Raw genomic sequence first — 132,157 nt, 5'->3', positions numbered from 1 at the left:
GTCTGGTATAAACTCAATTTATATAAATGCTTTCGACCTGTATTAGAAATACAAAATAACGGCATCAAACTCCAAGTTATTTGAAGTCTTACTTGTGAATATGTATTACTAGCATCAATTAGGCTACCCACTTCGTTGGGTACTACTACTACTACTACTACTACTACTACTACCACTACTACTACTATTACTACTACTACTACTACTACTACTACTACTACTACTAATAATAATAATAATAATAATAATAATAATAATAATAATAATATATTTCGTTAGTCAGTCAGTCAGTTTTTACTATTCGTAAAGCGCTCTCTGATATCGGTCATTTTCGATTATTTTTATATTTCTCTCCCCTCCTCTTCCCCAAGTTGCGGGGCTGAATTTGGATTTAAACGGCATCAGAAGTGTCACTCTTCGTCTCAGAGACCTCGAAAACTATGGATTAGGCACTAATAACGGTCATTTTCAATAAATTTATATATCTCCTCCTTCGCCATGTTGCGACGCACGGCATTGAAAGTGTAATTGTTCATTTCAATGACCTCGAAAAGCATGAGGTCGACATTGATAATGGTATTTTTTGATAATTTTTATATATCTCGTTCCTCCCCCAAATTGCGGTGCTGAATTTGCATTTAAACGGGATCGGAAGTATCACTGTTCACCTTAGCGACGCCGAAATTAGTACTCAGTTTCGCTTTGATTTGTTTTCATAGTTACAGTCACTTCTTTTGAACTACCACTATCAATAAGTATATAAAACATGATTCAATACCTCTATGATCGTGTAAAAGATGTTTCAAGTTCATTCGAGACTCTTGTTCAAGTGTCTTGAACAATACTCCTTTGAACGTGTAAATTTGAGGTATTGAATGGTCTTGTTCAAGCTTTCTTGGATCGTCTACAAGCAGCATTAGAGAAAGCGTATGATAGAGTGCCACAAGATCTTATTTGGTGAGACCTGAAGAAGAAGTTCGTTCCGAACACATACATATGTGTACGAGTATTTCAAAATATGTATAATGGAGATAGGACCGGAGTGAAGAGCACTTGCGGAATAACAGAAGAGTTCGAAGTTAAAGTGGTTCTTCATCAGGGATATAGTCTTAGTCCATACCTTTTTGCAATTATGATGGATGAACTTACAAAGAATATCCAAGAACTAGCACCTTGGAATATCCTATTTGCGGATGGCATTGGGCTGGTGACTGAGACCAAGGCAACTCTACAAGAGAAATTAAATGCCTGAAGAGAAGCATGGGAGAGCAAAGAGCTTAGAATAGACTGAAATAGTGATGTCGTCATTTCCTCTTCGTTACCATGGTGATCGCCATATTTAAAAAGAAATAAACAAATGAATGGCATGGTAAGAATACTGTGAAGTATACTGTTAATAAGACAATTGTAGAATATTTTGAAGATAAAGTTAAGTTGACGGGAAAAGGTACAGATTAACAATATGATGCCACTACTTAGAAAATTTACGAGTAAAATCTAGTAATTCACGAAGTAACATCTAAGGAACCTTTTTCTACAGCGGCCACCCCTATAGCTAAACCGATAAGATAGAAATTGCCTATGTAATGTCATTGCCAAGTAATGCATAAATAACAAAAGCAACTAGACGCAGTGTAAAATCTTTAAGGTACGGACTGACGAGCTGTCGGCACAATGAAAATAGAACAGATATACGATTTATCTACAAAGAAAAATTATTGTCTACTTTGAAAATAATGTTAATTATATTGGCGGATTTGGATTTTTTTACGACCAACCTTTAAAATATGCATGCATAGTTATAGTAGCTACAAAATAAAGAAACAAAGAAATAAAGAAAAAAACGACACTACGCTTGTAACTATATGCGTGTTGAGAATTTTCAATCTGGACCAACTTCTGATCGATTAACATGCATCGGATCTTTCCTTATATTTCCTATTTACTTTAATAAAATATACACTGGCAGTACAACAAGAAAACATCCAATTATGAGTGGTTCAGCACAAGTTTTAAACACTAATTCTGTAGCCCTACACATTTGCAATGTACGATGTGAAACTGATGGTGCTAAATCATTTTTTTCTAGAATTATTTAAATTTATAATTCTAGAATAAATTACAAGTTAACTATATTTTTACACTTATCGAAACCTTCACATATATAAATACACAAACTCTGTGATATCAGGGAAAACATTTCACTTTCAACACTTGACACATTTTAACATATTATTTACCTAACTGCATACATTCTCTATCTTTTCATAGTTGCATACATTGGAAATATTTTTTTACATATGCAGGTGTTTCTTTTACTCTAATGTTTGCAATCCCGAAGTTAACACATGACTGTTTTCACTTTGTACTTAGCTTCCTAGGCCATGTTGTTTAGAAAATAAAATTGCCATAACCATGGCAACGAGACGGATATGACGTCATACTATTTAGTAGTATAGATCGTAGTTCTCACCAACTCAGTCCGCAAATCTCACCAAAATGGGCCTAAAATCCGCCATTTTGTACAAAAATTCACCCAGAGACCGGAAATCTCACCAAAATTGCTGCAAATTCTCCTCATTTTTCACGAGAATTAGTGTACAGACCGAAAATCTCACCAAAATGGATGCAAATTTCCTTCATTCTCACAAGAATTGGTCAACAGTGCAAATTTCTCACCAAAATGGATGCAAATTTCCTCTGATATGTTTTATCATATATTTTAATACAATTTATGTTGATTTATACAATTTATGCTGATTACTTACCGTTTTTCCCCAAGCCTTTAAGAAACTCGTTTCTTCCTTTCTTATTCCTCTCTCAAGTGGTGAACAATAACTGAAGGAACTTCAGAACATGTCCACAGAGGTCTTTTTTGTTAATCTTAAACACAGTTGGTCTTGGTATTCAAAAAACTAATTCTAAAGAAAGAACACACATATAATGAAAGAATGGAAGGTCGTAAGATGAGGTAACCACAGGGGAAAGGGCACAATGTGGGAATGTGAATGGGACCACATGGTAAAAAATGACAAAAAATTACAACACTTTATTCAAACACAGTGTCATGATCTTGTTGATCATCTGGTACCTAAAGATAGTTTTCATGGTGGACGTACAGAATGTTTTAATGCATTATACGAATGTACCAGTGAAGAGTTTGTGGCATATTATGATGTAACTTCATTATATCCTTGGGTGATGGCACGTAAGCCATTGCCTATAGGTAAACCTATAATATACAAGGGGCCTAACTTTCCACGAGTGCAAAGTATTCATGGATTAGTTAAATGAAGTATCTTACCTCCCAAAGACTTATATTTTCCAATTTTACCATATACATGTAATGAACGCCTTTTGTTTGGGTTATGTCGTACGTGTATGGAACAAAGTAATAACAATTGCATGCATAATGATACCGAGCGTGTCCTTACTGGTACATACTGTACTCCTGAACTTCATGTAGCTTTAGATCTCGGATACAAAATTCTACAAATTATCGAGATTTGGGAATTCAAAATATCTGGATCAGAAAATAATCTGTTTAAAGATTATGTCAATTCCTTCTTAAAAATGAAACAGGAGTCTTCAGGATTTCCTAACTGGTGCAAAACTAAACAAGATCAAGAAAAATATATTGCAGACTATTATGTCCATGAATGCATTCAGTTAACGGAAAATAACATTGAATCAAATCCTGGTCTAAGATATATTTCCAAAATATTTCTCAATTCCTTATATGGCAAATGGGGACAGCGAACAGATTTATCTCAATCTGTAATTGTAGATACTCCAGAAAAAATTTTAAGTTATCTATGGGCACCACAATATGAGGTACAAACTGTATTGCCTATTGGAGAGCAACATCTCATTGTATCATATAAAAATATTGAGAACAAAAGCAAACAATGGAAATTTTCCAATGTTGTCCTTACAGCCTTCATCACCTCAAGGGCGCGTCTAAAATTTTACGAGTTACTAACAGCTATAGATCCTGATCGTGTATTGTACTGCGACACTGATAGTATTATGTTTGTACAACGACGTAATGAAGAGCCTCCACTTTCTTTGGGTTCCTATTTGGGTCAGTTAACTAATGAAGTTCCTGATGGCTGGGAAATTGATGCATTTATAGGCTTAGGGCCAAAAAATTATGCCTATAGAATGAAAGAAGTTCAAACAGGGAAATTAGAGGAATAACTTTAAATCATCGTACAAGAAATTAACTTTGAACATTTTTATCAACTAGTTCGAGATAAAGCTGACAAAAAACAGTTACACAATCCGGGAAGAATTGTTCGTAAGCCAGGGTTTGTCATCGTATCCAAGTCTGAAACTAAAACACATCATTAAGTTCAAAATAAAAGACGACGATTAAATCATAACAGTATTACTGATTATAGGACATTGCCATATGGTTATCAAAGTATTAAGTGTGTTAAATGATTGGTATTCTGTATATAGAAGTAAATATGTAAATAGTAGACTGTCTAAAGGTACCATGTTGTCGTAACATAGTCATAATATCATCAAATATGTCCCCTATCTGTTGGTACTTCTACGTATATATAATGTAAATATGGGAATAAGTTATTAAGAATATTCTAAGTATAGTAAATATCTTATTTAAATATATATATATGCCAATATGGTAAATAGAATATTGTAGACTATATAAATACAATAAAGCGTTCCAATTTACAATAATATGTTTTATTCCTATGCCTACATACAAACAAATATTGATATATTACGAAGTATCTGTATTCTATATAAGATAAAGGAAGAATACGTATGCTTCATATAAGGTTATTTATACGTATTTATCATATTTTATAGTCCTACAATAAATCATCCTAAGTTGGAAACCATGTTATAATGTCTTCTACAAGGTGAAGAAGCATCTTGAAATTAAGTAAAGGTAGCAATATACACCGCTGTATGTCATTAGAATACTCTAGTGAAAAGATATCTATAAGTAAATTGCTTATACCACATTGATATCCTTTGTGCTTAAAATACCACTAGGACATGTCTAACAAGCATCTATGTACGTAAAAATCACAATATATACATCCTAACATGCTATTCAAGGTAATCTAAAACACTTATATACATAAGGAGTCACAATATATAAGCCCACAATATAATCCAATATTAATACAATACAAACACTTCAGGCGTTTGCATTCACCTAGCATATCACCAAAACAAAATATACATCTCTACATTACGTTAAAATAAGGCTACCCGAATTAAAAGTCGCAATATATAACCCTACAATACAAACTAAGAGGTACGAGCTATCCATACTACCATAGCGCCTAAAGCTATGCAACTCAACAACACTTCCTTAAACACTTACATGAAAACGAAAGATAATATGTCTACAATATGCTACATATATTCCTGTCCACATATCAAAACCAATATACATACATACATGTACCCACTTACAAACTAATCATATATTCATATATTCATATACTCATATATACCTGTAATTTGTCATTCGTCTAAGCTTCGTACACCATTAGACCCATACAGTATCCAAAAGATAATATTCTATGCTAAAATCCCATATCAGCTACTGAAAATACCATATCAATACATAAAATACGTTTCTTAGAGTTGCAGCGGTTTCCTCCCACAATTTCTAATACATTTATGTACAATATGTACTACTCTATATTACATATATCCCAATATACCTCTAAAATATACGAAAAACAAGAAAAATCATTCTTTCTAACCCCTTTCGTTACCAGTTCATTAATATTCATTACCATCTCATTAATATTCATAAATAATTAATTCATTAAACTAGTTTTTAAAAGGATAAAATCATTTATGCAAAAAATATCTTAAAGAAATCTTCTTTCAAGACTTCTTCCAAAAGCAAAAAGGGAAAGTTGCCTTACGTACACATTTCATTCATTCTTTATCCCCTTTCAAACTCAGGTAACAATGGACAGTCTCGCTCTGCCTCTAGCTGGCAAGTTTCTTAACAAATGCGTAACAAGTCGCACGCCAATTAAAAGCGGCCCTTTGCTCACAAAAAAAAAAAAAAAAAAACATTACAGTTCGTCCCCCAATCCTATGTCTAGTCCAACAGTATGTGGGTTTCGCTTTCCATTGCAGTAATTTTCACAAAGTGACATGTAACATTTCCAAGGTATTTCTAAAAATCTCTGTCCTTCACAATAATGAGTGCTATTTCTTTTTTCCACATCTTTTCATTTTCCATAGGGTACAAGTCACAGCCCCAATTAAAAGAAGTTCTTTACTCAAAAAAGGACATTACACTTCACCTCTCCGACAACCTGGACCATCCAAATACATTACAGCTGCCTCTCTTTCCTCTCTTTACTTGCCGTCAAAGGATTCTCTTACATCTCCTTAGTCTCTTAGCTATCATTCTCTGTCTTTTAACAATAATGTATTATCGACATTTCCGCTGTTTCTAAATACATGTAACTAAGTTATGTGACATGTTCAAAATACTCTTTTCTGCCCCCTACAACTACAGCATTCACCAAAACCTATATCTCACTTTCAAGTGTCAGTATCTTCTATTGTAATAATCCTAGAAAGCTCTAATTTATGTGACAGTTACAAGAAGCTTCTCTGTTTCGAATACAAAGGTATTTGTCTCCAATCCTTTGTTTCTACGGCCACACACGTTGGATACATTTTGGAATATACCTACTGTATTTTCCCTCCTCCTGTGCCCTTTCCCCTGTGGTTACCTCATCTTACGACCTTCCATTCTTTCATTATATGTGTGTTCTTTCTTTAGAATTAGTTTTTTGAATACCAAGACCAACTGTGTTTAAGATTAACAAAAAAGACCTCTGTGGACATGTTCTGAAGTTCCTTCAGTTATTGTTCACCACTTGACAGAGGAATAAGAAAGGAAGAAACGAGTTTCTTAAAGGCTTGGGGAAAAACGGTAAGTAATCAGCATAAATTGTATAAATCAACATAAATTGTATTAAAATATATGATAAAACATATCAGAGGAAATTTGCATCCATTTTGGTGAGAAATTTGCACTGTTGACCAATTCTTGTGAGAATGAAGGAAATTTGCATCCATTTTGGTGAGATTTTCGGTCTGTACACTAATTCTCGTGAAAAATGAGGGGAATTTGCAGCAATTTTGGTGAGATTTCTGGTCTCTGGGTGAATTTTTGTACAAAATGGCGGATTTTAGGCCCATTTTGGTGAGATTTGCGGACTGAGTTGGTGAGAATTACGATCTATACTACTAAATAGTATGACGTCATATCCGTCTCGTTGCCATGGCTCAGTAGTAGAGCGTTCATCTCCGGTGTTTGGCGTCCCTGGTTCAATCCTAGCTCGCGCCGTGTGGACTTTGTAGTGGACAAACACCATGCTCGTGGGTTTTCTCGGGGTTCTCCCGTTTCCTCCCACTTTCTTAATTCCACCATTTCATTCATTTCTCATTATCACCGTCTCCTTTAGCCTAACCAGCATAATCGTGGGACGTAAAACTTAAAGATTTCATTTATCTTTTCCAAATCTCTGGTTGCTATATTACATTTGGTATTTTTTAATTTGTAGTTAGAAAATTTTAGGAAATTTAATATATTTTCGTGAAGCAGGGGGGGTCGGGCCCTCCCTGCCCTCCCCTTCCGGTGCCCATGAGTACTTGGGATCAATTCTGCAGAAAATTGCAGGAATAAAAGATGTAAATAGTAGAATTACAAGCGGTTGGACGAAATAGAGAGAAGCGGCAAGAGTGTTGTATGAAACGAATATGCCTTAAAGAAAAAGTTTAAAAACAATAATGAGAACTGTCTTATTATACAGAGTGGAATGTTGGACTATAGAGAAGAGAAAGGAACAGAAGTTGCAAGTTGCGGAGATGAAGATGCTGCGGTGGATGTATGGAGTGACGGGGAAAGGCAAAATTAGGAATGAAGTGATCCGGAGAACAGTAAAGATGAGACCAGTAGTAGAAAAAACTGCAGGAAAGTAAACTGAGATGGTCTCCCCAAAACTTCCTAATTTAACATACAGTTGTATACTTTGTCAATAAAACTATACTTGCTTAACAAGAAATTGTTGATGTAGCATGGACATTTGACTTACACTTCAGCTACACTCTTTCATATATATATATATATATAGTTCTTCTTTTTCTTTTCTTTCTTTTTTTTTTTTTTTTTGAAAATATAATACATAGACGTTGTGGCTTATAGTATTGGATCTTCCCCTCAAACCGTGAACCCCTCCCAACAAAAATTCATTAATCCGCGCCTGCCTTTACATGATATATTGCAAAGGTAATTAATAGTTATAAAGTTTTTATTAATGAACTTTTTATATTAATGTTTTGTAATGTAAACTAATTAATGGACTTTTCTTATTTTATAGAGCTCCTTCGTGGCTATAGGCGGTTAGCGTATGCGTCCTTGGCGTGGGAGGTCCGGGTTCGATTCCCGGCAGGAGCTCATGTGGTTCGGATTCCACGTTAATCAGTAGGTCCACGTTTCATATAGCCTCGCTGCTGAAAGGGACGTTAAACTCAAAATCAAATCAACTCTTCTTACTTTATAAGAGAAAATTCAATTCGAGATATGAGATTAGAATTTCATGATTTGAGTAACTTTTAGGAAAGAATTTATCTCGTACGATGACCTAATGTTCTTTGTTTTAAAATCTCGTTATTTTTTTAAAAAAAGCATAAGATGTATTCAACTGGTTAATATAAAGCAACAAAGTGCAAAACTCTTCGGATTCGTTTTTTTTCTTTTATTCACTTATTTATTTTCGACTATTATTTTTCAATTCAAAATGTAACATTTATATTACTAACTTCAACTGTTCTGAATAGTTGGTTACATATTTGCCCTAAGTTCATCAAAATATGATTATTGAACTGCTTAAGACGTAATATACTCCATGAATGTTCAATAATAATTCACAGAATAAAATAGATTTAAACTTATGTATTTTCGAATATATTTCAACATTTACCTCATATTTTCACAAAATGTATTCTTTATAAATTAAATCTACATCCATTCATAATGGCGTCCTCATGTATTAGATATGTTAACTGCATAAAGAAATCTGTCTGGCCACAAAACTTAACAACATAATTGTACAGCTCTGGTCATAAAAGAAAATAATATCTTCGATACTGGATCATTGTCCATAACAACATTTACATATTTATACAGATTATCGCTACAATAAATGTTTCTCTACTTTGGGAATGTTACGTTTTCTTCCCCTGCAAATATGGATGTAACATGTATTTCCTGTTTTCTTAATGATTTCGATAACCACCAGTATTGTTACTCATCTCAAATACTGCGCTTATGTAGATGTCAAGAAATTTTTACATGGCTTAACCTCCACAAACTTAAAATTCACATAACTGGCAACGTAGTTTAACTGAATTGAGTACAGTCTTCGTCAAATTTAGAAACATTGCTGTTGCAATTTCAACTTCTTCACATTTTAGAGTAAGTTGTTAAAATGGAAGCGATTAAAGCAACTACCTGACATGGTGAGAGATAATATGAAGTGATTTTAGCAACATACAAATGGTGTTTTATGTACAGTTGCTAAGCACTACGTTTACGAAAAAAAAGAAACTTATTAGATGGACATGACTATTATGGGGGATAATAAAGTGTGAAATAAATTGTTGATAACTATAAATTGTGATATAAATTGTTGTGTATTTTCAGCGCTTATGCAGATGTCAGGATTTTTTTACGCTGCTTAAATCTTCGCGAACATTCTTGAAACCCATCCAACTGGCAACGTAAATTTATTGAATTCAATAACGTACAGTCTTCTTCAGAAACAAATGAGTATCGTTTCACGTCGTAAACCTACAATAAACTTCTAAATTATGAGGATCCAAAATCGAAACCGGAAGTGAACGCCTATCACCTGTGCTTTTAACACAGGAATTAGGACGTAGCGTTGGTCTAATCAGAATATATATACGCTGAATACATACGTAAATTCTTAGGATACTTGAATTAATTCCATCTGTGGTTTACTATAAAGGGCGTTTCATAAAGAGTTTATGGACTTATTTATTTATTTATTTACTCGCATTATAATCGTTCTTCTCACGGGAAGAATACTTTTCATTTTGGACATCAAAGCGCTGAATTTTGATTTAAACGGCACTGAAAGTCTCACTGCTCACCTCAGAGACCCCGAAAACTATGGACTCGACACTAATATCGGTCATCTTCGGCAACCAGTACAAGAGCTACGTATAGCCGGTTGACGGACATTGCAGGCGCTTTGCTAAATTGAATTGCGATATTTACTTTACGCTGACAACTTTAAAGACCTGTGGAGCCGCAAAGAAGCTCGAATATGGATTTATACGGAAAAAAAATCATATCGTCTATAACTTATCCAAATTTACCACAAACTCTCCCCAACATCTATATATTAAAAATGCTACTTTTATAAATTTGTCTATAGTTATTCACTCCTTTTGTAAGTCCACCCGTCCTTCACTCGTATCTGTAAAGGAACATGTACAGATATAGTGAGAAAATAGAAAGGAGAATCATCCTCATACTAGGACTATGCGCTGTGTAGATAGCGCAGGTTCAGCTAGTATGTTATAACTAAAATATTACACGGTTTGAATCACCAAGTGGCTAGAGCAGCGTTTCCCAACCGGTGTGCCGTGAATGGGCCGCTGGTGTGCCGCAAGGAAATCGAAACAAATTATTAATTCTATAGCAATCAAATTGCAAGACAAAGGAAAAATGTATATTTGTATTTCACATTACTATGAACCTCTACTATGAATCTACAACTTTAAGTTTCATACCGGGTTACTTTTCTGTACATTTTTAATGTTAAAAAAAGTATTTGTTACCATTGTTATGACTATTATTGCTTCTTTATTGCTGCAGACTATTTCGTAACTTGAAGTTTTAAAACATCATTCAATCCTTTCGACAAAGCGAACATGCATACAAATTACCTACATTTGTGTTTTAAAACTAAAAGAGATTTGTTTGTTCGTTCGTTATTTAGTGATCTTTCTTCTTAGTGAAAGGTTGGATACAGTTTTCGAAAAAGAAAGCTTAGTTTTAAAAAGCTGAGTCCAATATTTCATTGCAATTGTTTTCTATTTTTAAATTAGAATGAAAAATAAGCATAATGATTTACCACGGGCAAGAACCAGTGATTGAGCTTTCTTCTCTGTGAGAAGGAGATCGGTAATCACAGAAAAAAATATCACGGTATTATATATATTTATAAATAATAATAACTATGAGTGTGCCGCGAGAATTCAACTTACACCCATAGTGTGCCGCAAGTTGAAAAAGGTTGGGAAACGCTGGGCTAGAGTGTAACGTGGAATTGAATTTAATCAAATAGACGTAGTTTTATCAGTATTGTTAGTATTGTTACTTTAAATCGGAAATTTCCAAGTTCATGTCCCGCTCCCAGCCATCCTTCCTATATGAAGTTTTCCCAGAGTTTGCTAGTTTCAAAGGTGAACGTTGGAGTAGTGCCTGGCTCTGACTGACTTACCTATTTTTCGTTGTTGTCGCTATTGTTGTTACGTTTTGAATGTTAGCGTTCCTTTTCGGCACCGAGGCTATATGAGACATGAAACCAGTTTAAGGTGGAATTCGAACATAGTAATGTTTAATTCTCTCCCACCGGGAACCAAACCTAGAATTACGTGTATTAATGGTGAGCCTGTTAGCGATTGGGTTAGTGGGAGGGTTAGGCTTTGTTGTTGTTTATTACTAAAAACTAGCCTGCGGCTGGAAAGAAATTTCATAAATAAATATTATCTAATCAGAAATAAATATTTTCTTATTAGAAAGAAAACGTATCTAACCTTCTAATACCTGCATACAAAAATTAGGACCTTAGACATTCTTTCCTTAGTTTGCAGAGTTATAATTGTAAATTTTATGGATTTGACCTCCCCCAAGAGACGCCACTGCTAATAAGCTATTGAACCCAGGTCTCTTGTATCGAGAACAGAATATTAATCACAGTCAGAGAGAACTAGTTATAATATTGGGAGTAAACGAAAAACAGCCGAAATTTTGTTAAAGCTGCTGGAGTCTTGAAAAAAAACTAGCAATTACGGGAATCGAATATATAATATGCAACTTTTTCAGAGCGAAAACAAGCAGGTGACCATCCTTCTTAAATCTATTTTGCTACCTTTGTGTTTATATTTTCATATATCAATTATCATAGTTTTTTTTTTTCTAAGTAGAAAAATGTAGGGCTTTTATACGCGGAGTTGGCATGGACGCGGATAAAGACATGTTATGGCAGAAAACTTGATAAACAAGAAGATAAACCAATTGTAAAGGCGCCAGTACTAATTAAAGAATTAGCTGCTTTAATGATTCAATCCCTCTTTAAAAAAAAGGAAAGGGGACGAAGAAGAAAATATGGCAACGCTGCATCTGGAAAACCTGTTCCAGTGTTGAATTTCACTTCGTTCGTATGTCGGGGCGGGTAGCGTGGATCGATGCCGCTTCGGTTTGTGCTGCCCCGAAGCCCTAAAGTTTTGTTTTGCCGGGCGAAAAGACACAGAATCACACACATGGCGAGTTTGTTTACTACCATTTCAAACCTTATAAAGTTAATTTGATGTAATTACATTAATATAATGTTAATCTATAGATAGAACTATTTAAAAAAAATAATAAACTCCTAGCTAAATGAAGAGTGATCCATAGGACGAGAAGCGGAAAAGTATTGCTACATTTTTATTATAATTAAAATATCTCTGCGGGATATACCATTTTCAGTGCAAGAGTTATACAGTCTAGAGTTCAAAATATCTTTTATAGAATTTCGGAATTTGCCTTGTCAGTGTTCAAATGTGAAGTGCTTTTGTGCATATGATAACAAGTGCAAGTGTAGAAACGAACAACATACGGTATTAAGAAGATAATCCCGATGAAAACAAGGCTTATCAACGCTATGTACAAGGAAAGTCATGTTAGATTTTCTGGTAAGTGTATACAGAACACAATTCATGATAATTTAAGTAATCTGTTTACTATATGATATTAGAGATAAGAGGGGGAAAAAAAGAGTCCACGGTGCTTATCGTAAAGTGATACAGATTGGCGACTCAAATTGTCATTTCTTACAAAATACTGCTGCTATTGTATCTGGCCTTTGTACTGTGCCATATTTTTCGTAAATATTTGCTGATATTAATTTGTAGTATTTGTTTTAACAAATAGAATACGATATCAATTTGATTTCAACGAATTTTCATTCTTATATAATCGCTTAAAAAGAGTTTGTTATCTATAATAAAATGAGTTTCTTTAATAATAATAATAATAATAATAATAATAATAATAATAATAATAATAATTAATAATAATAATAATAATAATAATAATAATAATAATAATAATAATGTGGGAATTTTAACATTATTTTAAGATTATTTTTCCTTCCCATCGTAATCTCTATTCTTCATCTTCCTGTTTGTTTACTTGTCTTGATTGTTACAGACTAGTTACGTCATTACGTCACTTCCGCCGTTACCATAGTGATGACAAGTTTCCTAATATTCAAGCATGTGAGAAATCTTGAAATAAAATATTTGCTAAAACAAAACAGTAAATAAATCCACTTTGTTTCATGTATCCATAAGTGTCGATTTCGTTGTAAGGATGTAATAAACTTCGTGTTATAAATTTAGAGATTATTCTTTATATGAAACGAACGAAAAAAAAAAAAAAAAAAAACATGGGAGAGTAACTCCTTCTCCATTGTTATAAACAGGGCCGCGGTGGCTCAGTGGTAGAGCGTTCACCTCTGGTGCTAGGGGTCTCGGGTTCAAACCCTGATCCCGCCAAGTGAACTTTGTGGTGGACAAACACCGTGTGCGTGGGTTTTCTCGGGGTTCTCCCGTTTCCTCCCACTTTCTTCATTCCACCATTTCATTCATTACTCATTATCACCGTCTCCTTTAGCCTAACCGGCATAACCGTGGGACGTAAAACTCAAAATTTCATTTTCATTTCCATAGTTATAAACAGCCGAAAAGCGTGGTTTGGAACACCTTGGCTTGAAAACTATGGGATATATCCAGGGGCGTATCACGGGGGGAGGTCCACTGGGTCCGGATCCCCTCCCAAAATTTCCTAACCCAACATACACGTATACACTTTCTCAATAAAACTATATTTGTTTAACATGGAAGCAGGGCCGGCGAGAGCGGTCGCGGGCCCCGGGGCTGAGCAATCCCGGGCCCCTTACATGTTTCCTTATGACTTTTTACGTACTTACCACTTTGGACGGAAATAAACTAAAATGAACATTAAGACTTATTTTGAACTCTTTATTAGACCATTAATGCGTTTAATTTACATGTTCAACAGTATTGCTATATCTCCAAATAAGTGAATAATAAGAACTCTGAACCCAACCTATGTTCACTGTTCGCTGAAAAAAAAACTTCATTAATTCACTATTTATGATTTTGTTTAGACCCTATACTTGTTGGTTCTAAGATTTTTGAAGGCTTCAAAACTAAAATGAATAAAAAAATTATATATTTAAATACAATGGTATCAAAATATAGGAAAAAAGTAACTTATCTATTTGTAATAGCAAAAGTTCTCCCCTAATGCTCAATCAAATGCTCAAAACAAACTAATTTGTGAAGGAAATACAAAAAGAAAGCATTAAATAGTTAATAAAAGTTGAGAAAGTAAATGTTCTCAACCATCCAACCTACCCTGTACTATGCACATCTTTGCACAAATTGTTGCTATAAATAATTATATAGAAGTAAGCTATGTAGTTAGTCTTCCTTAACTAGAGACATGAGGCATTAGGCCTAATTTAGTTATTTCAATGAAATATTGCTCAAATTAACTATAGTGTGATTAATAATGTGATATTAATAGTAATTGTCTGTAGGAGAAATTTATTATATGTATTACTACTAGACAACTGTTACAGTTACAATGTATCCTTTTCTACGTATAGTTACAACAAAATTACCTTTCTGGCCTTTTTCAGGGCGAATTCATCAATGATAGCATCCAGGTTGGTACACTTGACAAGTTCTGTCTCCACTGCCAACAAGCCTAAGCTTGATAATCTCTTGGCACATTGTAGAGCGTAAAATATTTTTTTTTACTCTATTTAACAGAGAGAAAGAGCGCTCTGCACTAGCAACGGTAGCAGGGATTGTGGCGAATATACGAAAGGCCACTGTCAGATTTGGAAATAAAGTTTCTAGATTCAAAGTTTTGATGTTATTTAGGAGATCTCATGGTGAAAGCGTTTTCTCACCAAAATTGGACGAATATATCAATTTCAGGCTATGCAGTTCATCAGAAAGATCATCTCCTAAATATTTTGGGTATCGCTGGACTAGTGCAGCTGCTTGTTCTTGGATCTGGTCACCTGTCATTTCTTTGCAAGACCACAGTACACAAAAATTGTTACACAAAGAGCGCACTGATTGGAAGCGAACTGAGTAAAAATATACAACATTTAGTAATTCTTTATCCTCGGCCGCCGGGCCCCCTTTGGGGCCCTGGGCCCCAGGGCTCTGGCCCCTCCTGCCCTCCCCTCTCGCCGGCCCTGCATGGAAGTGATTGATGTAGCATAAAAATTGATCTTATATTTCATCTGTACTCTTTCTCAAAAACATTCTAGTTCTAGCTTTTTTTTAATGAAAATATAGGTGGAAGTATTTTTTTTTTTTTTAAATAAAGAAAAGATACAAAATGTCTCACATAAGCAAATACTTGTGTGTGAGCCTGAATCTCGTATTTTATTTATATATTTATTTTCTTACCGTAACATATAAGGTTTACAATTCTTACTTTTAGTTAACAATAGGTCTTTCTTAAAATATGTTTTGATTCTTTTAACCACTGTAAAATCAACTTTTTATATACGTACTTTAAAATTACTTTCCTCTTTGATTCGGACTGGGAGTTCATTATAGATCTTCGGAGCTCTGTAATATGTTTGATACTGAGTTATAGATTTACTCGTTGCTTTAATTTCTAAATTTTTGTGTGTCACATTTCTGTTATGTACATATGCTTTATTTCGTCCCATTTGTTTCTATTCTTTTTAACATTGCAAATATAATTTTGAAAGTGGTAACACTGAAAATTGGTCATAGAGTCTATCTAGTCTACTATCAAGTCCTTTTTAAGCATATTCTTTAGTTATTTTGCTGAATATCAAAGGTTTTAAATGAATAGGGCAAGCAGCACCCCAGATTAATATACCGTATGTAAGTATAATATGTTGCGATATGTATAATGTGAGAAAACCATTTTTGATGCTTATCAATAAATATACCTAATATTTTACATTGTTTTCACTAATAAGTGGACTACAATTACGTTTCTCAGTATTTTGACAATAATGTAATTTTAGTGACATGTTTTCCGGCGGCTGTTCTTTTAAAGTTTGCGAAAACCCTGATGATTATCAAGCCATTGTTTTACTTTCATCATTTCTGTTTCAGTTTTCTTGAATACATTTGTCCATGTTTTACCAGTAAATGTAAGTTAGGTGTCATCAGCAAATGATTGTATATGCCCGTCTGTTTTTAAATTACACAAATCATTTATATAAATTAAAAATAATATTGGACCAAATACACTTTTTTGTGGGACTCTTTGTTTTACATATGAATAATTGCTTTGAAAAGTACTTATTTGGACAGCCTGTTTTTTGTCTTTCAAATAACTGCTAAACCAAGATAGCGATATCCTCTTATTTCACATCCCTCTAGTTTGTTTAAGAGAAGTTTGTGTGATATTGTGTCGAATGCTTTAGCTAGGTGCTTTTAGAGTTACTTATTTTCTTTTCGGGTGCAGAATAATGCCCGTTCAATACTAAACAGACGTTGTGGCTTGTATTGGACCCTCCCTCAAAGCTTCGAACCTCCAACAAAAATTTCTGGGTGCGCGCCTGGATCGTTATCTGTTCAAAGAGTTATACATGAATCAGGGGCGGATCCAGGACGGACTTGTGGGGCGGGGCGGTGGGTTGTAATACTGCTACTTAGAGCTACATTTATGAGCGTCAAAAAATAAACTATATATTTTATTTATACATAAAATAAAAAAGTTTCCTATTCTGGGGGGCGCCCCCCTGGATTCGCCCCTGACATGAATTAGAATAAAGTACGCGCTCTGTATAAATATCCATGTTTCACAATCATCTGGTACCCACACAACGAGTACTCAATTAGTACGAGACACTTCCAGAAAGTAACTTTGCCACGCGTCCCATAGCTAGGAAACCGTATGTTACACGAAGCGACTGCCTGCACGTGAGAGAGTAAGATCCTAGCATGGCGCATGCGCCAGCGGAACTTCCCTAGTGCTCTTAGTAGCGTCGTGGCAGTGGTTGAAGATGGACGTTGCTGTTCCAGCTCTCGTCGCGTGTGAAGAACGAGCAGTGATAAAGTTTTAGAATGCACAGGGCATAGCGCCGATTGAAATCCATCGTCAGAGCAAGCGGCGTGTGATGCTTAGTGATGGTGTTGTCCTGCTGCACGATAATGCCCGCCCACACACAGCTCGCCAGACAACAGATCTCCTGCAGCAGTTCGGGTGGAACATTTTGGATCATCCACTGTATAGTTCGATCTCGCCCCGAGCGATTACCATCTGCTATTACACCTCAGTAGATTCTTGTCAGGTCAGCATCAGCATTTTCAGAATGACGGAGCGAGGCGGAGGAGGTTGTCGAACAGTGGTTTCAATCGCAGACAGCCGAGTTCTATGACACAAGTATAGACAAGTTGGTCCCACGGTATGACAAATGTCTGAGTTCCTATTGTGAATATATTGAAAAATAGCTAAACACATCCTGTCTCTGGTACAATAAATGTTTCCATTCAATTGTGTTTTGTTTCAAGGCCTTAGGGAAATTTATTTTCTTGATGCGCCTCGTACTTAAGAATGTATTTCCGTACCCCTACTAACTTTATACCGGTATTAGGCATATTCGTTCCGCCGGTGCCGGACGATTCTGAGAGAAGCATATTTAGAGCGCATACTAGTTTCTGTACAATTCCTAAAACCGGTTCCGTTAGGTCCTATAATTTTACAGCCATGGCGTTTTTTAAACATAATCTTTCGGATTATCGGTAGTTTTATAACTGTGACGGGTGGCGTTTTCCACTCTATGTTTATTATACTTTTTTTCTTAATTTGATATAAGGAATCACTTCCGAAATTATGACACGATATTCATTACCACCCTGTATATTGCCAATTGCAAATTATGTACACAAGGATAAAAAATACTTTAAAAATAAACAAATTACCACGAAGGCAAAAATACCTTAAGTTGTAAATTAGGCAACTCTAAAATTCAACATTGTTTTAAAAACCCAGGAGGCGAGATCAAATATTTCTCCTGTCCCTGTCCGGGCGTCCATGTTAAATGCCATAGCAGGACTTACCTATCATTTATGTGATATTTGCAAATTGTTCAACATCTTGAAAATAGTTATTTTATTTAGTTAGTTTTTGTAAGTGTTAAAATAACATGCTTTCCAAATTAGCATATTCATTATTTCACTATCTGCGAGTCCTTGTTAACAATCTTCCATATCCTTTCCCATGCAGTGATCTAGAACGTGTAGCCAGAACAGGCAGTTGCCCCGTCTACTTCTTCTTCTTCTTTTTCTATGAGAAGATTCTTATCTATAAATGTGAAAATTAAGTGCTTGTTGACAGTTAAGAGTAGTTTGAAAGGACGAGTTGATAAATTCCACAAAACTTGTTCTCGATACGTCATTCTGAGCATACCTCTGTTAATTTTGAATTAGTCGCGGTGAAACGTATACCATTTGACATTTTTTTCAAGTTGTTGTAAATGTTTCTAAAAATAAGTATTGCTAAATGTAGGCCCTATAACATAAGGAGTATTATGAAGTCAATTGGAAAGAGTTTTCATCATACTGTCTTCAAGCTGAGAAATATGTAATGATTGGAATACATTTTTTCGTTCGAATATATTTTTCTTCGAATTTTTGAATGAAAAGATTTCTTACTTCCTTGTTTTTTTAACTTTTCAGTATTCAACATCTTGCCCCCTTTTTTTCTGCCTTCATTTTTCAATTGAATATCCACTTCGGCCAGCACAAGGTTATTATAAGCAAAAATGTCGGCCCTGTGGGAGGGTCTTCGCGTTCTTTAAGCTACTCTGATACCTACCCTAAATCATAGTTTATCTGGTATCTTTAGCCAGCTGTTGAGAATTTCCAGGCATATTTTCAAATGAGAAAAAAAAAATACCGTGTTACCTGGAAGCAGGGTTGGGTAATTACGCGTAAAAAAAGGTTTTCTACGTGACGCGTAAAATACACTTAAAAAACGCGTAATTTACGTAGAATACGTAAAGTACGTAAAAATTAGAAACAGGTCTACAAATTAAAAGAAAACGTTCTACGCGCTGAGCTTTAAAAAAATTCTTCCTAAAATTGTATGGAATCTAGCTGGATTTTGCACAACTTAGTCCGTACGCATAAACTGGGAATTTTGTATTGGCTTTTCAAAGTAGCATTGTTTAATACGGTTTGCACGCGTGACTGTTCAAAATCCATTTCATGATGTTTCATGTTTTAAACCCTCTGTAATCGAGAAAAGTTTTATGCCAGAGTAGCCGTGGTAGAAACTATTGTGCAATACAACAACAATGGTAAGCCTTCGTTGTCTCCATTTGTGACGACTTTCTGCGATGTCTGAGAGAAGCATCACGAACAAGTAGAGGAGTTTCTGTTGGAAAACCTTGGCCCTTCAGGAATAACTAGCTATCAGCAATATCGGGGAAAATGTGGAAAATTTGAAGAACTTATGAAGAAGGGAATTACAACACCACGCACATTCTGGTATTTCGCTACTCGGCAACATAAGGAGTTGTCGGAATTTGCTATGAAGTTACTGAACATCCTAGCATCTTCAGCGCAAATTGAAAGACTTTTCTCAAATTGGTCCTTTGTCCATAACGTCACAAAAAACCGGTTCAGCTTCGAACTTTCGAAGAAACTACTTCAAATATACTACACCCTCAAATTACAAGATCACTCGAGTTATGAATATTAATGTGATTAAGAGTATTGTGTTCGAATTGTACTAAACTATAATGGAAATGGCATGTAACTTTTTTTTAGAATTAAAATAATGGCTAAGTTTTAAATGAAATGATATACTCAGTGTTGTTGGAACCAAGTGAAATATATTCAGCATTCGAACTAGGAAGAGAGGCAAATTGTTTCTTTCCAAAAACAACGAAGAAACAAGTAGTTCAATATTCTGTTGAGAATTTTTGTTTTTCAGTTTTGTCTATTTATTATGAGTATGGAAAAAAATTCTACATTAAAAGTTCAAATGATAATCAAGTGCTAAGGGAAGTAATATATTTAGTGTTGTTGTTGGACTTGGAAGAAAAGAGCAAAATAAATGAGTTCATTTCGAAAAATGTAGTAATGTTCTGTTGGATACTTTTATATTTTTTCAGTTGTGTGTGTTTAAAATGAGAATCTAACAACTTTTACATCGAAAATTCAATATGTCCCAGTGCTAAGTGAAGTGGTATATATAGTATCGTTGAGACGTGGAAGAAAAACAAATCAGTTTATTCTAAAATTTCATTATTTCAATATTCTGTTCAGTATTTTTCGTATCAGTTATGTGTGTGTGTTAGTATGTAATATGAAGGTGAAATGAGCCTAACAGTCAATCTCTTTTTCTTTTCTAATAGAAGTTTCAAAGTATACTGAAATATTTCGAGTTTTATATTAAAAGCTGCAAAGGTATAACAATAAATTGTTATAATCAAAAGGTTACTTGATACTTTCAAACATATTCGAACCAACACATATTTTTAATGTGTGAGCTTATATGTTGGGTGGTTGTGTTTGGGTGTGCGCTAATAGGTGGAAAGTAGTAGTGGGCCGGCGAGGGGCTATCCAAAATTATCTTTTATTACTATGATTTGGCATGAAATCATTACTTTTAAATATAATGTTTAGAAGATAATTATGTTTCAACGCTTAAATAAGAAAACTAAGCTTACAATATAACCGACTATTCAAAATGATCTTAGTTTTAATGAAAGAAATATAGTTTTCTACGTCTGCGTAAAAAACTGGTTTTCTACATGATATATTACTAGTAAATTACGCGTAATTTATGTAAAATACGTAACAAGTAAACTACCTTGCCAACCCTGCCTGGAAGGGATCTACCCGAACTAAGTGGACAACAGTAGAATATGCCCTGTAGCGAACGAATCAGCTGGAAGACACGTACGCATCATGCCTGTAGGGAATAGAGTGTCATGTGGAGAGTATGGATACTGCATGGCATATGACCTATACGTACAGCAGGACGCTAGGTATAATAAAAAAGAGTTTCTGGAAACCCGGGCACGAGAGGTTCGCGCTCTTCCACGGAGCCACTGCAGATCACAGTGAGAGAAGTCAAGAAGCTAGTAGGAACAGACTTATCATTTTTATATGTCGAGAGATAGATTAAGCAATACTCTGTAAGGAAACGTAGTACTGGAAAAGGTATAAGTCATGTTTATATTATTTGTCACAGAACAGCGTACTGAAAATAGACACTTCACAACAGGGAAACACCAAATGGTGACCTGTGTCAATGGGAACCTCATAATTACAGTTAGGAGGTGGGTGTACTCCATGCTGCCAACAGCAAAAAGGATTGGGGACGAAGAAAACTGTCTATAGGTACTGCCATAAGGACTTTGTTCCAGGGGATTATATGAAGTACGAGTGTAGTGCGTTTTCCTTGCCCAATTATGTATTCTCGTTCTGACAGTCTCCCAGATGTTTCACTTTTTGGGGGGGATGGGATTTAGATTTCTGGGCTTTCGGCATCTAAGGCCATTTAGCCCTTCACGTTTTGAGGGATGACGTCCCTCGGCGAGCACACAATCCGGGGAAAGGGAAGGAAGAAAGGATTGGGAAAGGAAGGAAGCGGCCTGGGACCTATAAGTTAGGTACCACCACGGCATTTGCCTGGTGGGAATGAGGAAAACCCAGGAAAACCTCATTCAAGGTGGCTGGCCTGAAAAAGCGTTTTATACATCTTCGACCGAGTGCCCCTACCGGGAATCGAACCCGGGACCGCTCGCACCGGAGGCGAGAGTGTTTCACTTTTTGTGTGCTACAGTGGTACGAATGCATTTTCTCTGCAAACACCCTTTACAAAGTCCATCGCCTGTACCAAAAGTATTTACAAGTCGAAAAATATCATGAAGTAAAATCTCTAGTCATAGTAAAAGTCATTTTTAATGCTGATATCCCAGATTTGTCATGAATTTTCTGGTATATACAATCGTGCAATATTTGACTTTGAAACTTTTTGCACTAGTATTACAAGATTAGCCTTTTCAGGACGGACAGGGATTTCAAGAAAATCGTAGACTTTTACGTTGGTGGGTGGCTCTAGTACCCCTTCTAATTGTCACAGGGACAAGAACTATACCGTGTTCTAAAGCTTATGGAACACAGATTCTAACAAGCTAACTTCTGTGCCCCCGTGCCAAACTTGTAGAAGAAGAAAAACTTTTTTAAAAATGAGAATTGTTTTTGGAAATTTATGAGAGGCTGGCAACACTGTTACTTGTACGCGGGAAAAATATTTGCACATGTACGCCAGATATTGGGTACAATCACATAGAAAAAATGAAGGGCGAAAGTTCAATACCAAGTGAGAAAAGTTCCAAACGTGTTTCCTAAGAAAATCACCCTGTACATATTTTTCGAAATATTTTCGTCTACCTTGACGTTGGCAGCTCTAGCGACGCCTCTAATTGTCACGGAGATATAAGTCATACCTCGTTGGAAATCTTATGGGACACAGATTCCAACAAGGTAACTTTTGTGCCCAAGCTGTGCCCAACCCATAAAAAAAGAAGAAGAAAATCAAAGTATTTTAAAAAATACATTTTTTCGAAGTTTGTGGGATTATGGCAACACTGTTACTTGTCGTACGCAAGAAAAAAAGTTTTCACATATATACCGGACATTGGTGATCAATGTAAAAAAAAAAAAAAAAAAAAATGAAGGGCGTATAACAACGGAGTAAAAAATTCCGAACATAGTACCATCCTGTGTATTTTCCAATGAACTGTCGTCTATTCGGGGATGCGGCACAGGATCGACACGGCACAGGATCGACACGGCATACGACCGACAATTCAGCTCAGAAACCTGTTTCGGTCCTGTGCCGTGTCGATCCTGTGCCGTTTCGGTCCTATGCCGTGTCGGTCCTATGCCGTGTCGATCCTGTGCCGTTTTGCTCTCACGCCGCTGCTCTGAAATAATTTAACTTTTAATCATGTGCCTAAAAAAATAATATTTTTATTATCTGTTTAATCTTTGCTCTTACAAATTATAAACTCCTGTCGATTCTATGCCTGTGTAAGTTATATGCATAGAATACGTACGACCGAAACGGCACAGGATCGACACAGCATAGGAACGAAACGGCACAGGATCGACACGGCACAGGATCGACACGGCACAGGATCGACACGGCGCAGGACCGAAACGGCATAGGACCGAAACAACGCACGATCATCCCCACTGCGTAGTATCTATAAAACCAAATATTTATTTCTCATAAAAGCAATCAGAGACCTGTCAATTGATTTTAAAATATAAGAATTATAAGATATTTACTATATGAATATTAATAATTGTGAGTGACAAAAGAATGATAGTGCTAAATGGACAAAATATAATTTCTTGTGTGCTTGGTCAAAAGCATTTCTATATGTATGGAATACTTATATTTATTATTATTATTATTATTATTATTATTATTATTATTATTATTATTATTATTATTATTATTATTATTATTATCATCATTATTATTATTATTACGTTTTAACTCGTTTTGAAATCATGGCCTGATTCCACTAGAAAGCGAAAGCCATGAGAAATGTAAGCTAAGTAGTAATATGGAATACTTTTAATGTTGCTCACTAGAGGAAACATGCTCGCATGTCTTCTCGTCTCGATATCGAGACCACAAGAGACTTTTTTAATAAGAAGCTCAGTTGGGAAGTAATAACTGAGCCGATGGCTCGAGCCGGCTCGCTCGGGGTGAACCATCGGCTCGAGCTGGCTTGGTTGGATGAACCATCTGCTCGGTTCGGCTCATCTGGGCCGAAGGCTCTTGCTGACACGGTTCGGTGAGCTGTTGGCTCGGCTCACTTCTAGGTTCGGGTCCATAGTGAGTGAGCTGTGAGCCCAGCTGCTCAAGTTGTTTACAATTGTAAACCCGGGCCGAACAGTTTTGAAGATATTTGGCCAGTGCCCTATAACTTTTAACAATGTTTGGCTCGAGCCCGAATACTCAACCTAAGCCCTCAACCCAAATTCACAAGCTCGTGAACAATATCCTTGACTCCTAGAATTCACGACTACCGAGGTTAGCAATCAACTAGTTTTTTAGTATTCAAACACAGACCGCGTTTCTTTCATGTTTAAACACAGTATTGTTATAATTATAATTATAATTATTATTTATTATTATTATTAATAATAATAAAAGTTGTACTAGTAGTAGTACTAGTATCATTGATAACCTATATTGTCTATGCAAGATACTTGAAGAGAATACTCGAAACTACAAACCAGATTTGGTTCGACTCGACCCGAATTCGAGTCGAGTTGGAGGAAATTTTTCGAATCGCGTTCAAAGATGTCTGTTTTTAGTCGAATCGAGTTTCAAAGAATACTCGCTCGTACTCACTCGTGCCCATCGTAGGATGACCACATTCTAACAATCGAAAAGTAGGACACAAGTATAATAGTACTGTATATGATATCTTACTGCGTCGGCAATACGCATATCATTATTTCAAATAATGTTAACCTTAAGTTAATGAACATTTTTGTTAAGAAGAAGCACTGAACAAAATTATTAAAGGAATTAAACACAACTCCAAATGCTTTGATGAATAACAAATTGGTTTATTTTATGAACGTACAGTCAAAGTTCGTGTTGGGCTAAATAATAATAATAATAATAATAATAATAATAATAATAATAATAATAATAATAATAATAATAATAATAATAATAATAATAATAATAATAATAATAATAATAATAATAATAAATTTCGAAGCGTGGTATTATTTTAAGAAATGAAAGAAAATTTAGACCGGCACAAAGGAACTTCTATTTAACTTGGTTAGCATCACTGTCATAAGTTCAATAAGAAACCTTTCCTACTTTACCGATATCTCAACAAGGCCTTCTCAGTAAAAGCGATGTATTGTAAAAAATGGTTTGTTGATTGTTCTCCATCCCTAGTCTTCTGAGGAGTGTTAAAAAACACAGCGGTTCATCATTCAGGAAAAGAGTGTGTTTGATTCAAAATATTGTGAATAAAGAATGAAACATTAAGATATTGCAAATAAATTAATTCTGGACATTTCGCAGGACATTTTAAAGAAGAAGGATATTTCTCGATTTCCTAGACATCTTCGCAACACGCAGGACAGCTCTTTGAAAAACAGTACTGTACTGCGAAAATCAGTACGTCTGGTTACCCTAGCCCATCCCTACGAGTAACGCAGTATGGCATTTTAGCCAATGTTACCTTATATGAAAATATTCATAACTTATAGCTGTCAAGTAAAAATGTGTCCTTGCATTTACATAAAGCAATTCAGAAAGGGCAATAATAATAATAATAATAATAATAATAATAATAATAATAATAATAATAATAATAATAATAATAATAATAATAATAATAATAATAATAATAATAATAATAATAATAATAATAAAAGCGATAGTAATAGTAGTACGGAAAATTGAAGTGATAACATTTGTTCACATATTCTAAGTTTCAGACCTAAAAGTAACGCGTTACTTTCGAAGTAAAGTAACAGTTACTTTTTGGGGGCAAGTAACGCGTTACATTTTAGGAAAAAGTAAAGTAACTTGTAACGCGTTACATTTTTACATGTAACTTACCCAAAACTGTCCATGGGAAAATTGTTCACTGCTCGGGCCAAGATTGTTTCTGACTGTCGACAGATGGATGCCGTTTATGGCAGACCTTTGCCTGAAGTACTGCCCAAAGTTTGTAGTCCAACGGGTTAAGATCCGGGCTGCTAGAAGGCCAATCAGTGGTAGAAATGAAGTGAGGGACGTTCCGCGCCAGCCAGTCCTAAGTTGGTTTCGCTGTGTGGCCTGGAGCGGAATCCTGTTGGAAGGTCCACCTTTCTCCAGGGAACATGGTAGCAGATAGTGGTTACACTATAGGTGTTAGCACTGTGTCCTGGTATACCTTGGCAGATGTTTTAACACCTTGTTCGCAAAAATACAGCTGGGTTGTGCTTGAGTAGCTCACTCCCCACCAAACCATCACTGAGGCAGCATGATGTGTCAGGTGTCATCCAGAAGTCCTAAACGGCAGAACTCCTAAAAATATAGGCACTAGACCTGAATTTTAGTACTTCTGCAGTTTAGAACTTGTGGCACGGTATGATTTTTAGGATTTCTGCCGTTTAGGACTTGTGCCGCGATATGATTTTTAGGACTTCTGGCGTTTAGGACTTCTGCCTTTTAGAACTTGTGCCGTTTAGGTCTTGTGCCTTTTTCATTCACTTGCTTAAGTTCTGAAATTCGCCACCACCCCACGAAATTGCGACGATGCAGCAACTAGTTGGCAATAATGTCACGAACGTAGCTAATTCAAACAATAACAGCTATATTTGTACTACTAAGATTATTATTATCACTATCTGTTCTGCACTTATACGTGAATTACATAATACAACTTATTTCATTCTAAGAATTAATTACATAATTAGTTAAGAAATTCGTTTCTTTCGAATGGAGATACGAGAATCCCAAGACAAATTCCTAAAACAAAAATAAATAAATAAAAAATTGAAAAAATGTTTAAAAAGCACATTTTACCAGACTTCTGAAAGCAAGAAAACATTCAGAATTTCAATATATACTGTGTGGAGCGAATTTTATTAAGAGTAAGACAAAAATCCACCAAAGTTTACTTAATTAAGACAAAAGCTCACTAGACATTTCACGAGTGAACATTAAATACCAACGGTATACATAAAGAACGCAGTAGATTTAAAATTGAACAAAGAACATTTATTATGCAATACATTGGGTGACATTCATAAGTTCTAAACGGCACAAGTCCTAAAAATATAGGCACTAGACCTAAATTTTAGGTCCTGTGCCATTTTTGCAGAAATTACTACATAGTCATTTAGGCGTGTAGCCTGCAATTTTTTCTAGGGGAGCTTGATTTTTATATATTAAAAGCAAATCAAAAGTTTATTTTCAGATTACGAAAGCTTCAATAAGACAATAAATTTATACATATTACACATGTACATAAATACATAATATTATTGTATTTCCAGTTACTTCCTTTTTGAAACCTGGACCTTGACAGAGCGTAAATTTAAAACCACAGCTTGTGGGAAATGTACGAATAAGTTAGTTATAAGAAATCGGAAACTGTTCATGGAAGTCCATTTGTTTGACTGTATTTATCTTCTGTACTCTTATATAAAAGAGTAAAGATGAGTGATTTTTGGGCAAACTACTACAAGTAGAGTCGATAAATTTTAGTTATAAAATATAATTTTCTTATAAAAGCAGTACATAAGAAAGAATTTTTGGAAATAAGTATCGTAAAAAGGGTGGGGTAAGATTTTTTTAAAGGGTAGTGTATCTCGCAAGTTTCTAAAGCTAGTAAAACAAAACTTGGCATATAAGCTTTCCTATTAAAAAAAAACTGAAAATTGAAAATTAAAAATTGAACACATAAAAGGGAAAGAGCAAAGGGAGCACATTTTTTTATGTTCGATTTCCCCATTACTTACTCAGAAAATATGTAAATAAATTAAGGAAGGATTTGTTTAAGCTAGATGCGTGAAACTCGGCATTTGAACTTTTAACTAAAAGTAATAAAATACTATATGTTTCAGCGTCTTGAAAATTACACTTCTAAGCGAAAGGAGGGTCAGTTTCTATAATATTAAAATATCCCACTGCTTATGAGATTTGGGCAGAAAACTCTTTTTCCTTTAGGCCTCGGTTCATCCAGTTAAGCAAACGAGAGTACAAAGTGGCTGATTAATTAGGTTCTTTTAATTATTTTAACATGTTGACGTAGTTTAATTCTTTTAAAACTGTATTCTTTCACATTCTATTATAAACATATTTCATTTGCTGTAATTATTAAACACGTTTAATAAACATAAAACAGACTAACCTCCGGTCCCGGCCAGAATATGTTTTTGGTGTTAAGCCATCATTTGCCGTCCGTAACATAACCTTTGATTTAAACTTCACGTACTATCAAGACTCAAGTCTCAGAAATGTAGCATATATGAAATATACTACTTCTACTACTACTACTATACTACTACTACTACTACTACTACTACTACTAAATATTAATAACAATAATAATAATAATATGTACTTCTGAAATACATATGTATCTATGTGTTATTAATTCTTTCATAATCTTGAAAGAAACTTTTGATTTGTTTTTAGTTTGTAAAAATGAAGGCCCTCTAGAAAAACTTGCTGGCTATACCCTGAATGACTATGTATTGGTTTCTGTACACGTATTGTGTTATCACTTACTAGTCTAGTGTTATTTTTAGAACAAGACAATGGTTCTTGTCTTGGAATATTACTAGTTTGGTTTGGTAGTACAGTGATAGAGTGTGACCTATGATTTTATTTCCCTGTAGGGTATGCTATCTGCAATGCAATAAACTGTATATGCTTCTTCTTCCTAACAAGGCTGGGCGATAAGCCCCTGCAATTCCATTACAAATAAGGACGATATTATTTTATAAACTACTTGGTGAACCTTTGTTAATATAACGCTATTAGTTCTTACAACCTTTTGTTAATCTTATTTAACAATTGCAAAATGGAATAAGAGAGAAAATATATAATGTTGATGATAGTTTATTTACATAAGGTATACATACAACAAAAGGGAATCTGTTGGTCACTACTGTGTATCTGCTAAACCAGGGTCAAACTCTGTGTGTCACAAAGGTTAGTTTAACAGAGTTTAAAATAATAATAGATATTTTGTTTGACTTACAAAGATTATCATATTAGCAAAATGATTAGAAATAACACGCCAGACATAGGATAAGCCTTGGGCTATATCGCTTAGAATTGTTTTAAGAGTAAATATATCATTTATGCATTAAATTTCATTACTGGCTACTTACACGTTTCGGCCTCGTATTGGAAGTCAGCTTCTCGTGTTCTTTTCATATTCCACGATAACTGTTTTATTTGCACACTCCGCCAAATTATCTTTCCGACCTTACAATACTTTCTTGGAAAACTTCGGCTAACATATATCACCAGACGTTTCGAAAACCGACATCCTTTACTTCAGGATACAATGCGTTATTTAGCACTTCACCCAACACCTCACCGTTACTATCATTCTCCACTTTCGCTCCTATAATCTACCACCGTTAGATCCCTCTTTACTTATCATCGCCGATTACGTCATTCATGAACATCTTCCTCTCATTCACCCATCATTTCCAGCACAGTGATTACCATTATTTACTAACATGGGACTCATTCATTTTCATCATTGAATAGAGCAGCCTCTAGGCTAAAGATAAGCTCATTTGTCTAACTAATATCACCCACGTGTTGTCCTGTGTATGCATCTCGCCACATCATTCACGCCCATTACTATATCATACGTATCGTGCATTTTATACCTAATCCTTCGTTATGATCATTAATGTTCTTTCCTTATACTGCCTGATTATTTTCTTATTTATCTTCTTACTAATAACAATCATATATATGTAAAGTAACTTGGCTTCAGTTATCGCATCCTTATTGGTATGCAACCGTGCACATCACATTGCATCAGTTTGAGGGAATATTATTGATGAATTGGCAATGGCTTTCATGTTCTTGACGCTAATCCTTACATTTCCGACGATTTGAACTCACGTTTACTGAGTATGAGTGCATTCTGGGGATTTTTCGTAAAGTGTTTCCACACATTTGAATCACCCTGCTTTACTGTTATGCTCTACCGACACTGCAGATGTCTTTCTAGAGCATTTGAGTACAAATTCGCTATACTTAATACTCAGAACATCACTGTTGTCCGGCATCCATACCTGGCGATTATGCAACCACACACAACGGGCATGGTGTCCGCCATTTTATATTTGTTCCAGATATCGACTTAATACAAACGAATTATTGTTACCTGGTACAAGCCTATCAATTCATATCCATTTAGACCAAGTTTCACTTGGAAGATTATCCGGGACTCCCTACGTTCCTTTGGGGAACCCTTGCGCGTGCATGGTAGGATTGTGAAACATGCAAAATTCAATGGAGCAGGTATGACTTCTTCAGTGAATTTTTTACCCGCCCTCTTTATGTTGGTTAGTTTCCGAACTATTGGCGTCCGAAACTCATTTTTCCACGCTTTGTAGATCTGAAACTATGTCCGATAGCCGAAAGTTCAAGAGAACTTTTTTTCTTGTCTCAGTGGCAGGAGTCACCTCTCAAGAGTTGTAACACTTATTTTGCAACACTCGATATCTAGCTATCTATCTATATCTATATCTATCTATCTATCTATCTATCTATCTATCTATCTATCTATCTATATATATATATATATATATATATATATATATATATATATATATATATATATATATATATATATATGTATATATATGTATATATATATATATATATATATATATATATATATATATATATATGTATATATATATATATATATATATATATATATATATATATATATATATATATATATATATATATAGTAAGTAAAGATCTAAGGGTTTACTTGTCCCTACCATAAATCCTTCATTGTAACCAGATTCCGGCGTTGCCGCTCTAACTCAGGTAGAACTGTATAAAGCTCTCACAAGTAAACCTTACGTTTGGGTGAATCGAGTTGCTGACTGAGACACATATGAGAAAGTAGTACTAAATGTGGTCAGTATTTCAGTAAAGTTTTAGGTGCGAAGCTCCAGGGGTTTAGGAGATACAGCTACCAGAACATCACATGGAAGTACAGAATAGTCTTCATACAGTTGGAGGTAAAAGCTCTGTAAGACCTCTTGTAACGACAAAAGGTGAATAACAAATATATGGGTACATATTAGGACTAGCGGGAAGTCATATAGTAAGGGTATACCTGACGGCGGCCATCTTGAAATCCGCCATTTTGAATTATGGTTAAGGTTTTTAAAGTAGGAATAGGGTTATGTGATACATGATTTAAGGCGCAAATTTAATCAGAAGAACAATGGTGACGTTAATTTTGATTTACGCGCAATTGGTAAAAAGTTACAGGGAAATTAAATATTGTTGCAGCATATGTATTAGTCCTTTACCCCACCTTGTAAATTTTGTGTTAATGATAATAATTAAATAAAAAGCAGGTGGATAAATATTAGGTCTATGGTAAGAGTTGCCTTGATGGCGTCCATGTTCAAATCCGCCATTTTGAATCAGACAAAAGTTTTAAACAAAACGCATAACATTGACACCTTATTAATAGCAAATTTTACCATAACTCCAACGGTATAACCATTTTTGTTTTATCATTAACCAGCACAAAATTAAATGGATCGCTCCTTACGACTACTGCTTTGACGGAATTGTTAACGACAAATGTGTCAAGTGTAACTCGATTGCCTTTGTCAGGTGTGCTCACTGTGAGCAGAGCATTTGTGCAAGTCATGCACTCTTTTTTGAACTACATACTGATTGTACTAATTGAGGACTTTTCTGGAAGAAAGACCCAAGTTCAATTATGACTCAATTCCACTTTGGTCATTTTTCCTTAAATTTGCAACTTGTTTATGCGATAACAAATGCTGGGTAATGATAAAGCAAAAATGGTTATATCGTTGGATTTATGGTAAAATTTGCTATTAATAAGGTGTCAATGTTATGCGTTTTGTTTAAAACGTTTGTCTGATTCAAAATGGCGGATTTGAACATGGACGCCATCAAGACAACTCTTACCATAGATCTAATATTTATTCACCTGCTTTTTATTTAATTATTATCATTAACACAAAATTTACAAGGTGGGGTAAAGGACTAATACATATGCTGCAACAATATTTAATTTCCCTGTAACTTTTTACCAATTGCGCGTAAATTAAAATTAATGTTACCATTGTTCTTCTGATTAAATTTGCGCCTTAAATCATGTATCACATAACCCTATTCCTATTTTAAAAACTTAACCTTAATTCAAAATGGCGGATTTCAAGATGGCCGCCGTCAGGTATACCCTTACTATATGACTTCCCGCTAGTCCTAATATGTACCCATATATTTGTTATTCACCTTTTGTCGTTACAAGAGGTCTTACAGAGCTTTTACCTCCAACTGTATGATGACTATTCTGTACTTCCATGTGATGTTCTGGTAGCTGTATCTCCTAAACCTCTGGAGCTTCGCACCTAAAACTTCACTGAAATACTGACCACATTTAGTACTACTTTCTCATATGTGTCTCAGTCAGCAACTCGATTCACCCAAACGTAAGGTTTACTTGTCAGTATGGCTAACCCCATTACGGTTATCATAGTAGCCCGAGCCCGTGCAGACCTATAAACACATTACCCCACAGAAATGAGTGCCATAAGTCCATGCCTTCTAAAGGCTGTTGCGCCATGAATTTAGTTATCATTATTATTATTGCTAATATTAATATGTAATATTAGTAATAGGCTTAATAAAGATTCTGCCTGTTTATGTGCTCTGCTTGTAAGTATATTATTTCTAACTTTAAGATATAGTTATAGAGGTCATTATATAATTGATCAGTTTCTTTCTAATGTGATTCGTCACGTATATAAAAACTGGACAAACTACAAATTAGGATACTATACACAGGAAATTAATAATGATAGCTTTATTACTCAGATATTAACCTGCATACATTAATACATATGAGATTTAGATACTTAATAGAATGCTTTTTAATCATTTCTTTCTTTAAAAATAAAGTTTTAAATTGTCATTATAGACAGATGGCCTGTCGATTATTATTATTATTATTATTATTATTATTATTATTATTATTATTATTATTATTATTATTATTATTATTATTATTATTATAGGACAACAGTGATGGCTTATTGCTTGCAGTGCCCAGTAGTAGTTGTTTCCTTTCATCTTCTCAGTTAGAACTTCAGACTGCAGGTCAAAGTGAGCTTCATGGATCACCTGCAAATGCATCTAAGAAGATAGTGTAGAATCCTTCAGATGATCTCCTGAACATGTATGGTTCTATCCAAAATCTGGAACTAGAAAACTGACAGCTCGGAAAAGGAAGACAATAAATTTCTTGTAGGCTTTATATCTGGAGAACAACATATAGTGTACCCAAACCTAAACTATGACTGAACTCAGTATGATGTGCTTAGTGCCTGAATAAAACGAAAGCTCGATTTAGAGGCCATTCAAAAATTCTGTTGCCCTTGATCCAAAAAATCTAATATATTTCATTCAATAAAAAAAAATCTTGTACGTCTTACATCTGAAGAACTACATATAGTGCAGCCAAACCAAAACTATCACTTAACTCAGCATGATGTGCTTATTCCGAAAGTAATACGAAACCTTGATTTAGGGACCGTCCAAACGTTTGTAGCCCCTGATCCAAAAAGTCCAATATATTTCATTCAATCAATAATTTTATTGTATGTCTTATATATGGAGAACTACATATAGTGTAACCCAACCCAAGATATCACTTAACTCAGTGAGATATGCTTATTGCGTAAAAAATATGAAAAGTCGATTTAGGGACCGTCCACAAATTTTGTGGCCCGTTATAAAAAAATCCAAAATATTTAATTAATCGAAATTTTTCTTGTACTCCTTATACCTGGAAAACTACATATCTGGAGAAAACTCGATTTAGAGACCGTTCGAATATTTTATGGTAACTGATCCAAAAATTAATATTAGCCAAGATCATAATACTTTGATCCATTTTTTAGATCATTCCTAAAATTCTTGTTTTTATCCAATCTTTCTTTTAAACAGTATCACTCTCTTTGTTCTCAATTTGAAATTTATCAAGCAATTATAAAGCATTGCTTATTATCCAATTTGTATTCGGTGTAGAGCTTCAATTTTCTCAAAGTTTCAAATAAGATAATAAAATATGATTTACTATCGGAATTCGTGTCAGGTATTATTATTACTTTTATTGGTGTTTTCCTTTCTTTCAATTGTTAAAACAAGAAACTACCTTGCACTGTCGTAAAATATGTGCTCTTTTCCAATAGCATAATAAGTGCTCATATAATTTTGAACTTTAAAATTAAGGATTGAATCAGTACAAGAAGTACAATTTGGATAACGAATGACTTATAATTGATGTTTAGTGGCGTACTGAAGTAAAGGGATTAAGGACTTTGAAACCCCCCTTGAGCAAGGTATTATGCAAAATTAAGCACGTTTATCATATTAGCACGTTTATATATATAAACACTTGATATATTTTATAAACTTGTGTTCCTAAAGCCCCTGAACCCCCTAAACATTTGCGTAGAGTACTGATTGTGTTTCTCTTATTATTTTAACCGTTTTATGCTTTGAACGAAATTTGAAGTGCAGGAACCCTGTGAAGGTGACCACCTTTACTATAAAAATTTCTTTAATGGTTCTTAGTTTTTCTTCAAAACAATCAATAACGAACGAAAAATAAATGATTGAGTTTGATTTTAAATCGAAATTTGAAATACCACCAAAAAGTTGGCCCACCCAACCTTATTTTGTAAATGACTCTTAATAATTTTCAAAACAAACTATTTCCTCTTCAAACCAATCAATAAGAAAGGAAAACATGTTATTAGCTTGAGTATTGAATCGATATTTAAAAGCAGAAAAAACAGTATGAAGTTGACCACCAAATGTATCCTGGAAATAGATATATTTTACTGGTTGTTTTGAAACAAGTGATTTTTTCTTCAAAATAAGCAAACCGCCCCGAAACAAATCACCTTCATCAACATTATTTCTTAATTATATTCTTATGTTTTTCGAATCAAATTACTTTTCTTCCAAACAAGCAACAACAAATCCATATCAAACGATTGATTTTGGTCTTGAATCGAAATTTGTAAGTAAAGGAATCAGATTGAATTTGATCACATTCTAAATTTATTTTGTAAATCTCTTTCTCTATTTTTTCGAAACAAGCGATTTGCTCTTAAAATCAACCAATAAGAAACGCTTGGCTTCGGTTTTGATTCGAGACTTTAAAGTGGAGCCAATATGAAATTCCATCACCCATTTCTCTTGAAAAGACTCTTTATGTTTTTCGAAACAGACTATTCTTTTTCAAAATAATTAGTAGCATACGCATATCAAACAATTGATTTTGATTTTCAATCAAAATTTTAAGTGGAGGAACAAGGGTAAATTTGGCCATATACCAACTTTATTTTGTAAACTTCTCTTTATGTTTTAAGAAAGATACGATTTTTACTATTTTTCTTCAAAAAAGTCAATAACAAACGAAAAACAAACGATTGGCTTCCGATTTCAATTCGAAATTTGAAAGGAGGCAACTTAACATAGGTGCATTGTTTCGCTTAAAAAAAAAAAAAAATCCAAACGCAAATTCTAAGCCTACAGTTTTAAAATTGCAGTTACATGTACATACTTCAACTTAGTATACATAAAAAATTACAGCATTATAAAAATATCAGACAAATAATATTATTTATTCGGTATTGAAAACCTCGAATCAACTATTGGAGTTATTTAGCGTATTTTTTTTAATATCACAAAATTAAAGGTGTATTTATTACGGCATGGATATATTACGCACAATATTTTTATACAATTTGTATATTATATATATATATATATATATATATATATATATATATATATATATATATATATATATATATATATATATATATATATATATATACATAATTTTTTAAAAAATAGACCATTTAGAATTATTTATCCTTACAATTTTTTATATCCACAAATTCAAGGTGAGGGATATGCGATATTGATATTTTCAGAAAGTGTTGACCACCCTACAGAGTGTCGATCCTGTGCCGTGTCGATCCTGTGCCGTGTCGATCCTATGCCGTTTCGGTCCTGTGCCGTGTCGATCCTGTGCCGTTTCGGTCCTATGCCGTGTCGGCCCTGTGCCGTGTCGATCCTACGCCGTTTCGTTCCTATGCCGTTTCGATCGTATGACGGTTCTCTCCTATATATCCTTGAGAAAATAATTGTTACTTAATATTGCGTAATTATAAAATAATGTATTTTTTATTATTTCGATCGTATGAAAGTTCTGCTGTCGATCCTATGCCGTGTCGATCCTGTGCCGTTTCGGTTCTGTGCCGTGTCGATCCTATGCCGTGTCGATCCTATGCCGTGTCGATCCTATGCCGTGTCGATCCTACGCCGTGTCGATCCTATGCCGTGTCGGTCCTGTGCATGTAACCCGTCTATTCTAACGTTGGCAGCCCTTGCGACACCCCTCAATTGCCCACAGAGATATGAGCTATACCTCATTGGAAAGCTCAAGGGACACAGATTCTAACAAGATAACTTTTGTGACCCCCTCTTGCGTACGACAAATAACAGTGTTGCCATAGTCCCACAAACTTCGAAAAAGTGTATTTTCCCCGACTTTTTTGACTGTCTTGTTGTTCTTTTAGGGGTTGGACACGGGGGACACAAAAGTTACCTCGTTGGAATCTGTGTCCCATAAGCTTTACTACGATGAATGGCTTATATCTCTGTGACAATTAGAGATAAGTTTTCTCCCCCACCCCCAATGCTGAGGTGAACAGGGAACTTAAAACATAAAATTTTCTTCCTAGTTTTCCGCTGCGGCTCCCCGGATGTGGATGAAATGCACACCATTAAGAAGTTTAATCTTTCCTGAAGAGATAGACACCTAAGTCATTTCTCTACGTTAATTAGAAGCCGAGCTACGAAGGCTTAAACTGCTGGCTCACCCCTGAGCCGTTAGTCCTAAAAAAAGGTTAATGGTTTTGAGAATTAGGCCGATACACTGATCTATTACTATCGTCCATTGATCTATTACTATTCTCCCAAAATAAAATGGGCCGTGGCGGCTCAGTGGTAGAGCATTCACCTCTGGTGAGGAATTTCCGGTTCGATTCCAGCTCATAACAAGTGGACTTTAGGCTGGACAAAACACTGTGTGAGAGTTTTCCGCTGGGCTGTCCCGTTTCTTCCCAGTTTGTTCATTCCACCATTTCATTCATTTCTCATCAGCAGCATCACCGTCTCCTTTAGCGTAACCGGCATAACCGTAAGACGTAAAACTGAAAGATTTCATTTCATTTTTCATTTTCTTCTCTAAATTGGTATGTGAAAGAAACTAATGTCAAAGTATTTTTTTTTTTTTTTTTTTAAATGCTAAGATTAACAAGTTGATGGCAAGCTCCTCTAAGTTGCAGCAAAATTTAGAAATTCATTGTGGCAGTTGATGAGTCTGCTTCTGCACAAGGACTGCCCAACCAAGTGGCATCTTATCTCGTCGAATCACCCAAGTTCATAGAGAACACGCGCTTCAGTCATGTGGTCTTTAAAATAAACACATCACATTTACAAGGCAATAAATAAGTTAAGAGCCTGTCAACAACCTTGAAAAACACTACATATTGATTAGCACAGGTCGCATTGACGCAGTCTTTCTTTTCTTTTCTTTTCTTTTTTTTTTTTTTTTTTCAACATCTTTGAGATTAAGAGCAATGGCAGCCTTAAAAAAGGCCGAACGTTTCTCGATACGGACTTTGTGTTTAGTGCTCATGCTCACTGTCCGTAGTGCCGCATAATAATAAATATTTCTCGCAGCGGAAGAGCATCCTTTTCCTCGCACGCATACCAGAAATTCAGGGTTACCAGGTACAACGTACGGGGAAGGAAAAATTTCTGTACTGAGTCTCCGTTGGGAAATTGGATAATGTCCAAGTTTCATGCTAAACTCTTAGCATGAACAAAGTTCATGACCTAGTTAAGCGACGAAGGCTTTTCTAATTTTCTACAGAAAACGATAAGAGAAAGGTTTTGTCATCTCTGTTCCGTAATAAACATTTATTTTTTACTGCCCGAGTTCTACTCTGTCATCGTAACGAAACTAAACGATCTGACTCCGAGGGAAGGGTGATTTGAAACTTCGGGATTTGTGCTTTGTAATTAACGTACCACTGGTTGTTAAGGGTTTCCTTTGCTTTAATCCTCAGTCAGCTCCTCAGTTGTCTACATGACCCTCGGTGAGTGCTTGCCAGATCTGACAGTGGTAACCGATAGACCAGTCCGGATAGGGAACTTCATAGCATGGTTATATACTGTGATTATAGTTGTTTCAATTGAAGTAGCTACTACGATTAAATCCTTTAAATAAGACAAAATGATAAATATCCGTGAGTTATCGAGGTGCATAACAGCCAGAGTTGTTGCGAACCAAAGATGGTATTCTCTGATGTAATCATATATTTTCCGCGAAAGTTAAATGAAATGAAATCTTTAGTTCTACATCCCATGGTTATGCCCTTTAGGCTAAAGAAAAATGAAATGAAATTAAATCTTTGAGTTTTACGTCCCACAGATATGCCGGCTAAGCTAAAGGAGATATTAATGATGAGAAATGAATGAAATGGTGGAAAGAATAAAGTGGGAGGAAATGAGATAATTCCGAGGAAACCCACGCACGCCGTGTTTGTCCACCACGAAGTTCACTTGTCGCAAGCTGGGATCGAACCAGGAACCCCATGTACCACACGTGAACGCTCTACCACTGAGCCACCGCGGCCCTTTAGGATAAAGGAAACGTGAGTGTAAGTGAATGGTTATGAAAGAATTGGTAGAATGAGCATGTGGGAAGAAACGGGAGAACCCCGAGATATCTCATAGATACCGATTTTTGTTACAGTATTTAGTCATGTTTAACTTTTGTTACAGTATTTCTTACATCCAATAGCCCTTTCCGTTGGTCTAGTGGCTTGCGCACGCACCTCTGGTGTAGTTACGGAGTCTCGATGGGAAAGCGTTGAAAACTTTTAATGCATTACGGTAGTTCGGATTTAAACAGTAAGTACACACCTCATATAGCCCTGGTGCTGAAGCCACATCTCCAATCTAACTTACACCCACCACACGAACGGTGGTATAGTACTTTTAAATATAAAGGATCCCGGATGGCTTTATTGTTAATGTCTTTGTATAAAATGGTGTTAGATATTGTTTTTGGCACTTCCTTGATAAGTGAATAAACAATTAATTAAAGTTTGTGGCTTAACACTCAACGACATGTTATGCCCAAGTAGATGGTCTATCTAAGCCAGTGGGGGCAGCTTTTTTCTTTCTTTCTTTTTTTTTAGAAGAGGGTCAAAGGAAATTTAAAAAAGTTTATGCAGGCCAATATATTTGATTAAAATATCAATGGTACATTTTACAAAACTCTTGTATTACTAAACTCTACTTACAAACTATTTGGACGTTAAAAATAATCTTAATGATCGAAATTTCTCATAATGTGGTTCTAAACTGTGATGCACTGATTCTGAGATGTGAGGTTAAATGCTTACCTGTCTGTTTGTAATACATGTTTCATCGTTTTCGAAAATTCTGTTCTCAAGGAGACAGGAAGAAGTCTCTTTTTTAAAAAATGTTTCCTTGTCATTTAAATTGATGCTGTCTATCTTAACATCACAAGGAAATGACCGAACCGTTTAAAATTAGTTTTTGAACAGGATTAGGACTGTCCTCGAACTGTATTTTTTAGCATGTCATTTTCATTGAAATATGTTTCCTACATGGGATGATGCAGTTAAGCGTGTGCACCAAAAATACAGTATGTCACAAACCTCTCGTGTTAGGGAGATGAAAATGTTTATAGATTCCTTGTTAAAAATAAATTATCATGTGGTCCAGCGTTTTCAAATATTCCGGTTATAAGGTGTGCATATGTGTGAAAATTTCTAAAATATTTTCAACGTTGACTCATCATCACGGGGAAACAGCTGTACCATTTGAAATGGATTTCGGAACATAACACGAGACTCGAGCTACGTTTTTGTCATGTTTCTTTCTGAATGGGGGAGGGAGACCAAAAGTGCAGGCTAAAAGTGCAATATCTCATGAGCACCTCAAGTTAGCTTGACACATAAACTCTTTACTAAATATCATGCAAGTTCACATTTCTAAAGAGGCGAACTTCTAAAATATTTCAATTTTTGTATTCTTAAAGTGGCTAAACTGCTGAAACATTTAAAATGATTTTTTTTTTTTTTAACATAGCACTTGGTTTGACATGCGTATCCTGAAGGACGAAGGGATTTACATTTCAATTTTTTTGTAAAGAAGAACGGCTGCATTGTCTATAATGCGTTTTAAAATATAGTTAGGACTTGGATCGAGCTATGTTTTTCATTTTACTGTGATTAAAATATGCCTTGCAAAGGCGGGAAAGGGGCTCAAATATACCTTTCATATATTTTCGATAATCCTCTATTCCTATGCGAAGAGCGGATATTGCAGCTATTTTTAGTAACAAAAGTTTCCTCCTAATCATTAGCGTTGTTAATATAAACCATACCATACCTTATCGGATAAAAGTAACATTTGGGGCAGTAGCTTAGCAATAGAGCGCTCTGTTGCGAGGTCAGGGGCGGATCCAGGACGGACTTTTGGGAGAGCGGTGGGTTGTCACACTGCTACTTAGAGCTACTTTTAAGAACTTCTAACTCTGGAATGGGTTTTATTTATGTAGGTTTACGCATCACAATAAAATGTTCATAATCAAAAGGAAAATTTTCTCGCGACCCAACAAAAAACGGTCCGCGACCCACCAATGAGTCGCGAACCACAGTTTGAGAATCACTGACCTAGACAATTAGCGAACACTTTTTGAGAATTTTATATTATGTGTCTCGAAGTTTAAGTTGCAAGTAGAAGTTCTAAGGAGAAGAGACACCATTACAGTACTTAGATACGAATAATATTATATTAGATGCATGGGAATCCACAGAAATGGACTCATGAGTTACTTGGAATATGCATTTAACCAGCAAGATTACGGCAATTTATACGTCACTACATATGTTTAATATTCATATTCATCATCAAAAGTATCCAGACTTAATTTACATGCCACTACTTGTCATGCCAGCAAATGCTGGAGTGGTTTCTTTAATGCCGATTCGAAAAATTCCTTCCCACTTGTCATGGTTAATAGTTCGAGAGTCAAATAGCTCTAGCAATGGCAATTGCATTTGAATTATTATTTTATGTTAATTGTATTTGGATGTCACAGAATATTAACTTAAGTCAGAACAGAAGTTTGATGCATCGAAATAATATGCAACCAGTTTACGTAACAAGGAAAGCAGAAATGTCAACATGTTTACGTCACCTGTAATGTCACTAGACAGTGTCATACATGAGTCAATGATCTGTACAGAATTTACAGAATCATCATGGGGGGGGGGGGGAATGAATATTCTTTATAAAGTATGCAGTATTCAAGGTGACAACAGAGTTTTGCGAAAAAAAAAATCCAAAAATTTTCTTGTCTGAATGTGCTACTCCAATGTTTCACAAATGTAGTTCGCGAACGACAAGTAGTCCTTGAGACATGCCCTTGATGTCTTAGTTTTTTAACAGTTACCGTATTTATCTAAACAAACAAGTAAATGTGAAGGTGGCCGAAGGAGACTCTGACCCTCCCCCCCTTCTTTCTGGCCAACTTCTAATTACGTTCAGAATTGTCACCAGTTCAATAACTATAGCCTCATTGAACTTTTTTTTTTTTTTTTTTTGCATACGTCAATTAAACATCATCGATATAAAGCCATGCAGGCATATCAAAATAATGGCCCACATGCGGCCCTCAACTCATTTGTTTGCAGTCGTCGGTGCAACCTTAGCCGTCTTCTATAGCGTAAACAGCAAAACCATAGCACGTAAAACTGTAGAATGTATTAATTTAATTTTTCATTTTTTAAACACAAAAACACAAAACCTTGAAGAGAGAACTGAAACGTAGTACTGAAAAAAAAAAGGTCGTGAAGAGAGTTGGCAACGCTGTGTGTTGTTTCCGTCTCACAGCATAGACCGCCAGCTGAGAAACTGACTGCTTGCATGTTGTGTTTTGTTACAACAGAAAGTTTGGAATTTTTTTTATGAGAAAACGATCTTTTAGCTAGTACATTCCACAACGTACATCCTAATAACTGTTTTTATCAACGGATAGCACAAATATTACAAATTCCATTCATCATTTCTCTAAAATAATTGTGTGAATTAAAAAGCATCCAACGCGAAACATTATTTCCCGCGAAAAAACAGAAAAACACAGTTGTATAATAGCCAGTCATTCATCACTAGGGCTTGACGCTTTACAAATTGGGTTTGAAGTCGAAGCATATAAAGCTCAAGATGTGTTAGCTATGTCACGAGTATGGTTGAGGCTTTTCTTTTCTTTTTTTCTTTTTTTTTTGGCTTGTAGTTGGGGGGAAGAGGAGGGGAGAGGCACAAAGACATCATCCCTAACCTATCACACGCCGTTAACCAAAAAAAGAACGCAACGCCGCGCCGCACAGGAAATTGGGAGGTTGGAAAAACATTCAGAAACAGTTTGCCAGTTGGCCTAAGACTGTTATTTTCACTAATCGCTGCACATAGCTTCTGGTGCTACAATCAAGGAGGGCTGCATGCCATGGAGACTTCACGTCTGGAAGAACGTATTCGTGCCTTTTACAGTGATAAGAACTATTATTTCCTTATGGACAGGTATGATATACTCAGATCATATTAACCAGAACCGGCTCTACCAATGTGCAACACGTGCATTTGCGCGGGTTGGCAAGTTTCGAGGGGAGACAATATCTATCATAACTATTTAAAATAAATATTGTATTTCTTGTTGGAAACATACTTCATGATGGGGTTGTCAAATTTAGTAAGCTGGCCTTCTAATTTAAATTCTATATTCATAATCATGTCACATTAGTGTAAGGCAGGGGCGGATCCAGGACGGACTTCTGGGGGGGGGCGGTCGGTAGTAATACTGCTCTTAGAGCTACTTTTAAGAGCTCCAAAGTTTTTATGGATGGGTTTATTTATATATAAAATAAGAAAGTTTCCTCTTCTGGGTGGGGTCGCCCCCCCTGGATCCACCCCTAGTGTAAGGTAACATGGACAGTGCTGAAGCAAATGGTCATAGAAATCCCAGTATGAATTCCTTGATTGTTGTCAAATACAAGAACTCAATTCTTGAACACCTGTTCCATTTAGCTAGTTGTCACAGTTTTGATATGAAAACTAATTGTGTCTTTGTCACAAACAAGTTCCTTATCATTGAAGGTGGAAACAAGTTTTTTTTTAGACAAATTTTTAACAGATGTAGAAGAAAAAAATCAAGAAATAAAGATAAAAGAGCTAGTTGGACTGGAATTGCAAACTAATATATTGAGATTGAAGCTGGGTATTAAATTCTCAAAAATGATTATCGTCTTTCATCTGCAGGTGTGTTTGCTTTATCTTTCACTAATATAATAGATTATTATTTAAAGAAAGAAAAAAAGACGCAACGAGTTTGTATTTGTAGGGCCTTATGCATAGTCGTTCTGACGCGTGATTAGTGACATACTAAAGAACTCGACTAACATATGTTTCCTGCATTAGTCACATCTTTAGTATTACGCAAATCATACATCAAAACGACTCTACATAAGGCCCGTAGTGTTTAGGCCTTTCTGAGTGCGAATGCTATTTCCCTCCCCTTCATTGTTTATGATGGGATAGCATACTTAAAATCCTGGGATTTCAAGATTTGTTCTTTGTGGAGAAAGGGTAGCGGCAAGTAATGTCATTTCACGGAACGGAGAGTTGCCTAGGGCCGGCCCTAATGTTAACTATTCAATCAGTCAGTTCAATATCAACTATTCTAATGAAATTAAACAGACGTACCCACAATAGGGAGCATGATGTAAATATGCCATTGAAATTTTAGGATGCACGGTCGCAAAAGAATCGTTTAGAGAACATGAAAATCAACTTAAAAACAATGTGTAAGTACTGCGTACTTTGTAACTACAAGAAGACATATTAATTAAAACAGTTTCCATGAGGAGGGAGTAATTTACGTCAGAAACGCTGTGTAAAAACGAGTTTGTTTTTATGTTGTTTTTTTCGGGGGATTACATAAAGAGAGTGGAGGATGGCGTAATGGATGAAGGGGGAGGGCGCCCTTGACTTAAAAATAATAGACCTAATAATTTACTGACAAAAACAGCTCTGAAACAAACCATGTAGTTACAAGAATAAGTGCTATATTATTATTTACATTTACCTAATATTTTTACAGAAAATTATTTACATTTTCTTTCTTTTCTTCTGTCTTTCTTTTTTCCTTTTTTGTTATCGCTTATTCTACAGGGCTTTCTAATAGATTACTTTTCTGTTTGTTCACTAAAGTGAAATTTTGGAATTTATATTTCACGCAATTCCATTTTAACTCAAGTACTGAAAATTTGTGCATATGCTTAAAGCGGACGACACTACAATGTTTTTTCACTTAATTATCACTCACTCTAGGCTATTGCTTTACTTACAATTGAGTTACTTTTTTGTTTGTTTGTTAGTTAATTTCAAACCTACGGTTGTACCGGCAAGGCTAAAGCAGACGGTAATGATTAGAAATGAATGGAATAGTGGAATGAAGAAAGTGGGAGGAAGCGGGAGAGCCCCGAGAAAACCCACGCACACGGTGTTTGTCCACCATAAAATTCACTTGGCGCGAGCTGGGATACCCTTCCTATAGGCCTAAGTGTTCTAGTGACCAATGAATGTGAGCGAATGTCGATGTTCAAGACTTCTTTTCAATAAGCCAAAGGCATAGAAATCCATTGGACTCGCATCAAGGCTCTTTACAGGCATATCTTGAAATGGAATGACACTAATTTCTAATTCTCGTTCTCGTTCCATTTCTTGATTTTTTTTTTTTTTTTTTTTTAAATGTGAAGTCTTGTCCTTGTGGATTCGCACCTGGTTCGCGTCTGCACTACACAATTTTTGGATGTCGATCCGAAAGAAAATTCTCATAATGGATACCTGGAAGGATCTTTTATTCACTTTCACGTTTATTACCAACCTTACGTATTAGAAACTTAGCTGCATAACTGAATCCCGTAACAATAATAAACCCACGTAGGTAGAGCTGGATTAACCCATATGGAGGCCCGGGGCTAGGAAGAATATGTGGCCTCTGCTCACTCCTCCTGATACATTTCTGTGAAAGTACAGTATTTCATATTTTTGGTCATATATTATCTTATGATGATGATTGTATTTTGTATGATTCTCTTTAGACGATCAGTTGAGATTTTGATAAGAGTGGAGGCTCCCGTCCATCTGGAGGCCCGGGGTTAGAGCCCCCCTAAACCCCTTCCTTAATCCGGCCCTGCACGCAGGAAACTTTCGCATCGAAATTACAGTGGCCCTTTGCATCATTGTCGCTCTAACATGACCATCAGCAGTGAGGCTTCATCCATTGTGATAGCTGTCTGGCATTTCGAGTCCGTTAGATGCTTTTGTACAGTTTTCTGCAAAATTCGTTATTCGTTCTGCAATGCGGAAGCCACTTACGAATGCATGAGTTTACAGTTAAAGGTGCCAAATTGAATCAATTACCCATTGCATGTTCTATCGGTGATCCACCTCAATCGATGGATTCTTGCTGTACCCGGTTATCGCTTTCCTTAGAGTCTTCTTTTCTATGTTTGTCGTTGGCAATTGTCTCGTCACAAGCTCCTGATTTGTGTAATGAGCCACAATGTTTCAACAGTCGTCTCGTCCAAGTGTGGACTTATTCGCCCGACATTGTTTCACTATGTGTGCAGGGCCGTACTGGTAGGGGGATGAGCGGGGCAACGGCCCCGGGCGCTAAGTAAGGTGACGCAAAATTCGGGCGGGAAAAAAGAAGGAAAGAAAAAAAGATAAGAAAAATAATTTGGAATATTTTAGATCAACAGCAGTATTTTTCAATCTGATAATTTGACCAGGGTAATGTTACTCATGTTAGGAAAATGCATGTGCACATATATAAAATGGAAGGAAAAAGTAATAGAAAGTGTTCAAAATCAAGGAAAAGTAGGGTTTATTTTTGAAAATTTTCTTACGCTTCATACCAACCATGGTGACGCTTCCAGGTTGGTCTGTCCACCTCATTCATATGTACGAGGGCGCCGTCGTATGCTGTTACCCAGGCGCTGATTTCCCACGGCACCGCAGTGTATGCGTATGAAGGAAAGATGAATATGGAAAAGAACTATGAGATACTCTTCTTAGTAACTTTTGGCAACACTTACCGTCAGTTGCAAACACACTACTGCTCACGACAGTAGACGCGTCGTTCTAGCGTCATTCCCCAGACAATACCGTTTCTAATTCGAGCCGATTTAAACCGAACAATCTTCTGTAATTTCAAGCAGAAACAACATGTTAAACCCAAAAGCAACTATGTGCAAGAAATAAATTATCTATCCAGCGCAATAATGTCACAAATCAGTTGTATATTACCAGAAAACGAAAAAAAAAAAAAAAAAAAACACGACTGTAACTATGACGAGAAAATATCAGATATGCTTACTAAACCATAAAAATAGAGATGGGACACACAAAAACGTTAATAGAAAAGAACAGTGTCCATATGTATATGAGAGTAATGAATTTGATTTTGAAATATTGTAGAATTTGGCATCTTTTTAACAATACGTTTTCTGTTTCTTACAGGGTAACCCCAAGGGACTCAGAATGAAAGAGCAAGGAAGTCAGCGAGAGACTCGTGTGTTACGGTGATAGCATGCGTTTGCGCAAGGCTGTTCGAGTAGCCTTGCTTACCTGCTGCACCGGAATAATATTCTTGCTAGTGACAAATCTTCATTGGCATCCCCCATCAACAGACTTAAACCTACGGAAGCAGCGCTCTCTTACCCTGAACCGAAGACTGGATGCAGAGTATGGCGGGCAGGCTTACAGCGAAGACGAGGGGGAGTTTGGGGATGATGACATTGTGGAAGACCCTGCCGACGATGATGAAGATGATGATGATTACACGAACCCTGAATTCCAAGAAGAGGATTTTGCTCCCACGCACTGGGAAGTACCAAAATTCACTTCCGCAGTTGTTAAGTTTCAGTCAACTAGTTGTTTGGACTCTATCATGGGTATCCCTGTGGTGCGTGATGGGATTTTTTGGTCGGAGGAAGTGGAGGACGCTGCGCCTAAGGGCATTTCAAATGATAAGGTTTGGGATATCATGACAGAACTTCGAAGTCAAATTGTGACTCGTGTGCAGCCGCCAACGTGGCTACGGTGTGGTCGACCGAAGAACCAGTTTGTTATTCTAAATAATGTAACCAAAGCGTGTGCGCGGTATAGGTCGCCTCACGATTATCTTATCCAAGGAGAGGTGATGAGCTTCTATCTTGCACGTATGCTTGGAATCCTCAATGTACCAGTTGTAGTGCTTTCTCAGGTAAGACATATTATTATAGCAAATTAAAATGTGCAACAGAACGTTGTCTTCCAAGGTCACGCCGCGCTAGTGCAGCGTTGCTACGTTAAACAGCTGCAGCAAACCAACAGTATTCTCAGTAGTAATAGAACGCTACAAGCGCGGGTGACAACGATGTCAGACGAACGTAAAGCAGAGGGGAAACGATGTAAACTTCCTGTGTGACATTGGAAGACAATTTCTGTCGCAAACTTAAAATTAGTTTAACCCTTTCGAGATTTATGGTATTCTTGCGCAGGTGCTATTTAGTCGTACATGCATTACGAATCAGGTCACATGTGTTTTGAGAAGAAGCTCATCAAGTTGGTGGGGGTCATGACGTCATATGTTTGGCCTTCAAGAGTAAAATGCAAAAGGCTTATTATATTCTCTCGCAAATGCTGTCTAAGAGGTTTTAGGGGATCCAAAGACACATACACACGCACACCTACACACACTCACACACACACACACACACACACATATATATATATATATATATATATATATATATATATATATATATATATATATATATATATATATATATATATATATATATACCGTCGACATGAGAATCAGACAGCATTTTTCAAGAGATTTTGAGATATATGTATGTTAAAACAGGGTCGGTCCAGAGGAGACTAAACTTTTGAAAATAGGATTTTCCAAAAAAAAAAAAAATCCCTCGAATTTTTTGTTTCATGTATATGATACGGTCATGCAAATGGTACCGCTTGGAAGGTTGCTTCATCTGAAGAGAATGAGGCATGAACCATGATTGCGTACCCTGCGAACCATGCGCTCTTGACGAGTATTTACGTTGATCCATATTTTGTTTAGCTGAATGAGACCAATTGATTGGTATAAGTCTTATGTTTGAACGTTTATTTTCGTTAAACGCTGATTATATGTCACTGTCACGAATTTTCTTTAATAACTTAGTGGCTTTTGGAGCAATTTATAGAAAACACATAAGAAGTCGTTGCTAGAAAAATTAAATCTTTGAGTTTTACGTCCCACGTTTATGCCGGCTAGGCTAAAAGAGACGGTGAAGATGAGAAATGAAGAAAAATGATGGAATGAAGAAAGTGGGAGGAAACGGGAAAACCCCGAGAAAACCCACGCACACGGTGTTTGTCCATCACGAAGTTCACTTGGCGCGAGCTTGGATCGTAACAAGGACACCAATCACCAGAGGTGAACGCTCTACCACTGAGCCACCGTGGCTCCAGTCGTTGCTACAATACATGTTAGAGAAACACAACCGGAAAGTGTCAACAGATACTTGTTTCTGATTGTCCAAACTGGATATATACTTCTTCTTTCATGACATCTCTCTGTCTTTATTATAATAATAACTATGCATTATTCCTTCTATAATGGAGTGTCGCATTGTTTCAACAAAAGGTTGCAAAAACTATTTTGAGTTTGTTCACGTTTTGTCGTATTTGTTCCAAAGTTCTTCACCTCTCGTATCGGATTCATTGCTTAGGGAAAGCAAGCCATGGGTAGAAAAACAATAAAGGAAAAGCCACTGGTAATAAAACAAGAAGTAATGTATGTATATTTATTGTTCACTAAGTTTAGTGTTTGTCAAACAGTGGTGTGCGGACTACAAGTGGTTCCCGAAGTTTGCCATTATATTGGCCATTATAGTCCTCTTCGGTTGAAACGTAGTGTAAAAAATCAGAAAAATAAAATTCAAATGAAGTGCGTATCACACACTACGGTTGAGAACTTCAAACAGAGCTTGGAAATTACAAAAGCAAGCATGTTTCTCTCTCAGCACTGACATTTACAAAATGTATTACCTTATTTATTGTATAAAATATATCTTTCTAGTCGTCAATTATTTAAGGAAACTAATATAGGGTGTTTCAAACCAACACCAACAACATTTGGGAGCTGATTTCTCACACCAAGATAAGACAAAAAGTATAGACCAACCTGGGTGCAGAAATCCGTAATTTTTATATAAGTACTTGGTGAGTACTTTAAATTATATGCCCGTAGCCAAACTTCCTCTGTAATAATTGTTGCTACCGTAATCGGGTCAAGACTTTCACTTAGGAGCTAGTATGTTTCTTATCCAAATATCCATGTTTCAGAACCCTGCGGTACTTCCGCAACAATTTTTATAGAGGTAGTTGGTGAGTACTTCAAATTATATGCCCGTAGCCAAAGTCCCTTTATATAAATTGTTGCGTGAGTACTTTAGGATTCTGAAACACGGATTTTGGATATGGCACATATTAGTTCCTAAGTGAAGAGTTGACCCGACTACGGTAGGTCCCATAGTTTTGGAGCTATGGAGCTTCAAAGCTCATTTTTTCATGTTTTCAGCAGCCTATAACTCCGAAATGACGGATTTCTGTACTCAGGTTGGTCTATACTTTTTTTCTTATCTTGATGCAGGAATCACCTCCTAAACATTGTCGGTTTTGTTCTGAAACACACTGTATATATTTACATTTATTAAAACCAAAATAAAATTAAGTACATTTTAATTAATACTACTTCAAAAAATATAAGCATTCAACAGTGTTTTTATTAGATGTTGCCTTTTTCGTATCAATTTGCTAATCCAATTTAAATTCGCAAAACAATTTGTAGGGTTTGTATTACAATTTTAGCAGTACAGAAAATTATTATTATTGTTGTATACTAGCAGAATACTTGTTCTTCGCATGGGGAAAATACATTTCATTTTGAACATAAAGGGCTGAATTTGGATTTAAACGGCATCGGAAGTGTCACTGTTCGTTTCAGCGACCGCGAAAACTATGGATTCAACAGTAATATCGGACATTTTTGATCATTTTAAATATCTCCCCCATCCCTCCCCTAAGTTGTACTATCAAAGTAAATGATAAAATGCATTTCAGGTCCGAATGTGGCAAATTTGATGGAGATCGGTCGGATGGTTCAAGAGTTACTAACTTATTTATTTTTATATATCTCCCCCTATCTCTTCCTACATTGTACCGTCAAAGAGAAATGATAAAGAGAACATCCTAGGCCCAAACCTCATCTATGTTGTTGAAAATTTGATCGAGATCGTTCGGGTAGTGCAAGAGGTACAGTCGTGTCCAAAATAATTGTCGCATATCTATAATTGTCTTCTTGTAAGAATATAATTTGATAATGATTTTGCAGAGTACTTTTAATACTGATACTATGTGTATAATCGGGAAATGTATTTTTATTTTTGTGGTAAATTTCATAGGAAAAGAATTATAAATACGAAAATGAGAATGAGTAAAACAAAATATTGCTAAATGGACAAGAAAGTTTTATTGTTCATATTTACTGCTGTTTTGACATTCAATTTGCTATATACGTGTCTTTGCCGATTTATACACATACTAACATTATAAGAAATACCGGGTGAATTCGTTATGAAATTATATTAGTACAACAACATATTTATAGACATGCGACAATAATTTTGGACATGAGTGTACAGAGTCACAATCATAGTGACATTTATTGGACATGAAATAATAAAACGGGAGAAGTTCGTATATACATTATAAACAAATACGATACTGCAAAGGTAAGAAAAAGTAATGTCAATTATATTTTAGTTAAAAAAAAAAAGAATTAAAAAAACACCAAGTTGGTCATTCTACAGAGTGCCTAACTCGTAGCTGATTTTGAATGTGTCAGTATGGAACTTTTTCATATTAAGCTCTAAATTTGCAACGCCTTCCAAGAAATGAGACATTGACATTACCATTACACGGTCCACATAGTGAACTTTCGTTTTTGATCCCGCCGGAAAAAAAAAAAAAAAAAAAAACTTGATTAAAATGTTATTGAAACCAAAGTTGAAGTGAATTTCTATCACTTTCGGTTTTAGCAGAGAATTAAAGATTTAAGTTGAATATATTATTGGGATGCTTAAATTAAACTAACGCGTTCTCGCGATTCTATTACCATTTTTACTCTGTAGTAATCGCCTTAAAAACAGGAAATTGTTCATTACAACTACTTCCGGTTTGAATTTCACCTCAACCAACGAACTTGATTGCTAACTGTTGTCCCTCTTAAATCCTTACCAAATTTTCTGGTGATCCATACTTCAAGAGAGGTCTCGAAACTTTTTCTTCCGGATGGACGGATACACAGGCACGGCAAATATTTAAGTGAGATTTGGTTAATCCAACTCCTTAAAATCGAGAATTTATTTATTTATTTATTTTCCATCTGGGTACTGTTCACCACAGACACCTGAAGCCACAAAGGTAGAATTTAAGCATAACGTGTTCTTGTCTAGAAGGAAAATAACGTTATGGAGATTATTGATTATAATTTGTCGATGCTTTCAATTACCAAGTACAGCAATATGCATGTCTCCATTCAGTATTACAAACTTGATACATGTACGTGTACTGATCCCTCTACAGCACATACAGGTAGAATAGATAAAATCGAACGACAATCCATAAAATAAAGAAGAGAAACCTGGATACACATTCCGCAGCACCCTTCGGAAAAATTGCAAACTGTAACCAACGCAAAATATGTAAAAATCAATTATACAGGGTGACAACAAATAACCGGTACAAATGTTTGTTACCATACATTTATTAAACCGAAAGCATTTAGCAAAACAACACGAAATACCAAGATGATGAGTATTTAGGAACAATATGTTCAGCTGGTTTCAAAATCGCCGCCTTTGGCGGCAGTACAGACGTCCAAACGTGTTTAGAAATGTTCGGCAATGGGCCGCAGATCCTCGGGCGGGAATCGGTTCCACTCACGATGCAGCGATTGCTTCAGCGACTCCAAACTTTTGTGGCGCGTAGTGCATACCCTGACCTCCAAAACCGATCATACACCGTAGTCCCATGGGGTTGAGATCCGAGAAGTGGGGCGGCTATTCCACCCGGAAAATGGGTTCTACACTAGTCTTGCGGCCATTTCACTCTGGGGCTGGAGCAGAGCCCTGTTGAAAAGTCCATTCTGTATCACCGAAGTGCCGTTAGGCCAACGGAAGTATCACAGTCTCTAGAATGTCGCGGCAGTACACGTCGTGGCTGAACTTGACCCCTTGGTCGACGAACATCAGGGCGGTCTTGTCACGTGCGTAAATTCCGCTCCAGACCATGTCGACTGCAGAGTTTTGCGGTGTTCGACTACGGCTAGCCCCTATAGCCCCCCTTTGGATCCGCGCCTATATATCTGTATGTATGTATGTATGTATTGGGGTTGGTTGGATTGGGATTCAACGTCTCTTTCATCGCCGATACTATATGAGATATGGACCTACAGCTTAATAAGGAATCCGAACAGTGGCGACGCCAGCTTTAATTTCTTGTTGGAGGGGTAAGCGGAAGGGCAGCGATACTTTTGGGTTGAAGTTGTTCTTTGCATATTCAAACAAGTTTTATATTATTTGACCTACATGAGTGATTCTGAAACTTAATGATACTGCGACCCACATTAAATAATAAAAAGTATTTTCTGGCTCACCTATTTCTATTGAAATACACATTCACAGTCTACGTTAGGTAACGGTGATGTATTTCAAAGAAGCTGAATTTTGTAAATGATATATCTAATTCCAGTTTGTCGAGTGACCATGAATGTTACAAAGTAGAGCTCGATGCTTAAATTTTAATAAATCAAAATTTAGTTGGTTTCCTTTATGTCTATCGTAAATATCTCACTTTCAAACTAAATTGTAAGAGGGGTAAATTTATGAATATAGTGGCCCTGTCGGTACGAGAATATCAGTAGGTGACGATCGACCAAGTGTAATGTAAATTTCTTTCTTAATAGCTCTATCTGTTATATGAAATTGTACGCATGCGCAGAGAGTAGAAGTGTTTCCATAGAAAGGTAACACAGTGCTACTCCCGACGCAATGCCCTACCTATGACAGATTTTGACTCACCTACTCACTTTCCATCTTAATCCTGTATCTCTATGACTACAACGGAGCAGGGCTCTGAGCAGGGCCGGATTAAAGGGGGCTTAGAGGGACTGTAGCCCCGGGCGCTCAGGTGGATAGGGGCTTCTTCTCTAATCAAAATCTCAGCTGGCTATCTAAAAAGAGTCATAAAGATGCAATCATCATCATTATGAAACATATTCCCTCCACTTTCTTCTGTACTTTCACAGAAAAATATTAGGCTAAGTCAGCAGGGGCCACATAATTTTCTAGCCCCGGGTTTCCAGATGCGTTAATCCGGTCCTGGCTCTGAGTTACCATTTACTCTTCACCTCATTAAAAAACGCTTCCAATTTTCATTTTCTGAATAGTACTTGATAACATACGTTTCTACACCAAAATATAATTTTCATAATTAGAAAGAAAAACTTCACGCCGCCCACCCAAAAACGGCCTGAGACACATCAATGGGTCGCGACCCACATTTTGAGTAACACTGACCTACATTGTAACACAATATGTCCGGGGACCGATGAAGAGAGTGGGAGCGGACGATGCCACCAGGGAAGCGTCCCCACTTGCTTCCCCTTCTAGCGTCGTCGCTGGATCCGAACCACATGGGTTGTCAGTGGTAATGAACTTGGTCTCCCTCGCCGACAGCATGTATCCTAAACATTTAACCATAAAGGAGCCCCAATTATTTGTTAAGTCTCCATGGTCTATTCTTTCTGTTTCTAAATAAATTTATCAAAAGGAGTAATAGTTTTCATCTTGTTCAAGTTATTAGAATTTTCTGTAAAGCCTAAGGGTCTCATCCAGTGGCGTATTCTGAAATTCAGAGCGCGTTTACCATAGCTTATATTGAATAAATTGTTTACAATGTAACAGCATTTCTCGATAACCTACATACTTTCTTATTTTATAATGCATGCATAAATACTGTCTTCGCAATAATCTTGTATATACTGTAAGTTTAAAATTAAGTAGTTTACCTGAAGTTATCAAGGCTGAATTCAGAAAAATTAAATTCCGATAGAATGTCTTATTTTATTTTTTAAAAAAATGAAAGAAAGACAACTTTTAATTGACTCAGAATGTAGATTTACACAGTGTAAATTTGAGATTTTTTGTAGCGTTCCTATCGCAACATTCTCCCTAGATATGCCTTGGCTACTCTATATTTTTTTCATTTTCTGAATAACATGCCACGGTTACATTTTAAAGAGGGACGCTGAACACACACGCTTGAATTCGGCATTGAAACTAGAATATACTAATGAGGAGATCTACCACGACAATGCATAATCAACACACGCTTACAGTCACAAATTCTACGGTAGTGGTTTCTTTCTCTTTTTTTCAAAGTTCTCTTTTTAGTCTTGTGACCACAGTATGTGCTGTTCGTTCACCAGGTCCCGGATCGAACGCAATACAATGGTCAGGTGGTCCTTAACATCTTAATAAGATCCAAGTGATTTCTTTCCGCACGTTTACACGCCAGACGATAAGTTGTGGTAAATCGGAACTCGATATTTTGGTTATGTAAGAAATGGGTGAATTCGTTGTTCCTGAAGATAGATTAATTTTCACAGACTTCTGTATGACTTTTTTCAGGTGAGCAAAATATGTCTTCAGGGATCTAATTACATTTTTGGTACATGCTTGGATACAAGGATAAACTACCACATGGTTGTTGAAGGCATCTGTGGCTGTGAGGACGTACCGGTAACCGTACTTGGATGCGGGCCAAAGACCAAAATAATGAGTCAATGCACAAAACTTATCTTGGCATTGATGCCTTAAACACCTTCATCGATCTTGCCGGGATGATGATTTGCTTTATCTTTCATACAATCGACACAGTCTTGCACAAACTCTTGCATATGGCTGCCCATGTTCTTCCAGAAGAACACTTCTGATGTTTTGTTATAGATATAATTTGCTCCGAAGGGCCCCGTTCGATTGTGACTTATTTCTAGTACCGTAAGCATAAGAACACCAGAAATACATACACGCCATTATTGGGGTTTGTAGGGATCCTTCACAACCAAGGCAGCATTGTCAAGCCAATAATTCTTCCAGTAAGCAAATCTTCTGTCCTTATTTGTTCAGGATTCTTCAGGGCGGAAATGATTGGTATTAAGTTCTCATATTGTTCCCGTTGGCTACTGAGCATGACTGGAGTTACATGGTATACTTCCCTACACAGGGTCTGTACAGCGTTTGCCCTGTACTCCTGGTCTATTCCTTTGACTGCTACCCTCGATAGTGCATATATATAGCTACGTTAGATTTGCCAGGTACCTGAATGACCTCATAATCATACTACTGGAACTCTATGGACCATCTGGTTAGCCTGGTACTCCAGTTGCTAGCGACTTTCAACCTCCTCAATCCTTGGTTGTGGCATATAAGCCAGTTTAACCATCGCCGTATAGCAAACAGGATCGCTAAACATTCAAGTTCACTAGAGCAGTGGTTACTTTCTTCCAATTTCAGGGCCCTACTGGCATATTGGAGCGTTGTGCTCTGACTTCCTTATTCTTGCTTGAGACATGTTGGTAGTGTGATACATGCGAAGCGTCGCTCTGGAACAAAAATTCTTTGTTCCAATCTGGATATGAAAGCATGACGTCTTCTCGTATCTCCTGTTTAAGTAGCAAATGCCTGTTCGCAGTCTTCTGACCAGACCCACTTCGTAAGTGGTGTGCAAACCTCTGCGAGATGAAATGATGCTGATACTGCACTAATCCGAATCTCGTTCCAAAGGTCTTTTCGTCTGTGAACGGGAATAATGAATTACCAGTCTAATTGCTTCTTACTCCGTCTTCATACCTTCGATAGTGACGATGTAGTTTAGGAATTTACGGGTAAAGATGCAGAACAAATCTTTACGTTCAGTGAAGGATGGCCTTCTCTAGTGCCTGCAAGAACATCTCGAAATCGTCATCTATTAGATAGACATGTATTTCAATAGAGTTGCCGAAATTTCCGATGATAAAATCATTTACACAAAATGAACCAAAATACAGAGAGTTACAGTCTCGTGCGCCGAGTTCCACCATCCAATTTTTCACAGTTTAATTCATCCCGTCCTCTCAAGGAGGGTTGCTAACTTCCTACTATTGTTAACAAAATCTGATGTATGACCAAAGTCACAATATACATCAGAAACAAACAATATTATTTTAAAGAGACTTTGTACCTGGAACAATATTATTTTAAAGAGACTTTGTACCTGGAACAAAAGATATTACAGAGTATTTTAAAGATACACTTTACCTTATTTAAACAATAATACTTCAAATAGATATTATACCTGATACAAACAATATTTTTAACATTGTAGTCCATATTTTGAAAGATTAAAATACATTGCCCTATGCTACTACTTCTAATTATGTATTATATGAATATCCATTTTTATGCTTCACTTAAATAAGAACACATGACGGGCTACCTTGGTTTCGGATTCTTTTCTTTTCTCTGTTTTCGTAAAATTAGTGTGAACTTCATTCACTGAATATAACGGAGATGCTGAGGAATCAATTCCATTGAATCAACCATTTAAGATTCCACACTTGATTACTAATTGGCACTGGTTAAGTGTGTATTCTAATTGCAATTAGCAGTGTATTCAAAAAGTGTTAGTATATAGTAACAAATGCCACTTTACAAGCATGTGTTTTGTTGCATCACAAGTCACACATAAATGAAACAAACGAATAAGAAGCATGAACATAAGAAGAGTTTGTTTTTGTATGGTTTGCATTCTGTTAACATTTAATTCTCTGTAATATGATACACATTTATAGTTAAAAGTTTTCCTCTGACCAAGTATTTTCCTACCAATACCTAATGAGCTTTACCTTTGATGGTTAAGTGGTTAGTATTTAATTAAATTATCAAGAATTATTATAACAAACGTTCCCCCCCCCCATTTTCTTCATTTTCCCTTCACATCCCCCTGCCTTTGCCATATTTTAGGACTTATTGACAGACGCTACTGCTATTACACTAGTCAAATCTCTCTCCATTATATTTTTTATTTATGTCATCTGTCATTTTCGTTTTATTACTCAAGCTTAGGGATGAGGCTTATTTTTTAAACCTAATAATTAAATATAGCTCCACAACTATAAGACCTATTGTTGTTGGGTCAAGACTTTATTTAGGAACTAGTACATAGGATAACGAGTGAAGATGCGCTTGAATGAAGGAGAAACCAATAGTATGGAGATTGGAAGAGGAGTCAGACAAGGATGTAGTTTGTCGCCCCAATTATTCAACATTTACAGTGAATGTTTAATGAAGGAAGTATTGATGGGAACTGGAGACTTCAAGATTGGAGGACAGATCATTAACAAGATCAGGTATGCAGATGATACGGTTATAATAGCTAAAATCAAAGCAGGACTACAGGAGATGATTGACAAAATAGTTGACACTGGAAAACTGTATGGAATGGAAATTAACATCGAAAAGTCGAGTCATGAGAATATCCCGTGGAAGATAAAATGGACAGAGAGCAACAAACGAAGATGTTTTAAAACGGATAGGAGAGAAGAGGACACTTCTAGCCAGAATTCTTCATAGAAAGGCCAATTGGATTGGGCACATCTTGCGAAGAAATTGTCTTCTTCACACCGCCATAGAAGGAAAGATGGAAGGGAAGCGAGGAATGGGAAGAAGAAGAACACAGCTGATCGATGATTTGAAAGATAGAAGGAAATATTGGGAGTTAAAAGAGGAAGCTGAAGATGAACAAAAGTAGAAGAAACATTTCAAGGCCCAAATCTAAAATAATAAAAATAAATCGTCATTAGTCCTAGGACCTGCCGAAAGACAGAATACCTAATAATAATAATAATAATAATAATAATAATAATAATAATAATAATAATAATAATAATAATAATAATAATAATAATAATAATAATGTGCCCATCCAAATATCCATGTTTCAGAATCCTGCTGTACTTTCGCAAGAACTTTTATAGAGGTAGTTGATGAACCTTACGATTTTGAAACATGAATTTTCGGATAGGGTACGTATTAGTTTCTTCTTGACCCGACTACGGTAGGTCCCATAGTTTTGGAGCTATGGGCTGTTGAAGGTGATTTTTTAGTGTTTTCGGCAGTCTATAACTCCGAAAGGAAGCATTTGTGCATCCAGGTTGATCTATACTTTTTATCTGATCTTGGTCAGGAACCACCTCCCAAACGTTGTTGTTTTCAAACCCCTTATATCAGTTATGCAAATGAGCAACATAATTTTACTCGCCCAAGAAAAGAGCTTGTAGCTCACATCCCACAATAGAAATCATTTACTTACCTTCGGTATTATATTAAATAGTGGGAGTGGGCGAACGGTTGTTTGCATCCCTGCCTTATATATATCGGGTGTTCTAAAAATGGCGCACACGGACCACAGAGCACTATTCTACAGGGCAAAATAAAGCAAAAATGTTATATGATGATATGCCCTCCGGGGCCTCCTTCAGTGGCTATAGGGAATCAAAATTTCAAATGTGGCAACGTCGCAGATTAATTTGGAACCATTAGCATCACTCTACAAATATATCAAGCGGTTAAATCGATTGCCATACTAATAGGTGATGCTAGTGTCAATCTATATCGACTTTAGCTGCCATCTGGAAATAATCGATGCAACTATTTGGTAGATTAGTAGATCTATTATATGGTTCTTTATTTGCGACGTTGCCACATAGTGCAATTCGTGGCTCTATACAAGGACCTGAAATATATATATATATATATATATATATATATATATATATATATATATATATATATATATATATATATATATATATATATATATATTAGGGATGGCCAATTCCGGAATTTTTACTTTCCGGAATCCGGAAAGTAAAATCGGAAAATTCCGGATTTCGGAAAAATTCCGGAATTCGGAAAAATTCCGGATTTCGGAAAAAATCCGGAATTCGGAAAAAATCCGGAATTCGGAAAAAATCCGGAATTCAGAAAAATTCCGGAATTCGGAAAAATTCCGGAATTCGGAAAAATTCCGGAATTCGGAAAAATTCCGGGATTCAGAAAAAATCCGGAATTCGGAAAAATTCCGGATTTCGGAAAAATTCCGGAATTCGGAAAAAATCCGTATTTCGGAAAAATTCCGGAATTCGGAGAAATTCCGGATTTCGGAAAAATTCCGGAATTCGGAAAAATTCCGGAATTCAGAAAAAATCCGGAATTCGGAAAAATTCCGGAATTCGGAAAAATTCCGGAATTCGGAAAAAATTCCGGAATTCGGAAAAATTCCGGATTTCGGAAAAAATCCGGATTTCGGAAAAATTCCGGAATTCGGAAAAATTATTTTTTCTTTTTGTAATCCTAAGAATTTTGTTCAAATGCAAACGAACAAATTTCCTTTTTGTAATCCTAAGAATGTATGATGCAAGTTAAGCTGAAACTTACATCCTAAAGTATACACTACTCAATCTTCCCATGGTTAATGAGATGTAGTCCAAAAGTACGATGTACTCCTAATATTTAATTTTCGTTTTACTGTGATATTGTCCAGATGTAAGACATATCACACTGAGATAAACAACTTGACATAATGAAGATGTTATCATACGTAGTTTTCCAGAAAATCGTGAGAAACGATTTTTTATGAAGTTAAAATATGCGTCGCTTGTTGCCAGTGTGATGCAATTGATAACTTTTATGCTGGAATAGTCTTCTTCTTCTTCTTCTTCTTCTTCTTCTTCTTCTTCTTATTATTATTATTATTATTATTATTATTATTATTATTATTATTATTATTATTATTATTATTATTGTTAATATTATTATTATTATTATTATTATTATTATTATTATTATTATTATTATTATTATTATTATTATTATTATTATTATTAATCGTTTATGTACTGTAAAAGAAAAATATGAACCGTTAAGTAGTAGATTTTATCTGTTGTTTTTTGATATCTTCTAACAGTAATAACAAATTGCTTGTAAATACGCAATGATTATCAAGGACAATGGCATATTAATGTAAGGACTACTCTGCAGACTAGCAATAAACAATAAACAATAACATAAACAATAGTCCCAAAAAAAAGTAACTAACTTGGGCACGTCAGAATATTCGCGAGAATATAGGGACGCATTGAGACTAGCAAAAAACGTGGTGTTATTATTACTCAAAGGGCCGTACGATGGAGGCTTTAACGTTAATGTTAATGGCACCAATGAGCACTTACTTGCTCTAATGGTTAACCTCACTTTTGAGATGATTCTTAGAAGTGGGCGTGTTGGCATGCAGTTGGAGTACTAACGATTTGCGTCACTATCGAACACTAACGTAGCACTAGCGACGTTTAAAGTCGAAATTGGAGTCTGACATAAGTGGCTTGTCAACTTCACGGACATTATATTTTCCTTGAATGCGAGAATTTTGCGCCCTACCACAAAAATAGGAAAAAATGCACTCGCAATATATTTGCACTGGAATGTTTGCGCCCTACCCCAAAAAGAGGGGAAAATGCGCCGGCTATATATTTGCACTGGGATGTTAGCGCCCTACAATTCAACTTATTATTGTATTGTGTAAAGTAACTTCCACTCGCACTTGAACTAGGCTTGCCTCTCATCGTCTCAGTGAGTTACTCCATCCGTTATAATATTCCGAACAAATGAAAAAAAAAAATACAATTTTAGTTCACTAAAGGGCAATCCATACAAATACAATTTTTCATTATACTACAAAATTTACAATAAACGTATAAATGACTGATATATAATTATTTATTAATATAATCAAAGAGTATAATTTAATCTACAAAAGGCTGTTTGGCTCTACCCAGATATCTCTGTTCACAATCCTTGAGAGTTGTTTGGCTTTTCAGGACACAAAATATAGAAAAGAAAATGTAAAGTGAATGTAAAATCAGTTCAGTAATATTATCAAGAAAACTATGTACAGTGTGTTTACTTGCTGGAATTACACTTCAAACACACAATTGCGTTCAGTCGTTCTTTCAGGAAAAATGTTCCGGGGGGCACATTTAGTATTCCGGAGGGGGGTCACTGCTGGTACTATTCTATTTATTATTATATTATAGACGTATTATTTTGGTCTCCTCCGAGGGGGCACTCTGAGAGCTCTGGGGAGGCCAGTGTTCCCCCAAAATCATCTCTGGAAGAAGCAGTGATTGCGTTGATCCGTTGTGTTCTTTTGGCTTATATTGAAGTTTATTCTCCCCTTATATAGCCACAATGAAAATAAATCACAAATGGCATGGTTGTGGGGGGAGGATTGTTTATGCTGTAATGTCAGCCCCTCCGAGGAAATGCGTAAGCTCCAATAGGTTCTTTTATTTCGCAGGTCTCAAACTTCCCGGTGGAGGTACATCGCAGGCGCAATTTTCCCTGTTCTTGAGGTAGGGCGCAAATTTCCCAGACGCAAAATTCTCGACACCGTTCGAATGACCTCGGAAGACGATATCTTTTTCAATACTTTTTTTATATTCTTTTACTCGAGATTTCTTCATAGCTTCTTATTAAAATACTTACTAATATATCCTCATTTTATTGTCCTAACCAATCAATATGGGTATGTTGTCAGTAAAATATTTAGATTGATCGAGCCTCTGGTGTGTAACCACAGTATTTCATATCACGCCCCCATTAGAAATCTTGGCTAAACGAATCAATATATGTTGCCAATAAAATAGTTTAGAATGATTGAGCCCCTGGTAAATAACCATAGTATTTCGTGACAGACCCCCCCCCTTCCTATTACCATATTCTAGCTACGTGCCTGACTCAGCTAAATCTCTACATTCTTTACCAAGCACACATTTTCTAAAGCGGAAAATGCTCTCTAAATACCTAAGCTCATTATTTTCAGCAGATGCACAAACTGGGTAACATGCTATCTACATGAATGTTATATATGTCGATTACTGGAAACCGCTTCTCGCTATCTATTACCATATTTACTATATAATGATTAACGTTAAAACCGGAAATGGTTGATTTGTACCGCTTCCGGTTTGAATATTACATTCATCAGGGAACTCGATTCTTAACTATTGACTCTGTACATCATGGCCAAAATTGATTGGTAATCCATCAGATAGTTCTTGAGACTGTTTGTTTCACTGACGGACAGAATGAATATATGGCTATAGAGTTTTGATAAACTAAATTCGTTAATGAGTGATGATGGAACAAATATAAGAAAGGGAACCAAGAGTACCACCGGGAAAATTTTCGAACACAAAATTAGCCATCGAAAACCCACATGTCCTGGGTTAGAATACCATAGATGAAAACTCTACCACTGAGTCATCAATCACCCGCTTATTAGTTTTGTTAACTATTATATTAATATAAATTAATGAATGCCTGCTTATGTTAATTATTGAACAATTACATTGTATACTTCGTAAAGTCAAAAATTATAAATTTGTATTTACTGTACATACAGTGAGCGCAGAAAGTGTTCGTACACCTATGCTATTGAAACGAGAATGCCTGCGAAAAAGAAACAGAAAATTTAAGAAGTGTAATAACACACACAATATGAATAATGAAAACTAAGCTTTATGAATATATCAATAAAGAACCACAAAGACAAGTTTAATGGTCAGAAAGTAAATAAATTCCGTAGAAAATATATAGAGTAGACGCAAAAAATGATCGTACACCTGACGTACGAATACGAAACAAAGATACCACAACTGGGGTTCACTAGTATTCACCTGAGTATACACCTCTGTATAGCATGACGAGTAACAGAATGAGTTTAGTTGTGAATAGGAGTGAAAAAACTGCACGGTGGGCTGTCGAAATGGGAAGCAACCGAACAGAAACAAATGAGGAGACAAGAAAAGTAATTATTAAAATGCATAAGAAGGGTAAGTCTTTGAGAAAGATAGCAAACCTCAGGGGCAGATCCAGAGGGGGGCGATCGGGGCCATCGCCCCCCCCCCCACATGAGGAAACTTTCTTATTTTATATATAAATAAACCCATCCATAACAAGTTTGGAGCTCTTAAAAGTAGCAGTATTACTGCCGACCGCCCCTTCCCCAGAAGTCCGTCCTGGATCCGCCCCTGTATAGAGTAGCCACAATCGAGTATTTTCCGCTGTATGTTTGGAGTCGTTGTCTTGCTGAACAATAAATTGTTTTCAAGAACCATCTTCTGCGCACTAGTATGGAGATATTCTTTTAATATGTTAATATACACTTTGTGGATCATCACTCCATCGATAAGGTGGAGACGACCCACTCCTGAGGCACTCATACAACCCCAGACGAGCACGGACCCTCCTCCGTGTCTTACTTTAGAGACGAGATTTTGAGGATTCATCTCTGTATTCACCTTGCGCCATACCATACGCCTCCCATTGGACTCGATAAAATTAAATTTATTTTCGTCCGAAAATATGACCCTATTCCAGAAAGAAGCCTGATCCCTTATCTTTATACTCTTTTTCAAACTTTAGTCTCTTTATACGATTTGTCTTGTTCACCCAGAACATTTTCCTGGCTATCCGACCATGATACCCTGCAAATATTCCGCACTGTACTGGCTGATACTTTAACACCGCGTGTTTCCAGATCCGTTGCCAATTGCACAGCACTACTTTTTGGAACCTTTTTTCTTTCCCTAATAATGTAACGTTTAACTTGTTCACTCAACACTCTTGGTCTTCGAGTTCTTTTTTTATTATTTTTTTTATGGTTTCGCACAGTGATAGAAACATTATACATCGCAATTATTGTTTGTACTGTTGAACAAGGCCTGTCTGCAAGGTTTGCCAGGGGCGGATCCAGGACGGACTTCTGGGGGGGGGCGGTCGGCGGTAATACTGCTACTTTTAAGAGCTCCAAACTTGTTATGGATGGGTTTATTTATGTATAAAATAAGAGTTTCCTCTTGTGGGGGGGGGCGATTGCCCCCTCTGGACCCGCCCCTGACTCTATAATACCTTGAAACAGCTTCGCACACCTCCCCAATCCCCAGACATGAACCCCATAGAACATCTATGATCTGTTCTGGAGACAAGAATCAGAAGGCACAGCTTGTCTACTAAAGAAGGCCTAAGAAAAGCTATTCAAGAAGAATGGGACCTAATCAGTCCCGAAGCTACAGAACTACGAACTACTACAGGTGAAATCAATGCCACGAAGATTACAGACAATCATTAACGCACAGGGTAATCCCACAAAATATTAAATAACGTAATATACTTTATAAGCATTAATTCAAGCATAAGTGTACGGTGACTTTTTGCGTTTACAAAAAAGGAATTCTCTCTTTTCTTCTGAACAAAACAGTGATTGTGTTTGTTTGGCCTTTCTCTTGTATATAGAAATAAAATGTATGAATGTGTAGTCTTAATTCTGGTTATATATATATTTTTCCACCTCCCGTTCTCATGCTAGCTGTTTTCAATATAAACTATGCACGGTGTACGAACACTTTCTGCGCTCACTGTAGGTATGTTGACAATAAGCGAATGTTATTAGAATATTTGTTGAGATTTATTTTCCTTCACTGCCTTTCGCCTGATTAAAAAGTAGTTTGCAGTGCTTTGGAGCAGCTGCAGGTGGGAACGCGATAATGTTTGAGACATACCGGCGACTTTTTTGTGTGTGAAAATAAGACCTTTCTCATAAAGTAGTAAATAACTGCAGTAGCAATTGTCTACGTAAATGATAAAGACATATCCAACTACAAGAAATTAATACAGTATATATAGCCTATTCATTATTGTGTTTCTCTTTTAACAGCTATTAGCTAAGGATGGATAATTCCAGAATTTTTACTTTCCGGAATCCGGAAAGTAAAATCGGAAAAATTCCGGATCTCGGAAAAATTCCGGATTTTTTCTGAATTCCGGAATTTTTCCGAAATCCGGAATTTTTCCGAATTCCGGAATTTTTCTAAATTCCGGATTTTTTCCGAATGTCGGAATTTTTCCGAAATCCGGAATTTTTCCGAATTCCGGAATTTTTCCGAAATCCGGAATTTTTCTGAATTCCGGAATTTTTCCGAATTCCGGAATTTTTCTAAATTCCGGATTTTTTCCGAATGTCGGAATTTTTCCGAAATCCGGAATTTTTCCGAATTCCGGAATTTTTCCGAAATCCGGAATTTTTCTGAATTCCGGAATTTTTCCGAATTCCGGAATTTTTCTGAATTCCGGAATTTTTCCGAATTCCGGAATTTTTCCGAAATCCGGAATTTTTCCGTATTCCGGAAAGTAAATTTTCCGATTCCGGAAAACAAAATTTCCGGAATCCGGATTCCGGAAAATTTTGGCCATCCCTAATATATATATATATGGGGGTGTATTCACCCATGCACTTACAATGAAACGATAAGCTTTCATATGATTATTATCCTGGGAGCTAAAACTTTGTGGGGAGAACATTCAAACAAGCCAAAACTGTAAACTAGGATTTTAAAGCAAATAACCCAAAATGGAAGAAAGGATTTGAAGTTAATTAACTAAACAAATATTATCTGATCAAATGCACACTGAAACCAACGTATTAATTAATCCACAGTTACGCGCGCCATTTTAACACTTATTATAAATGCAGATACACGTATCTCACCTAACACAGTTTAACATATCTTTCCTTGATTTGATAGAGGTCAATGTGTTAGTAGTATACAAAGATGTTTTGTATGTAAAAGCTTCTTTTTATTCTACATAGAACTCTTTTTCTTAGAAAATAGCAAAGAATATATCACGCATAAAGCATTCTTTTACTTAATATTATTATTCATTTATGTGGAAATTAAGAAGTGTTCTGATTCAACCAAAGACAAACAAACAAACAAACAAAATATTGTCTTAGTTTATTCTTCCTGCAGTGTAATAGTTTATTCTACTTGGATCAGGAAAAACATACTCGAAAATAAAGGGTATGACTTTCTTTCAGCTAGAAGCACTTATCGAATTCAAATCAATATCGAAAAAAACGAATGATGACTTAAACCTTTCTGGTAAAATAATAATTATTATTTTGAAATCTTAAGAGAAATGACATTATAGAATTGAATTAGCACTGCTTGTCTCTTCGTCGACTGCACGCGTAGTTCTTTGCTGCATACAGTGTAGGCTAAACCCAAACTATCAGTTAACTCAGTATGATGTGCTTATTCCGTAGAAAATGCAAAAACACGATTTAGGGGCCGTTCAAAACTTTTGTGGTCCCTGACCCAAAAACTAATTATTGGTCAAGATGGCAATCTTTTGACGCATGTTTGGTTTTCCTAAAATTCTCGTTGTTAAATGCTAATTATGTGTGAGAATTAAGCCAGTAAATCGGACAAAATGAAACAAAATTCGGTGCCTTCCATTTCAATTCAGGCAGAGCATGTACCATCACCATCTCAGATATTGTTGAAACTTTTTTTTTATAGCAACTAGACATGTTTTTAAGAGACCCATATTTTTTTGTTTTGTCAAAAAAAAATTTCCCCCCAAGTAATGGGCCATCAAAGACGGGGAGTACAATTTATGAATTGTAGAAGACATGGAAAATGGTCAACTTCGGAACCTCACCATTCGGCTATGGAGACAGGTAGAGTTATAATTCTTGTTGTGGTATGTACATAGGGATATAAATAAACTATACTTTATTATAGTTTGGTTTGCGCATGCGTATCTTTTTGTACATAAATTAACAAATGAACGTCAATTTATCTGAAAAGTCGAAGTTTGCGAATTTTTTTCGAGCACTTCCGGTTCGAATTTTAAAATTCTGTTTTCGCGGTTGGTAAGACCTAGCTACCCGCTTTCCGAAAAAAAATTTGTATCGCTTCTGTGTGCAACCGTTTTGTCGCAAAAAATTCGAGAAATTGTAAAATTTTCAAAAATCGCCATTTTTGGGCGCCATTTTCTCGAAAACACCATTTTTTAAAATTCTGAAATTTTGTCAGATGGTTAAACTTTACATGAATAATAAACATACCAAATACCATTCTCGACCAATGCTTCATGAATTAACTGCAGCCTTTTGAAGTTAGCGAAGTTTCGTTAACTTTGATATCACAGTTAGCAACACTGGGAACAATAAAAGTGCAATGATTTGATGATGTTTGTGGTTCATATTCATTAAATGAAGAATAAAAGCTTTTCTTGACTGTTTTTTTCATTATTTTGATCAAGAAGGCTCTCTGAAATAGTAAAATGAGCCCCCCCCCCTACTCCTCCGTTTTCTTAAACCGAAATAATCTGCGGTAGAAATTACGATTACGAAACACACAAATTTTAAGTTTACTTGAAATGACCATCCAATAAATTCTGATAATCTACAAAAAGCCTGAACTATTACCTCAGTGATGATTTGGAATGCTCCAGACAAAGTCTCAATTAAGTGCGATGTCATTACAGTGATTGAAAAAGGACAAAAAGTTTAAAAAATCGAAACGTTTTCTTACGCGTTCCAAAGAAATTTACTGACTTTTTAAACAGAAGAATCCCAACATAAGAATGGGTCACTCGGAATTTTACAGTATTCGACTAAAGTGGGTCAGTCCGCAACCTGCGAGGGAAGTGTGTATATATGTGTGTGTGTGTGTTGTGCAAATTTTAAGTTAGCTGCTACTGCGTTGCTACAAATCAAAGGTGCAGCCTGTATTAAAGCTGTCATGAGTGACATATTTCCTTTAGTAGTATGAACCGTAGAAAATGACAACTGTCTTCTTCAAGAATGTGGGGAATGTCCTGGAGTGGAAGGAATATGTGTGGAGTCTTTAATTATTGATCCTGATGAAAATGAAAGTGTTACGTATACCATATGGGAAAACAATAATGTCGTTAAAAAACTGTGCGACTTTCTGTTTTCGTATGGTACATTGCTGGATTAACTGTAAGAATTGTAATTCATGACTACATCAAGAAAATCCAAAGAGAATTAATTGCTACCGAAAAGCACCGTATAAAATTTCAAGATACAAATTCTAATTTACTTCATATGGACTTCGCTGAAAACTGAACTGTTATTCTGCAAAGTGAAATTCAGTTATCACCGGAATATGAAACAAATGACAGTTTTGTTGTTATAAACGACGATAAAACACACGATTCGGCTCATGTACTCATAGCCATAGACAAGATTCTAAAAATACTCGAAGAAAAGCGAAAATATATTTTATAGAAAAAGATTTGAATACGAGAAAATAAGTGTCTACAATTTCCCAAACCGTGTCAGTGATTTCTGATGGTGCTGTATCCCACTTTAAAAATCGCTTTCAGATGTTCGAGATGCAGACAGGTCCGATAAACCAGTGGTTTTGCAGTGAAACCGGCCATGCAAGGGTCTGTGTGACGGTATTGAGGGGGGGAGAGGTGTAAAGGATGTGGCAACGCGTCATAACCTTAAGCAAACACAGATACACAGTATTAAAACCGCAGAAGAAAAAAATGAAATCTTTAAGTTTTACGTCCCAGAATTATGCCGGTTAGGCTAAAGAAGACGATGATTATGAGAAATGAATGAAATGGTGAAATGCAGAAAGTGGGAGGAAACGGGATAACCGCGAGAAAACCCACGAGCACGGTGTTTGTCCACCACAAAGCCCACGCGGCGTGAGCTGGGATTGAACCAGGGACCCCAAGCACCGGAGGTGAACGCTCTACCACTGAGCCACCGCGCCCCCACTAAAACCGCATAAGAATTCGTGAGTATAATGCAAGTACAAACTCCGGGTATTACTCTCGTTTTGTTGCCTGGAACTGAATTCGACGACTTCCAGAAGAAAAAAAGGGAAAGTATGCGACCGGTAACTAATATTCAACGAAGTCATCTTTAGCTTTCGGAAAATGGCGAAGTTTTGATGCCAGTAACGGGTCACCATGAATTAACTTTATGCTTCCCCCAAAATCGAACTTGTGCAATTCAAAGTGTAGATTTAAGAAATCTCCAAAAAGGAACTTTGTTACATACATATATGTATGATAACCAGTGGTGCGTAGCAGAAATATTATGAACAAATCATAAATTACGTGAAGTTGAAGTGCTGTTTATGCTTCCACATGGATCTTCAGCATTTGTGACTATCGACAATGTGCTACGCAGGGGTGGACCCAGGACGGACTTCTGGAAGGGGGGAGGTTATACTGCTACTTAGAGCTACTTTTAAGAGCTCCAAACTCTGAGATTGGTTTTATTTATTAAAAAAATTAAAAAAGTTTCTTCCCCCTAGATCCACTCCTGGACGAGTTGTGAGCCAACATCTATTGGAGCACCTGCAAGGTTACATGCTATTAGCGAAGAAAACACCAACCAAGCAAATGATTGGTCCATGTAAAAAAAAAAAATAAAAATAAAAATAAAATAAAATAAAATAAAATAAAATAAAATAAAATAAAATAAAATAAAATAAAATAAAATAAAATAAATAAATAAAAAAATCAGTGCAATTTTGTTTCCGAAGACCATTTTAAGTAAGTGAACTTGAAATGTGTGCGTTTCGTAATCGTAATTTCTACCTCAGATTATTTCGGTTTAAGAAAACGGAGGAGTAGGGGGAGGCTCATTTTACTATTTGAGAGAGCCTTCTTGATCAAAATAATGAAAAAAAAAAACAGTCAATGAAAGCTTTTGTTCTTCATTTAATGAATGTGAACCACAAACATCATCAAATCATTGCACTTTTATTGTTCCCAGTGTTGCTAACTGTGACATCAAAGTTAACGAAACTTCGCTAACTTCAAAAGGCTGCAATTAATTCATGAAGCATTGGTCGAGAATGGTATTTGGTATGTTTATTATTCATGTAAAGTTTAACCATCTGACAAAATTTCAGAATTTTAAAAAATGGTGTTTTCGAGAAAATGGCGCCCAAAAATGGCGATTTTTGAAAATTTTACAATTTCTCGAATATTTTGCGACAAAACGGTTGCACACAGAAGCGATACAAATTTTTTTTCGGAAAGCGGGTAGCTAGGTCTTACCAACCGCGAAAACAGAATTTTAAAATTCGAACCGGAAGTGCTCGAAAAAAATTCGCATACTTCGACTTTTCAGATAAATTGACGTTCATTTGTTAATTTATGTACAAAAAGATACGCATGCGCAAGCCAAACTACAATAAAATATAGTTTATTTATATCCCTATGTACATACCACAACAAGAATTACAACTCTACCTGTCTCCATAGCCGAATGGTGAGGTTCCGAAGTTGACCATTTTCCATGTCTTCTACAATTCATAAATTGTACTCCCCGTCTTTGATGGCCCATTACTTGGCGTGAAAATTTTTTTCGACAAAACAAAAAAATATGGGTCTCTTAAAAACATGTCTAGTTGCTATAAAAAAAGTTTCAACAATATCTGAGATGGTGATGGTACAATTTTATATTTTTTTGCCTGAGTTGAAATGGAAGGCACCATTCGTCACTACAATGGTTCATTCACTCCTAAGATCATTAAAAAGTAAAATATTGATCAAGCGAAATGTTCCGTTTGATCAGTGAGGGAATGGTTCTCACAAAGCAGAGAAGTGATAAGCTACAAACAAACAAAATATATTTTTAGTAACCTTGAACAAAGAATAAATTAATATAACCAAAAGTTGTAAATAACAGCAATCTTCATTACGTCGTAGCCATTAAACGAGAGAGTTGGCGTTCAGTTGAATTTCTATGTCTTTTGGTCATGGTTTTTTGTTCTCTGGTATTATCTCCACGCAACATTTAAGCTATTTGATGGCTTTTTTTTTCGTTCTCTGATATCTCAAAGACCGTTCAGTAGACACGAAAAACATGCGTAGAGATTGCTATACTGTTTAAAATGACGTATTTGTGAAAAAAAAATACTTCTATTACGTTTCCGATTTTAGTAGTTACCATTACAGGCTCACTCAATTGCATAACTTTAAGCAGTGTTGCAAATTGTATTAATGTTTATCAAATTTCCTAAACGGTTTCAGCTAACAAATTGCTGTACGTCTTACTTATTACGTTATTTACATCTATTAAAAAACATATACGTGATTAAAGACCAGGGCCGGCTCTACCACATATGAAACACGTGCATTCGTACGGGGCGACAAGTTTCCGGGGCAGCTACATCTGTCATAACTATGTTTTTTTAAAAATAAATATTTCTTGTTGGAAACATACTTCATGATGATGGTAGGTAGATTTACTAAGCTATCTATTTGAATACTATATTCATAAATCATGTTTAGGTCGCAATACTTTAAGGTCACATAGACAGTGCTAAAGCAAATGGTCAAACAAATCCCAGCATAAATTGCTTGATTGTTGTCAAATGCAAGAACTCAATTCTCGTAGAGAACACCTGTTCGATTTAGTTAATTTTGATACCAAAACTAGTCATGTGTTTTCACAAATAAGTTCCTTATCATTGAAGGTGGAAACATATTTTTCTTAATTTTTTTTAACAGACGTAAAAGAGAAATGAGCTACTTGGACTGGAATTGCAAACTGATATAGGGGGCGATTAACTGAAACCCGTTCGTTCCATGTATTATTGGTATAGTGTCTAGGAGGATATTGTTTCTTTAATAGTATGTAATGGCTAATGTCCCTGTGTGTTGGGTGTAGGAATGTTGTTGATACGTGTTTCCGTTTAGCGGGTATAATGAGTGAAATATGGCGATCAAGATCCCCAATCCGTCCAAACAGGACCAGCGTGCCGTCTCCAGTTTTTGAGTGCCGAAGGTTGTCAACCAGCTGAAGTGTTCCGGCGTATGAAAGACATGTACGGTAACGCATGCGTCTCCAAAACTGCAGTGGTGGACTGGGCCAGGATATTTCGGAAGGGGCGTGAACGAACCACTGATTATCCCCGTCCTGTGCAGGATTTGTTTCAACGATTCAGGTGGGAAATGTTGCGACACCCGCCCTACAGCCCTGACCTTTCTCCTTGTAACTTTATCATCTTTGGGCCTCTAAAGAAGGCATTGAAAGGTCAGAGATTTCAGACTGACGCTGAGGTTCAGAACGCTGTGCGTGATTGGTTTGATAGTCAGCCGTCCAAATTTTATATTGACGGCATTTGTAAGTTAGTGACACAGTGGAACAAGTGTCTCAGCGCTCATGGTGACTTCTTCTGAACAATATTTCTAGTGCACGCTAACCGTAGACGCTTCTAGATAGTGTACAAGTTTTCGCTCGTAATAAAATTTATTTCATGAATTATGACCACTGAACGGGTTTCAGTTGATCGTCCCTTATATATATTGAGATTGAAGCTCGATATTGTATTCTATAAAAAGGATTACTATCTTTCCTCTGCAGATGTGTTTGCTTTATCTTTCACTAAGCTAATAGATTATTGTTGAAAAAAAGAAAAGGAACGGACACAACGAGATTGTATTTGTAGTGTTTAGGCCTTTCTGAGTGCGAGTGCAGTTTTCCTCCCCTTCGTTGTTCATGATGGGGTAGCATACTTAAAATCCTGGGTTTTAAAAGATTTGTTCTTTCTGGAGGAAGGTGGGCGGCAAATGATGCTATTGCACAGGGCAGCAAATTGCCTATGCCTAGGGTATTATCTCCTGACAGTACGGTACTTTGAATTGTCCCATTTGTCTTATTATCATCATTATTGTTGCAGAGGAGCGTCCAAATTTTGTATGTTTGTGATACTGTAGCCTCCTTAGTTTGCAACACTGAATAATGAATGTAGTTTTGTATGTGTTTTTAAATATGTAGAATTGTTGTATGTAATAAAAATCTGACGTCGTGTCATCTGAAAAAAAAATACAACTTTATGTTTGGTTTGCAACACTGTTAACTTGGGCGTGTCGCAGAATACATGATTTCTCCCTGTCAAAATTTGTATCGAACAAAATTTCAACATTTTAAAATCTATTAATTTAAGAAGCCTAATCACTGCTAAATTAAAATACCACTAATTTTACAGTAATTATGATATCTTTATATAGATAAAAGATAATCGAAATGTGGAACAAGAGCACGCTAGACAATATTATTTTACATGAGGTACCGCTATGACGAGTCACCTAGCAGCTTTCCGTTTAGAGCCGTTTATAAACGCGAAAATAAATGCCGATTTTCTAAATGGCTGGAAATCGAAAGCAGATAAGTGAGTCTTGATAACGGTATCTCATGTAAAATAATATTGTCTAGGGAGCTCTTGTTCCACTTCTCGATTATCTTTTATCTATTTGAAGATATCACATAATTACTGTAAAATTAGCGGTATTTTAATTTCGCCGTGATGAGTCCTCTTTAGTTACACGAGAGCGTTTCAAGATATATATGGTCCACCCTGTATATATTTAATATCCCCCCTGGGAATTGAACCCTGGACCTAGTCATAGAGAGAAAGCATGACCATTTGCTACTTGGCTACTAACAGGATAAGCGGGTTAAACCCCACGTGTTATGTACCCGAATTAAACTAATATATGGCAAAATAGGAAGTATTTCTAATGAAATACAGTAATAATAAATGAACATTTTTATGATTAACTTCATGAAATCGTCGCTAGATTAACCTAAACCATTTCTGATGACTTGAAGGTCGACTATTAAATACAAGAATGCGTTTAGTGAGAAAATTGCAGTGATGATGAAAGGTGATTCCATTACATAATATCAATAAACGACAAACTATTTCGTCAATCCAGATTCACTAGATTAGAAATAAACATGTTTTGAAATTAGCTGCAAATTATTTATGTAATAGTTGTTACAAGACTACAGCGGAAAACGTCAGTATTTTTATGACAAGTGTTAACCCGGTCTACAATTTCATCAGGTTCCAGTTATTTTTAAAAGTATTGTTAACATTGTGTCTTAATTCGTAGAACTTCTGAAGACCAGAAACATACTTAAGCGCATATTTGAAAACAATCGTTTCTTTCCTTTTCTGGATTAAAACATTTACATGGTCCATTCAAGTTTCCATATCGTTCACAAAATAAATTCTTGCCTTTCGGGCAAAATAAAACTTTTTCGTTTCGCATCTTGTTTCTACATAATCGCCTTCCACAAGGATACTACCCTCCTGAGCATAAACGGTTGCAGGATTTTTTCCAAGGGGGAGGGAAGACCGACATACAAGCGAAGTCGAGAATACACACACACACACACACACACACACACACACACACACACACACACACACACACACACACACACACACTTCATGTAAGACAAATATTATTAATGCTTAATTTTATTAACTACAGTAAATATATGAAATTCTGTAGTGGGTGAGTAAGCAAATTTAGAATGTTTTGACATGCATTTCAAAGAACCGAACTCTTTTTCAAAAATCCAGTGGGGGGATTTCCCCTTGCCCTAGAGTGTGAGGACAAATGCAGAACAAGGGCCAATAGAAGTTGAAGGATAAGGACGAGTGTTTAGTGAGTTTATTATAAGAGGTGGAGGGTAAGAATGAAAAATGTCGGAAAACGGAAGATATGACTTATACAGAGGTTGTTCAGCCTACGTTTGGCCGATTTCGTTCCTTCCCCCTCTCGGGCAGAATGGACTCACCCGACCTGGCTCGTGGCGTCCTGCAGTGTTGGGCAGTGGCTTTCTGGGAACGGAGTTGCTTTTCCGCGCGGACGACAATAGCGCACAAAACATTACCATTGTTTTCAGTGTTGTGTTAAATTTGTTTCCAAGTGTGTGGGTTTCCGCTCTGTGACCAAAATGCCGCCCAAACTAAGCTGGTTTTGGGAAGGCTATGTTGCGGCTCTTTATGACGCCCACTTTAGTGTTTCTGTCATTAGAAAACAGTGCAAGAAGAATGGTTGCAACATCAGTTTAAGTGGAGTAAAAAATGTTATTTAAAAGTACAAGGGCAACGAAGCTCCATCATTTGGATCACCAACGAAGTTGCCTAGGAAGCGGGAATGCACCAAGGCCACCTCCACCATGCAGAGGAAACTCCCAATGGCAATTCAAGAAAATACGCCAACACAAAGGTACATGGCTAATCGTCTTGACTTGTCTTTGGGAACTGTGAGCCGGACGTTACACCATCAATTCAAGCTGGAAAAAGTCATGAAACCTCGCGGCCATCTTCTCACGGATGCCCACCAAAAGGAACGAAAGTGTAATTCCCGGAAGCTATACGAAGGCATCTGGCAAAACAAAGGTGGATGTACGTCGTAACGCTCGATGAAACATGGATTTACCTTTCCGACTGCGGCAAACCGAGAGCCACCATGTATCAAGAGAAAGGCGCCAAGAACTTCAAAAGATAGGTCTGTGTCTGTAAAGATTCCTTCCCGAAAGGCTTCATGATCGTTACTGGCTACTGTTACCGAGGTAAACAGAAGATTCGTAGGGTGGCGAAGAATTGCAAAATAAATTCGCAGTATTTTCAGGAGCAGATCATGCGGCCGATCTACGAGCATGAGATTCCAACAATGTACGGAAATGACTCCAATCTGGTGCACATTCACATGGACAAGGCCTCATCACATACCTCACGATCGTCCCTCGCATTCTACAGGAAGATGGAGGAGGCAAGTGGTATACAGGTGATACCTTTCCATGAGGTACCTGTTAAATCTCCAGATGCAAGTCCTATGGACTACTGTGGATTTGGATTGCTGAAGCGGGCTTTGGGAAAACGGCGTGTGACAAGTGTGGAAGGACTTTGGAAAACTGTGCAGAGAGTGTGGGACAAGATTCCCCTCCCAGTTCTTCAGAGAAGCCTATTACAGTGGAAATTACGCTGTCGGGCTATTGTTAGGAACCAAGGGAAACACATCGAGCACTTACGGACCTGGCACCATGGATTCTTCTAAATTTTTAGGTAAGTCGAAATGTAGACTGAACAACCTCTGTAATTAAAAAAAAAAGATACTGTAAAAGTAAGACGCCCTTACGGCGATGGGAAGGGGGTGAAATGTAAAAAAAAAAAAAAAAAGATCAAAAATGACCTCTATTAGCGTATAATCCATAGTTTTCGGGGCCACTGAGAATAGTGATACTTCCGATGATGTCTAAATCCACGTTCAGCCCCAATCTATATGGAGTGAGGAGTGGGAAGCAGTGATGTAACTAGGGTGAAAACGAGGTTTGTGCCCCTGGCGCCGGATTGGGGGGCCGCAAAACTTGGCAAATATTTATTTTCACTATAAGGCAAAGAAAACAGTCTTAGCAAACTAAATATAACAAAAATAAATAAATAAATAGCTCAGAAACTTAACAGCACAACAACGATTCACCAACCTTAGGATCATACCTATAGAGCATAAGTTAGCTTCAAAGCTATCTTTTCAGGACATTGTAGAAACCTTTGGTGCCAAAAGACCCTGCAAAGTTAAATTTTAGTTTCAGCTTTTTGTGTTTTCATTTAACCTAGATAGATTTAAGAGATTTGCAAAATGTCCGAGTATAATACCCGACACAACAGCTTGACTGTCATAATTAAATATTCTATTCTAAAGCAACAGACTGTTGATTCATTCTACACGTATGTACATCCCGATATAATTTCAAAAACACTGTAATTTGCAGTTATTATGATAAGACTAGAATAATATGTCAAGCATGCTATTCTCAGATAATTTGGCAATCAAATACTAATTAGTTTGGTGTTTTATCTTGTACTAAAAATTAAACTGTGTACTGCAATTCTGAAATCAAGCTTCACCTCACGAAGATAAAATGGAATAGGAGAATTACTGTGTGATGTTAATATCAGGTGTAGTCGGATAGCGTTTTGGTTTGGTTGGTAAGGGGGAGGGGGGCGCTAAAGCGAGTTCTTATCCCGGGCGACAAGTAGCATAGTAGCATCCGTGGTGAGAAAGGTTGAAAAATAGAATGTCCAAAATGACTGAGATTATGTCAGATTCATAGTTTTTGGAGTTGCTAAGCTGATTGGTAATAGTCCCGATGACATTCAAGCCCAACTGTAGCCAATAACGTGCACGTCAGCTGGTCTGGCCCGAAAACGTTGCTCTTCGTTATTTATTGTATTATTATTATTATTATTATTATTATTATTATTATTATTATTATTATTATTATTTTCAAATATTGTGCATAAACATTATTTTTCTCTGTACCTCCGGGTATTTCAGCTAGTAGTAAATAAAATTAATTTACTAATGTACTGGATTTTTAAGGTAAAATATTAAATAATAATAATAATAATAATAATAATAATAATAATAATAATAATACATTTATTCATTACATTTAAAGAACAATGTTGGTTCATAACATGTTTTTTTAAAAAAATAAATGACAATTTGATTTTAGGACAGCTTCCGATAAGGAACCGAGCAACATAGCGAGTGTCTCGAGCACTGAAGAAACGTAGGCTAGTCACAAACACAGACGACATGTTGGAGTTCGATCCCGGAACAAAATTTGCTCGAATTTTTGTGTTGATACTCCAAGTTTTTGGAGCTCTAGGACATTCGGAATTCGAGGGGAGGGGGGTAATACAGCGTACTCTTTTTATTAATTTCGTAGCTAGTTATTCCGCTCCTTCCTCAACGTTATTGAAACAATCATGAAATGAATGAAAATGAAATTTTTCAGTCTAACGTCTCATGATTGCGGCTTGTATACCGAAGGAGACTAATAGTTCATGAAAATCAGGGGCGGATCCAGGACTGACTTCTGAGGGGCCGGTGGGTTGTCATACTGCTACTTTTAAGGGCTCCAAACTTTGGGATGGGTTTTATTTATATATATAAAATAAGAAAGTTTCCTCTTCTGGGGGGGGGGGCGATCGCCCCCAGGATCCGCCCCTGATGAAAATGAATGATTAGAATGAAATTCGTGGAATGAGAATGTGGAAGAAAACGGAAAACGCACGGACACAATGTTGTCCACCACAGGCGCACATGGCTTGTGAAAGAGGAGACGATACAGTTACTAGTGATAAAGGTTGCGGTGACTAGGAAACAAAAACATCGAATCCAGTTATATACAGGGTTATTCAAAAAGTGTCGCAAAACTAAAGCGTTTTTATTTTGTACTGAAAAGATATACAGAAGTAAAGATGGTCCGAGAGAAGAAAATAAGGTTGTATTGTAAGTTTTTGTGTCCATTTCAAGTAGTGGGCATAAGAATCCTGAGTAACACGGCAGACGTCCAAAGTTCTTGTCAGAAGTATGCTCGGTTATCATTTCCACATTACTAGAGATGCATTCTCTCAAGTTTTCCATGTGGTGTGGCTATGGGGGAACGTACGCAGAGTCCTTCACAAACCTCTATAAAAAAAAAAAAGTTTGAGGCTGTCGATCGGATGATCTCCGAGGCCAGGACAACATAGCCAAATCGTTATTTTCATTCTTAACTGTTTTCACAAAAAATAGCACCGCTAACTGTTTTGAGGTAAAAACACAGTTTGTAAAACTCACAACCTTCCTTTCTTCTCCGATTAATTTTCCTTTTTATGTCGTTTTCGTTACAAAATAAATAAGCGTCAGTTTCAATAATCGTACTCGAATCGAATCCGAGGCTTCCATGCCAAAGGCGCACACGCTAACCGCTTAGCCACGAGGGAGCTGAAAAAGGTGGATTTGTTTCTATTGGAAGAGATCTGTCTTGACAGGAAAATTCTGTATCATCTTGTGAACAAGCTTGCTGATACACTCAGATTTGATCGATAAGACAATTTTTGAGTAGATGTTTGGTTTTTATTAACTTCAAGTTATAAGAAAACAGACCCTCAAAAAAATAAATAAATAAATAAATAAATAAATAAATAAAAAAAAAAGCAAATCCACCAAACTCAATATTTACTAATGTTTCTGAAAGGTAACAGTGGATTTTGTTCAGAAAACTGGACAAGTGAAGTCGTATGTCATTGTTTCATTGTATCGAGATGAAATGCAAAGAATCTTGTTCTTGTACTTTCCCCTGAAATGCCATAATTTTACACAGTATAAAACAATTACTAAGCAAATTGTTGTTGTAGGTTATAAATTGCGTGTTGGTCTGAGGGAACGTTTCCAATGTATGCTTTACGTAATTTGTATTAATATTAGCAGACAAGAGTTAAACAAGAGAGTCTTACGTAATTGCTCGTAGAGCGCACAAGATGTGAGGTCACTGTCTTCCAGCTTAATGAAATGTACGTCACGCGGGAGGTGCGACTGGAAGAAACCAATCATATTTAACTTTTTTTTTGGCACATATACCCATCATTTCGTAAGGTCTTAACTTACATCTTTAACATAACCATTTATAGTTTGAATGCTAAGGTTATGTCGTATTTTCTTATACAGAGTGGCCCAAAAGTAGGTATACAGTCCCGTATTGATCGGTCATGACATTTTACAAGGGTCGTTCAAGGTTGACCAGGACTTTTATTTCTTAAGAGGAAACATAGCACAAGAATCACCAAACTATGTCAGCTTTTCAAAGTATTCTCCGTGCGTGTCGAGGCACCGTTGCCATCGTTGTGGCAGGTCCATGATTCCTTTGGCGCAGAAAGAATTTGGTTGTTGTCGTAGCCACGGACATCGTTCCGCAGTGCTTCCCTCCCAGTCCCAGATGGTTTTTAAGGGGTGCAAGCAAATGATAATCACTGGGGGCTAAATCTTGACAGTAGGGAGATGGAGCAGAACTTCCCAGCGCATTTCGGCCAAAGTTGTCATTTTGGCCGTGTGAGGGCGGGCATTGTCATGGAGAAGAATGACATTTCCAGACAACATCCCATAGGTCTTTTCTTGCGAATGGATTTCGTATAGCACCACTCAACAATGTAGAGTAATACTGGCCATTAATTGTGCTCCCTTTGTCCAGAAAATCCACATGGATCTCACCCAAGACTGCTCTGGATAACACCCTTCATGTCCCAGAAGACACTTGTCATGATATTTCCAGCGGACGGCTGCGTTTTGCTTTTCTTGGGTGGTGGGAACCTTTATGTTGCCACTCCATGCTGCTTCTTTCGGCCTCTGGGGTTGAATTGTGAAACCATGTTTCATCACACATGATGATGGATTGCAACAATTCGTCACCTTCGGCTCGAAACCAATTCAGAAGCTATTCACAGACCGTCATGCGTGTCCATTTCTGATCAAAGTCAGCTGGCGGGGAACCCACCTTGCACAGATTTTGCGTAAGCGTAAGTGGTCGTGAACAGTGTTTCTTTCAGAAATAATGGTCGGGGGGGGGGCACTTAGTATTCCGGCGGGCACTGCTGATACTATTCTATTTATTATTGTATTATAAATGTACCATTTTAATTTGCTTCGGGGGGCACTGTCAGAGCTCCAGGGGGTAATGCACCCAAAAAGCAGGTCTGGAAGAAACACTGGTCGTGAATGATTGTCTCAACACTCCCGACACTGATATTCACCTCGGCAGCAATATCCCGCACTGTTACTCGCCGGTTCTCAAGAATCATTTGCTCAACACGTGCGATATTCACTGGTGTGACTGCAGTCGGGCGATTGTGTCCGTGCGCTTCATTTGTCACCAGCTCCCGTCCTTCGCGAAACTGTTACACTCTTGTCCGTGACATCGTTTGTTCACCATACTATGCTCACAATCTTCTGAAAATCTCAGCTGGTTTAACTTTCTCCTTCATAAGAAATGTGATTACACACCACTGTTCCACAGCCACAGACACATTGCTTGCCGCCGTGTTCGCTGCAACTACTGCGCATGCGCCAAATATGTCATGCTGGGCGCTAGTTACTCGAGAAAGAATACATTACGTCACACGCAAGTTTCATCATGATCCGGCTATTCATTGATTATTTACGTACGAAAATCCCGGTCAACCTTGAACGACCCTTGTATATAATTTATTTATTGTTATCCATACAGGTATTGACTTAGTTTCTTCCTTATCTGATCTTAATTTATTTTCACTTATACCTGAAGCTTGGAACAAACCAAAGCAGATAAATTCATTATATTAAAAAAAAATAAAATGTTATACTTGATCGATGCTGGTCTGTATACCTACGTTTGGGCCACTCTGTATAAGATACAATTTATTAATTTGCTAACATAGTAGCGTTCTTCGTACGGGAAGAATATGTTTCATGTTGGACATAAAGGGGTGAATTTGGATTTAAATGGCATCGGAAGTATCACCGTTCATCTCAACAACCCCCGAAAACTATGGATTCAACACTAATTTCAGCCATTTTCTATTACTTTTATATTTCTCCCCCTTCCCTATGTCGTACCGTCAAAGTGAAATGATAAATACCCAGGCCTGAACCTAATCTATGTTGAAAATTTGATAAGAGATCGGTTGTGTGGTTTAAGTGGTTTGAAGTTACAAAGTCACTTTCATTTTTATATATTAGGTTTAGAATTGGTTTACATAAATTTCTTTATATTTCTGGTTAGTCCGTGAGTCACGAAATCTCAAGAAATATTTGATGGATCATCATCAATTTTGACCAGGATATACAAGGTTAAAATTTAGAAGTTGAGTTCGTTGGTAAATGTGACATTCAAACTAGAAGTGATAAAAATCAATCAATTCCGGTTTGAGCATTGGATCACTATTAAAGAAAGAAAAAAAAACGTTAATAGATAGCGAGAAGCGGTTTCCTCTAAGCGTCCTAAGACTCTATTCCACCTCCACTCTAACCTCTCTACTAAACCGGAAGATAGAAATGTATTAGCACTTCTAATTTCAATATTAACCCTAGAAACACCAAGGCATTTTTGGGTTACATGAAACACCAAAGGGGGACCCTCCGAGGCCCACAACATAAAGGTCATTATTTCTCATAGAAAATAATTTATCTTGTCTGATATGAACTTGGGATGTCTAATACATCATATATTTTTATTTTCTATTATTACCAGGTTTCTAAGTACAGTGTTGCCAACTATATGTGTGTAATTGTTTAATATACCATTTTTTATTTATGTCAGTAACTATGACCGATTTATTTAATTTGTTTGTGTAGAAAAACTATCAAACAGATCAATAGCTCTTAGTACAGTGTAGTATGTGTACAAAGGCGGCTTCTAAAAGCAATTTGGTGGTGGTGCAGTAAAGTGGGTAGTGTTGCCACGAGACGAGGCGAGACGAGACTTCAGGCTGTCTCGTCTCGCGCAAAGCATGTCTTGTCTCGAAAAAATGTGCTAGTCCCGTCTCGTGTCTCGTCTCGAGAGGTTCTGTCCCGTCTCGTCTCGTCTCGTCTCGTTTGTCTCGTCTTGTCTCGTAAAAATATAGCAGCATACCATGGGAACGAAAGTAAAATGTAGCAGGCTGCACATGCTAATCAAGATACAACTAACAAGGGAAGAGAGGGAGATTATATATCGAAGTGGAAGATGGTTTATATATCAATCGAAAGCACTAATGACGCCTATTACAAAACTGTAATAAAAATTTTCCGAATGCATATACTGTGCGAGTTATATGAATATACAGGGTGTCCAGAAAATCCATTTCCACCCCTTAAAATCGCAAACGATGAGACAGATGCCAAATCTGGAAAACACGTTTTTGATCATTATAAAAGTACAATGTATCAAAGCAAACATTGTTGTCCCAGGGCCACCCGCAGAGTCCCAGGCGGGATCCAACTCAAAAATTACAAAAGGTAAGGGTGTCATGTAGTATATCGTTCGAAACTTCTTGGGAAATGAAAGAAGACGAACAAGTCCCAACTCTCTAAAATTACCTTGTGCAAAATGGCGGCCGGTCAAACTGTCAGCAAAAACGTCATTGTAGAGTCTATGGCCACCCTCCAAAGAAAAAAAAAAACTGAAACGGTAAGACAGATGTCAAAAAAGAAAAAGACGTGTGTCATCTTTTCAAAAGTACAATGATTAAAAATGTTTGTCTCAGGGTCCTCCACAAGGTTCCAGACGGGGTCTACTCAAAATTTTCAAATGGCAAATATGGTCAAATAAAGCTGTTGAGAAATAAAAGAACACGGAACAAGTCTCGATCCTCTAAAATTACCCTGTGTAAAATGGTGGTCGGTCAAAATGTACATCTTCATTTCGATTTTCTGAGCACGTTCACTTTCCATTTTGCAATCGGCACTTGTTTTCATTCTGAGACATTTGTACGTATTTACTCTTCCTGGTGCAATGAATTCTTTCGTTTGAATCATTTTATAATTGATAAACCAGATAACGAGCATAAGTACCACTGTTGTGCAGTCATAAACATAAATAAGTAGAAGTAAGAGTCTTTACTTCTGATGGCTCCAACCTCTACTTATTTATGTTCGTGGAAGTACATTATATGTTAACTAGTCAGTTCTATACTCAAAGATGTCAAATGTTGTCCTTTCTTTTCTTTATGTCTTAATTTGCTTTTATTTTATTATTATGTTTTCTTTATTTAGATATTATTGGGCTCAAAGAGCAGAATCTCACAGTAGGGACATTTCCTTTCTTTCCGTTGAGTACAAGAATTAAAGTGAAAATAAACTAAAACCCGGTTACAGAAAGAACAACTAAAATGCAAGATGTTTGCACAGTATTATCGTAGAGCGTCCATACTTGTTCTTTCTGCTTTCATTTAATAACAGCTTTAAACGATGTGCTACTTGACCTCCCTTGCCATTTGAACAATTTGAACATGACCCCGCCTGGGACATTGTGGAGGACCCTGAGACAAATATTTTTACTTCCAATCATTGTACTTTTGAAATGATGACACACATGTTTTCCTGTTTTGACATCTGCCTCACCGTTTCAGGATTTTTTTGGGGGTGGCCATCGACTTTACAATGACGTTTTTGCTGACAGTTTGACCGGCCGCCATTTTGCACAAGGTAATTTTAGAGTATTGAGACTTGTTCCGTCTTCTTTTATTTCCCAAGAAGTTTCGAACGATATACTACTTGACCCCCTTACCTTTTGTAATTTTTGAGTTGGACCCCGCCCAGTACACTGCGGGTGGCCTTGTGACAAAAATTTTTGCTTTGATACGTTGTACTTTTAAAATGATCAAACACATGTTTTCGAGTTTTGCCATCTGTCTTATCGTTTGCGATTTCAAGGGGTGGTAACGGATTATCTGGACACTCTATATATCCATATAACTCGCATAGTATATGCATTCGGAAAATTTTTATTACAGTTTTGTACTGTAATAGGCGTCATTAGTGCTTTCGATTGGTATATAAACCATCTTCCACTTCGATATATAATCTCCGATATATAATTCCCTTGTAAGTTACAAGTATTACCCAGAACACACAAGACAAGAAATGTCACGGTAGCTACACCGTGAAGCCTTCACCTCTGGTTATGTGGTAGTCGGTTCGATCTCGGTTAGTGCCATGTGAGCTTTGTGGTGGACAAACATTGAATGTGTGTGGGGACCGCGGTGGCTCAGTGGTAGAGCGTTCACCTCTGGTGCTTGGGGTCTCGGGTTCGATCCCAGCCGCGCCACGTGAACTTTGTGGTGGACAAACACCGTGTGCGTGGGTTTTCTCGGGGTTCTCCCGTTTCCTCCCACTTTCTTCATTCCACCATTTCATTCATTACTCATCATCACTGTCTCCTTTAGCCTAACCGGCATAACCATGGGACGTAAAACTCAAAGATTTCATTTCATTTTCGAATGTGTGTGTTTTCTCGAAGTTGTCTAGTATCCTACCACTTTCTTCATTGCACTAATTTTCCCATCATCATCCATTCGGCCAAAGTTGCCTAAAGGTCTTAAAAATAAATTCAAATAAGCTCACAAGGCAAGGACAAATAGTTTCCAAAGATAATATATCTCTGCTGTTAGTTGTCTGAGGCTTCTCGACCCTGGCTTCTTCTTCTTCTTTTTTTTTTTTCATTCTAAAACATTGAAATTTGTTTCACCAGTTTCAATACACGAATATACAGTAAATTGCTCATAGGTACGTCGAAGATGAAGACACTAATGTTAAATAATGTTTACACGACAAGCAAAGTTCGATGTAAAGGTGTCATCAGAGAGAGAGAGAGAGAGAAATGAAATGAAATTTTTGAGTTTTTACGTCCCACGGTTATGCCGGTTAGGCTAAAGGAGACGGTGAAGATGAGAGATGAATGAAATGGTGGAATGAAGAAAGTGGGAGGAAACGGAAGAACCCCGAGAAAACCCACGCACACGGTGTTTGTCCACCACAAAGTTCACTTGGCGGGAGCAGGGTTTGAACCCGAGACCCCTAGCACCAGAGGTGAACGCTCTACCACTGAGCCACCGCGGCCCCGAGAGAGAGAGAGAGATGGAAAGATATATAGATAAATAGAGAGAGAGATGGAAAGATATATAAATAAATAGAGAGATAGATATGTGTGTTAACTTTGATTTCATATATTCCAGCCTTTAGGTTTCACAGTGTTAACCCATAACAATCCAAAAACTACTTTCCATTTTAGCATATATAGATTTGTTGCAATTATTATTTTTTTTTTTTAAAAAAAAGCTCGGAACTAAATAATTTTATTGAGTAATGGAAAGTATTTGATTGAAATTTTATATGTTACTACACACTAAGCTCTACTTAAAGTGCCATAGTAATGGGAGCTGAACGACACATCGGACGAAAGAATGCTTGGGGCCAGTCTTCATCTCCATGGTTCAAATCTGTTCCCATAACCGCGGGGTGTATGCTGCTATGTGGTGCTTGCCCCGTTTGTGTAACAAACTCATGACAGTACACCCAGATTAGCTAATGGCTAAAAAAAAAAGTTGATTTTTGGGTGGCCATTTTGGATTAAAGTTCCTTATATTGTCGGGATCTATTCGCAATCATACAACGTACACCTTCATACCAAGCCGAGCGGTCTGCGGCGATAGACCATCGGCTTGAAGGCCCCGGGTTGAGTCCCGGAAGGGTCATGTGTATGGATTTTAACAACATTTGTTTTTTCGTACTGTGTCAGGGGGGGGGGGCGAAATCGTGCGGGATAAAAGGATTTCTGTCTGAAAAAAAAATGGAGAGAATATCCTTCCCAGGATACTTTCATGGGAGTAAGGAATTAGTAAAAATATAGGATATACATTTTATAGCAGGTTTAAAAATATGGTTTGGGTATCCTATTTCTTTTCTGTTAATTATATTCTTCAATGTTCGAATTTTGATCATTCTCATATTTTCTGCTTTCAACGGAGTTCCATGAATATTATACCAAATGTTCTTTACACTTATCAAGTTCGAGAGGTTTAGTGCGCCTGTAAGAAACAATTTCTGAAGATAATTCAGGTCCTAATGAATATTATTCACTAGGAAAGGGAAGTATTCCCCTCCTGTCAACATGGAAGCAGAGGGCAATTTCGCACTCTGGTCAGATCAAACATTTCCGCGTAACAAAACGAAGGTCCCCCTGTAAAACTTCTTTACCTAAAGTGTTATTATTAGTATCATAAATTTGCTGAAAGCAAACAATTTGAAGGGTTCGTCGATAATATCTTTGCTTCTTTTGTCGTCCGCCCGCCTTCCAAACGAAGAGGTGAATTTTACAACATGACTGCTGTATAATAAGCGAGCGATTGGTAAAATGGTAAAAGTGTGTGTATGTGTGTGTGTGTGTGTGTGTGTGTGTAAGAGAGAGAGAGAGAGAGAGAGAGAGAGAGAGAGAGAGAGAGAGAGAGAGAGAGAGAGAGAGAAGACAAAATTTTAGTTGCAAGATGACATACTTCAATTGCCGTTTTCGGTTCATATAGCAAAAAGAATACCGCCACCAGAGAATAAAGACAAGTGTAGACCTTACCCAGTTTTCAAATTGAATAGATGGTGGTGGTAGTTCGGTTTCTTGACCTTGTAAAAATCTTCCCTGTCTTTGATTTTGTTTGTCATCATTCCAGCCAGAAATAAAAAAAATGAGAATTCCTCAGTTTACAGCAAGGGGAATTGGGGACAAGACATTAAGGATGATATTCCTGGAAGCTCATGTATCACGATTGTTTCATTCAATAGACAGAGGACACTTTTCTATGAAGGCTTTTCAACATGTTTTCTCACAAAGGGGATTTTCCTTTTGCAATCTATATGACCACTGGCAATTTCAATCTTGCCCATTCCCGCCAGCGTTTTCATTTTCGAGACACGAGACGAGACATTTCACGAGACGTCCCGTCTCGTCTCGTTTTCGAGACGGGACAAGTAGTCTGTCTCGTCTCGTGTCTCGTCTAAGAGGGTTCTGTCCCGTCTCGTCTCGTGACGAGACGAGATACGAGAAATGTCTCGTCTCGTGGCAACACTAAAAGTGGGGTAGAATGCGGAAGAGTGGAGTATACTTCATTATTCCAATGAATTCAGGATTAATCTTTTATAATTCCATACCGGTTATCCTTGGGATGGCGAAATTCTTTCAAATTTTGTTTCGCGAAAAGATAGATAGTGTGAGGGACGTTCATTGGACACTATAGGGGATGTCACCAGAGAAGCAGTGTTGCCAACACAAGTTACAATTTTTCTAGTAGCACAGTGTCAGAGTTTTGCACCTATGGAATGAACATGTGAAACGTAAGCAAACAAGCTACGACTTGTCTGTCAGTTTTGTAAACTAACACCAGTACAACATCATGAATATTACAAGGGATTCATTGCAAGAAACACCACTACTTCCATTTGTTCCATTTGCATTATCAAATAAAATGTTCAAATCACTGTTTTTTTGCATCAAAATCTGACAGGGTTATTTCCGCCTTGGTATATTCGAGCTCACTACCTTCTATGTCAGGTTCATTTAAAAGTGCTTTAAGTTCTTTCTTAATTAATTTTGGCGACGAGCATGATTTGCCATTGTTGCAATTCTCCTGCAGGTTCCCATATACAGTCACGGTTACAGAATAATGAACTGACAATTTCCTATGAAATATGCGTCTTCAGTCAGTGTTGCAGGCTGCTACTTGTACATTATATGATTCAAAATACTTGATAACACCAGAGCTGCAGCAGCCTAGTTTTTTCTAATCACCATTGAAACTTGATTCTCTCTCTATCTTTACTTTATATATATATATATATATATATATATATATATATATATATATATGTGTGTGTGTGTGTGTGTGTGTGTGATTATAATATAAAGTGACATATTTAGGTTTGAAGGAATAAACTAATAGAACATAAAATATTTAATTGCTAAAAAACATAAAAAGAAAAAAGTATATACTAATTTTTTATAATGTGCAGTTGGCAACACTGAACCAGAATAATAGCTCAGAGTGCCCCTGCATGTTATAGTACCAAATTTGTTTCAAAGGAAAATGAAATAAATAGCCAAAACACTGGAATATAACAGCGTATGCAGTGAATAGCCCCTTAGTACTACAAGGGGGGGGGGGCCTCTGAGACCCACAGCACGTCCTTTGTTTATAAATAGGAAAAAAAGCACTAAAAACTAAGCAAGTACGTCTTATGGTGAATGGGGTCAAGTTTGACAATATCAATTTTTTAAAGATTTTTTAATGCAATTAGAAATGTTACAAAATGTAACAAAAATAATTTGTGAGCCTTTGCTTTCGTAGAGCAGCGGGTACGGCTGTTGATGCTACCACTCAAAGGTGTAAAATCATACATAGTGATACTGTGGAACACAAATTTAGTCTGTTTCAGGACCCTGGTTCGAATTTCAAATTGTTACAGTTCGAGAACTTAAAAAAAAAAAGAACCGAGAAAGCCCATGCTAATTTTACCTTTAAAAAGCCCAAGGGGTGCCTCTGAGGCTCCCTGCTACATATACAAGCTACCTGAACTCACCGTGACCATTTGTATTTTCCGTGATTAATAGGAAAGGCTAGTCAGTACTTTGCTATGAAATCATTTGTCAATGGTAATAAAAAATGAACAGTATCAAATAATTAGAAAAGTACATACTTCAATAGCAGCCTCAGAGAAACCCCTTGGGCCTTTACGTTAGTATAAAAAATAACCCTATTTTTTCTGAGGTAAAGTAAAAAAAAAAAAAAAGAAAGAAAAAAGAACTTAGGAAACGCAATCAGAGGGTTATTTCAAAGAGAGGAGAATTGTAGAGAGCAGGACACGGCACGGAATACTAAAACATTAAAAAATGAAAAAGCATGACATTGTGAATAAAATTGAATTTTTAAAAGTGTAATTTAAATTAACCTAAAGTTTCTGATGTTGTTAAATATTAGGGCTTGAAATGAGAACATGAGGCCTTATTTAAAATATAATTTATTATGCTTGAATTGTACAAAAATGAAAATAAAATTTTTGAAGCTGAATTGTACAGTGGGTTGCGTGTCACCAGGAGACTTGTACCCACAATGATGAATGATTTTTTTTTTTTTACTTATACATGCTAGATGGCAGAGTTTTACTGTTTTTTTTTTTTTAAGTGGAGAAGGGATATTATAGGAAAAGAAAAGGTATTTACAAAACAAGCGTTCCAAACTCCATGGCGGTTACTGAAGATTTGACTCAGTACGTATAATTTGACGAAGAGGTTAATTGTGCTCCTGCATGCCTCTTGCCCGTGCTTTTTATATTCTTTAACCTTTTGATGTAATATGCAGAAAAATTTTTAAAAAAATGTTTTAATACGTATTTCTGTTGCTGCTGTTTTTTTTTTTTGGAAAGTTTATGCATTTGTTTTTTAGATGACGTCACCAGATGTGTTTATATTTTGTAAAAGCGACGGGCCGAGAAGCTTACGTAGAGATTAACTGGTTGTTGTTGCTTTTGATGGGAAAGTTTATTTTTTTTATTTACACGACTAACCTTGATCATATATTATTGCTTTTTATTTAGTATTTTTTACTTCTCGTGTGCGAAAATGCACACTGAAAATATGATTCCAATTTTAATTTTGTTTAAAAAAAACCTTATGCATTATTATGTGCCAATTTATTATATAACAATATCTGTTAAGAATAATGACATTAAAAGTTGACCTGGGTGCCTCCGAGGCACCCCTTGGACTGTCTAGGGTTAAATCAGAAGATATAATATATTTCAGTCAATAGTGTAGCCAAAGCCAAACTATCACCGATCTCAGTGTGATGTGCTTATTCTGAAAAAAAAAAAAAAAAAAAAACTCGATTTCGGGGCTGGTCAAAAATTTTGTGGCCCCTGATCCAAGATCCAATATATTTCAATCAAAAATTTTCTTGCCGGCCTTATATCTGGAGAACTACATGTAGTGCAGTCAAACCCAAACCATCACTTAACTCACATTGTCAGTATGATGTGCTTAATGCAACTGTTGAGTGGCCACAAAGACTTAAGGACTGTGTGCATGCTGATGATGGTCATTTTGAATAATTGTTATTTTGGTTCACAATGCATTCATGTAGCTCATGTTATTAGGATATTAAAATATCTCTAACCATTTTGTGCCAGTGTACTTAAAACTTTCAGATAGTATTTATGGTAAGACTAATGTAAGTAATGTAAAAGATCCTAGAAAATGGGATTTTTCTCACCGGTTGGCATCACTGACTGAAACCATAAAGCATGTGTATGGGCGGGGGACCTAAACGAGAAACATACACACAAACAGACGTGTAAAATGTGCAGGGCTTTCTGATACCAAAGCAGCGCACGTATCCCAGGATAAAGTCTGCTTGAGTTTTCCTTTCTTATTCGAAGTTGTTCGACTTTTGGGCCATTCGGATTCCGGAGGCAGTACTGTGTTGGCTTTTGGAAAGGACTTAAGTTTATAGGTGTACACAGGGCCGGATTTAGTGGGTGCACATGCACCTCCCCTCTTCGTTGTAATTATACACTATCTAAAGTGAGAAGCTAGCAGTGAAAATAGCAACACTTTTCGAAAATTTCTGCTATCATGTTTCCGTTTGTGGCTTTAGAAAACAGGAGTTTTGCAAAAGCAATAGTTTAAGCCAATTTTCTGAAGGTTGAAGGATAAGGATTCTTCAATAACAAACACAGAATTTCCAAATGAATTCCTCATTCACACCACAGATTTAAAAAAAAAAAAAAAAAAAAAAATCAAATTTAATTCAAATGTACTGGTAATTATTGTTGCATCCCCGGTCAGAAAATCCTGATCCGGCCTTGCCGGTACATCATGAACCTGGGAAATTGGCACGCCACAATTTCTGCATACTTCCATCATCATATACACTGTTGCTCGTGACACACCTAACGTACTGACAATCTTAGATGTGCTTTCTACAACTTACCGAGTACCGCTGACCGGCGAGAAACTGTCAGGTAGGGGAACGGATAATCATCTCTCGGCTTTACGATGGGTTGTCCAGTACTTCCCAAGCAAAAGATGTGATTAACTCTTGAATTCGAGCAGAAGAATGATGGCATGCTTTGCTATGCAGCAACAATAAACCAAATGACATTAGACCACGGCGCTTATTTCATATAGCACGTCGAAGGTTTTGCAAGGTTGCACAGTACGGAGCTAAGTTAATGGTTGTTCCTCGTGGCACAAACTCGACTAACAGAACATCATGGCGATCCCAGAATACGGTAGCCATAATCTTGCATGTAGACATTGTCTGTTTGGTTTTCACTTTGACTGGAGATGTGTGTCGCCTTTCTATTGGTTGCCGCTTTGATGGTGGGGTCTTATGGAAAACCCATGTTTCATCTCATGTGATAATATGGTCCAATATTTGATCCCCTCCTTCATTATATCGAGTCAGGAAGGTGAAAGAGCAAGTCAATATTGTCTTTTTGTGTTCCTCGGTAAGGAGCCTGGGAACCCATCGCGCGTATGCTTTTTCGGAACTGAGTTTCAGAAACGATTGTGTACAGTGCCGACCGTGAAACGCGTGGATAATTCGAGTGACAACATGGAAATCGTGAAACGCCGGTTTTCATGAACTTTTGCTTCAACTGGACGCACCAATTCGACTGTGATGACAGAAGGTTGTTGGCAGGATCGCGGTTTATCATGAACATTGTCTCGCCCGTCCTTGAACGATCGCATCCACTGAACCATGCTGTCACTGAACTGCTACCTGCACTGAACCATACATTGGCGTTACGACTGAAACTGGTGCTGCCTCATACTCAAGGCATGCTGTGAGACAACGTACATATGCATTTCGACAGAAACAACATAGTCAATAGCCGCAGTGAAAACAACGGTTGGAGATTGGCTTCGGTCACTGCTAGATTATTTCTACGATGTGGACATACAAAAAACGTGTCGATCACTATGATAAATGTGTACAGAAGAAATAACAAAAACTGTATGGCACTATCTGTAATAGTTTTGTTTCTATTGAAGTCGGGCCTTACTTAAAAAATAGCCCTCGTACATAGAAGTTCATCAAACGAGCAAAATCTTTTGACATTTCCTTTAATTCTGAACATGACTTGCTCGTTGCTCGTAAAAGGTGTGTAGTTCTGAGGTCATTGTTACTGTCGCAATAGCTTACGTAATAAGAAAACTTTATCTAATAATGCATCATCCTCAAGAAAGAAAAAAGTGGGGAAAACATGGTTAATTACCGAGCATAAAATTGGAGAGAAAAACAGAACCTTTAGTACAGAAGGCAAAGGTAGCTCTAGATATCTTTATCTGTGCAATGTAATTCTTTATAGAAACAATTGTCATTAAGAGGATGTATTTTAGCTCTGTAGGACATGGGACCAAAGTTTCACACGAGATTATATCAGGAAGTGTAAATATGTTTTCTATATAAATTAATATATTATCACAAGTAATTAATGAACCATTTGACCTATGCCCATTATAATACTTAAGTAATATTTCCATTCATAAATGTAAACAGATAATGTGTTTCCCTTAGTAACGTTTCTTAGTTGAAATTTCTTGTTCTGTAGTAATTGATGTCATTTATATACAAGGACTTTGATTTTTCGTGCTTTTCCTGAGTGAGCACGTTAGTTACGAGGTGAGAAAATAACTCAAAATTTGTTAGTAGGGCTTATGATGGAACTAGAGAAATCTTGCCATGAAACAAAACTAAGCTGCCTTACGTGACCAAATTGCTTTCTTTTGTATGATGTACATTTTTTATCTATCGCTTACCTATGACTATATTAAGGAATATACTATATTTCAGGGTGAAAAAAATCATATATATATATTTTTTGATTTTTAAAATTTAAATCAAATCTTTCTCCTCGTGTAATACAATTCGCGAACTGAAGGAAAAAACAGTAGGAATTAATATTAAATGTTAAGTATGTCATTTAAGTGAAAGTATTAGGCTAGAATTTTGAATTAATCCCCAATCATTAAACTATTTCAACGCCCAACAGTGTTTCTTAAGCATTAAGAAAAAGTACAGCAACATTTATCAACATGACACTTTTCTTTACTAAAGTTACTGATATCTGACTGGGGCATATTAAAAAAAAAAAAATCGAAACTAGCTTGCGGCACGAAATACATCAATTTCGCCTAAAGTTATAAAATCTTAAAAAAAAAAAAAGTTTCGGAGAGAGTATCGGACCCCCCTAAATACGCCCCTATTATCTGGGAACACTAAGTTTAAAAATCATTTGTAAAGTTTGAAAAATCACTAAAATTTAGTAACAATTAGTTTGCAACGAAAATAGTGAAGATCGAGGACAGAGCAGTGGTGTAAAAATGGCGGCACTATTCGCAGGTGATAAAAGGAAACTTTTTTTTTTTTTTTTTTAAGAGAGCTAACCTAATTTCGAAACTTGATAGCTCATTCGCACATCGGGTACAATGATAGACGCGCATTACTTTACTACACTTTCTATTCTTTAGTTAATCTTTTTTGTCCCTCCCCCTCATCAACAAACGAATAACAGAACTCTCTTTCTTTGACTAAGGCCCCCATACTTCTAGACTTGAAAGACGGGACATTCTAAAAAAAAAAAAAAAAAAAAAAAAAATTATGCACATTTAAATATCAACATTAATTAAATACAAGTCAATAATAGACACCAAAAGTAAGTGTCAAAGAGTAGATTATTCCAATAACTAATGAAAGTGTGATTTTTAATATATTACTCGAATTATATTAACTTCTGTTTTGGAAGGAAAACAGAACATTGGGAGTCCCGAGGGATGGCCAATTCCGGAATTTTTACTTTCGGGAATCCAGAAAGTAAAATTGAAAATTTCCGGAATTCGTAAAAAAATCCGGATTTCGGAAAAAATCCGAATCCGGAAGGTAGAAAATCCGATTTCGAAAAATTCCGGATTTTTTCGAATTCCGCAGTTTTTCAGAATCCTGAATTTTATAAATTCCGGAATTTTTTCGAAATCCGCAAAGTGAAATTTACGATTCATCCGGATTCCGAAAAATTTTGGCCATCCTTACGAGCCCCGAACAATTTCTGATAGGAGGGATTATGTAAATCCAGCACATATCGGAACCCTTAACTTTGATGCCTGTTGCTACAGCTTCCGGTACTTTTATATTACTTTTTTGACCTCTTGTAGCGTTCCAAGTTGATGCTGCTATCTTTCGTCAAAGATCAAACGATGCGTCATTCTTGCAGCCATCTTAGAACTGTCTTTAAATGTTAGTGCACTTTCAAATATACGTCATATTCATCTTTTGATGACGCAGTGAAGACGAAGAGCTTAGCGGAAGACCTTGGAACATGAAAGCTTCTCAGTTGCGGCAAGTGACCTGCCGATAATGACAGAATACCTATGATCAGGGTCGGCCCTAGGCATTTTTTTGCTTCCTTCTTTCTCCAGAACAAACCTTAAAAGCCACGATTTTAAGTATGCCACCCCATCATGAATAACGAAGGAGACGGAAAAAGCACTCGCACTCAGAAAGACCTAAACACTACAAATAAAATCTCGTTGTGTCTGTTTTTTAATCTTTAAATAATAATCTATTATGATAGTGAAAGATAAAGCAAACACACGTGCAGAGGAAAATGATAATTCTTTTTATAGAATGCAATATCGAGCTTCAATCTCAATATACCAGTTTGCAATTCCAATGCAACTAACTCTCTTATCTTGATTTCTTGATTTTCCCTCTACATATGTTGAAAATATTTTTAAAAAGCTTGTTTTCACCTTCATTGATAAGAAACTTGCTTGTGACAAACACAAGACTAGTTTTCATATCAAAACTGTGATAACTAACTAAATGGAACAGGTGTTCTTCGCTACTGTTCGAGAATTGAGTTCTTGTATTTGACAACAATCAAGCAATTCATGGAGGAATTTGTTTGACAATTTGCTTTAGCACAGTCCAGGTGACCTCACACTAATGCAAATTAAACAAGATTTATGACTAGTATTCAAATAGAAAATCAGCTTAGTAAATTCAGCTACCATCATCATGAAGTCTGTTTCCAACAAGAAATATTTATTTTAAGTAATATAGTTATGATATGACACATGTTGCCGCCCCGGGCAAGTGCACGTGCTGCACATATGGTAGAGCCGCCTCTATCAGCACCGGTAATATTTGAGACCTGATGTTTAAGATTGAATCCGGAGTGATCAATGTTCTTCCACCTGGAATCGAACCCAGGACTTCTTATACCAAAGGCATCCACGCTAACTACTAGATCAACGGGAAGGACGTATCGGGCAGAATATGAACAGAAGTCTCAAGTATGGAATTTGCAACGAATTGTATCTACATTTGGTAACAATAGAATTTCATTCAGCAGACACGAAAATTGCATCACCAGAGATATTGTTTGAAAAAAGAAGTGTTTTTTGTACGATGTATCTTTATGTGCAATGAATTCTTTTTCAAGCTCCACAATAGTACCTATTTTATAAACATATATTAGTTCTCTTCCGCGTTAAAAAAAAGAAGAGAAATCGAAGTTTCATGACCTACCGTTAGAATTAATAAAAATTTATGACAACTGTTTAAATGATAAAAATGCTGTATGCAGTATACAATTATGAAAAATAGCAAGGGGGGAAGGTTTTAAATACGACAGGAAGTCCTATACGTATAAGTGACCCAGTTAAGCAAAACTTTTTTTTTTTTTTTTTTTTTTTTGTTTCTGATTCACACTGTTTAAACAATCAGTCTCCTGTTTTCTTTTAAATAAATAAATAAAAAAAGCGAGAGAGATTGAGATTCAAAATATAAAGTGGAAGTGTTATTAGAAAAAAGAGAGTTGTAGTTTCGAAACGTATTCACATTCTCAATGACATATCTAGTGTTTCATCACTTGAAGAGGTAGTCTGCACGGGCCGGAATTTTTAGCCCGGCCCGTTCCGTGAATTTATAATGTGAGGTCTGACTCGAGTCCGAAATATGTGTTAGCATTTAGGCCCGAGTTCGGCCCGAGCTCATGAGATGATCAAATGAGCCCGAATTATAGAAACTTAATAGGCCTAATTATCGCAAAATTGTATTTTTACTTACAGCAATTAGAGGTTTAATTTTGCAGTTGTGGTTTAAAAGTTCACCAGAAAGAACGGTCCAATAAACATCGTTGTTCAGTATATTTACGAAGTTAGGCCCGAGAATGCTTTAATTACTTTACTTTATTACTTAAACACTACTTTCAATGCTTTAATAATAGGATTTTTCTTTGCTGCCAAAATGACTTTCTAACGGCTGTCTTGATTTCTTTCTCATCTTCAAATCTGCGGTTTCGTAACTTTTTCAGATTGGGAAAAACAAATAGTAGCTCGGGGCCAGGTCTGGGCTGTAGAGTAGGTGGTCTGTGTAAAACCTGTATTTTGCAAAATTAGGTTACCATGCTGCAAGAATTTTGTAGCTGTCATTAAAAAAAAAATATTGCAACCCCATCTTTCAATTTACTATTTACACATTACAACTTTCTGAAAGCAAGAAAGATATCTCCACCCATGCAACATTGCACTCTAGTGGACAAATAGTGAACCTCTTCATTAAAAACGTGTAATATTTTGACGCACTTCTTCTCCTCATCCAAAAGAATCCGTCGTTTCGGGAGCGGCAAAACTGGTTTTTACTTTGTCAGTAAGAGGGCGATAGCAAATAGCAAGCAAGACGACCCAGAAAGTTGAACATGGTTTGACTCCTTGCAAAATGAAAAGATTTTAGCATGCCCCTTTCAAGACTATGTTTACATTAGGGATGGGTACGAGCGAGTTTTCTTTGAAACTCGACTTGACTCGAAACAGACTTTTTTCAGCTTGACTCGAGAACTCGGCTCGAAAAATTTCCCACAACTCGACTTGAATTCAGGTCGAGTTTCGAGTCTAGTCGAGCCAAATGGGGCTAAATCCTGTGTGTAGTTTCAAGTACTATTTTCAAGTATCCTACATAGACGTATTATAAATTATACTTCTTCTTCTTCTTCTTCTTCTTCTTCTTCTTCTTATTATTATTATTATTATTATTATTATTATTATTATTATTATTATTATTATTATTATTATTATTATTATTATTATTATTATTATTATTATTATTATTATTATAACTCCGTCTATAACCATGAAAGGTAGACGGTTTGTATCTGAATACTAAAAACTGCAGATTTCGGTCGTCGAGAAGTCTTCAAGAGGCAAAGACGTCGTTCACGAGGTTCTGGATTTGAGTTCGCAGAAGCAAGAATTCGGGCTCGAGCCAAAAGTTGTTAAAAGTTATAGGGCGCCGGCAAGCCTTGTTCAAAACTTCTCGGCCCGGATTTAGGGTTGTCAACAGCTCGAGTGGCTTGGCTACAGCTCATTCACTATAAAGTCGCACCGAGAAGTGAGCCGAACCAACAGCTCATCCAACCGAGCTGGCTCGAACCGATGGTTCGCCCGAGCCGAACCGAACCGAGGCGCTTCGAGTCAACGGCTCAGTTGAGCCGAGTCGAACCGAGCTGGTGGACTCGTTTCAACGGGGCTGGCTCGAGCCGATGACTCACCTGAGCCGAGACTGTGGCTCTTCTCAACCGAGCCGGCTTGAGCCATCGGCTTAATTGAACCGAGTCGATGACTCATCCTACCCAAGCTGGCTCGAGCTTTTCGCTCAGCTGAATTGAGCCGAGCCGCTTGATATCACTAGCCGGGTTGGGTTTCTGCTTCGGCTCAAAAATTCGACCGTGCAGGTCTCAGCCTTGATGGTAAGAACTACAGTATATATTTATATTGATGCTCACTACATTTGAGACGGTCTTGTTATAAAATTCTACTGTTATCTCGTTGTAGATGAGACGAGATGCAAGAAGTTCCCTGTCGTGAGCAACACTAAAACTATTCCACATTATTGCTCACATTTTTCATGACGCGTTTTTCAGTCTAATCAGGCCCTGATTTCAAAACGAGCTGAACGAGCGAGCCATTTATCAAACTCGACTCGACCCGACTCGAAACTCGACTTCAAAAACTGACTCGAGTCGGAACTGGACTTGAGAAAATTACCTTTGACTCGACTCGAAACTGGTGCAAGTTTACATGAAGAAATATAGTAGGGTTGCAAGATTTTTTAAATGAAAGCTACAAGCTTCTTGCAGCATGGCAACCTAGCTTTAAGACTTCCCTCGAAACTCGCGCCGTTTGGACCGGCGCCTTATCCTTCAAGAACTGCGCTCCTCTGTGGCTGAGTTTCCTACATCGCTTCTGTAAGGTTGCTTCATAAACCTGAGCCAATAAATTTGCGTAATATTGACCATTCATCGTAGTCGCCTTTGGTGGTAAATAATAGATCAACAAAACCTAAGCTTGCAAAAAGAAAAACAGTCGCCATAGTTTTCAAAGCCGAGTTTTGCTCCTTGAATTTCTTTGGCGGCTTTTTTCCCTTATCAATCCTCTTACTCTGCATAGACTCCTGTTTCGACTCCGAATCATATTGGCGAATCCAAATTTTATCTACAGTTAAGATTTGGGCGTAAATTTCGTCGAGATTGTCTCCAGCTAATTCCAAAAGAATCTTTTCAACTCTGCAATTGTCGTTACTTGTCGAGCGGTTTCAGCATTTTCAGAAACTAGTGGGTACTAACTTTTCTGGCATGATTAAATGTTCTTGCAAAATTTCTCCTACCCGTTCTTCTTTAATCTACAACTCTTCCGCTATCTGTCACAGTTTTATTCTTTGGTTAGCCAGAACTAATTTTTCAACTTTTGTGATTCCTTTAGTGAGCACTGCCACAGGATGCCCTGGGCGGGATCATCTTCACAGCTCTTTCTCCTTTATTGAAATAAGCGAGCCCAATTTTCGACCATGGTATACAGAGGCCTAGAATTCTTTCAGATTGACGACATGTCTCCAAAAATTCATTGAGGCGATTTTCCTTTCTTCACGACGTATTTTATCATGGCGCGATGCTTTCAAAATTGCGAGATCTTTCAGATTCGACTGACACAACGATGTTTGTCCTTCTACAGATAGTAGCGTATTGAAATGAAGTATTTGTACTACCAAAGAGTGCCGCAATTAGTGCTACATTAGGGAATACAACAATCATTGCTAAGTACCTCAGGTCATCTGCCGTCGTATAATGCCCCCAGGCTGAGAGAGAAGGTAATAATAAGGAACGAAATAATGAAGTAAAAAGAAAGTGGAAGGACTCTGAGAAAACCCATGGGCACGATATTAGTCCACCACGAAGCCTACTTGGCGTGAGAAGGGATCGAAGGAGGAACTTCACTCAGAAGATTAGCTCTACTGCTGAGCCTCGTAGCCCTTATTGGAAGCAGTGTTTACTACAGACATCTTCCCTCCTCATTGGACGGATGATGCAGTTCTGTAGGAAATCGCAATCCTCAAACAAAATACTAGCAAACATCCCTCCCTCCTTTTGGAATGATCCACTACAGAATTTGATATTTAAAACTGCCGTCTATCGTTAATTAGAATAACAAATGACACTTTAAGTTTTAAAGTGACGATAATCATGTTTTTAATTTAAGAAAGTGATTGAAGGGTTGAGATCAAAATACGACCGTTTCCAAAATTTTTGTCTGCACGTGTTATTTAGATAGGGGAATAAATACTGTAATTTGAATAGGGGAATATACTGATATTTAAAACAATAACAATAATATAGAAGCAACGCCCCTAAAATATTACGCCCCAAACATGGCAACAAAATCACAAACTTCAACTTTCGGACCCCCATAAATCTACGATGCCAGTAGTATCATAGCTGTGCATATTTATGTAGTCTCTTTACATGCAATAGTATTCAGCACAAAACTTATAAACTCCCCACTTTATGCCATTCCAAATTACAACCCCTTTAAAAGTGTAATTGTCTGTACTTTTCTAGTGATTTCATGTATTGGTTTGCAATCCTGCATATTTATTTAGAAGCAAGAGTGTATGTTCTTTGTGTACCTCAGTCTCTCCTCTAAACATTCGTTTTTGTTTGGAGTTCGTCTGATACGTACAGTACGTTCTGAGTAACCGTAGTTTTCGTAAACAATTGCAAGTGCAGAAAATGGCACTCCACCGACAACAAAGATGGTCGCCATTCACGAACACTTGTACTGTAAGTACATACAACGTGAATAATGTTATTGACCTTCTCATACACAAGGTTCGTTACACTCAAAGTTTTATAATTTTTGGAGATGGTCGAGCAACCATTTCCCCCATCTTTGGACCACTTCATATGGATTGACCCTTCTTTCAATTCTTAGAAGTAAGCAGCCATTGTTTTTTCTAGCAAAATATGCCAATAGGTGCACTGTTTTAAACAGGGGCGCACCAAGGCAAAATTTTCACCAGTGCAAAGTGACCTTAGATAAAAATGGTATCAATTACATTATTATTATTATTATTATTATTATTATTATTATTATTATTATTATTATTATTATTATTATTATTATTATTATTATTATTATTATTATTAATAATAATAATAATAATAATAATAATAATAATAATAATAATAATAATAATAATAATAATATACTATATGTATAAACAAAAGCAATATCGAACAGCATTTATTGAATACTACTAATGGTGACATGATTACTGCTATTGTAAAATGTTTTGTTGTATCAATAGCATCACAAGTAATTCCACCATATATCCGACTATGTAACAATCTATTCTAATAACGTGAAATACCAATAAATTCATTTCACATATGTTGAAAGTCTCACGCACAGCAAGAAAAACAACCCTTTTTATGTAGGACCTAGTAGTTGAAGTCCATAGCATTTAGAAAATGTATCTCATGAATTTGTACAAAAGTTGAACACTCTTACATGATTAAATACAGGTTTTATCAAGTATTAGAAATCCTCTAACTTTCCTAAGTTTGATAAGTAAATAAACCAGATCATAATCAACTTAGGGAACTTTATGAGAAAGCGTCCATATCTTTTTCTTCCATAAAAACAGTACCTTAAAATCTAGAATAATTCACAGAAGTTGTTTACCTGATTTTGCAACCTTTGGCCTCAGGCGTGATAATTAATAGCATAACAAAACTTAAGAAAAATTAAATAAAAAGTTAAATTCCACTATTACTGAAAATTAGCAACAAGCTAAACAATTTTAATTACATTTGTTTTCAGCACCTCACAACAATTACAATATAACCTTCCGAACTTCTTTGTCTGCAAAATCTCTGACAAGGACATCTAATCTAAGTCAATGTCATGAAGAATGTCGAACTCAATTGACATCATGGCGAGTCCCACGAGACGTTCTGGCACATGGTAAATCTCTAATTTTTAATTAATTTTAATTTTGAGAAGCTCGTTTCGTCTGAAGCCACGCTGACACGAAGAGTTAGGGCAATTGATACATTAGGGAAACCTTCAGTCAGCTGGTTACTCGTCAAGTATTGTAATTGTTCAAAAGGGCTTTTAGCATTTTCATCTGGTAGTAGGGAGAGTAAAACCAATAGTTCCTGTTGAAGTTGGAAACCCTCAATATCATAATGCTCTTCATTTTTCATTAAGGAATCTTTGTCTTCATTTTTGATCGTGTATAAAAACCAGTGGCGGTCGGTGGATTGTGGTTTCGGGTGTTGCAGAGCAAACGATAAGAGACAGAAGATATAAAGTTGACTCATTGACTAATCAGCATAACTTTAGATGCAAATGCTATGTGACATGTTAAATTAAAAAAAAAAATCTGTTTTTTAAAAATGAAAAATGCAGAACATTTTGTCCGATTAATCACCTTAATTAATTAGTAAATTTATTATTCTCTCTTTGATTGGAGCAAATCTGTCTAATAGATGCTGGTTGAACTCTGGTATTCTTGTTGTCAGGTCTTTTTCGATGGAAAGCATAACTAATGGCGATAACCTTTCTTGGGACATTCAATTCCTTGCAGTGTCAATTCTTTCTCATGTGGTTGACGCCATAGGTACAGTTAATATTAATTTCAGAAGCTTTGTAGATTCACTGAACATTTTTTCTAGATTATTGCGAACTCAGTCCCTCACAGTGATCCGAATTCCTCTTCAGCGTTGACTGAAGAGAGTTCGTAGCAGAGATTAGTGTTATATATAAAAAAAAAATGTACATTGAACACACTTTATTCACAGTTTATCCAGGAAAATTTAAAATAAATTGAGGAAATGTATTGTGCAAACAACACTACTGCCATAAGATATCCTGTAAATTTAAACTGGATTTTTTTTTTCGAACACTCTCCTGAATTGCCCTTTGCTTGTTTTGTCTGTCTTAATTGCAAATTTTTCCTCAGTTGAAAGCTTGTCAATGTTTTTTGTACGTTATTTACAGAATTAAAGCACACACACAAAAAATAAACCTAATAATTAAAAACCAAAACAGCTAATACAAAAGAGGTACTGGTATATGAATTCCGAATGTCATATATATCCTATTCATACATCAACACACACACACACATGTGCGTAAAAGAAAAAAAAACTACATTCCAAATCATCCGTCTTGGTTGTTACGCAGTGCACGATGAACACTATATTTCCACATGAGGCGAAACAACGCTTACCAATGTAGTATGTTCTGGAAAGGAAACCTCAAAACTCGCCAGATGAAAGATCAGCATGTAACAGAAGTCAAAAATCAAAGAACATCAAAACAAACAGCACTGCCAGTTCTACATCAAGAAATGTTAACTGGGACGGGTCCAAAGTATTTGAGGGAGGTCCAATACGTATACATAATATGGAACCTGTCTTATTCTGCACCCGAAAAGACGATAAGTAATTCTTACTTACGGTCACCTATATTTTTAGAAACGAAATGATAGAACGATTATTTCTATAAGAAAAGAAAGAGTACATGATGAGGCGTAAAATAAAATATTTAGCCTACATCAATCGTTTCTCTGTTAAACAAGTATAGTTCGTTAAGAAAGTCTACAAATGTTAGTCAAGTTTCGAAATTTTTGGGAGGTCCGGATCCGGTGGACCCCCCTCGTGGCTACGCCCCTGAGCATTGCTAACTAGTCCCAAATTCAATGTGGCGTTTCCATCATACAGTTTTATGTGGAAATTATCAAGAGTATAAAATATACTTATTTTATAAAAGAAATGTGTTTATTCTAAAATACTATCCACAGGGGGGGGGGGGGAAGCGATTCTACATACTGACTTATTAATATTTGATTCACAAATTACTGTAGAAGAAGCCTTCATTATCAATATAAGCTAAGAATTAACTTGTAAATGCGGGTCTACTTTCATTTGTTTTCTCCTCTATTAGATATTTTCTTTCTTATTTTGTAATACTGCAATTACTTTTTTTTTTTAATTGTCATTATATTGATTTGCTTCAGTATGGTCCCGTAATTTAAAAATATGAATGCATAAAAACAAATTCCATTTGCTAATTGCTAGTGAAAGAAAATTCAGAAATCTTATTTAGCGCGAAAATCCTTCTCGTTCACTGGAAACCGTGCTGTGTTGCAGAAGCACTGCAACGACCAGTTCCTTTAACTTACGAGATAGGGGAAAGGAGACTTAACTTTTGCTGCAATTGCCGCGCTGAAGGAATCTGGTCGTTGTATGCTCGCTGCAACACAATATAAATTACAGACTCTGTGACGGATTATTTTTCGCTTTTTAAAACAGATTAACGGAGCGGACAGTTACAGAAGTAAAAAAAAAAAAAAAAAAAAAAGTTATTTAAAGTGTATATATGCGAGTATTAAAAAGTATTTTTTTCTGTTCTTTATTACTATTGATAATAATATTTTTCTTGTAATACTTTGGTCGTTGCGCAACGCTGCAACGCTAACATTAGCCGCCACTGATAAAAACCCAAATAGGTCATGATGATCGTTTAGTTGAGAAAACTGTTCTTCTAGTGAGCTTATGACTTGATCCAAAACATGAAAATAAAAGCTACTTTTGAAATAAACCTTGGAATCCGCAATGCGCTCATCAGGGACCTCAAATTCAAACTGACGTTTGGTTTTCCGTGGTCGTAATTGTAAATAACCGGGAAATAGGGGTTTGATTTTGAGAGTCTCTGCAATTCTTCTTGCATCCATTAATACTCTTCAAATTCTCTATCGGTTTGCATTGCTTCAAAATGACTTTTTGGGAACAGTTCACATTGCCTGGGAAAAGTTCACAAAGAACATGGCCCGCTGTAAACAATACCAACTTCCCTTCCACTCTTTTTTTTTTCTACATACCATGTCTCCATTTGTCGATACAGTTCCCTAGTACTCTGAAACTCTTCTTCCACGGTGGAATGGAAAAATATGATGTAATTGACGCTACTTTACAAGAATATAAACCAAACAAGTCAGTAGAAAACACGTTTTAAATTTACTTTTTGAGGCTCATTTTGGCGTCCTCCTGACTGTGGCGCCCTGGGCAGTTGAACGGGTTGCCCGGCTCTTGGTCCGCCCCTGGTTTTAAGTGCATTTAACACTCGTCTCCCCACTTTGAAACTCTTGCAGGAAAGTGATTCTGGCTAGAGGATAGAATGCTGACGTCCAGAGATAGAGTGAGTCAGTGGGTCGTGGGTCAAATGGGTCAAAATTTGTGAGTGGGACAGTAGGTCATGGTCAAGAGGACGTAACCCACTCTGCTCAGTGCGTTATAGGCAGTATCTTTGAACACTGGTCAATTTGTGTACGGTTTATTTCCAAGGCCTCTATTTTTCTCCTTTTTCATTTGTTTTTATTTACTTGTCTGAGATGAATATACGGTGTAGTGAAAAAAAGATCTTCAAGCACTTTTGGATATAATTGATATTTTTAATTGTAATAATAGCAATAGGACTTGCTATTTGACTTTCGAGACACAGTACAATTTTAGGGTTTTTTTTTTTTTTTTACTTTTTTTTAAACGTTGGCTTACTGTACATTGATTTGAGACTATTTTCCAGTAAAAAGTACCTGGAATCCAACATGGAAATCTGTAAGTTTTACGTCCCACAGTTATGCCGGTTAGGCTAAAGGAGACGGTGATAATGAGAGATGAGTGAAATGGTGGAATGAAGAAAGTGGGAGGAAACGGGAGTACCCCGAGAAAACCCATGAGCACGGTGTTTGTCCACCACAAAGTTCACTTGGCGGGGGCTGGGATCGAACCCGGGACCCCAAGCACCAGAGGTGAGCGCTCTACCACTGAGCCACCGTGCCCCCCCCCCCCCCCAACATGGAAATAAGATGATTAAGTTGAAATTCATCGTAATATTATGGCCCACGACAAACACTTTACCATTTTATATCGTAAATGTCCAATCCACTGGAATTGTAACAGAGCAGTGCTTGAGCGATTGACCGTAGAAATTCAAACTCCGATTACTGATAATTTCATAGTCTTGTTTTATTATAGGTGTGAAGAGGAGGGTGTGAATCGTGGGTCAAAGTGGGTCATGATGGGTGGTAGGTCATTGCGGGTCGTGAATCAGAGTGGGTCACGGTTGTTGTTGGCTCAGTGGGTCAAGTTTTCATTGACCCACACCGTCAATGACGCCTTACGTGGAGGGTTTCCAGTTCTATCGTAGAATGTGTAAGTTTGCGCATGAGAGTTCCATGTTCGTACATTTTCTCGCTCCTCAAATTCTTCCGTCATTCGCTTGCATCTCTTTTATTCCAACCAAGAAAGAATAAGGTTTCAAGTTGTTTTAAATGCTTTTGGTATTGTTTCTGAATCAATTTCTAACTCGATTCTTTGAGACGCCATGTTTACAGAGCTTCTCCTATCCTTAGTATACCAGACAAACAGGCAAAAGGAGCAGACGAGGAATGTGCAGTAGTGTCGTGAAAGGCAAACAGGAACATCGATGTTGGTGTTGATGGCTGGTTATGGATTCCTAACTGCTCGTACCTGCTAACACTTCTCTACACCTTTATCCCTCTTCTATTGAGCTTTTTACACTTCGTCAGTGACGCTGCTCTGAGCTTAAAGGTGTGATCTGATCAATGACGACGCCATCTTTACTTTTTGGGGTAACAAGCGAAAAGGTAGAGACATTCTTGTGGGGGAGGAGCTATATTTCTTGTGTACCAAAAAGGATATTTTATGTTACTTGATATACATTAAAATAAGGGATAAGCAAAACCGGTTTTAGAGAAACAAAAACTGTTTTTTTTTTTTTTTTTTTACAAAACCGAAATTTCTGTTTTCTCCAAAACTTTTTTAAAAAAAACCGAAACTGGTTTCGGTTTTGTCAAACTGTTTTCATAGAAAACCAGTTTGTACCCACCACTAATTAAAATACATCATATCTGGGGAGCGGCGGGGGGTTAGGATTAACCTCTCGGGGTGTCCACTCCTTGCACTACTCGTGGACCCACGACTACGCGTACACTGTTAACATCTCCCTTCCCCTCCTTTGCACATTACATTTATCTCAGATTATAAAAACGAGCTTCTACGTCATACACTGGCCAGCTGAAAATGACTTCTGTAGATGACGAGTCTTTCATTTTGTTTGTGTTCACATTGGCAGAAAAAAAAAAACTATTCTATCGTGCCCCCCCCTTCTCGAGTCTTATTCCACAACAACAGCTTTTAAAATGGCCTCCTGATTACTGACAGTTTATGTGGTATTAGAATGACATATACAAGCTCTGTGGACCCTGAGACTCCGCCATTATGTAACCTTTTATGTATTTAATTAAAAAGAAAGCAAAAGTGGAAACCTACAGCTTTAACAACAGCTGAATTAGTAATCAACTAATAATAATAGTAATAGTAAACACATTATGTCTTTTATTTTCATTGTTCTTTGTTCAATGTCTTCCTCACGACCTTTCACTCCAGAGAGAGTGCATTAACCACGATTAATAGAAACACAGTACAAATACACAATAGAATACCTGAATACAAAGACATTGTGTAATTGCATGTACTGTGTACATCAAATGATCCACTTCTCTCCATTTGTAGTGTGTATGTTCTCATGAGAATGCCTTTTCTTTGTGTTTTAATAACTTATTTTTCTAACTAGACTGGGTAAATAAAGCAATAGAGAGGGTGGCCAGTTCTCTTCCTTTATGATTCAAAACGATGTAAAATTAATAGCATAGGAGATTCATGGGAAGTGGGAAGAAGATTCATGCTCATATTAAAATGATACGCTGTGTGGACAGCGCAGGTTCATCTAATCTACTATATATTAAAACTAGTTGAAATACCTGTTCTTCGCACGGAAAGAATACGCTTATGACATCGTTCTTTGCGAAAACTTTAAACTACCTTTCCCCTTAGAATGGGCATTTCACTCACAGTGAAAATGATTGAAACTCAGTTCAGCCTAAGAGCTATGCTCAAAAATTAATTTAAAATGATTCAGCCGTTTTCCTGTGATGACACAACAGACAATCTCAATACATTTGATCTCAATACATTCAACACCATCTCTGTTTCAAAACATACTTATTATGGATCTCTGAAAAACCTCTTTTTCGACACTTAGAGGTCATGACACATACATACAAATCCATTGAAATCTCTAGCCTTGGTTTGATCCCAGTGAATTTGTGATGCACAATATCGTGCATTTTCCGGGACTCTTGTGTTTTTTTCTCCCTAAATTGTCACTCTAGCAATTACAGTGGGACATCAATAACTGGAAGCTGAAGGGAATGGATAAAAGTTCGAGTTTTTCGAGTACTCAAGGTTCGAGTTACCAAGATGGCTACAACAAACATTCGAGATACTGAGGTTCCGCGTTCCTCATCAAAAGCAACTAATTCAATCTCTGTAACTCAAAGTTTTATTAATTCAATCTCTGTAACTCAAAGTTTTATTAATTCAACCTCTATAACTCAGTTTTATTAATTCAACCTCTATAACTCAAAGTTTTATTCATTCAACATCTATAACTCAGTTTTATTAATTCAACCTCTATAACTCAAAGTTTTATTAATTCAATCTCCATAACTCAAAGTTTTATTCATTCAACATCTATAACTCAGTTTTATTAATTCAACCTCTATAACTCAAAGTTTTATTAATTCAACCTCTATAACTCAAAGTTTTATTCCTTCAACCTCTATAACTCGAAAAGTTGTGAAAGTTCCTTAAATTAAATAAGATGACTAGTAAAAACAAAATAATAGAATAAGTAAAACACAATTACAATACACATTAGCAAGAATAACAATTGCGTAAATGCATAGAGCTATAGCTTCGAGTTATCGAGCCCACATCAAGAGAAATTCGATTTTTTAGAGGTAAGCTTCGACTTGTAAAGGTTTACAGATGCGGAAGTTCGAGTTACCGAGGTTTCTAAATATGATTATGAAATCCTTAAAATTCAACTTACAGAGATTATTACAACATTGAGTGTTATGGAGAGTTCAAGGAAATGTGAAAAAAATTGAGTTATCGAGGTTCAGCTGTATTTCAGTCATTTACTTTTCATGAGTCATCTGTCTCCTTTAGGCTAAAGGACACAAGCATCGGACGGAAAGATTTCATTTTCAGATTCGTTGCAGCGACGCAAGTAAGCTACTTGTCGCCTAGGGTAAGAAATCGCCTTGGCGCTTCCCATGCCGGTAGCCAGCCCAAAAATGTAGGGGGGCCCGGCTGAAGTTAGGGGGCCCGATCCAACCATATTAAATTGATCACCATATTATAGTTTATTTGCAAGCCTATCGTGAAAATTTTAGAAGGGCCAGCGAAATTTAAGGGGGGGGCCTGTCCCCTAGACCCCCCTGGATACGGGCCTAGCACTCCCCGATTTCAGCATCACACAGTAATTCTCCCATTCCATTTTTCCTTCAAGTGGTAAAGCTTGATTGCAAAATTACATAATTTAATTTTTAGTACAAGATAAAACACAAACTAATTAGTATTTGATTGCCAAATAATTTGTGAGTAGCATGCTTGGACATTTTCTTATAATCTTATTTTATCGTAGTCCTTAATATACGAATAATTTTATCGATAGATACCACAGAAGTTTTATTCTACTGTTCCTCTCCGTCCAGTCAGAAGTGTTCAAGGCCAAATTAACATTCAATCTCTTCTGGTTGTTTGGATTTTCTGCTTATTTCGCGTTAGATTACGTAACTGGATTTGTGTCTTGTTTGGTTTCGTAACAATTTGTCGTCGTAACAAAAGAAAGCTGCTTCTTCCTGTTTTTAAAAATATCAGTTAGTGTCGATACTCTTCAGTGTATTATTGGAGACCATTCGCCGCATTTTTCATCTGTGTGACCTTGTTTAGTTTAGCAGAGAGGAAAAGAAAAAAAAAAAAAGCAATTAACATGAAATAGATTACCTTGTTTGTTCGTCATAGTAAACAAGCTCTCACTGAGTAGCGAAAGGCTTGGAATGACTTTGCATGTTTTCGTTGCAGGTTAATTTTGATCTATAGCAATGAAAATACTGCAGCGTAGTCAGTGATGCAACTAAGGGAGAGAAAACAGGTCTTGTGGCCCGGGCGCCGGATTGGGACGGGGGCGTAAAACTAGGCAAATATTTATTTTCACTATAAGGCAAGTAAAGGAGTTTTCGCAAACTAAAGATCATAAAAAATACCTCAGAAACTTAACAGGAGAACAACGACTCACCAACCTTAGGATCACAGTATCCATAGAGCATAAGTTAGCTGCAAAGCTATCTTTAGAGGACATTGGAAAAACCTTTGCAGCCAAGAGCCTACAAAGATAAATTTTAGTTCCAGCTTTTTGTGTTTTCATTTAACTTACATCGATATAAGAGATTTCCAAAATGTCCGAGTTCGAGTATAATACTCAAGACAACAGTTTGGCTGTTTGTCATAGTTAAATATTCTATTCTAAAGCATCAGAATTTTGATTCATTCTACACATATGCACATCCCGATATAGTGTAATTCCAAAAACATTGTGATTTGCAGTTATTATGATAAGAGTAGAAGAGTATGTCAAGCATGCTAATCTCAGATTATGTGGCAATCAAATACTAATTAGTTTGGTGTTTTATTTTGTACTAAAAATTAAATGATGTACTGCAATTTGAAAATCAAGTTTTACCACTTGAAGAAAAAAATGAATAGGAGAATTACTGAGTGATGTAAATATCAGGTGTAGTCGGGTAGCGTTTTGGTTTGGTTGGTCAGGGGGGAGGGGTAAGATGAGTTCTTGCTCCGGGCAACAACTAGCTTAGTTGCGTCGCCGAGTGTAGGTACCAGTGGCGTAGCGGATGGAGAAGGTACACGGATCCAAACCATCCTCTTCTCTATCAATGTTAATTGTTTACAGATTTAAAAATATCGTTCACAAGGTTTAGGGTGGCACAATGGTTCAGTGCTAAAGCGCTTACCTCTGGTACGTGGGGTCCCTGGTTCGATCCCCGACAAAGTAAATTTGTGGTGGACAACATCGTCTCCATGGGTTGTTGTCGGGGTACTACCGTTTCCTCCTTTCTCATTCCACCAATTCTTCCATCATCATTCATTTGCCTTGATGATCGTCTCCATTAGCTTAAAAAGCATAAACGTGGGACGTTAAACTGAAAGATTTCATTTCATCGTTTAGAATGAAAGTGATTTATGCTGTATGATAGGCTTGTTAGCCTAACCATACATTTATTTGCGTAATATGAACAATATCGTAGCCTTTTTGAGAAAAAAAAAAACTAAAGAAAGAATGAAATAGTTGTGCTCGAGGAATAAACTACTCCCGGATTCTTTTTTTAAAGAGAGAGAAGTAAGTTACGCCTTATGATAGGCTTGGTGACACAATATCGATTTAAGAAGTACAGAGAAAATCGTTAGATAGGCTTCCAACAAAATTGCAGTTTTCAAATTTCGTCCTTTAGTAAATAAACTACCTTTATTTTTTTGGGACTTGAAGAAGAATTCGTAAAGAATCTTCCCCTGGAGAATCTTAGAAAAACCCTATGTTTTATATTTGGTTTAAATACGTTGAACAGTATGGCTTGTAGACAAATGTATATACCAGTGGTTCTCAACCGATGTGTCGCGACACACTGGTTTCTCACGCACTCCTAAGGTTTTAAATTCTTAATTTTAGAATTTAAAATGAAGAAATTAATAATAATTACTAGTTGAAATCGAGATGGACTGTATCAGTCAACACCTCCAGTAGTCGCAGTAGGGTCATTCAATTCTAAATCATCACAAAAAAAAAAAAAACTTACCATCTCAGATTGTGATGAAATTTGGTGAAAAGCAAGAGCTTGTGGGGTAAATAACATTTGCCAAGTTGTAGACTCCAGAGACAAGTAGTTGTCGGATACATGCTAAATGAAAATAAATCATAACTTCGTTCCTAATTTAGATAGAAACATCATCTTAGGCTTGATGTAAAGCTAAAGGAATGCCCTTTTAACAAAAATAGGTGCAGACCATTTCTGCTATTTTTGGGGGTCAAGGTCACACACTGTGAGCTTTGGCCTCAAATATCTGAAAAAATGCATTCTTGATTTTCGTCAAAACAACACATGTAGTGTAGGGTTATGGCGTCCACCTGTTGTGTAAATTTCATATTGGGATGGCTACGGAAACAGGAATTACAAAGTAATGAACCCAACATGACGTAATAGTCTAGTGAAGCCCTTCCCGCTGGTCTAGTGACTAGCACATCCACCTTTGGTGAACTGGGTCCGGGCTTCGATTCTCGGTACGAGAGCCTTTGATATTTTAACGGTCCTGGGTATCTATGTGTTCGTGTCCCTATCAACTTTATTAAAAGGTTAAAGAAACCTTGTATACGAGGAAACTCGGGTGCTCAAGAAACTGAAGTATGATCGGTTGATCATTTTTTTTTAAGTGGTTAGAGCGTTGTATTTGTGTCTGGGTTGTCCCGGGTTCCCCAATTCCCGGTCGGTGCTTCCCCAATTTTCGGCGTCCACCCAGTGTTGTGAGGCAAACTAGGGAGTAACTTGCATAAAAGACATGATGACCACTAGGTCTAGGAAGTTTCCGATACGCCACCACCTGTTTGTCGTTAGGCTGGACGTAGTTTCAGCAGTCGCCAACAGATGGCGTGGAGCGGCTCAGGCCTACAAATCGGACCGCTACGCCAAGTGGTTAGCTTTGTAATAATAATAATAATAATAATAATAATAATAATAATAATAATAATAATAATAATAATAATAATAATAATAATAATAATAATAATTATTATTATTATTATTATTATTATTATTATTTTCAATGTCGATGCTTGCTTCATAATAAAATATTATATAACAGTGGTTCCCAGTTATTTCAGGGTTGAAGACTCCTGTTTAATTTTTAAGGCAAGATACGAACCACATAGTTTTAAAATTTGAAATGAAATCTTTCAGTTTTACGTCCCACGATTATGCCGGTTAAGCTAAAGGAGACAGTGATGATGATAAATGAATGAGATGGTGGAATGAAGAAAGTCGGAGGAAACGGGAGAACCTCAAGAAAACCCACGCACACGGTGTCTTTTCCACCACAAAGCTTACTTGGCGCGAGCTGGGATCGAACCAAGGATCCATCAGTAGCGTCATTTCAGATTTGGCTTGGGGGGGGGGGCAAGACCCCTTGATATATGTAAAATTTCGCGTTTTTCACTGACTTACTACTATTGTGTTGATAAAATCTATATAAATCTCATACTCAGGGGGGCAAATGCCCCTCCCTGCCCCCCTAAACGACGCCCTTGGATCACATGCACCAAGAGGTGAACGCTCTACCACTGAGCCATCGCGGTCCCTTTTAAAATTTGGCATTTTCGTTGTTGTTGTAGTAGTTGTTGAGGCAGAGGTAGCAATATTAACTACAATTAAATTAGAATTGTATTTATGTTATACAATCAGAAGTGAAAATGAACAGTTTAACACCCCACAATTATTTATTTTTAGGGTAAAGGAGAAGAATGATTTAAAGCAAGTGAGTGATGATGGAAGATTGATGGAATGAGAATGTGGGAGGAAACGGGAAATATCTTCCTCCCACCTTTTCATTCCACCAATTCTTTCATCATCATTCACTTACTTTAATCACCGTCTCCCTTAGCCTATAGGGCGTAATCTTGGGACGTTAAACTAAAGGATTTAATTCATTTTATCTTTAAGAAAATTACTTTTAATTTTCGGCTACATATCATTGATCACACTAGGAACTGTCTCTTGCACGTGTCATAATGACAAATGTTAATGAGAGTACGCTTCAGTAGGAGTTTCACATTAATCGGAAGGTGGTTATCGTACAGAATTATTTTTAGAAAAGAAAACTGATATATCTCGAAAACTACGCATTGGGATTTAACTTATCATTGTGCTCAGCTCCATAAAATCTGTCGATTGGTGTACGAGGTGTGTTCGGAAATAAACCTAGCTTCTGCAATAGCGCGCTAACCGGCAAAGAGAGCACTCTGCAGCACACCTAGCGGCACGTTTAGAAAACAAATTGCTATTTACGGCGTTATCACTATGACCGTTAGTTGGCGAGCTACGGCCGCGGAAGTGAACACGTGCAGAAGCTGTTTGTTGGATAAATGATACAGAGACGATGAAACAGCTTGGAGAACAACTTGTGTGCGTGAAATTTGCTACAAACTTGTCAGAACATTTACAGAAGAGATATTTCACTTGCTACTCAATTCATTCAGTCTCTCCTCGTCCAAATAAAAAGCACACATGAGTCCGTCAGACATCAAGATGATGTTTTTTCATTATACAGTTTTAGTTGGGAAGGCAATGTCCATCATGAGTTTGTATCACGTGGTCAGGTGGTAAACAAACGGTAGTACCAGGACATTTTAGCAGTTGATGGGTGTTGTGCACAGGAAGACGTCTGAATTCTTGGAAAACCAGACTTGGATGGTGCACCTACTCATAGAGACCTGCACGGGCCGAATTTTTCGACCCGAGCCCAATCCAGCCCGAACGTACCTAGGCCCGGCCCAGCCCGGGCCCGAAAAATTTTGGAGATTTTCGGCCCGAGCCCGGCCCGGCCCGATAAGTTTTTTTTAAATTCTTGGCCCAAGCCCGGCCCGATAAATTTTAAAAGTTTTTGGCCCGACCCCGGCGCGATAATTTTTTTAAGAAATTAGCTCGAGCCCAATCTTTCTCAAAATTTAGTATTAAATTTGACCTAACCCTCAAACATTTTCTAAACTCTGGTTCACAACCTGAAGCTTGCCTCCCGAATGGTACCATTGCCTCCTAGAACTTTGCCTGTCATCGAGAGAACAAAAACTCCATTCCCTGTAACAAAAATCTAACTTAATTGATTTTTAGCATAAAGTGAAGATGGCAATATTGTTTAGCGACAGGCAAAACATTCCCACCCCTTCTTGTTATATTTTGAGTTCAGTGAAGGTCAAGGTCAGAGCTTAATTTACCGCATAATGCCTGCAATCCTCTATAGTGAAAGTGGAGCCGCTGCAACACAAACTGTAAATAGCTATTGCATTCGTTGTAACATTTTTCAACGTTTGGCTTTATTACAATTATCATTTAACTAAAGTCTATAATTATTAAAGAATTGCAATTGATCGGCCCCAACCCAGCCCGACCTGAAGAGAAATCAGTGTCGGCTAACCCAAGCCCGGCCCGGTTCAAAGAAATAACAGTGTCGGCCCGCCCAAGCCCGGCCCGGCCCAAAGAAATAGCAGAGTAGGCCCGCCCAAGCCCACCCCGCGGGCCGGGTCGGGCTTCGGGCCGGGCCCGGCCCGTGCAGGTCTCTACCTACTCATCCGCAATTATCTGGCAAAACATCAGGTTTCCGTTCTGTCCTATTCACTCTATTTTCTGTACCTAGCACCAGCAGACTTTTTCGTAAACTTAAAATAACTTTGAAAGGACGTCGTTTCCGATCATAGAGGAGATTCAGGATAATGTGACAAGAGACTTTTGCACCATCCCAGAAAGTGTGTTCCAGTAGACTTTTCAAAAATGGCAGAAACGTTGGAACCAAGAATGTTATAAAATATAGGATCTGCCGATACGTATCTTCATCCTGTTAAATCAATGAAGCAAAAAAAAAAAAAAAAAAAATCTGTCAGAGCATCGAGTCTGATTGGCTACTCTCGTTTCCGCCATGAATGTTGGCTCAAAACATTGCGATTTTATTGGGTGGAGCGGGCAGAGTGGAAGTGGCGAAGCTGTGACGTATCATGATTTTGTTGTATAGGCAGATCCTCTATTTTATAACATCCTTGTTGGGAACGGTGTATTGCCATTAGAGTGGACTACTTTTAGCGGGACAGTGTTTAAAATGTTGTACAATGAGTAATAAAGATGTTATACCAAAAGTTTGGTTTGTTTTTTTGAACATATCTCGTACATGTCTCTTTGGACGATTTTCTTTTTCGCTATATCCTAATAATATTATGAAATTTGTTTTTAAATGTGGGAAAGTGATATTATAGTACAGACATTACAAGTTTCGCTCTTTATATTCAGGTGCTGTATTTTGAAATAACTTATATAAAAGACTTTCTCCCTTGTCAATTAAAAGACTGAACTTTACACTAGTTAACCATATTCTGTTCTAGTTTCAGATACTTGTAAGAGTTTAAAAACTAATATTTCTTGTCTAACCTGAATCACTGTTGTTATATCATCATAATAAGAGTTAACAAAAACTTATTTTTGGATGTTTTGTTTTAGGTCGACCTAGGAACCGACCAGTGGCAGAATGGAAATATCTCGGAGGCATTAGAGAAAGCAGGCTGGAAGGCAGGAAGCATTGTGGCTCTTATCCAGTGGATAGAGGATTTAGAAAGGTTATTGTTTTTTTCTCTAGATTTAGTTTATTAAAAAAAATATTTATTGTTTAGATGTTTCTTGTACCGTGCAGGATAGGAAATCATGGAGATCCCGGTGTTAAATATTTTGAGAAGAAATGTCACCGCGTATACTTTTGTGGAGGAAGAAGAAAATTAGAATAAAAGTTACTTCTATACTAGCATGCATAGTATGGTAACAAAGGTTTGACAGTTATTGAGGAGTCATTGGTCTACTTTTGGTCTAGTCTCCACCCATACAGAATTTTGTTGTTACTGATGAAAAATCCCATATTTGATGTCAATTGCAACGAAAATTATCTTTATTCCTTTTCGATTAGGATTTAGGATTTGGATTTCTGTGCTTTCGGCATCTATGGCCATGTTAGCCCGTCATGTATGAGGGATGAGTCCCTCGGCCATCATACTATCCGGGAAAAGGAAAGGATTGGGGAAGGAAGAAAGCTGTCTGGGACCTATAAGTTAGGTACCACCCCGGTATTTGCCTGGTGTAAATAAAAAAAAAAAAAAAAACAGGAAAACCTCATTCAGGATGACTGGCCTGTAAAAGCTTTTTACACTTTTTCGACCGAGTGCCCCCACCGGTTACTCCTTTTCGAGAAATTAATATTAAAAAAATGCACAAAAATTGTGATTTTTCCTACGAGTCGGCATCACTGACGTGACATACGGTACCTCACACAAGGCAACAGCCAGAAGTCACATACAACGAAGAACCTGGATTTTTCATCATTCAGTTTGTGCACAGTTTAACATGTTTTGTGAGCAAATGCATTGTCATTCAAAAGCAGTACCCTTGAGATTCCTGTTTCTGGAAGTCTTATTTTCATTTTTTTTTTTTTTTTTTTAATAAATAATCTAACATAAAACTAGCATAACATCCCATGCATGGTCCACCTTTCTGGAATGCAATAAACTACCAGTGATCCTTCGTAGTTGAAGAAATAAGTGTGATTGGTGTATTTTTAGAATAGGATTTCTAGTATTACTTGATTGTAAAATTTTAAGAAGCAATGGCACGACAGCTACTTTTAAGTAATGTATGTTTAGTAATCATAACATACGGTGTAACTGAACCCCTGTTTTTAATAATGTTCTCTACCGTTGATTTTGATACCCTAAATTGTACAGATATTGAGTGTTGACTCACACCTTTATCTATCAAATCTAACACTTCCTTTTTCATCTTTACGCACAATTCATTCAACTTTTAACGTTTCGAATCCGTTATGAATTCATGAACTCAACACGTCCCTTCCACTGAACACATACACACCGAAATCGGAAATCGCTCTTTTACTGTCTGCAGAGTAAGAAACTTTTTTCATCAAAACTGATTAAACAGTGACAAATATTTTATGGTGGTTCATTCTAGACCAGCGTTTCCCAACCTTTTTCAACTTGCGGCACACTACGGGTCTAACTTGAATTCTCGCGGCACACTCATAGATTATTATTATTATTATTATTATTATTATTATTATTATTATTATTATTATTATTATTATTATTATTATTATTATTATTTGTAAATAGAAAATACCGTCGTATTTTTTTCTGTGATTACTGACCACCTTCTCACAGAGAATAAAGCTCGATCACTGGTTTTCCTCCATCGTAAATCTTATGCATATTTTTCATTCAAATCCAAAAGTAGAATAGGCCTACACTTTCTTTTTCGAAGAATGTATCCAACCTTTCACTAAGGAAGATCACTAAATAACGAGCAAACAAACAAATCTCTCATACTTTTAAAACAGAATGGCGGTAATTTGTATGTGTGTTTGCTTTGTGGAAAGGATAGAATGAGATTTTCAAATTTCAAGTTACGAAATAACCTGTAACAATAAAGAAGCAATAATGGTCATAACAATGATAATAAATACTTTTACAACATTAAAAATGTACAGATAAGTAACACAGAGTGAAACTTATAATTTATTAACATGGTCATATACGTCACAATTTTTAAGCATTAATAAAAATCTGTTTTCGAAATACAATCTATGTAGTAGTAATGTATGTACAATAATATATTATAATTACAGTATTTTTTCCGTTTATAGAGGTTCATAGTAATGTGAAATTCAAATACACATATTTCCTGTCTTGCAATTTGGTTCCTATATCATTAATAATTTTGTTTTCATTTCCTCGCAGCACACCAGCGGCCCATTCGCGGCACACCGGTTGGGAAACGCTGTTCTAGACGTATTTCTTTTATTCCTTTTGGGACATACGTATATTCTACTTTTGTAATTCTTGTATAGTATCGTCTACCCCTTGAGCTACATATGTTTCCCTCGGAGAAAAAGATGTTATCAGGAGGGAATTGATAAACTCCGCTACCTTTCGACAAGCCGTCAGGTAGAGACCTGCACGGGCTGAAATTTTTGGCCCGAGCCCAATCCAGCCCGAATGTGCCTAGGCCCGGCCCAGCCCGGGCCCGACAAATTTTAAAAGTTTCATTTTGTAACATTTTTCACGGGCACACTTCTTCAACGTTTGTCTTTATTCTAATTATCGTTTAACGAAAGTCAATAATTATTGCAATTAATCGGCCCCAGCCCAGCCCGACCTGAAGAGAAATCAGTGTCGGCCCGCCCAAGCCCGGCCCGGTCCAAAGAAATAATAGAGTCGGCCCGCCCAAGCCCGGCCCGCGGGCCGGGCCGGGTTTCGGGCCTCGGGCCAAGTCCGGCCCGTGCAGGTCTCTACCGTCAGGTGCCAATAGTTGACAGTTGAGACGGTTAGCTTTAACCTAGAGAATTTTCCGGAATTACTAAAGCTTCCCACTGATGAAAGGGCCCGATACAGCTAATGGTTTTACCAAAACAGACATGGTAAACAAATAAGTACAGTCATTTCGTGAATTCCTGTACGTGTTTTTTTCTTATTCACATCTTTCTTCACCACCCCGTTATCAGGGTAATGTTCTGGCCTTTGACCTCCAAGAACAAATCATGGGAATCCATGCTTGTTTTTTTTTTTTTTTGTCTCCATTCATAAATACAGAACACCTGCCTCTCATGTGGGAATATGAAATAGTTAAGAAAAATAATAAAACGGTATTTTGCGTGGCCAAAATACGCAGGTAAGATCATTATCATAGGGTAAACATTGCTTCAATGCGGCCAACTTCCAAGATAGACAGGTGGCCAACTTAACAGAGCAATAAGTAACAAATGTCTTATGGGGAAACGCAGGTTCAAGACGAACTAGGCCAAGGTAAGCAGGTGGCCAACTTAGAGAAGTGGCCAAGTTGACGGTTTTTACTGTATTTTAAAAAGCTAGTTCCTAATTCCTGACGTTGTATGTTTGGTAACCAAGAAAACCTGACCAGGAGATTTGATTTACATTAATTATAATTTCTGATTTTCAGACACCACATGCCACCGACTGTGCTGAGGGCTCTTGAGCATAAGCAAACATTAAGTGTTCATTCAAGACATCTTCAAGGACTGTCATTGGCTGAGTTGTGGGAGCTGATGCAATGGAGTGATTTAGTTGTATTCGATTACCTGACCAGTAATTACGACCGAGTAGCCAGTATGCAGGATGCGGCAGATAAAGAAGAGAAACCCAATATAATGAAAGATACCATTCATAATCTTGTAAGTGTTACCTTGGGTGTAGTGTTGATTAAATAAACAAATCTTTTTCAGAGTTAAACCTTTACTGCTCTTGTGAAAATTAGACGCTATATCTATACTATGGGCTACTCTGGCATCTTAAAATTGAGGGAAACAATAAGACCACATATTGCTTGTAGCTGTACCTTAAATTGTTCAAAAACTCTGAGACAATTGGGGTAGGCCAGTGGCGTACGCAGAATTTCATCAAGGACGATTTAAGCATTAATCTCATACTTTTCCACGACACATCAGATTTTTGTATATACGCAGCAAAAAATGAGGTGTCAAAACAACACAAAATGACTACCACTTTAGGGTGTTACTTGTGTGTTAATTTAACATCAAAGACATCGCCATCCGAGCATATCAGAAGTACTAGTAATTGTCAATGAGAATTTGAATTGGATTTTAGTGCTTGCAATGAGCAAAGCTTTACGCAGTATATCTGACATTTATGCAAAGTAACAAATAACGTAATATGTTTTGGTGTAATCGGTCACGAATATAGTTTTGTAAGCGTATTAATTGTGTGACAATAGTTACACGAGTACCAGTTCTACCATCTGTTGTTCTTATATCCTAACACATAAGAAAAACAGATAAGATCAACACATTGTCAGAACCGCTACTCATACCAAATATATTGCATAAAGGTTTATTTATAGCAAACAATAAAATTCAATGAAAATTCTAATTGACAGTTAGTTGTTAATTCTGATATGCTCGGAAGGCGGTTTCTTTGGTGTTAAATTAACACAAGTAACACTCTAAAGTGCTAGTCATTTTGTGTTGTTTTAACACTTCATTTTTTGCTGTGTACATCCAGTGGTGACGCTACAGGAGGACGAGGAGGGGGGACCGCCACCCCAATATTTTTTTCGTCCCTTCTTCAACCCATTTTTCTATATACAGCTGGTGAATAATAATAATAATAATAATAATAATAATAATAATAATAATAATAATAATAATAATAATAATAATATGCACAACCGATAATAATAATATGTACAACCGATAATAATAATGATAATCAAAGCAAAACAAGTATGGTTGCCTCTCCTCCCAAAACTTTTCTTGCCTCCCCTCTTGTCCCCTACTATTACGAGCCTAGCGCCGCTACTGTGTACATCTTAATATAGTTAATGCTTATTTTTCCTTAATATTTTGCCGAAGCGGGTTAAAACCACAAATTTCTCTTGCGTACGCCACTGGGGAAGGAGTATTTGATTAAATGCACTCTTTTAAATCTCTAGTAATACAATTCATTATAATTGCCATCGTGAATTCGTCACTGGGAACAAATTTAAAAGTTTGCACGCTCTATGGCACTCAGCTAATTTCTTCGCCTTTACATAAGAATTACCGCTTTATTACCACCCGTGAATTATGGTGCTTCTTTTCTGCCCTTTTCACCACATTTTCCACTGTCCCTATGAACATACTTTAACAAAACAATGGCCTAATCCTCTGATTAACCCTTCTGTTGTCTTTTTTCTGCTCAAACCATTCTTTGTTATTCTTACAGAAACTGATAAAATAATGTTCATGAGATACAATATTGTATCGAACACCTCTTCCAATTGCATTATCATTTTATGATTTTTAATTCTTTATCTTGATTGTTGGGTCATATGAAAGTTTCTTCTGAGATTTTGATATTCATATACCGTCCCTAAATTCTTCAGTACCTCCACCAAAACGACTTGGTTCACGCAGTTGAGGAAAACGCTTTTGATGAACGGTGTTTAAATTGACAAACACTATGTACATTTCCAGTTTCCTTTAAAAAATACTTCACCTAATACTCGATATAAGTGTCTCCGATCCTCCTCCTCTTGGAGACACTGTTCTCATTTAAGTTGTTGAAAATAACATCGTTTCCCTGGATTTTCGTGGGGTTTCCCGTTTCCTCCCATATTCTCACTTAAGTTTGACACATTTATTCATTTTCGTTAATCATCAGTCTTTTACACTGAGAAAAATCCGTTATCCGTACAGCGGTATATTATACAGATATACAGAATTCATATGTTTTCTACGGAAATCTGTGCGGATCATATGTTATTCATATGCTACATACGTACTGCCTTTTTTTCAGCTTAGATGTTACCTCAAGCCGCTACAGTGTCTGACATCCAACAGTCTTCCGTATATCACATACGGCAGCTATATGTTACATACGTTCATCTGTATGTGAGATCCTGACCCCCTATATACGTTCTTTCGTTCGTACGGAAAGTACATTTATTAGGAACACTTATACGGGAAGTGTGTATATAATATACTTTTCAGTTACACGTTTGCTGTACGTTAAGTCCAAAAACTACAGGATTTACACACGTGACTCACGTTTTTACGTACACCACATATATTATTTTTCTCAGTGTAACCTGCAGGATATGATATATAACAATAAAAATTTTATTTCATTTTTCAACTTCTTTATTTGTTAATCGATGATCTCATCTTCAAGATTTAAGATTTTTTTTTGGTTCTTGCGTGCAATGTGAAGTTAACAGTTCTATATTCCACATATACTTTTTAGTCTGAATTATCTTCTGTTGGAACTTTAACTGTCTCTAAGAAATCTTACGGCAAGGCTCTTTCTTCGTGTATTCAAGTACAAATTCAGAATGTTTCTTTCTCCCTTCTTATAAATAAACTTAAATACCATAAGACCGGGTTACTTTTCACAAGATTTAAACAATTTTAAAGAAAATCGCATGTAACTTACAAACGCAATGGTTTAGAATACTGTATTTTAAACATATAATAGCTAGATATATATATATATAAGGAAAACATTAGTGCAAATCAGTGTGCGAATAAGATAATTATATTGGGGGGGGGGGGATAAAACTAGGCCAACAGGACAAAGTCAGAAGATGCAATAATTCAAAATGAGACAATAAAGCCATATTACGGTATCCATATTACCTTCCTCTGGTGATTCTGCAACTTCATTTTGCTAACTGCTTTCACAAAATCTTTCTTCAGTATCCCAAATTCTTGGCATTCTTACTTTCTTCCGCCAATATCTAAAATATTCTGTTGATTCTTGCGTTGTAAATGCATCCTTTCTGTCTGCTTAGAACTTCATTTCGTTCTAGAAAAATCTTCCCATACTCAGTTTCTATGTCGACATGTTTGTTTTTCTTCCTTGCCGCCGTTCTCTTGGATTTCCATTTAATTTTCTTTCCTATACACTATTAACTATAAAATGATAATCATGGCTGTTTGCTGTATAGTTGTGAAACATTGTCACTTATGTTTATTACAAAATTATTTATTTTGTACTGTTTAAATTACAAAATAAATACAACTATTATTTTTTTTAAAAAAAGTAACTACTATTGGAACAAGGAACCAAGACAACATGATAAGTTATCAATTACAGTTAATTTTTCTAGTCGCTGCCTTAACGTATATTTTTTGGTAATTCATATGCTGGCCACACTAAGTTCTATGCATGGCAACACTGAAAATTCTTATGATTTGTATTGTCTGTTGTAGAATAACTTATCTATTATTGTGGTAAGGTTCATTTCATTTTCTCATTTCACTTACGAAAAACGAAAAAAAAAAAAAAAAAGTTAGCTTTTGTATCATTTTTAGTAGTGTGCCCTATTAAGCTATCGTCTTTTGTATGAATGGCCAATATCGATTTCCTACAAAATAACGCAAATTATTGTTTCACTCTTTCTCTGTAAAATTATTATTTTACCATTGATACCTTAAAGTATTTTTTGAAATATAAATCATTGTGTGTTGGTTATTTAAAACTAATTTGTACAAATTATTTTTCAGGTAAAAGCGAGGTCGACTAATAGCATCTGGCTGATCGACAATGAAGGTGGAATGGTGGACGGTTATGCTTTACTGTACTCAGCGTCAGAAAATTCAGCAAATCCTGGGAAACGATTTATCAAATTCCACGAGGACATGCTTCGGACTTTTTGTATTTTCCGAGAAAGCACAGTGAACGGAGTAGCTTTTCTTCACAATGCAACAGAACCCCATACAGTGCTTCTGGAATTCATATCGAAATATGAGCCTCTGTTTAAGAAATTACCAGATATATTAAACAATAAAGAATTTGTAGATCATTTTGCTGAGCGAGTGGATCAGGTGTGGGTGTGGATAAATGAGTGTGATAGAATGGCTGAAATGTCAATGTATGGTTCTTCCAAACGCTAAGATTATTTATTGAATCGTTAGTGCGGAAGTATTAAGGAAAAAAAAAAAAGATGCTATTCCATTTTATGGATGAATAAGTCCGTGAAATCTGCGGAACAAGTGTGTTACTTTGATTTCACATCCGGATCTTACCTCTCACATGTATAAAAGGTGGAAGTCCGTTGACGTGCCTGCTTTCTGCGGATACACCCCTGCGCTACTGCAATCCCCTCCTTCCTGCTCTCCTGCCTTAATCGGTTAGATAGAATTCGCACTTTTTGGTGGCCACCTAGCACAAGTTGGTTCGTGTTTTTAGCACTCTCGTTGGAGTTTTATGGAGTATATCCACATGCTGGATTTATATTTAACCCTACTAAAGTCGATCTGCACCCTTTGATGGAACTCCTCCGTAAGAAACACTTTCTAATAGTGCATTTCCTGTTAAGAGAAAATATTTCAGGAAGTGGGCAACCATAGAATGGAATAGCATGAAATAAATATAAGGTTCTTACACGATTTCTAGATTACATATAAGATATAGAAAAAATTTAAAAAATTAATTATAATGGTATAAGAAGTTATTTGTCTCTTTGATCCATGAAAGGATCTGGACGTCCTGATGGATGGTCAGTTAAGAATTCACTATTCTTAACTTTCTTGACGCACAATATTTTTTTTATTTTATTTTTATCTCATGGGGTAGTTCAGAACATAGGAAATGACACGATCTGATGCCACACACGTTGAGATTTTGACCCTAGGTAAAATCGAAAGAGATTTCCTAGGATTTATCCTATAGTGTATATCAGATCTTACTGGTCTATGTGTGACATAGAAGCGGGCTTTTACAGTCTGAGGAATAGTAGTGAGAAATACTGGAGCAAAAGAGGGAGGAAATAAGGCAGGAAAATGGAATACACATACGTTAGTAGTGCACGAGTACTATGAGTGCAAAACCATCGGCTACGCTGTTGATGATGTTATTTCAATATCGCCACTGTATTTTACTAACTTTTGGCTTTGTATCTACTCCTTCTCCTTTCAGTCTTCGTTTACGGAGAAGGAGAGCACAAAAAACATGACCTGACAGAACATTCAATTGGAAATGGTTGTTTTCCACCTAAAATTTGGAATAAAATTTCTGCCTCGGGTGACATTTGGAAAGAATCAATCGTTGGGGACAAATTTCTGGGGCATGAATTTGTTTCTCTTTTCATATATCAAAATCATTCCAATCCCTTCGTGGGCTATTTTTACTTAGGAGTCCATTCCTCAAAATTTAACCCTTGTTTCCTCTTTACCTTGGGTGAATTTATTATAACTCTTCAAGTCTGTTACAAACCCATACTTTTTCTTTAACAATTTAAGGTTGAAAATACTATATTAAAATCAAATGAAATTAAGGGAGAATTTTTAATACATCTAACGAAAAATTTTATCATTGCGCTAGCTTATCCGATCCGGTAACTGGATTTTTTCTTATCTTTTGAGGATTGCCAATGGAGAAGCAAGAACTTCCATAGTTTATGTTATAATTCACACTCACATAATTGTATCTATACACTTTAGAAAAAAAACATAAAAAAACTTATATTTTGAATTATATACATATCTAAGAATGCATGAAAAGTGTAGTCATGATTATTTTTTTGTATGAATGATATCTTTATAATTGAAGCGCTTGGAGGATAAAGGTGTTATGTAACAATTGAATAAGACAGGAAACTTGACTTTCACAACTTTGTCCCTTAACATATCCCCTTTATCCTTTCTAAATACCTGCACCCAGACGAGGACTCACTAAATAAGGTGTTACGTGACATAATTAACATATAACACATGCATGAACCGCTAGAATGCAACGTTTCAAAAAATGTAACGTAACACCTTTATCCTGCAAGTGCTTCAATTCTCCATGTATTTCATCATTCCAGCTTTTTAATTACGGCTTTTCATGCTTCATGTAGTGTATACTCACAAGAGAAAATAACTCCTCTTCTGGTTTACTGACATCAGCTAGGTAAATGGGTTAGAAAGTGCCAAGACACCCAGATAAGGTATTCATTGTTGAAAAGAAGTGGGGGAAATTTTTCTTCCCCCTTAGATCTGTTTAACCCTTTACGGTTCACTATCTTTTCTGTCTGTTTCCGGCACTGCTTGCAAAATAATATATCCACAGACTACCTTCCGCGTAAAATTTACCAGAGTTGTCACCAGGAGGCAATAGCTTCTGTGGACCGCGGAAAGCATGTACACAAATAACCACAAGGAACAATACCTAAAAATAATAGTCTTCAAACGCAATAGGCAAGATCAAAACAAGTGTAACCATATGGTAACAAAAACTCGTTAAGGGTTAAATATAATGTATAGTATTAGGTATGGTATATTGTATCATAATCATATATAGTATAAAGACAGTTGGTGCTGACATCTCTTGATATACAACATAGTTGCGAAGTCCCAAGTATCTCTTAAACATTGCATTTCTTGTTGATGCTATTAAGATGCATTCCTTTTCCGAGGAACCATGAATCACCTGTAGAAGTTTAAGACTTTTACAAATTCAAATCTCGTGGACTTGTAAGGGACAATAATCGCTTACAGGTAAAAAATGAAATATTATAAGCTTAAATTAAATCTTTTTCTGCTCTGACTTTTATTTTGAAAAGAATAATTAAGAACATCGCATCGGTTTATAAAATACAGCTAAATAAGCTCTATTCATGTAAGAAGAAAGTATTGTAAAAAATACAATTTAAGTTATTCAGAATACTGTTTTCAGTTCCGTTCGGTTCCTTCCAAATTATGAAATGTAGAAGAAAATATCGAAGTATTTAAAATATACAGTGTTTCAAAACAACACCCACAACGTTTGGGAGGTGATTCCTGACATCAAAATAACACAAAAAGTATAGACCAACCTGGGTGCACAAATGCTTATCTTTTCGGGGAAATCTTTTAGGGAACAATAAGAGGGAAATTAGTGAAACAATTATAATTTTTCAAAATTTCTTTCTTGTTGTACACCAAAAGTAAACCTGTGCGGAATCTAATATACTAACCGTTAATCTACACCGCTAACTTATTCAGGTATAGTGCACACTTCTAATCTGAATCTATAATTGTGTTTGTAAAGGTTTTGAGAATGTAAAAACTATGCGAGACGTGAACTTTATTTAATGTAATATCAAAACTATATGTGCTTCCATTGAGAATTGAACACAGAATCAGAAGCATATGTGCTATTAGCTAAGCTAGACTGGTCGAGAGCTCAACTTTGAGGCCTGTCGTACTAAAATTATTACGCAGGCGTTTTTGTTTAACTATTTGTTTTTAATTAATAGCAACTTGTCTTGCGGGTACAAACTGCATTCTCATACTTTTGAATCCGTCTAAATAATTATTATTCTAAGTTCCAGACAATAAAAACTGGAGTACAAATTCATGAAATTCTGTAAAAGCCATCCAAAAAAGAAAGATATTCTGCCAATGAGGTGAGTGAAGTATTCAGCAACAATTGTATAGACTAGATTTTTTAAATGAATTTTAGGGACGATTCTTTCTCTAACTCATGCGAATAAAAATAAAGAAAAGCTACAATTGAGAAAACAAAGCACTTTAATTTTTGTGTGTGTTTTATGCTAAGTCACTGTTATTGACAATTGCACTCATAAAATATGAAAATATCAGTCACAAGTAAAATGTATATTAAGCTTTATTAATGATTACTGACACCAGGGCCGTTCATAAGGGAGAGAAATTCTAACATCGTGATTTTTTTTCAAATTTGAAATTCTCGACAGCAACAAAATAATCATTAATTTTGTAGATACTAAGTTAGTATGGGCTTATCAACTTTCTAAACATCCTTTGGTGAGAGGAATAAAGTTTAAGTCAATTGATAATACAACAATTTAGCGACTTTTGAATTGTTACTTATACCCTGGCCGGTGAACGATGATTTCTGACAGCTTTGCACAAGGCCACGGCGAGCGAGCAGCTCAACCAATCTTAGGCTCAGAACCTCTCGCGTCTCCATGGTAACCACCGCACATTGCCAAACTTTCACTCACCCTCAACGAGGAAGAAGACGATTCTCCCCTTGCGCGAGAAGCACATGGCAACACCGCACTCCTCAGTCGTCCTCGCGAGCTGAGCTGTCACAAATCATCGTTCGCCGGCCAGGGTATAATTATTTCCATAAAAACGGAGTTGGCAACAGTGCTGAAGACTGTTGAGGACATTCATCGAAGTCGTGAAATCTATGGACGGCCCTGCTGACATTCCAAACACCAAAACAAAGCCGCTTTGGCTTAACTTCCAAGGCAGATTTTCATGCAAGCATCCGTTGAGTCTTTTGCTTGCGATGTGGCTGAATAGCTAATTGAGAAAGTTGTTTAAGTACGGTTCTAAGTGTAACACAACTTTCTGTTGGCTACACATAGAAATCGCAAGAACGAACGCTTGCATGAAAATTCGCCCTAATATTATTTTATTGTACGCTGTTGAAATATCATATGTTAAAACTATATATGAAGGTCTTAGAGCATGAGGAGAATAATCATAAAATAATAAATAAATAAAACTAATTTAAAATATTTACGTTTGTTGAGCATCAAGAATTACCGCTTTTCTTGTAAATTATACAGACTGCAGGACAACCGAGAAACTAAATTAAATATCGCTGAGTTTTTACACTAATTCCGTCATAAAATGCTTTGCCACATACATCCCTTGAGCTCTAAGACATTATTATGTGTGTCTTCTTAAGAAAAATGAAGTACAAATAAATGACAAGTGTGAATTTAAGTCCTGAATTTTGTATGTTATTCGTTCACTATAGTTTCATTATTTTGTATGTCAGACATTTTCATATTTTTAACTTGTGTAAAACGTTAAGTCATATCAAAGAAGTTGTAAAGTGATTTTTGTAAAACAATAAAGATACAAACTTTTATTTGTAAATATATTTTATTTATTTTCATCAACTTCGGCGCGGTGGCTGTGGTAGAGCGTTCACCTCCGGTTCTTGGGGTCTCTGGTTCGATCCCAGCTTGCGCCATGTGGACTTTGTGGTGAACAAACATCGTGTTCATGGGTTTTCTCGGGGTTCTCCCGTTTCCTCCCACTTTCTTTTCATTTCATTCATTTCTCATCAACGTCTCCTTTAGCCTAACCGGCATAACTGTAAGACGTAAAACTAAAGATTTTATTTTCATCAACTCTGTTCAGTGGCGGATTTAGAAAGAAAAAAAAAAAAAAAAACAGGAGGCAGCCAGAACCTACACTATGATAGGTATACAATGAGTTTACTATCAACTTTTAAAAATATATAATAGGTTACATTGTTTTTGTCACTCAAAAAACTTGGGGTCTAGATCCCCCCGGCCGCGGGCTAGATTCGCCACTGACTGTTACTTAATGGGAAAATATTGCAGCGTCTTCTCTTATTGGTCTCATTAGAATAGTGTGTAACTTAACTTCCAGTTTACGTCAACAGAAAATGAATTACCAGTTTCCGAAATGTTCACGTATGACAAAATGAACTGCAAAAACAATTTAGAGAAACTTTTGAATAAACTCTTACAAGAATTTGATAAAAAATTGTCATCATTCGATATACATACAGTAGTCTTCCTGTTAACCGACCACCACGGGACCAGACCCTGATTGGATAACGAAAACGTCGTTTAAAACGAAAATCACTATTTTATAGCCCTTAAATTGTGTAATATCACTATAATGCTTAAAAAGGCCTCCCGAATTATACTTCAATAAATTTAAGATACCAAAATCAAGTTTCGACCACAAGCTGCTCCAGTGACACTCAATTGAACAAAACGCTGTATATTGAATAAAGTACAGTAGACTACCACACAAATTACACACTTATTTACAATGTATCTGTATTGACGGGAGAAAAACTGAACAAAAAAATACGATTGACCTTACAACACTGAATGAACTACTGTACTGTAATTTATTTTGAAAATGAAACGAAATGAAATCTTTTGTTTTACGTGTCACGTTTATGCTGACTAGGCTAAAGGAGACGGTGATGGAATGCATAAACTGGGAGAACCCTGAGAAATACCGAGCACACGGTGTTTATTCACAAGGTCCACTTGGGGTGAAATTGGGATTGAACCAGGGTCCCCACGTGAATGCTCTACCACTGAGCCATCGCGGTCTCCCTGTACTGTATTTTATAAACACATCTATTAAACGAAGGAAAACGTTTGGGCTTAGAAAGATAAAAATCTTTAAAAACTGTGATATTTGTGGAGTTATATTTTAAAGCACCGACGTAACTCATACCGAAAATTTCTTATTTCTTGGAAAAACGGGGGAGGGGCTAAGTGATATTTAAAAATACGATATTACTTATGGGAGAACCCAGTAAATTGTAGTAATTTTATCCTACATAATATTCGTGTTTCAGAATTATGTGATGCCTATACAACAAGTATTAGAAGAATGAGATTTCCCAACAGTTACAACTTACTTAAAACTAGTTGTATGATTTCTGGCTGTTGAACATATACTAAGATTAGAGAAATTATCGCGGAGAACCACACGAACAACTTAAAACACATTGACGAGTTATAGAGTAATTTTTATTTAAACAAATGAATAATAAAATGGGATTAAATCTGGCATGGCAATATCATCGAGAAAGTGGAACAAGAAGGGTCCACAGAAATTTACTTTTCTAAAAGCGACAGATGACATTAATACATTTAGGTTTTCTATTTAGTTTTAGTTCCTTTCACCTCTTTATTTCTTCACAAATCTGAGCATTAACCTTGATTAGCTCGAAACATAGCACATAGTTGTCTACATATAAATATGAAGGCTGTTCAACAATTATTGTTCCTGATATAAATAGAAATTGAAATGGATGAAGTCATTTAGGACAGAAATGCACTTCATCCTCTTACGTTCTAGGGTTGTTACACTTTGTAAAAAAGATGGTTAGAAAGGAAACTATTGTTCCACAGCATGTGTAACAGCCGTATCATTTTCAAACTTCTTCCCGCGAATATGCTATTTCAACTTCTGGATGAAATGGAAGTCGCTTGGAGAGAAATTTGGGAACTAGGAACGATGTACAAGTAGTTGAAACCCTACAACCTCAATTGCTACAATTGTGCCGACTTCTGTGGCATAAGGATTGCCCTGACGCAAGAGAACTCGTCCGCGTAACATATGGGGGTTGTTCAACAAGTTCTTAGAAAAAGATTTTTATTTTTTTTCTTTAATTTTCCAACACAATCTCCTTTTAGCTTGACACATATTCCCCAGCGTTTCTCCAACACTTTAAAGCCATCCGAAAAGTAAAATTTCGAAAGGTCCTCAAAATAGGCATCCGCTTGGGCGATGACCACCTTGTTCGACGTTTCTGGAGTGTTGTAGTGTATCCATGTCTCTCGCAGAAACTCGTCGGTACACACTTTTTATTTTTTTTTTTTCGATATTACGACTGTCATCTTTCGGATTTTCTAAGGACTTATCGAACGACCCTCGTATCTCTCTTTTTCCTTGATATCGCTAGCCGAAATTTCCAAATTAAATGTGCGTAAAAGTGTACCTGTAACAGTGTGTTTAAGCTAATCAATGAAGAGAATTCCCTTGGTATCCGAAAACACAGTGGCCATTATTTTGCCAGCGGATTGGTTGGGCTTTGAATTTTCGGAGAGAGGGAGAATCTTGCTGTCACCACTGCATGCTCTGCTGTTTACCTTCAGATTCAAAATGGTGTATCCATGTCTCATCAACGTATTTGACAATCAAGTTCTCAGGATTCCGTCTGACAGCGCTAAATTGGTCTCTGATTCGCGTGCTCTTTCGTGCTTTGTGATCTACAGTT

At 36.5% G+C, this 132,157-nt stretch overlaps 1 protein-coding gene across 3 annotated transcripts; it reads left to right on the top strand.

The window, feature by feature from the left end:
* Positions 1-12,496: 12,496 nt before the first annotated feature.
* LOC145662302 (four-jointed box protein 1-like) lies at positions 12,497-128,009 on the top strand. Of its 3 annotated transcripts, none has more exons than XR_014127023.1 (6): positions 12,497-13,014; positions 46,949-47,693; positions 116,337-116,452; positions 119,853-120,084; positions 123,916-126,392; positions 126,639-128,009. XR_014127023.1 is itself a non-coding variant. In XM_081727738.1 (5 exons), exons 2-5 carry the CDS (start codon positions 47,019-47,021, stop codon positions 124,303-124,305), a joined length of 1,413 nt encoding a protein of 470 aa, XP_081583864.1. In that variant the 5' UTR covers positions 12,497-13,014; positions 46,949-47,018; the 3' UTR covers positions 124,306-128,009. The 3 variants fall into 3 exon arrangements, 1 of the variants encoding a protein (XP_081583864.1); XR_014127024.1 differs by lacking the exon at positions 12,497-13,014 and adding an exon at positions 42,763-42,946; XM_081727738.1 differs by having other exon boundaries at positions 123,916-128,009.
* Positions 128,010-132,157: the final 4,148 nt, after the last annotated feature.

The sequence above is a fragment of the Thermobia domestica genome, chromosome 10, assembly GCF_964235325.1.
Source record: "Thermobia domestica chromosome 10, izTheDome1.hap1.1, whole genome shotgun sequence".
NCBI classification, from domain to species: Eukaryota; Metazoa; Arthropoda; class Insecta; order Zygentoma; family Lepismatidae; genus Thermobia; species Thermobia domestica.
This window is presented reverse-complemented; position numbering and strand designations above follow the sequence as displayed.

Bases quoted from the DNA above. Each gene is read 5' to 3' on its own strand.
- LOC145662302 (XM_081727738.1), top strand. From the start codon at position 47,019: ATGCGTTTGCGCAAGGCTGTTCGAGTAGCCTTGCTTACCTGCTGCACC. The intron at 116,453-119,852 runs GTTATTGTTTTT...TCTGATTTTCAG, and splicing joins TGGATAGAGGATTTAGAAAG to ACACCACATGCCACCGACTG. The intron at 120,085-123,915 runs GTAAGTGTTACC...ATTATTTTTCAG, and splicing joins AAGATACCATTCATAATCTT to GTAAAAGCGAGGTCGACTAA.